The sequence below is a fragment of the Desmodus rotundus genome, chromosome 3 (genome assembly GCF_022682495.2).
Source record: "Desmodus rotundus isolate HL8 chromosome 3, HLdesRot8A.1, whole genome shotgun sequence".
Taxonomy (NCBI): Eukaryota; Metazoa; Chordata; class Mammalia; order Chiroptera; family Phyllostomidae; genus Desmodus; species Desmodus rotundus.
In genome coordinates this window covers 65,635,428-65,779,606 of record NC_071389.1, presented here as the reverse complement: position 1 = coordinate 65,779,606, position 144,179 = coordinate 65,635,428, and the positions used below count along the sequence as shown (strand labels likewise).

Here is a 144,179-nt window from a genome sequence, read left to right as displayed (position 1 = left end):
CCCTCTCTAGAAATGAATAAATAAAATCTTTTTAAAAATTAAAAGAAGTACAAATGGGTAGTTACAAAGTAGTCACACAGGTGTAAAGTACAACATAGGGAACAATAGTCAATAATATTGTAATAACTGTGTATGGTGCCAGGTGGGTATTGAATCAGGAGGAAATATCAGGAGGAACACTTTGTAAAGGCTACGATTGCCTAACCACTATGCAGTAGACCTGAAACTAATACAAGATAGTGTTGACAAATAATTGACAAATAAAATTTAAAAAAATAGCAATGTATCTCAAATTTCTAACACACCTCCAGGGGCTGCATGCCAAGGGCAGTTGAGCCTGCGCAACACAGACGTGAATGTTCAGTTCCACTTATACGTCGACTTTTCCATCATTATACAGTCAGCCCTTCGTATCCCCGAGCTTTGCCTTTGTGGAATTCAACCAACTTGGATCAAAAACAGTATTTTCAACCTGTGATTGGGAATCTGCGAATATGGAAGGCCGATTATATTCATTGTTCTACACTGTGTTGTATAAGGGACTTGAGCATTCATTAATTTTGGTATTCGTGGTGGGGTAGGGCATTTGGTCCTGGAGCTAATCCCCTACAGAGGGGATACCGAGGGACACTGTAGTTAAGTTTCAGAGGAGCCAAAAGTTATACTCAGAAATTCCGCTGCACAGCGGTTGGCACCCCTCACCCTCACATTGTTCAAGGGTCAACTCTATTTATTTCCTCACCATTACGTGGGAGGGTGACAATTACCTTTAAGTGGTAGAACATGATGAGGTAAAGCTTCCCACAGCTCAGCTTCACGGAGAACACAGAAAAGCAGAGACAAGGAGAAGGATACAAAAGTGACTAATGCAGGAAGAGGTCATGGCTGAGTTATCACGTAGGCTAAAATTACTCTGGTTCATAATCAGTAACAGGAGGCCCCAATGCAACTTAGAGCTACTCTGCTTGTGTTTTATATTCAGAAAACCTGGCTTCCTGTCCCAGCTCTGGGCTTGCCAGTGAGCTGGGACAAGTCCCTTCACTTCTCAGGTTTCTTACAGGTTAAATGGGATTAGTAATACCTGCCTTTCGGAGTTATTGTGAGAGTGCACAGAGGCTGAGGGCGGGAGGCGCCTGGCTCCCAGCAACACCTGGTTAGTAGCTCTTCTCAACCAGCTGAGAGCTGCTGAGCCAGCACCTGAAGAGGCAGGACTGATGAACATGAACTTCAGTTACTTATTAGCATTTCAGCCACGATAGGTTTGATTATGCCGAGGGTACTATGAACCCTAAACTTTCAGTGACTTAAATTTGAAGATTCATTTCTTACTCATGACTCTCTATCCTGCTCAAGCTGCAGGCTCTATTCCACACCGTTGTCACCTTCACACCAGGCCCTGGGCCAACGGAGCAGCCACGAGCAAGAACACGGCTTGTTACCTTGTTACCATGACAGGAAAAGATAAGATGATGCAGCGTGCTGACTTTTCAAGCTTTTGCTCACATTTCATTGGCCAAAGCAAGTCACATGGTGAGACCTTCAACTGGGTAGTAAAGGACAACCCGCCATACATCAGGAAGGAAAGAGAACAAGACTGTGTGTGAATAGCCATAACAACTACCGTCAGTAGGGAACAAAGACTTTGGAAATTTTTCATGATCTCTTCTCCCAGAGATAGACTTGCCATGAATGTGCTTGCTGAGAATCGGAACGCTACCAAGGACATGTGTTTCTTTTCTTGATGAAAATAAATGATTAGCAAATAGTCTTGAGGAGTCATTTCAGATCTTGCAAAATTCTGTTGTTATTTTTATTTATTTATGTTTAAAATATTTTATTAGAAAGAGGGGAAAGAAAGGAGGGAGGGAGAAAAAACATCAATGTGTGAGAGAGACCTATACATGGTTGCCTCTTGCACGCCCCCTACTGGGGACCTGGCCCGCCACCCCGGCCTGTGCCCTGACTGGGAATCAAACTGGCGACCTTTCAGTTTGCAGGCTGGCACCCATCCACTGAGCCACAGCAGCCAGGGCCTGTCCCTATTTTTAAAAGTTTCCCACTGCTGAGTTTTAATCACCCTAAGTTAATTTCTGTAGTCTTCTTCTTCATTATAGTCAAGAAGCTTGCCTTTTCTTCACCCATGGACCCCTTTCTCCCATGTAATAAAGGTGTATAAGAGAGCTCTCTTATAGTCTTCCTAATCATATTTTGAAAACCAAAATTTCTGACAGCACCAAAAACATGGAACACTCTATCAGAAACCAGGGGTTTGATATGGCCAATGTTTGGAAGTGTCTTCGTCACCAAGAGTTGGGTCTCTTTTCTTGGGACCCAGAAGGGCAGGGAAATGTTGTGGTTTCCCCCCCAAGTTTTAATATGGATGTGTGTCTCAGATTCTTCCCCTGCAGGCTCCCCACAGAAGAGTGTATCAGTTATCTGTGTTGCATAACAAATTGCCCCAATACTTAGTGGTATGAAAGAAGAACAAATACTACATTTGTTACAATTTCTGTGAGTCAGAATTCTGGAGCAGCTGGGCTGGCAGTTTTGCCCTGAGGTCTCTCAGGAGGCTGCAGGCAGACGTCAGCCAGGGCTGCAGTTATCTGCAGACTTGACGGAGGCTGGAAAGTCTGCTTCCGAGACAGTTCCAAAAATCTCGCTTCCAAGTGCCTTCCAAGACTCCTTCATATGGCTGAATGGTGGTGCTGGCTGTTGATAGGAGGCCTCAATGCCTCCCCACACAGGACCTCCCGACAAGGCTGTTTGAGGGCCCTTTCCCCTGAGTGACCAAGAGTGGCTAAGGCAGAAGCTGCATTGTTTGCCATAACTGAAACTCCAAGTCACACAGTCACTTCCACAGTATAGGAGTCTCCCCTTATCTGCAGGAGATACCTTTCAAGACCCCCAGTGGATGCCTAATCTACCTCCTGTCTCTATGGTGTGCCTACTCTGGACATTCCATATAAATAGAATTACAGTGGAACTTCAGTTCTCAAACTTAATTCATCCAGAAAACTGTCCAAAAAGCTCTTTGTTCAAAAACCGAGTCTCCCTTGTTTGTCTCCTGAGAGACATGTAGCTGATCATACAGGTATCAGCATGAAAGGGTCGTCACTGGGTAGAGAACCGGGACCCGGAGTTTTGTTGGGGAATGGAGACATTTTTCCCATTGAACACCTGGGTGAAGAACCACATGGTTCAAGAACCAGATGTTCGAGAACGAGGTTTGACTGTATATAAAATGCAGTCTTTCTTTCCTTGGCATTTTCACTAAGCCAGATAAAGCCACGTGTTCAAGTGGCATCTGTGTTACAGCATATATCAGTGCTTCGTGTCTTTCTATTGCCAAATGATACCATCGCTATGAGAATGTGTATGAAGTGGAATATCACTGTGGTTTCGATTTGCGTTTCTCTGATTGCTAAAGATGCTGAGCATCTTTTCATGTTTATCGGTTATTGGTATGTCTTCTTTGGAGAAATATCTATTCAGATCCTTTGTTCACTTTTTTTAATTTTTATTTTTTTGTCATAAGATTTTGTCTGCATTTATTATTTTTTATTAAGTATATTTTGATTATATTATTTCAGTTGTTCCATTTCTTGAAAGATTTTATTTATTTACTTTTAGAGATAGGAGAAGGGAGAGAGAAAGAGAGGGAGAGAAACATCGATGTGCAAGAGATACCTTGATTTGTTGCCTCTCACACTCCCGCAGCTGGGGACCTGACCCACAACCCAGGCATGTACCCTGGCTGGGAATTGAACCAGCAACCTTTCGGTTCACAGGCTGGCCTCACCACTGAGGCCAGTCCACTGAGCCACACCAGCCAGGGCAAGTTGTCCCATTTTTTCCTCTTTGCCCCCCTCCCCTCAGTACCCCCATTTCCTCCAGCAATCCTTGGGTCATGTCCATGGCCCAATCCCTTAGTTCATGTCCATGGGTCATATATATGGGTTATTTGGCTTCTCCATTTCCTATACTACTCTTAACTTCCCCTGTCTATTTTGTACCCTGCATGTGATCTCCATTTCTGTGATTCTGTTCCTATTCTAGTTATTTACTTAGTTTTTGTTTTTTTAGATTCCATTGTTGATAGTTGTGAGTTTGTTGTCATTTTGCTGTTCATTGTTTTGATCTTCTTCTTTTTCTTAGATAAGTCCCTTTAACATTTCACATAATAAGAACTTGGTGATGATGGATTCCTTTAGCTTTACGTTGTCTGGGAAGCACTTTATCTGCCCTTCCATTCTAAATGATAGCTTTGCTAGATAGAGTAATCTTGGATGTAGGTCCTTGCTTTTCATGACTTTGAATACTTCTTTCCAGCCCCTTCTTGTCCATAAGGTTTCTTATGAGAAATCAGCTAAGAATCTTATGGAAACTCCTTTGTTGGTAACTGTCTCCTTTTCTCTGGCTGCTGTTAAGATTCACTCTTTATCTTTAACCTTTGGCATTTTAATTATGATGTGTCTTGGTGTGGCCCTCTTTGAGTCCAACTTGTTTGGGACTCTCTGTCTTCCTGGACTAGGAAGTCTATTTCCTTTGCCTCCCTGTGTTTTTGTGTCCTTAGACAGAGCTGCTTTGACTCCCCGTGTCAGCGCACCTGTTACATTGTAAGGGACAGAGCCTTAGGTATTTGCAGGGGCAGGTCAACCTGCTTTGCCGCTTTGTGGTGCTGTATTTGGGGCAGGAATCAGAAAGGGAACAATGCCACTTGCTTGCTGATACCCCATTTCTAGTCACTTCCCCCACGTCCTGTAAACAACTGATGCCCTTCTAGGTGTTGATTCCCAGAGTGGGTGGGTTTATGTATGTTCTAGGACCCTGTGGGCCCTCTAAATTGGCTCTCCTGAGAGAACAGCAGTGTCTTCCACTGTCCCAACCCCTATTGATTTTTACACCCAGAGGGTTTGAGGCTTTATTTGCCTGGCACTGGAACCCTGGCTGTGTGGTCTGGTCTGAGTTTGGGATCGCTTGTTCCCCAGATGTCCCTCCCAATTTTTCTCTGTTGCACGTGAATGTGAGACCACCCATTCCACCGGCCTCAGCCTCAGCCACCTCACCATGCCATGCCATATCCTCTCCATGCCTCCTATCCCATCTGGATGGATGTTTCTACTTTAAATCTTTAGTTATCAGAATTCCATACAGTTAGATATTCTGGCAGTTCTGGTTATTTTTTGTTTTTTGTTTAGATTTTATTTATTTATTTTTAGAGACAGGGGAAGGGAGAGAGAGGGAGAGAAATATCAATGTGTGGTTGCCTCTCATGTGCCCCCTACTGGGGACCTGGCCTGCAACCCAGGCATGTGCCCTAGACTGGGAATCGAACTAGCAACCCTTAGACTCGCAGGTCAGTATTCAATCCACTGAGCCACACCAACCAGGACTATTTTTTTTTTTTAGATTGGTCATTTCCTTCTTATGGTTGTGTGAGGAAGTGAAGTGCGTCTACCTATGCCTCCATCTTGGCTAGAAGTCCCTTTGCTTATTTTTAATATTAGGTTATGTGTGTTTTTATTATTAAATTACAAGAGCTATTTATGTATTTTAGATATGTCTCTTATTAGATACATAGTTTGCAAAATTTTTTTCCCATTCAGTGGGTTGTCTTTTCACTTTCTTGATGATGTTTTTTGAAGCACAAAATTGTCATTTTTATGATGTCCAAAATTTATCTATTTTTTCTTTTGTTAGTTATGCTTTGGAGGATATATTGTAGTGCTTTTTTTTTTTTTAATCCTCACCTGAAGATATGTTCATTGCAGAGAGAGAGAGAGAGAGAAACATTGATGTGAGAGAGAGAAATCAATTGACTGTCTCCCTCACACAGCTGACCAGGGGTCCAACCCGCAACCTGGTTACATGCTCTCACCAGGAATCGAACCCATAACATTTTGGTGTGTGAGATGCTGCTTGACGCCACAACTGAACCACCCAGCTGGGGCTCTAGTGCTACTTTAAAAGTTATTTTTTCCTAGTTTCCTGTTCAGGTTCAGAAATATAATTCTGATTTTCCTTTCCTGCCCCAAATTACTTGGAATAGCAAAGACTAATATTTGCTAAGCACTGTGTGTCCGACTTTTGCTAAATATTCAGACAGCTAGGGTAACCAGCTCAGGCCCTCAGGGCTAGTAGGGACCAATCCAGCCCAGCTGACTCAGGAGCCCGTATTCTCAACCACTTCACTGTCATACTGAACACATTTTCTTCATCTTAACATGTGTTTCGGTTTTGTAAGAGGAAAATGGGGTATCTGCTGTTGGTGTTGGACACGTTACGCTGCCCGTGTTCTTTGTTCCATCCCTTCCCTGAGGTGAGTCCCTCGCCCCACCCTTTCTAGGCCTGCCAGAATCTCCAAACTGTCCAACACACACACATGCTCATCCAAAAAGGCAAAACAACACCCTCATTCACGACACAGAATACTTGAGGCCTTGACGCCACAACTGCGTGGCTCCCTGACCTTGCCCCGCCCTAACTGTGCGGTCTTTTCTTTGTTTGTGCTGGTCTAGGGTCTGACGGTAAGGAGCAGCGTTGACACGCCTGGAGGTGAATTCCACTCCGGCTTGCCTTGGAGCCCACATTAAAAGCTCCCAGGTTTAAAACAGCTCACCGTCAGCTCAGTCAAGTACAGCCGCATGGAGTGGTAGACGGCAAAGGCAAGCCAGAGGAGCTTCCCAGTTCCTTTCACTTTGGCAACACTGATGTTTAGACTTCACCTTTATTTTTGTTAAATAAGTGAGCTTCTTCCCCCCACCCCATGCCGTATCCTGCCTCCTTTCCCACTGTACCTGATTACCTCCCAAATCTGTTTGAAACTACTTCAGAAACGTCTCTCAGACTCGTCTCCCTCTCCCAGTTCATCCTTCTTGCCATTGCATCTGTTGAGATCATATCTCTTAGGTGAACTAACTGGACTCACTCATTCCACAGTCTGTTCTTCAATCAAACCAAATTGTCTTACCCAGTAGATCATAAGATCCTTCAGGTCAGAGATGAAAATAATTAATTTTCACCTTAGCATAGGTAGAGTCTGCCATCTAAAGGTATTTAATTAACATCTGTGGAAGGAATACAGTGCCACGATGTGCCCAGCACCCACAAATCCTTTAAAAAAGGTTTTGTCAGAGTATTAAATGTCACATGCCCCAGGTGTCTCAGGAACCCCTTCCGTCCTGCTATGAGCGTGAACTTTGCTGGCACTCGAGGGGGGCAGGGCACAGTCAGCATCTTGTCTCTCATGATTAGGGAGGCATCTGCTGGTCTGCACACTTCTCTTTCTCTTAGTTATGGGGGCGGGAGAGCCTGGCCTGTGTTTCTCTTAGGCCCGTCTCCACCAGGGCCCACCAGTTGATCAGGAAATTCGCTGTCTTTCTCAGACACATCCACACCCACCTTGCTGAGTGCCAGTTCCCCCTGAACACTCATAGAGCAACCAAAAAAGTTAGGTAAGAACTGCAAAATCATTCCAAAGAGGAAGACCAGTTGTTTTAACCCTATCTTTGTAACCTGCTCCCGAAGACCACAGGGGGAAGGAAAGCTGGAGGGAGCAGATTGGGCAAAGACTCACAGTTTAGGGCTTCAGAAGCTCTCTCAAATTGATGCTCTTTTGCTCTTTAACTCTCTCCCCAGGTTTCCGTTGTCCTCTTCTTATGTTTTCCCCGCAGACTCTCTAGGTCATGTCCCCATCCCTTGGCCAGAGAAAACTGCCCTGTTCTTCCCCACTCCCCACAAAAGGAAGTTGTCCCAAGTTGTTGCTGTCTCTTCTTGTTAAGTGCAAAAAGATCTGTGGTTGCCAGGGGCTTGGGGGATGGGAGGGAGGGGTAAATAAGGAGAACATATTTCAGGGCAGTGAAATTATTTGGTGTGACACTGTAATGATGTGTACGAGCCACTATACATATGTCAAAACCTTTGTAAACTATAGCCTTCGGGTGATAATGTGTCAGTATAGGTTCATCGGTTGTAACAAAGGTACCACTGAAGTGTGGGATGTCCCTAGTGGGGGAAATTGAGCATCCGGTTATATGCAGACTCCGCACTGTCCACTCAACTAAATGAATCTAAATGGAAAAAAAAAAAAAAGGAAATGAGCTATCAAGCCATGAAAAGACATGGAGAAAACTTAAATGCATATTATTAAGTGAAAGAAGCCAATCTGAAAAAGCTAATACATGTACGCTGTGGGTGCCAGGGCTTTGGCGGGAGACGGAAGGGCAAACGGCTGCAGTACAGGGAATTTCATAGCGGTGCAACAGTTCTGCGTGACGCTGTAGTAGCGGGTGTGGCATTGCAGAATTGCAAATCCCATAGAAATACACAACGCAAGAGCGAGCCCTAATGTAAACTATGGGGTTCAGTTCATCACACAGCATCAGTACCGGCTCGTCAGTTGTAACAAGTGTGCTAAGGCAAGATGTCAATTCCAGGGGAGACAGAGGGGTGTCTAAAATGAGGGGACATCTTGGAACTCTTTTCACTCAATTTTTCTGTAAAACTAAAACTTTTTCTCTAGAAAAGTCTGTTAGAAAAAGCAAAATGAAAAATATTTTAAACACATTCACTATTACTACTAGTACAATTTCTACTTTTCAAACTATTACCTAGTTTCCCCCATACAAATTTTACACACAGTCTCTCCAAAAATTCCTCTATGCCACTTCAAATACCAGAAAGGTCTTTAAAGTATGGTAGCTTTTTACTCCCAGGCTTCTTAAAGTTGGATTTAGCTATATAATTTTTGGAATGTAAGATTTCCAGGTATGATTTAAACAGCCATTCTGCTATTGCCTTGGACCCATATGTTGAAATAAAACCACATCAGTTGGGGTCCCCAGGTGCCTAGGAAGTACATAGTTGCTCTGCCAACCTGTACTGACAAGTTATTTGCATAAGAAATTAATCTGAGATAACTCATGAAAAATTTGGGATTTTTTTGTGTTGCATAATCTGGTCTATCCTGATTTACATTCCTGTCAAGTTTTACCTAGTTTTCATAATTCCATTCAAATGACATGTTCTGCACAATCTTTTTCTTACTCTTGAAGCTGAAAGCAATCTTCCTACTTTCTCAATTCCAACAGTAGATTATCTGTACCTTCTAATGGCATTCAGCACTTTAAATGTTATAGTGACTCTTTTAATCTCGCATTATAATTATATGCATACATGTCTTATCTATCCTCCTAGAACGTAATTTTTTTTTAAGGTCCATATCATGTCTGATTATCTTAGTATATCACACGCACTAAGTAGAATGTGTAGCATAACTTTTTAATACTATACAGATTTTTATTCAATAAAATGATGTTTATGTTTGTAGACATAGCACCCTCAAGGAACCTCGATATAGGAACCTCAAGATAGGTCTAACAAGAGGAAAAAATGCTTGTATAAATAAGAGTCACTGTTCTCAGATTTTATGTACAAAAACATACAAAATAAACATTTTCCTTCAGATTAGTTTTACACTTTTGGACAACCCAATGTTCTTCCATAGAAGAAAGTTTATTTTTAATTTAAAACTATATCTCTATCCCCCCAAATTGTTACAATTAACATAGAAATGTTGAGTGAACCAGGCAGGAACAGAAACTATTCTAAGATATTATTTTAATTTGTATTTACTAATTTGAGAGAGAGACACATTAATGTGTCATTCCATGTATTTATGCATTCATTGGTTGGTTCTTGTTTGTGCCCTGACTGGGGATCAAACCCACAACCTTGGCATATCGGGATGACACCCTCTCAACTACTGAGCGACTCTATCAGGGCTGGAAAATATATTATTTTAAGGTTACTGAATAGATATTTTCTTGTCTCTTACTCTTGGTCTTTTCTGCATATTTGGACCATGGCTGGCAGAAATGTATGTTTCAGATATTGTTTGTTGTTTCCACAAATAGCCTTGAACATCTAAGGCAAAACTAGAACTTGCAACATGCGCATTGCCTTTCAGCACAATAAAAGTTTTAAAAATAATGTAGTAACAACTAATAGGAAACAGGCTAGCAGTGAAGAACTAGCAGGAGCAATTTTAAATCCATCTGGGAAAAAGTGTGTAACATTCAGGTTCCTTGTCTTTAAGGAAGAATGAGAGAAACATTCTCTGCCATAAGAGTTTGCAGTCTAACCGGTAAAACGAACCTAGACATAAAAAGATGAAAAAAATACAAAGAAACCTAATGCCAAATGAACAGTCTAACAAATAAATGTAAAAAAAAAAATTTGTCTACTTCCAAAGATTATGGAGAACACTAAGATTTAAGATGTACATTTAATTAAGAAACAAAAAGAACAACGAAAAACACCTTTGTGATATTTGTAAAAGAGAGAGAGAAGGAGGGAGGGAGGAAAGAGAGAGGAGACAGAGAGAGAGCCATCTAGCTATCAGCGTGGGGTCAGATGACAGACAGCCTTGAAAGGCAGGGATGAACCCTGACACCTGTCCTATAGCTTGAAGAATGGAACGCTCAGTCCTTGACTTTTCTAACCTAGAAGGACATGTGAAAAGTCATCTTTCAAAAAGACTGATTTGGAAAAATCTTGTAGGATGGCTTAATGAGAAGAGAAAATTAGACTCCGGAGAGAAAGCAGATTTTTGGAATAAAGAACAAATGTGACTGTTTTTTTCTTCTGAGACAGGAAACAAGAGACTGAGGTGAGAAAGTAACAAATGTTGAAGTAGAAGAGTAACAGAGAGGATTTCTACGGTTGAGAGGAGATAAAATGAGAATATGGTCCCTCTTCCTCAGTGAGGTAAGAGACAGAGTCAGCCTTTAAAAATGCAGGTGCTGGAAATAGTGAGACCTGAGATCAACAGCAAAGACTTGAAACTGCTGGGAGAAATGTGATGAGGAGGTTACAAACTGCAGCGGTGAGACTCGGTTTGGCTTGGGATGAATTTGTAGTGAACCCAAGTCCGCAAATTCCTCCAATTGCTTCTGGCCAGAAGAGTAACAGTTGAGATGAACCAATGCAGTGGGTCAAGGAAAGTTGGGGAATTACAGGAGAAGGCTGTCCTGATTTGTAAAAGTGTGCATTAAAATGCTCATCAGAGTTTAAAAGGGGGCGATGTGATCAAATCAGAAGGAGGTTGTTGCCCTGGAGGAACTGGTAGAAAGTATCTGAAAAAGTAGAAAAAGTGAGAAAAATGATAAGGAGGTGAATGACAGTGATGGAGCATTTGACACACATGGGGTTGGTAGGTCTTTCAGTCTCTCATAAATGGTCTAAAAGGTCATGTTTTAAACATATGCACTAATAAAATACTTCAGAAAATATTTTCTTCAAAGTGTCCTACATACAAAACTTGGTCTGGTAATTCATCAAAGAATAACCCTTAAGAATGAAGAAAGGTGAAACCGGAGAAGAAGTATTTCTCTAGAAGAAGTACTTTAAAGGAAGTCCCTATATTAGAGGGATTTTCTTAAAGGTACTGGGAGACTTTTCCCTTGGGACCCTGATGGACACAAACAGAAAAGAAGCATATGAAGAGATGCTCAACAACATGTGCCATAAGGGCACTCAAATTAAAACAAAATGAGACGCTACCACTTATCTGTTAGAATTGCTAAAATCCAAAACACTGACAGCACTAAATGCTGCCAAGGATGCAGAGCAACAAGAACTCTCATTCATTCGGTGGGAATGCGAAATGGAACAGCCACGGGAAGACAAAACTAAACATACCTTTACCAGGGATCCAATAACCCTGCTCGTTGCGTATCCCCACATGTGTTGAAAGCTCATTTATGTCCACAAAAACCTGTACGTTAATATTTATAGCAGCTTTTTTCATCAGTGCCCAAACTTGGAAGCATTAAAGATTGTTGTACACAGAACAAACTAACTGTACACATATTTTTTCTCTCTCACCTTCAGTAGGTGAAGAGATAAATCAACTGTAGTACACCCATATGTACTGTATGATTCGAATTATATTACATTCCAGAAAAGGCAAAAAGCTATGGAAACAATAAAAATTAATGCCTTGAGCTTCCGCTGTAATGTTAACAGAAGATTTCTTCTGCCCAGCTTGTCACCAATTCAAATTCTATGTGCTCTGCGCTTCAAAAGGCCAAAACTCAAAACATCAGAGTCTGGAGTAAGGAAATGTTCATTGATCAAGAAGGTGCCAACAGAGAAGATGGCAGACCTAGGGGCACCTCAAATTTATTTTTAAAAAGTACAGGGTTCTGGCTTCTTTTATGTCAAGGGGAAAAGGGAGATGCTGTCTTGTAAAACTCAAGCCCCATGAATTCCTCCAATGATTAGCATGTCTATGAGCAAGACAAAGCAGGAGCTATTCTCCTGAAGGCCGTGGGAACCACACAGTCTTAAGAGGGAGTGAGAGAAACTGAGCATTCCACTGTTAAAGCCAGCAGCTAGCTCCGAAGTGAGAACGTGGGCTGGTCCTGTAGTGAGACACCATTTCACTCTCAGAAAGCGAAGGCTGCTCCTTTGATTCTGATGTATACAATAAGTTGCAAAACTGCCATCCTCTGCAACATTCTCAATTCACTGAGATTTTGCTTCCCAGCAGTTGTCGTCTGTTTGGCTCCAGTAAACTCATGGAAATTCTCTATAGGTTTGGATGTCTCTTGTGTTGACAGTCAGCATTCTCTTCCCAAAGACAATTCAGGCCAGTAACGTAGGAGCAAAGTATTTTTCAGCCTATTAACATGTTCATCACCTGACTCCGTTATTAAAACTCTGGCATTACTGGGGTAAAGTAGTTTTTGTTTCTTTTCTGGATCTATTTTATTGCAAAGGTCCCTTCTTAGTTGAGCATATTTGTTTACTTCCTATAATATGATTTGTTGATTCCCAAATTTCTCTCCCAGTAAAGTGAGGGTTGGGAGGAACTCTGCTTATCTTGCCACCGTGGTAAACAGAAACTTTACAACTTCCCACGTAGAATTAGCAAGATAATTGCAAGGGGGATGTTTATGGATTCAGGGCCTTGATCTAAAAGTGTTCTTGAGAAACAGATGTCTTCAACTCCTTTTTTTTTTTTTAAAGATTTTACTTTTTTTAAAGAGGGGAAAGGAAGAAAGACGGGGAGAGAAATATCAATGTGCAAGTGATACATTGGTTTGTTGCCTCTCACACGCCCCCTACTGGGGACCTGGCCCCCAACACAGGCATGTGTTCTCACTGGGAATCAAACCAGCGACCCTTCGGTTCACAGGCTGGCACTCAGTCCACTGAGCCACACCAGCCAGGGACAGAGGTCTTCAATTTCAAAGGAAATGGTAAGATTGCTAATCATGTGTCTGTTTGCCTAGGAGCCAGACTCCTCCCCCTCCATTTCCAGCTCACTGTCAACAAGATGAAAGGAAGCAATCTAAGGATTGTAGAAGATTCTTGGAATTCGGTGTAACTGAATTGTCTACTGAGTATCTGCTATGTGTAGTATTGGGTGGTAAAACGCGATTTTGTATCATTCGGGGAGAAATTCCCTGGTTTCCTCTGCAACCTTACTTTGAGAAATATGGTAGAACCAAGGTTGACACAGAGTATTATTACTGTTGCCATGGCAACCTGATGGCACAGGAAGAAACCATGTCCCAAAATGATGTACCCTAAATGACTGAGCCCCACCAGGGATTCTCACAGCTAGGCCATTGGGGTCCAGAGCTCACGAAGAGGCTCTCCAAATCCCTTCTGTCCCTTCCTTCAGTGGTGACTTCACATAACCTGGACACTGACAAAGTTACTTCTTTAAGAAAAAAACTACTTCAAAAGGAAAAAACAGGATTGAAAAATAATTCAATCTTAGCCATTCTTTCAACTGGAAATATAAGCATATTAATGCTACCAGAAAAAGGTTTTAGAGGATCAACTGGACTTTTTAAAATATGACTTTTTCTTAAATTCTTTCAAATGACAGAAATCATCCATGGAAATCCAAATGTGAGCAATTCTGAGAGAAAAACACTACCCTTTTACTAATGGGTCTTCAGAAATACCCTAACTTTCCATCCATCCTTGTTCTAAGAAGTCATCTACTGCCATTGGAAAATTCCAGGCAAAGGCAAAGAAGTTTATTTAACTTGCATTATAATGCAAAACATCTTTTGCCAGAGAACTTTCATTATTTACAAAGGTAGATTCTAAAAAAGAAAAAAATGGGAGGCATTCCCAAGTGATTCTGAAGTCTCAGATCAGATGCATTTGCCTGTCTCCTTTCATTCTAACCTCAGATTCTAAACAATGTTTGTGTCATCACACATACAAACAGGTGCTTCCAAAGGAAGACACTCCTGATGACTTTGCCTTTTCCATTTACCAAAAATGCAAGGATTTTTAAAAATTTTACGTCTTATTGATCAAAACATAAATCTAGTTGACAACCTTGATTTCTGTGTCCTGCTTATCCAATGCATCCATCTGACCCATGGCTCTGCCACTAAGTCCTGATCCAAGCTTTCTGCCCCTCTCCGTCTCCATGGATACTGTCCCAGTCTAGTCCATCAGCATCTCACACAAGCAGTGGTACCCTGGTCTTCTACAATCTTGTCTCCTTCCACTCTTGCTCCCCTGAAGTTCACTCTTCACATATCTGCCAGGTTGACATTCAGGAGCTTAAATTGATCATGTTACTCTTTGCCCCTTTGAAATCTTACAATGTTTCCATCACACTGAAATAAATGAAAACAGGCCTATAAACCCACATAATTTGGCCTACTTCTTTGACCTTATTACATACCTCTCATTCCTCACCCAGGACTCCCAGAAATGGTGTTTCTCTGACCCAAATATCTAACATTTTACTACATCAGCACCAACGTAATGGCTGCGTCCTCTTCCTGGAACTCTCCTCTCTAGATTCTTTTCATTATCCACTTTCTCCCCCAGAAGCGCTCTCTGGACTAGCAGCATTAAGTGTCGCCTGGCACTGCATAAAATATGCAGATCTCAGGCACTGGCTCCTCATCTACTAAGTCATAATCTGCGTTTCAACAGATCCCCACGTGATTCAGAAACGCTTTGCTGATGCTCAGGCTAAACGAGCTTCCCAAATCTCTCTCTGTTACACCATGTATTTGCTTCTTCTCATGCCAATTAAACTTAGATGAAAACACCTTCATTGTTAACTAATATCTTTATTGTTTCTTTTTGCTACTACAGTGTAAGTTCTGTGAAAGCAAGGGCTATACTTATGTTGTCCACTCCTATTTTCGTACCTAGCATGTCTCATCAATAGGTGAATGAATAATCAAGGACATTTGTAATCTTAATGATCAAAGAGATGGCAGAATAGAGTAAGTTTTTTATTTCTATTTTTCTGGCTTTTTCTGACTTAATTACACCAGCCAGAAAATTATGGGTCAAATCAGTTTGGGCACAAATCACTTGCAATATCTTAATCAAATTGATGGAAGGAAGGGAGGAAGGAAGAAAGGAAGGGAGGGAGGGAGGGAGGAAGGAAGACTTTGCAAGATGAAATGGTAATGAATGAAATCGCACTGCAAAGGACTGCATAGGATAGGACTACAGAGGCAAGTAAAGGAAGACAACATCAGGCTCCCCAACATGGTGTGAATTATGCTAAATTTCTCACTTGTTAGAGCTTTCAAACACTGAAGATTGAAGCTTTCTATTTCCTATCCTGCTGCCTAAAACACACCACCAATTAGTAGCCACTGATAAGGAAAAAGGATGTTAAAATCTGTGTAATGAAAAAGCTCAATCCTGCATTTCTCTTTTACCCCCATACTACTGTTAACTCAGACCACTTTCGATACCAGGCATGGTTGTTTTCTACACAAGACATTTTCCACACCAGTTGGGCCTTACAAGTTAAGTCAATTCCAGCACTCTCTACCTGGAGATAACCTCAGATCCCACAGGTTAAGGGCCCAGTCCCAAGAGCACCCCCTGGTGCACTTCAGAGGCCAGTCTCAGTAGTGTGGCCACATGTTACGCACAGCTTTTGTCTCTCCTGGCTCCATCTCTGTGGTTCCCATGACCTCCTCCCCCTTGGATTCAATTATTTGCTAGAACAGCTCACAGACCGCAGGGAAACAATTATATTTATTTACCAGTTTACTGAAGGATGTGATTTTAAAAAAGACTAGTGTATCTTTTTCCTTCAACAGGTCAGAGACGTTTTCACTCATTATTTCTTCAAATGGGTTCTTAATCCCTTGCTCTCTCTCTTCTCCTTCTGGTACCCCTATGATGCAAAATGTGTTATGCTTCACATTGTCCCAGAAGTCCCTTAATTCACTTTTTTCTTTTTGCTGCTCTGATTGGGTGTTTTCTGCTATCTTTTCTTCCAAATAACTGATTTGATCCTCTGCTTCATCAAACCCGATATTGATTCCTTCTAGTACATTTTTCATTTCAAGTATTGTAGTCTTCATTTCTATGTCTTTTTTTTATGTTTACTCTCTCTTTGTTTCAAAGTTCTCTCACTGAGTTCATTCATTCCTCCCAAATTCCTTGTTTTAAACCCTGTATGTGGTAGCTTGCCTCCATTTCATTCAGTCGCTATAGTTGTTTTCTGGGGATTTCCCCTGCTCTTTTACTTGGGCCATGTTTCTTTGTCTCCCCTTCTTGGCTGCCTCTCTGTGTTTCTTTCTGCGTATTCTGTGATCTCCTGTCTCTCAGTCTGGGTAGGGCTGCCTCATGCGGTAGGTGCTCTGTGGAGCTCAGTGGCAGAGACTCCCAGATCAGCTAAGTTAGGTGCTCCTGGAATGTCCCATGTGTGGGTTTTGTGAGTCCTCCTGTTGTAGTTGGGTCTGACTGTGTGGGCGGTTGACCTTCAGGCTAGCTGACTCTGAGAACTGACACTGACCAGAGTGTACAAGCTGCTGTGCAGGGATAGACCCCGTGAAGCAGAATTTGCCCCAGCAGGGTCTGGTGCCCGCCGAGACCTCCCTTTGGGTGTGGCACTTGTGGAGGTAATGGGTTTGTGCTCTGATGTGGTTTGAAGCCTGCCGCTGAGTGTACTGGGTCTGGGGCCTCTTGGGAAGGACTCTGATGCAGATCAGTATGAGACACTGCCTGTGACCAGCCCTGTGCTACCTGTGAGAAACTGCAATGATCCACAGTCGTGGCTGCCTCTGCTGGACCTTGGTGCACTTGTGAGAGGCTTAGCTGCATGCCAATGTCAGCTTCCACCAGTACTGCACCTGGGGTCAGGTCAGCAAAATGTCCAAGGCACCCCAAGATCCACCTCTACTTGCCAGCTGCATGTTAAACTCAGTCACTGAAAGAGCCTCTGGCAGTATGTGAGTTATGAGAGGTAGGTTCTCAGTGAGTCACCAGGTAGGGCACGTGGTGTCGATAAAGATTTGATCTTGGGGCCACTGCTGGGTGTGAGGCCACTCAGCAAAAGCCTCAGGGCACACCAAAGCCAGTCACCACCTGCCTGGGGCCTGTAGACCTTTGTGTTGGGGCGGGGGCGGGGAGTCATCAGGGTGACGCCAGTAGAGTTCATCCGAGTCTGAAACAGATTAAGACTTGGCTGTGTGGAGGGAGGTCTATGCCTGGGAACAGTGGTGCTGGTGGGAGCAGGTGGGGGTGGGGTGGAAATCGACCTCCTTGAGAGTCTTTCAAGAAAATCTGTGCCTCGGGCCCAGGCTGGCTGCAGCCAGCAGACTCCTCTTCAGGGTGCAGGTTTGGCTGGTGGAGTCACAGGGAATTGGGAGGGTGGGGCCAGTGCATCTCCCCCAGGTTGATTCCACGTGGATAGGAGTGCTCAGTCCAGCACATCTGTTTGTGGTGTGGGAGAGGGACTCAGCACAGGGACAATGGTGGCTGTCCTTACAGCTCTCTCCTCAAAGGCATACAACCCAATCTCTCCCTGTATGACTTCAGTTTGATCTGAGCCACAGTCCCTCAGTGGAAGTCCAGGGTGAGTGCCCACGAACAAGATTTTGTGTTCTGGCCCTTTAAGAGGGTGCCTAGGTTTCTAGCAGACCTCTGTCTCTCCCTGGTGGATGGATTCCCCGCTTATTTTCACAGCAAGATGTTATGAGGGCTCCTCTTCCCTGCTCTGGTGCTCTGGGCTGGGGAGCCTGGCATGCGGTTGAGACTCCACATTCCCCAGGAGGGACCATTGCAGCTGAAATATCCCTCCCGATTCTCAATCACAACACCTGGGTGTATCTCCACCCTTTCTACCAGTCTTGAAATGGCTTCTTCTGTAAACCCTTGGTTATAAGACTTCTGTTCAGCTAGTCTTTGGTTGGTTATTCAGATTGATTGTACTATAATTAGTGGTAGTTCTGGTTTGGTCCTGGGAGGAGGTGAGTGTAAGTTCCATCTACTCCTTCGCCATCTTGGATCTCCACAAATATTCAATTTGCACGGGTTTTAGAAGACCCATGTGAGGGATGAGGAGCACAGACCAATATATATATTTTCTATTATCTCACAATATCCAATTAAGAAAATTAATCACATGACAACTTAATGCAAGTTGTGATCCTTGATTGGATCCTGGGTCAGAAAAGTAAAAAATATTTCTGAGACATTTGGGAAAGTTTGAATATGAATTGTACATTAATTATTTTTGTATAATAGATCATTCCAAAACATAGTGGCTTATAAGAACAATGCTCATTTAATTTGCCACAAGTTCCTTGGTCAGAGTAGCGAGGTCGGGCAGTTCTGACTCAAGGTTTTCTATGAAGTTGTACTGAGATGTTGGCTGGGGCTGCAGCCATCTAAAGAGTTAACATGGGCCCTGGCTGGTGTGGCTCAGTGGACTGAGTGCTGGCTTGCAAACCAAAGGGTCGCCGGTTCAATTCCCAGTCAGGGCACGTGCCTGGGTTGTGGACCAGGTCCCCAGAAAGGGTGTGGGAGAGCCAACCACGCACTGATATTTCTCTCCCACTCTTTCTTCCCCCTTCCCCTCTGCCTATAAATAAATAAATAAATACATAAAGCTTTTTAAAAAAGCGTTAACATGGCTGCAGGATTCACGTCTAACGTGATTCACTCAAATGGCTGTTAAGTTGGAGCTGGCAAGTTGGTGCCTTGCCATGTGGCTGCTTGGGTATCCTCACTACAGGGCGGCTGCCTTCCCCTAGAATGAGCAGCCCTGGAGACCAAGGCGGAAATCAGAATGCCCCCTCGGCATAGTCTCAGAAACCGCAAACCGCCTCCTCCACCCCGTCACACTGTGTGCGTCACTCGAGCCAGCCCCGATTGGAAGCGGGAGGGCCCTGCTTAAGGGCATGAATACTATGAGGTGAGGACTGGGTGCCAGCTTTGAGGCCTGCTGGTACAGATTTTATATTGGATAGCATATTATATTAATTTAAGTTTTTTAATGTGATCGCTGTAATGTTCTTGTTATTTAAAAAAATGTGTTATGGTATTTAGGGTGAAATGTCACAATTATCCACAATTCCCTCTCAAATGGTTGAGCCAAAATAACCATAGACAAAGCCAAAAACTAAACACCAAATATACATTTTATGTTGTTACACATGCTACCTAATTTTATATACAGGGTTAGGCAAAGTAGGTTTACAGTTGTTTGTATGGAAAACAACCCAATAATAAATAAGAATATAAGAATAAACTCTGTTTCATGTACTCACAACTGTAAACTTGCTTTTACTCACCCTGCGTGTGCACGTGTACATATACATTGTATACGCGTGTGTATATAACACACACGCACAGGGTCCGCAGAGTAACGCTTGCTTGGGTGTGGCTGGTGGGGTAATAACATGGGTGTAATAATTTATAGTTTTAATTTGAACATTTCACCTAAAATGTCATATGGTGTGCTTGAGTGTGATATTGTTATGTTACAGAATTACATGCTTATGATTTTGTAATAAAAGAGTTTGTAATAAAAAAGGGGTGTTATTGGTGCTGGATCCTGTATATATACATAACCAAAAAATACAAAACAAAACAAATTAATATATAAAGGTAGTTAACCAGAAAGAAATATTGCTGAAATTGATGACTGTTAAGGAAAAAATGTTCATTAAAATTTATTAGTCATGCTCAGGCCATACCTTGGAGGGAGACAGGATGCATTTAAAAGACATGTATTTGCAAGAAAATTTGAATAGTCAAATGTAGTAACCATACTAAGGACAGGTTGCCTCTACTTATGAAATCTGAACCATAAATCCTAAGGTACTATTCAGAGTCAAATTGAATAATTAAACTTCAGGAATTTGCGTTTGGAGCACAGTAGGCAATCCAAAGCAATGTATTGAATAAATTAAGAACAGAATGGTTCCTTTTTCTCGTCTCTTTCTGAATAGGCAACTCCATAAACAACCATTAATACTCTCTTGGCCAAAGATGAAGACTGTGTGGTGAGAACAATAGAGAGCAGAAATGGAAGGGGGTGTGTCACAGCTCCTAAAGAAGACTGGCCTAGCCCTGGCTGGTGTAGCTCAGTGGATTGAGTGCCGGCCTGTGAACCAAAGGGTCACCAGTTGGATTCCCAGTCAGGGCACATGCCTGGGTTGCAGGCCAGGTCTCCAGTAGCGGATGCTTGAGAGGCAGCGACATATTGATGTTTCTCTCCCTTTCTCTCTCCCTTCCTCTCTCTAAAAATAAATAAATAAAATCTTTTAAAAAAAAGAAAAAGAAAACTGTCCTACCCCTTGGCATATAGAGAGAAGCAAGCCCTACTTTAGGAACAAGAGACTTGTATAATCCTGAGATTTTTAATAATTTTATATTTGCGCTTGCATTTTACCACTCATGCTGATGCATCAGGGGCGTGTATGTCTGAGCAGAGGAGTTAAGTATGAGTGTCCATTTTTTGTTGATGTGCCATTTGCATAAAGAATTTTTTTTTTTTTTAGACAGAGGGGAAGGGAGGGAGAGAGAGAAGAAGAGAAACATCAATATGTAGTTACTACTCATGGGGCCCCTACTGGAGACCTGGCCCACAACCCAGGCATGTGTCCTTACTGGGAATCGAACCGGTGACCCTTTGGTTCACAGGCCAGCACTCAATCCACTGAGCCACACCAGCCAGGGCTGCATAAAGAATTCTTGCTATCTCATGAGCACTGAATTCCCATAGAGCCTGATGATGCCTGGGAGTTCAGTAAGCCTCAAGACAAGTACAAGTTAAGTGAGTTCCATCTATAATGAAGGAAGGAGAGGAGAGAGGTCACTCACAACCCTGAGAAACCATGGTTCCTGTTTAAACCAGAATTTGATTTAAATGCATGCTATAATGGCACTGTAAATGTAAATGTCATTTAACAAATGAATGAAGAACTCTATCATATCTTTCCTTCATTCATGTTACTTCCCTGTATTAGCCTACCACTTAGGCTAAAAATGATGACATAGAAAGAAAGGGAAAAATGGCGACCCAAAGTTCATTTTCCTTTCGCCTTTCCTTACTCATCAGTAAATGATAGGTGGAGTATGGGTAGAAGGCGCATGCATCAACAGGTGAAACAAAAACACTTGGGTTAGTTTGGTGCAGCATTTCCACTATTCTGGTAAAAACCAAATTAAACACATGTTTGAGCTACAATATACAAATTGCCTAATTTCACTAATTCTGCATAGGGAATTAATGTTCATATTTTCATATAAAACAGACATTGCACAATAAAAGAAATGATAAAATGTATGCTAATAATCTAACATTTTAATTTTCCTTTACTTAGAATGACATTAAATAGCAAATTGAAAATGCCATGACAAGTGAAGAGAAGGAATAAGGCAGAAAGGATAAAACTTTCTGTTTTAAAAGGGACTTCTGCAAGCTGTCTGTCAAGAAGCTTTTCTTGCCCTGGCTGGTGTGGCTCAGTGGATTGAGTACCGGCCTGTGAACTAAAAGGCCACTTATTCGATTCCCAGTCAGGGCATCCGCCTGGATTGTGGGCCAGGTCCCCAGCTGGGGGTGTGTAAGAGGCAACTGACCAATGTTTCTCTCCCTTTCTTTCTCCCTCCCTTCCCCTCTCTCTGAAAATAAATAAAATCTTTAAAAAAGGACAGAGAAACTTTTCTTAAAAGGAACCAGCTTTCCTCTCTACACCTAAAAGCACCCACACACATTTCAATGGACAGAGTTGAGTACTTTCTCCTTCTGGTGTCATTTCCCTTTGATATTAAGATTTGTTCCTTAACCAAACCTCTGAGTGGAACCGCAGCTCCAAGCTTGAGAGGAGGTTGTTTTCTGCTCCCTACAGGCTCAAACCAAGGCTCATCCAGACCAGGACAACAAGGCAAACACTGGTTAGACGTGCGCTTTAAAGTTCAACTACGCACAAAGGGTGCAGCGCAGCCTAGGGCAAGGTCCATAAAGATAGATCCCAAAAGCCTTACCTTTTAGTGTCTTGATAGCCCTGAGTCATGGAGACCTTTAGGTTTCAACCCCCCTGGGGCGATTTCAGAGAGATAATGTTTCTCCTCTTGGCCACATGGCCTGTTGCCAGCTGTGTAACCAAACTATTTCCTCTACAGAACTTCCCAAGCACAAAGCCCTGGGGAGGGAAATACAAAAAGCAGAGGATACATTTCACCTGGAAGGTTGCATGAGGGCGGATAGAAAACCTTGGACATGAAATCAGAGTCTCTTTCTTATCAGTTGTGCGACCTTGGGCAAGCCACTCTCCCTGTCTAGATCTCAGTTTCCTCATCTATAAAGTGATAACGATGATACATATTCTGCCTGCCTCTTGAGGGTGTTGTGAAAAGTAAAATGAGATCATTTTATGGGAAAGTGCTTTTTCACAGTAAAAGCATGCCCAAAGTAATACAATTATTAAAGATGAAGGGCTCTGGAAAACACTTTCAAATTAATGTTTTCAGTCACTTAACTATTCATTAAGCACCTACCATAGGCCAGGCTCTATATACATCAGTGAACAAAAATTGACAAATACCTTCTGTAGAGTTTGTAGCTTGTTAATCAAGGATAATAACAATGAAAAAAGTGCGAGGGAAGTTGCAGTTTTAACTGTATGGCGTGGCAGACTGTGACAGGTGCACCCCTGACAAACCACACCATCCTGTGTCTACACCCCTTGCAATGGACTCCGCTGTTCCTGACTCGCTGTTTAGGAGCCTAGGCCCTCAGAGGCCTTGAAGCTAGCATCTCACCCTTTGGAAAGATGCATGCTGTAGTGTGAAGAAGCCCACACTAGACTGTACAAGAATGAGATACCCCGTGAAAGGAGAGGCCCTGCCATGGGGCTGGGGTTGGGGGGTGGGTCTTACATACTCTGGTTCCAGTTGAGCTGCCTGATGATTGCCCCTCATGGTAACCCCAGTGAACCCAGCCAGCCCGCAGAATTATGAGAGATAATAATCAGTGTTTCGAAAAGGAGGCTAGAGAAAGAAAACCTCTCTGTGAAGGTGATATGTCAACAAGAATAGAAGACGGAAGTTGTTACAGACTGAATGCTTGTGTCTTCCCCAAATTCCTGTATCGAGGCCCTAACCCCCATGGGCTGTATTTCAAGATGGGGCCTTTAAGGAAGTAGTTGAGGTTAAATGAGGTCACGAGGATGCACTGAGAAAAGGCCATGTGAGGACATAGCAAGAAGGTGGTTGTCTGCAAGCCAGGAAGAAAGTTCTCACCAGAAACCAAATCGGCTAGAACCTTGATCTTGCTTGCCCTTCTATCCCCCAGACTGTGAGAAAATGTGTACATGGCTACCTGACTATGGTATTTTGTTAGCAGCCCCAGCTGACTGAGACAGAAGCCATGCAAATATCTGAGGGAGAGCATTCCGGCAGGAGGAACAGCCAAGCAAAGACCCTGAAGTGCAGGCAAGCTGGGGTGTGTGACACTGGACCCCAGGAAGTGCAGGCAGAACTGGGGGCATGGGGTCAGAGAGGTAAGAGGGGTGCCAATCAGTAGGCCCTCGAAGGACTGCTTTTCACTCTAAATCAAAAGCAAAGGTCTGTGTAGGGTTTTGAGGGGTGGAGTGACATGTTTTCAAAGGACACGCATTTCTGTAATACTTGACTTTTATGTAACGATGAACATGTGTTACTTTTGTAATCAGAAAAAAAGACATCAGAACACTTAGAAGACTATATAAGAAAAAGCAAACAAAGACAAGCTGTGTCCTTTAATGCCAATATGTGGGCACAGGGGGAAAGAGGGGAGGCAGAGAGGACTAAAAGGGTGGGGTAATCAGGCGATGGAGCTGATTGGAAGGGCGGGCCTCAGCATGCTGTGACCCTTGGATTCTTGAGGACCTGTCGTGCTCTCTGACTGTTCTCCCCTGGTAATTGCCCCTCTGTGGGACCCTGCTTGGACAGAGATGAGGGCAGGGAGCAGAGGGGGCAGCAAGAACAGAAAACAAAGCACGGACTGAACTTTTTCTTAATAGGATTCAATACAGCTGATTTACCCCAGCACTTAGCACATTGCCCGGTTTCTGGAAGGTGGGGGCAGGATTATTTCATAAAGAAATGAATGAATTGACCTGAGTAATCTCCCTGTTACTCTGCACCCAAATCTTCCCATTATCATTTCCCCTTCTTTGTTGGTACAGCTGAATTCTAAATGGAATCTTTGCAAGAATGGGCACAGTGGAAGGTTGATCTCCGAAGTAACGAAACAGTAAAAGTCTGCTGTATTGAACCCCTGCACATCTCATGGTCTGTTTCTATTGTTAAAAATGTAATAACTTGAGATGAACTTGCAAGTGCAGTGGAGATCTCACAGGTTCTCAGATTAACTGTGTCCGCCTCATCGTTGTTTACATCTCGGTGTGGGCCGGGACTGGCAGAGTTAAAAGTTTGTCGTGTTATTGAAACCAGGAAAGTCAGCGTCTGTGCTCCCAGTCACCGCCAGAACCAATAAGCAGAGACAGGGGTGGGATCTTTATGGGCACTTTATTCAGATGGCTGGCGATCTGAGAAAATGGCAGGTTTGTACCCTAACAGTCTGTCTCACACTTCATTTCAGGCCAGCCGTTTTTATAAGGAGGGAAAAGTACAGATAGGTAAGGGATTTGGAATTCAGGGAAGAGTTTAATCAGACACAAGCTGCAGTCCAGCAGTCCGGCAGTTTCCCTAGCATCCTTTCATCTGTGGTGACTGATTCTTTATCTGTGTCCCGGGCGGCAGGGTGTCTCTCCCTGGAGCACAGTGGCTCAGGTACCATCTTGATTGCTTACAGTCCCCCCTGGGGCACAGAGGTCGAATTGCTTTTGGTCTCCTGGAGTCAGGGTGGGCCGTACTTCAGTTCCTGAAACAATAGCTTTTTACATGCATTCATTACTAAGCTTATTAACTATTATTTAAAACTGAAATTTCCAACTCATGACTTCCCCCATTATTATCTTCTAAAAGCTCTATTCACTTTTATTTCTTTTTTGGTTGGCCAAGGGGTAGATGAGTAAACAGAGATGCTCAATGCAAGCCTGGATGGAAGTTACTTTTTAAATAAGCACTCTGTTTAAGGGGCAAGCGCGCTTTGCTCTGACCAGATGCATTTCCTAAGCATTGTGTACACCCACGTGTTTTCTGAGTGCAAGAGCAGCAACTGACCCTGATGAGCAGGCGGAAACATTCTTTTTGTTTTGCAAGTAGTCATCCCCTTGGTCATACATTTGGCATTTTTGAATCAGGTATTTTAAAAATAGGGCACACACACAAATATATACTCATATTTGAAATGAATTCTTTAAAGGAAGCAATGACCAACTATTTGTGATCATAGAGATGATTTTTCGTCTTCTTGGATAGATTAGAAAAGGTTGGATGCTTTCAGCTCCAGTGACCAGTCTTAGTACAAGTTTCAAATTAACCAAACAGAAATGCAAAATCCTGATCAGCACAGGGAAGGGTGGCAGAATATGCCTCTCCAAAATATGGCAATTGAGGATCAGGATTATTTTGAGCTAAAGGGAACTGAGTAAAAGCAGGTACAAGAAAAGTTCTCTGCCCGCCTTTGTTTGCCCAAAAGCAGGATGTAAATTTGCAAAGATGTCCTGTCTCTCCTCTCTACCTAAAAGGACAGAAGTTAATCGTTGTAGACAACTCTACACCTGCATCAAGATAGTGCCAGAGGAATCTACAAAAGAAACTTTGCTGAACTCACCCTCATCTACTATTAGTTTCCCCATATATTTACCTTTCCATGCCTTGCCACCTCAGAAAACCTCAAAGTCCTTTTGGCTTGTCACTCCTCTAAATATTTATTTATTTACTTATTAATACTATATCACAGCCCAAGTTCTGACCACCCTTTTGAATTACTCATCTCTGGGTGCTTCCACGTGTATGCACAATGCACTTGTTAATAAACTTCTGGTTTTCGCTCATTGATATCTTTTGTCAGTCTGATTTACAGCGCCTTGTCAATGAACTTAATATGGGTAGAGGGAAAATAATTTTCTTCCCCTCCCCTATACCAGCAACCAATTCCTATTCCTTGCACAGCTAGAATAGTCAACATTTTTATTGAGAACCTAATAAATTGGCCCAAGACAGAGTTGCTTGCAGCTGTTCTTTGGAAAGCTGTCATCAAGGCCTTTGGCCAGATGGGTCACTGGGTCTGGTCCAAGTTTAGAGAACTACTTAGAAACCTTCATAACCAACAAAGAGGGCTCTTAATAATACAAGGTCTGGTTACTTTGATTCACTAAGCCAAATAAACCAATCAATGAATGTATGAAATGCTGCCTGTGAGACACTAAGTCTGCAACGACTTGGCTCTGCCGGCGTTTGGAAGGAGAGGAAGGCACACTCCAGGCCCTCCCTGGGCAGTGCTCATCCCCCGCTCCAGTACAACATCACACTGAACAGTTTTAGTTTCCGGCTTGGGTTTTGTTTTTGTTTTTTTTTTGCTCTAGACACATCTCTAAGTTACTTTAGAAACATTAATGAAAACGACTGAAACGTATTAACCACTCAACATGGTGGACACTGGTGTGCTAACCCCCAAGTGCAGACAGCTCAGGAGGGGTACCCGCCCCCAACCCCACCCGCGCAAGGTGACTGTGCCCTCAGGCACTTCCAGCCACTTCCCACTCTGCAGCTTCTCAGTCCTGGTGACGAGAAGAGCAGGTGGTGGAATTGTTGGCAGGAGGCTCTGTTTGTACACAGGGAATTAAGTCCGAGGCCAAGAATATCAATTTAATTTTATACAATTAGGAGAATTTTAGCAAGCAAGAACTCAGTATGAGTAGTTAACTTACTACCTCTTGTAATGTCCCCAGAGCAACGGCCCCAGGGCCTGATTCCTTGCAACTGAGCACACATGTCGTTTACTGTGTCTTCAGCTCTGGCTGCTGGAAGAACGGAGACCATACTTAGAATGTGTCATTGGGCTAATTTTATTCTGTAAATAATAGAGTAACTGTTTACATTTTAAAACACCCCTGCCTTTTGCCAGGCCTCCTCTGAGCTTCGGATTGCTCCATCCACACACTTTCTTGGTTACTACCGACCCTAAGTTTAGTCCTAGTCCTATGAGAAGATTCGTCTGTTTAAATTGACTGTAAGAGTCGTGTTATCTGGTAAAAAAGCTTCACTCACTGTCACAAGGGGTCAATGATATAGAACAAACATGAATGTTTTTCAAAGGACAATTTATATTTTGGTTAAAATTTACTCCACCAAATTGCTCTTACTTTAGGTAAAGTATTAGAACAAATTACAGTGAAAAAGGAAGGAAGGCCAAAAAAAAAAAAAAAAAGAAAGAAATCAAAACATGCTGGAGGTTTTGAAATGCAAATCGGGAGGTGAGGGGAGTAGAAAGGTACCGGCAGGGGGTGGGAATGTTAGTTTGCTCAACTTTCTTCATTCTTCTCTTCTCATCAGTTTTTTCCACGTAAAACTTTTTTTCTTCTCCTCACCGACCACAAATATCTGACTCTTGTCCTAGTTCAGATGGTGGAGTCAGTGACCGTCAACAGAAGAAAGAGATCCAGTAAAAATAAAGGTCAGGATGATGCAGGCGCCAGAGCCGCCTGGGTTCGTAACAGCTCGGGAATCTGCCTGAAAGGCCACGCTGGAAAGAAAAGTCACATCTGCCTGGAGGGACCGCAAATGGTTCAGTGTTGCCCGGCACCCACCGCTCCGGACCTGTTGAATGTCACTCCCCGCTGTATCTACTCTGCATCGAATAGCTGGGACAGAGCTTTCTCATTTCCGAGCAAATGACCATGAGCAAAGGCGGTCAGGAAAATAATTGCATTACCTTGGGCGGAGTGCCCTTTCATCACTGTCAGGCAGCCTAACAGAGGAAACAAGTCCTAACGCTAGGTACAGATGCTGAGACACATCAAAAACGTCTAATACTGAAGAACGAAGGAAAATCCTAGCTTGGGGCAGATTTATGTAACTGGATGTGAACACAGATTTCAAAACTTCTTTCTGAACTGCTGACAGCACCAGCCCTTGTCCTGCAGTCTGGTGGAAGCTCTGGTCGCAGACATGTCTGCGTCTCAGGCTGTATCTGCTTCTTGCAGCGGGGAACCAGAGACAAGTTATCCTGAGTCACAGTGTGTTCATCTCCTAAATGGGTTGCAGACCTTTCTTTTAGCGGTGTTCTGAGGACGGATTAAATATACACACTGACTGACTGAGCGGTGCCCCCATTTCCTGCTGCCTAGGTGACCTTGGGCAGATGGCCTGACCTGTCTCTTCATCTGTAATATGGGGATAATTCACACCTCCCAGGCCTGCGGTGACAAGTAACTCAGAGAAAGTCAAGTGCCTCTCTTGCACAGTCTGAGCTATTTTATTGTTCAATGCATTTCCTAACGTCTTCTTCCACCTTCAGAAACAGAAACCTGAAATAGAATGCCCTAAAAAATAGCACATACAGCTAATAAGTGGAAGGTGTAGCCCTGAATATGCGTCAGCTACTTCTTGGGCGGAGATGAAAACACTGTCTTCAACTTAATTTCCTGCCTACTGTGATGATGAATTAATAGCAAGCTGTATTTACGCACTCTCTCTCTCCAGGTACCCTAAGCGCCATGCTGACATAGCCTTCACAACATCCCAGGGAACAGAAGGTTTTGAGTGATTTAATCACCACCTTCAAAAAGGTGAAGGGTTAGGTTCTGGGTGGTGACCAGCTGTTTCCACCACAACCAAAGCCAGATGAAGAGCCAGTCTATGTTGCAGGCGAGATTTGGGCTAAACCCTTGGAGATACATCAGGAAAAGGTTTCCATCTGGGTAGTACTTTATTTTAAAATACTGAATTATGTACTGTTTACTTTTCCACTGGTATATGGGAAGATATACATTTCCTTGCAGTATTTACACAGTGTGGCTTAACACCTGGGTGATTCCTTCGGGCGGGTCTTCCCCACAAACTACTCCAGTCAACTACGTCACCCAGGGCTATTGGCAGTTTCCCAGGGACATTCTGAAAAGGCTCGACATGAGCAGGTTCTCCCATGGTTGAGCGAGCTTTAAGCAGCTAGCGCAGACCCAAGCTGAAGGCTGAACAGCGCAGTGGGGGTGTTCAGTTACCCAGGCTTGTGAAGGGCGTCCATGGGCCGAGCACGAGTGACTCACTAGGGCAGTTACAGGGCCTTCGAAACCTCAGGCTCCCGGGAGAATGATGTACAGGGTCTGGCACAAGTAACACCCCTTTTTATTATACAATTTATTATTATTTTTAATTGCTGTGCAAGTACAGATGTCTCTTTTTACCCCACCTCAGCCCCAGCCCCACCCATCCACACCTCTCACCCTCAAACCCACCCCTTTTGGCTTTGTCCATGTGTCCTTTATATATCTTCCTTGATGGCCCTTCCCCTATTTCCCCCATTATCCCTCTTCCTCCCTCCCCTCTGGTTACTGTCAGTTTGTTCTTTAATTCAATGTTTCTGGTTACATTTTGCTTGCTTGTTTTGTTGATTAGGTTCCACTTATAGGTGAGATCATATGGTATTTATCTTTCAGAGCCTGGCGTATTTCACTTAGCATAATGTTCTCCATTTCCCTGTTGTGAAATCTTTTATTAAAAAATCATAAGCATGTAATTCTGCAACAACAATATCATACTCAAGCATAACATATGACATTTTAGGTGAAATGTTCAAATTAAGACTGTAAATTATTGCAGCCATATTATTACACCAACCACACTCAAGCAGGCGCTACTTCTGCCGGGCCCTATGTATGACTACCCCCTCTTTGAGCAGTGGACGCTGGCAGTTTGACTATCACCCCTTCTTCCTCTGGTTGCTATGGTGACAGTATGGTTGCCAGCAGGAGCAAACAGGGGTCGAGGGACATGGACATTGGTATAAGCCACAAGAACCAGCAAACCCCCAATTCCTCACCAACTGGAGCCCTGCAAGAGGCTGATGGCAGAACCCAATGGTGGTGAAAAAACTGGCCACCAGCACCACCCTCTTCCCAGCTCCTGATGTCAACCAGCTAATTTGTTGATAGGTGTGTTTTATAGGACAATGCTTCTCAAACTTTAACTTGCCCATAAATTACCTGGGTGTCATCTTGTTCGAATACAGATTTTGACTCAGGAGGTCTGGGGAGGGATATGAGATGCTCCATCGCTAAGAAGCTCCCAGGTGCTGTCCCTGCAGAGCAGTTTGGGAAGCAAGATCTCTTGCACTCGCTGCAGGCATCAGGGCCCCCTCATCAACAGAGGCTTAGATGAGACAGTTTATTTCCATTTCATGTAACTGCTCCTTTAAGTTGCCGGGAGCCGGGCTTCTGTTCTGCTGCTGGGGCATGCCTGGCCCCAACAGTCTAGACTGGACTCATTTCTTCATCTGCAGTTTAACGAGCAGGAATGGAGCAGCAGATGGCATGCCCTTACTGATGTGGATCCCGGCCTGCGGTATCCGTGTGTTGTGGCTGCAGTGTAAATTCACACGGACTACAGAAATCCTGTGGAGAAAAAGGGATGGCACAGCCACTCTGAGTGAGAGAGGGCAAGAGGGCGAGAGAGAGAGCGAGCCCAACCCCTGCCTGGACAGGCTTTTATTGCTTTTCTGAGCATATTACATCAAGGATGGCCCGCATTTAGTATGCACACGTGCCCCCTTTTACAGACAACAAAGAATGTTGCTAATTACTTCAAAGAGAAGGATGTTACAGCTCAAGGGGGAAAGTGGTTGAACTGGTTACACTCCATACTTGGGAGGTTTAGCACAGACTTTAGGAAGTTAAAGATACTCAGTAAACATTTGCTGCCTCTTCAGGGTGAGGGAGTTTTAGCAAAAGCAAGTCTCATAGCAGTCTAGGTACAATGCAGGCCTGATTCCCCACGGGAGAACCTGTCCGTGGACGTGGGTCCTGTGTGCCGGACCTCACACCCCACTGGCTTTTCTGAGTGGGAGCTGGAATAGTTCCCTATACTTACCTTTAAGGGCCAAATCCAGAAATCGCACATTCCACTTCTATTCCCACTCTTTTGGCTAGAATGTACATGACCACACATAGCCCTGAGTAATGTTTTATTTTATGTGTATTTTACTCTGTGTTCCTAAGTGTCCACTGAGAGAGAATGCCTATCAGGCGAGGCCATGAGTCTGTCACAGTTGAGGGCAAAAAAAGTAATAGTGGAATGTTGTTGAGTACTTACTACCTGCCGGGCACAGCAACTTCAACCAATCACCTCATTCAATCTCCCCCAAACAAGCCATTGGTAGAACACTATTATTATCCCCATTTACAGATGAAATAGGCTTAGAGATGTGGCTTGTTCTGGTCATACAGTTGAGGCAGAAGCAGGATTCAAATCCAGGCACTATTGCTCCAGAGCCTGGACCCTCGGGAGTAAAGAAAGGACAGACACAGAGACAAGCAGGCAGTCCGTACCAGCAACAGCCCCACAGGAGGAGGAGGAGAGTAGCGGATCATGAGTACGAGACAAAGCCTGCAGGACTAGGCAAGAAATCTTGTGCATTTCACAACGCCTTACCTGGGACAATTTATACACTGTATTCTCAGCGGCAGAAGGATGAAGACAGGAAAGCTACTCTTCTTCGGAGTTTTAAGACTTGTGAGCCAAGGGGCTCATTCCCATGCTGGCAGCGTGGCTGGCAGCCCAGGCCGGGCCAGACCCCAGGCACCGCTCGGTGGCCTGCTGTTCTTCTGGCCCCTCCCCCGCGGCAGACCCGGCTCCGCGGTGCACTTGTCCTAGGAGAGCCACAGCTGGCCGGGACCAGACGGGGCCACTTCTTTGTGTAGCAGTCACAAGTTAGAGGACATTTGAAAACTGTCTTCCAGGGTTTCTTTACCCACCTTCTTCTTTTCATGAAAGGGGCTTTTTGTTAGTTCAGCCTTTGTTTGGGGATTCAGTTGATAAAGGGGCCATTTTATTGGAATGAATTACTGACGTAAGTGGTGCCAGAAATCTTGGGAGAAGACAGCACTCTGGCTTTTGTTCAGCAAGGTGAATGGAAACAGCTATCGGGCGTAGGTCTCAAGGGCACTTTGGTGTCTGCTGCCATCAGCAACTTGGAGTTTACTTGCTGGTCCAGGGGAGGTAGTCAGAGAAAGCACTAGCAATTTTAATAAAACATGATTTTTTCCTTTATTTATGAAAAAATCTCAAATGGTCAAGACTTGCAGACCAGGGCTTATACAGAACAAGCTCTTTCTACTGTTACGTCACCACTACTACTGAGAATGGGGTAATCATCTCATCCATCGGAACCCCTGAAAATTCCTCTGGTGAGCCAACTGAACACTGGTGAAAAAAGTCAGACAGGGAATGTAAACTAGATTCTCTCCGACTGTGGTACCCTCCCCCCACACAGTATGTTTAAAGATACTTTAAAATAATTCTTCTTCAGATGGTACTCAAGGGACTTTGTAAAAAGATGTAAGCCAAAACTTGCACATTCTAACTTGTGTTCCCACGTCTGGTGCGTGCGAGGCCAACATAAATTTGTGAAAATACATGGATATAGTAGTGTATTTGGGCCCATAATCTCATCTGTTTTGCTGAGACTCCAGGACCCAGCACATTTAAAGCCTGTTAGATGAATCAGCATTTCTTAGGAAACTGCTTTTAAAATATTGCTACTTGCAAACAGTGGCAAGGAATGCAGCATTTAAATCAATTGACCGTGAACTCTTCAGAGTTCAAGGAAATCATTAGGGGCTGATAAGGTCAATAGACGTCTGGGTAAGAGAAAAGGTAACCCTTGACATTGTTTGAAGGCATGTAACACCAATCAGTTCTAAGTGACTGAACCCCAAGTACTGATTTAAAAACAGATGCCCACAGGCAGCTGACAGGGCTCAGGCTCTGGGAGTGTTGTGCAGACTCCAGCTCCTACAGCTCTGCCCTCTGAAAAGCCATGTGAGCAAGCAGGGGCGCCTGCCACTCGTACCCGTCAAAACAACATGCACTTGTTTTAAGAAAGGAAGACAAGTTTCTTATTTTGTAAAGCAAAGATCATAAGGTCTGGTCTCTTCCGTCTCACAAGCAAAATGACACGGTACCCTTCTGAAAATGCTGCACCAGTTTCCGGTGGTGGCATTACTAAGCAGGTGGCATTACTGAACAGTGTTCTACGCAGCTGGTGGGAGGGCAATGTCCAGGAGTGTTTATAGGCAGTCTGTAACTGCAAAACTTCCCTGAAGGTCCTCTGTAGTCTGACCCCATATCCCAGCCATTACCCATTCACACGGATTCTGTACACCTTCTGTATTGCAGCTGTCACCAATCATTTTTATGACCTCCCCCGTTCGCTACGGAGCGCCATGCAGCCACGGGCTGTGACTTACTCCAACACGGAATCCACAGTTCCTTGAACTGCCTAGGCACACAGTAGGTGCGCAATTGATGCTAGTCATTATATTAATGAACGCTGACAGAAATGGAAAATACACACATGGGAGAACTTGCTTACCCCCCAGACTTGCCCTTGTCTTCTGATTCTAAACGTGGGCTTTTCTAATCCTTTCCTCTGCCTCACGTCTTTTGGGAGGAGAGGGAGTGGCCAGGATGCTGGAGCTGGGGTCAGCTCCTAATGGAGACACGGGGCGGCAGGCTCTTCGACTGGAGGTAATCCTCCGAGTACTTACAAGCTGTAGAGCGGGCAAAGGTTCACCACCACTTGCGACACGCCAGTACTCCCAGAGTTCAGTTCTCAGGAAGAAAAGCAAGGATGTGAGTTTATCTTTTTATATTCTCTGCAAAATCCTTCAAGCCATAATAAGGTGTGGCAAGAGCATGCCCAGTGTTTCATTAAGTGAACCGAGTCATATATAGAGGATACTACTGTACTTTGTCATCCAGCGTGTCAAACACGTCGCTCCTCTTGGAAAAACAATCCCATAGAAAGGCCTGTGAAATACTTGCCAACCAGTATCTAAACAGGTGGCAGGAAACTTTTTGATTTTCTGAGATGGATTTAGGCACTCTGTAAGTTAGATAACGAAGGAAAACTATCATCTCAAGTGGACATTCTGCCAGCAGTTCCCTGGACATGACCCCTCCTAGCTGCAGACAAACAGAGGAAATACAGCCTGTCCTGCAAATGAGCAGGGAAAGTTAGGAGTTTTCCAATGAACTACAAGTCCTTCCCGCCCCCTCCCCAGCAGTGAAAACAGGGCAGGAAGTTAAATAATAATTGCTTTGACTTTGTGTTATCTTCCAAAAGGTGAGAGTGGAAGGTTGTTAATCATTAAGCCATTAAAAATTTTATGTTGGTTGTAATCAGATACATTTATTTTTTAAAAACATTTTCTATTTATTGGTAACCCTAGAATATTAGTAGAAAAATGCACCATATAATCATAATGCCAGATGATGGAAAAACAGCTGTTATTCAAAGGAATGGTATTCTCTATTACTTTTGTCATTATTTACTCTTTAAAAACAAACAAAAACCCCAACAAACTACACACCTTTACTGCATTCCAGACCTTTAAGAATGTAAAATCTATAACCTGGGATTCTCAGAAGCAGTAGTACCAGTCAAATATTATAAGAAGTGCTTATTTGAGGTGCTTTAAATTAAAACAGGAAAGAAATCAATATTTTAGCAAATCTAAATTTACAAGTTTAGAACTGATGATGTGTCTGTCTTTAGTGGTCTGGGTTAAAGTGATATTGCACCAATTAAGCAGAGTAAATCAAGACACCTCAAAAAAGGTGATATAGTAAGAAAATGTCAATTTAATCATTTACTTTAGCAGGCAAGCAATTTGTAAACATTCAGTAGCGGCAGCATCCAAGTTACAAACAATTTAAAAAGAAACCAAGATTAGTGATTATAATTTTTGCTTCCCTTTCCCCCAAAAGAAAAAAAGAAAAGATTTGGAAATGAATGACTTAAAACACTACAAACATCGAACATTCAGTTATGTCTTCTATCAGCCTTCTATGCATCCTCTCTGTGTTTTATTTTTAAAGATGTGTCTACTCCTAAAACGCATTATGTTGCAATAACTTGTACGTGAGCACTTGCAATCTAGGAAGCTGTTCCGGCACATGAGCGCGCACGGATTATCTCAGTTTAAATCCCATTTGCAAAGGGAACATTTATGTCTTGATTCAATGCTTCTTTGACTTCGAGTGGCAGGGTGTCAAAAAGGTGATCTTCCACAACAAGCCCGCTTTTCTTGAGCAGGCGACACTGGCCCAGCTGGGCTGGCAGGCGGTCCAAGCAGTTGCCCTTGAGCTCCAGCTGGGTAAGCTGGGAGAGCTGACCAATTTTGTCTGGGAGGGAGGAGATGCAGTTTTGCCCCAGATTCAAAGTCCTCAACTTAATGCATTTAAACAATTGTTTTGGCAGAATGTCTACTTTGTTCCCAGTGATATGCAAATGCTGCAGGTTCTGAAGCAATCCTATTTCTATTGGAATCATTGAAATGTTGTTGTAGCTGACGTCTAAGCATCTGAGTTTCTGTAAACTAAACACTGCCACTGGTAAGGATTCGAGCTTGTTGTTGGAGAAATAAAGTGACTCCAAGTTTTTGACGTGGGTAATGGAGGGAGGAATGGTAACAATTTTATTATGCCATAATTTTAAACAAGTGAGTCGTTTTAAATGCTGGAAACTAATGATTTCTTCAATTGTGCGTATGTTGTTTGATTTCAAATCCAGTTCCTGTAAGTTGGAGAGGCTGAAAATTGCGTGTGGAATTCTCTCTAGCTCACAGTTCTGGAGTTCGAGCTCGGCGACATTCATCATTTTCTTAAGGCTGTTCAGTACCAAGAGTTTAGTGCCGTCATTATGAATGACTAACTTTGTCAGATGTGGAGCCACATCTGTAATGTTGGAGGGGACTTTGGTCAAATTGCTCTTCACGTGGAGAATCTTAAGGTGCCGCAGCTCTCGGAGAGATTCAAGTCCTATCATCTTATTGTTTTCAGAGTTCAAATTGCCTATCAAGTACAGCTCTCGAAGGTTTTTGAGCAAATAGACCCAGGCAGGAATTTCAGCCACATCGGTGAACTTCACGTGAAGGCATCTCAAGTGGTCTCGGAGGAAGCTAAAAGCAGTCTGTTCGACTTTCGCAGGGCAGTGGCAGAGGTGAAGCTCTTGGAGATTAGTCATCTGAGAAATCTTAGCAGGAATTTTAGCTTCTGGAATCAGTTCAAGTTTCAGCACATCCAGGTCGGTGAGGTCAAAGACAGCATCGGGCACACCCGACAGCATGAACAGATGCAGTTCCTGCTTGTCCTGGGTGTTGCGGGACACGTGCTGCCTGAGTTTTTCAAATGTCCACTCATGGTTCAAACTAATTTCCCTAAGTTTATTTTCACTGACTTCTGACAAAAACACACCAAAACGCTTGGAATATAGCTGGTCGTACTGGTCTACCATGTGTAGCAGGAACGCAAAATCGTTTTTGACATCTGGAATGTCACTGAAACTGCTCTCTTCTCTGACCTTTTCAAAAGAATATTCCTTCAAAGGTATCCTGAATAACCAGAAGAGAGTGTAGAGGCAGATAAAACCGTATACACAAATGATGGATATGTAACTGATGAGCAGCTTTTTCAGCATGTAAGCCATGTTGTGGGTGCACTCAAACACCTCATAACCGGTCAGGTGCTCAACTTTCGGCTTGCAGACATGTTCAAAGCTGATTGCGTTGACGAAGTTTGCAGTATAGCAGAGAATAAAAATGAACTTGGCAGTTTTGACAACTGTTTGGACCACATAGAGTTTGTAGATTAAGTCACTGTCTTCCACGTGGGCACGGAACTTCCTCACTTTCTCAAACAGGGCTTTGGCCTGTTCTCCGTCCTTTTTATCCAGGATGGTCATGCTGGGGACTTCGACCACGGGCTTCTCAGCTGAAAATTTGAAGCCACTTTTGTTGATCATCGGGGTACTGGCGCTGGGGCTCCCTTCATCACTGCTGGTAGACACATGCTTTGGTAGAGTCTGGGCACCTGTTATTCTCTGCTTGTTTTCCTCCGAGTCTTCACATGCTGTCTCAGACAACGCTTTCGTAGTCCAAGGAGATTCGAAGCACTTTCCTAATATTGAAACAAAATGTTCTACTTTTGAGCATGTTTTGGGATATTTGAACCAAAAGTTGCTACTGACCATAAGAATAATAGTATGTATAAGAGCAAGGTATGGAAAGTACTTAGAATACCACGGAAGGGCCAGATGGTAACACATCTGATTAATAAATACATATTGCTGAAAATCCAAGTTTGTTTTTCGGCCTGTGGGATCCTTCTTCTCTTTCTTTGCCTCCTGATTTGGAACTGTGGAATCTGGGTGAGGATATGTGGCTCTGAGAGGTATGTCAGGTGTCACAGCAGATGTGTCAAAGGAAATGTCATTTGTCGCCTGCCCACGTTGATCTTGGTCAGTGGCTGCTTCCATCTTCGGGATGTTGGTGGTAACGTCGGCATTTCCTGGTGGTGTGTGTGCCTTTGAATTGACAGGAGATGGCAACACCGGCAAGCAGACCACCTGATCTTTGGTAAGTTGCATGGTCCCTGCGAAGATGGCTACCATCAGCATAATGACAGCCAGGTAATCCATAAACACGTCCCACCATGGCTTCAGGATCCGGTAAGTTGGCTGGATGTCATTAAGTGAAGCAACTTCCGCAAGGGTAAACATTCCTAGAAAACAAGCAAACAAAAGACATGATTATAGAGATGGAAGTGAAAGCATTAAACGTTTAGAAAAAACCTTTACTTGCTCCAAACTAATTTCTCATCCTTTTATCCAAGACAGGGATGGTAGAAAATAAACTGGCTAAACGGAATATCACTGAGAAAAATGGTGGTTTCTTGTGGTAGCTTTTTTTCCTCCTAGCCTAAGAGGAGGAAAAACAAAAGGGTGGGAAATAGACTACCTTCAAGGTAAGAAATAATGACAGTCTCCACAAGGTCTATTGTGGTTAGAGTAGAAAGCCGGGAGTAGCTTTTTTTAGGAGACAGAATCGGAAGACCTGTGACTTACAGGACCCTAAAGAGGGATATGAGAACAGGGCAGTATCTGCTGTACACCGGACTGGTTTCAGGTTGAGACGGAGGTTTTGAGGTGGAGGGGTGGGATGACTTCTATTTTGCACAAGCCCAAAACTGAAGAGCCTGTGTATACCATCAAACTCTGCACAGCCCGTGTGCCAGCCCCAGACCTACCACTTACAAATGGTGTGACTCTCCAAGCCTGGTATTTCTCATCTGTAGCATGGGGGCGATGACCGCTAAGGGTTGCTGGAAAGCTTAAATTAAGACATGATTGTAAAGCTCTTAGCACGACGTCTGGCCACAGGTATTTGTTAGGTCTTTATGTTAGCTCTCACCGCCGTGGTGGAAATGCCCCACAGATGGTTGAAATTAAGGGTCTGGAGCGTAAGAGGAGTCTTAGTCTACATACTTGGCATTTACCAATACACGCAGCTCACACTCTGGCCCTCGATGCAGTGCTGATGGAAAACATGGAATGAGAAGAAGGCCGAAGACACAGGTGGGCACGGAACGATCAGTGTTGGCAGTAAGTTAAGACTAATGAGACCTCTGATCCCTGCCGAAGCTGATGACCCCAGCAGCAATGAAGAGAACCCCGGTGGCAGGACACTCAAAATTGTGGGCACCATTCACTAACAGCTGGTGGCTTTACTGCCCTGAAACTAGTTGTAACACAGCACGAGAACAGTCATTCGGAAAGTAACCAAGAAAAGCACAACGCCTACAGCAGCACGTAAAGGGAATGGGCTTCTGCCACCATGGACGGGAACAAACGTAATCTTCCTGAATGAGGAAATTTCAGCTTCTTGAAAAGCAACAGTACTACATTCTGCTCTCTCAGGAGGTTCTCAGGTTCCAATAATCATACATAAAATGATTGATAAAACTAGCAAAAAGTGAAAAGATAAAAAGCAAGGATGTACCTAAGGTTCTGGGAAAGTACTTTTTAAATGAAGGCCGGAAGATAGGTTTCTATCTCCGCATGCGACAGTCGCCCTGAGTGCCGTGTTGGAAAAGATTGTGGGCCTGACTCTGGCTTCAGTGGGAAGCAGTGTTGTGACTGACTACCAGTGTCCCTGCTGGAATGAGAAAATGAAGAGCGGTGGCCTGAGCACTTTTATTCTGCTTGTCCTCTGGGCTAGGTTACGGCTCCCAAAGCAGGGACCATGTCTTACTTTTTCGGAAACTCTGTACAGAGCAGGTGCGCAGTATTTCTTAATAAAAGACAACAAATACCTACTTCATTGTAAGAGCAATTCTCATATGGTGGTTTTTTTTAAAAAAGTAAAATATCTTTCACGTAACCAGGTAAGTACAAGCCCAAGAAGTCCAATCACATCTAAACTACTGAGTCGTACTTGTATTTTGTGAAAATTGCTAGAAATCCCATTTCCAGACTTCAGAGCTTATGTATGAAATGCCTGGCACCCAGTCTTTGTAAAAAATTACTAAGGGAGTGAGAAGAAGAAAAAGTAGATAATATCCCCGCAGGAATCGTGTGTGTGTGTGTGTGTGGGGGGGGAGCGGGGTGGCTCGGGAATTCAAGCAGGAAGCAAGGCTGTTGGAATGCACGGTGGGCCAAACTGAATGAGAACCACCTGCCATGTGAGCTCTTCAGTCCCCTTCTAGAAGCACAAAACACAGCACCCAGCCAGAGGCTGGAGTGGCTCCTGCTTCATGTACAAAAACTGGAGAATATACCTCACACAGGTTTACTCCTGGCAAAAAAAACTTTGTATGGTCACACCAGGGACCACAACTTTAAAGGTCCATCAACATGGGTGACAGAAAAAAGGTTTTTTTTTTGTTTTTTTTTTTTTGCACGTTACACTTCTAATAGGATTTTTCTTCACTCTTCAAACAGCTGTATTGGGCTTAAAGAAGCCAGGGTGTTTGGCTTGGAGGATTGAGGGAGCAGGAAATTTTGAACGTTACTGTACTCAGAATGTTGGTTAGCTGTCTTTTAAGCCTTGATTATTACAACTGCTCTCTCTGCCTCCAGTCTTGATCTCCTTCAATCCATCCTCCACCCCGCTGCCGGTCCTTTGGTGAAAATCTCTCTCCTCTCCACTCTGTGCTCTAGGTGGATTATTTCTTCCAGTTTATCCAACGAGCCATTCTTCCTTGTGCTCAGCTCCTCCTACATATGGTTTCCTCTACCTGAAATACTCCCTCCCCACACTCCACCACAAGGCTCCCGGGTGTCTGTCACACTTCCCATGATGCCCTCCCTGACCCCCTGTCTGGGAGAGGCACTTCTCTGATGTGCTCTCATTGGACCTGTACCTCCACCCTTCACAGCCCTAATCATACTGTGGTAGAACCAACTGTGGACTCGGCTGATTCCTCACTAGATTAAAAATTCAATGAGGACAGGGACCATCTTCCTTACTGCTAAGGAGCAATGCCTAACACAGTCAATGAAAGAGTGTATGCATTACTGACGGTCATCTTCAGCAGTAGCATCAAAATTTCTCAAGAACATTTATTAACTGTCTCCATATGGGATAGGGCAGAAGAGCATTTCCTTAAACTTAATTGCCACTGCAAAGCAACTTGGGCCAATGCAAGAATAAAAACTCCAAGCTAGGCCTCAGCATACAAATAAATAGCTCGAGGACCCCACAGCGAAAGAGCTGTGGGATCCTTGTCATCAATGGTATTTTGCAGCTGTCCAAAGCTTTAATGGTGGTTTCCAAGCACTTTCTACTCTGGACAGGCTTTGTTTCCAGCACAGTGAGGGAGAGGCAGACCACCTTCTCGGAGGAGGGAGAGGTAAAAGGAGGGAGCAGAGAACAACATTTGAGCACTGTAACTTCACACCAAAGCCCCCAACAGCTGCCAGCTCAACCCCCACATCCTGCAAAGGTGACAATGGCCAAACACCAGAGACCAGCTTGGGAAGGCTGCAGCCTCAGATGGACTCCTGTCCTCTAGCACGCTGTCACCTCTGCAACTCCCCTCCCTGGGCTGTGTGCCCTGCCATTTCCTCCAGCTCAAAGCCTTTGTTTCTTTCTGTAGAACTCTGACTTTTTCTTCAAGTTCTAGCTCAAGTACCACCTCCTTCTCCAAGTTCCTATCATATTGTCTGATAATAAACTTGTTTCCAGTGTTGGACTCTTCAATGAGATCTTGAGCTACTCTTGGGCCGAGACTATGTCTTGTTTTGTATATACCATGCCCTACTCTCTCCTGAAAAACAGAGAAGGCATATAGCGATGGTGATGATGATGGTAGTAGTAGTAGTACTAGTAATAATAATAATAATAATAATAATAATAATAATGATAATAGCAGCTACCATTTGTCATCTTCCTTCCATATACCAACCACTGGAAAAGGACCTTTACATCTGATAGGACCCCCTGATTTTGTATGGAGTGCATTCCTGAAAAAAAGGAATGTATTACAGTTTAGAGTTTCAGGTTTTGGGGGCTGTGGAAATGGTTCTATTTCCAAAATGCCACACGATTATTATAAAATCCACCAGAATTCCTAAAATTAAAAGAACAGATAATACCAAGTGCTGGTAAGGCGGAGGGGCAAGCAGAACTCTGAAACACTGCTGGTGGGAGTGTGAATCGGTGTAAACATAATGGGAAACTTTTGGGTCAGTATCTACTAAAACTGAACACATGTATATGCTGTGACCCAGCAATTCCACTGCTAAGAATATCCATGACAAGTACATATACTCATCAAAAGACGTGGGCAAGAACATTCACCGCAGCACTATTTGCCACGGCCCTATACTGGACGCTATGTAAAGGCTCATCAACCGGAGGATGGGAAAACGGAATGTGAAACACTCACTACACGGAGTGCCGGGCAGCAATGAGAATGGATGATCTGGTTACATGGGTGTGTTCGGTTTGTAAGATGTGATCTGTACACTTAGGCTGTGTGCCTTTTTGGCATGTATGCCTTAACTCCAACAAAACGTTTCAAAGAGAAACAGCAAAAGTAGCTGCAGCAGGAACAGCTGCCCCAGGAACGTGCTCTGACACCAGACTGAGGCTTTGCCTCGCCCCCATCCCAAGGCACACCCGGGCTGGCTGGGGTCACAGGTCAGGGAAGCCTCCACTTGCTGTCTATCTCCTCGGCCTGAGAGAAGAGGCCTGCTGTCCCTGGAGTACGAGAGACTGAAGCTGTCACAGAAAGTGGGGCATAGAGGCATGCACACACAGTGCACAAAAGCTCTGCTGGTAACAGTTGAATGTATTCAGATGAAACCCAAGTGGAACACTGCCTAAATTCCATCTAACCTTCACATTACTCACAGCTACCAAAGGGTTATTATTTTCCCTTGACAGGTGAAGAAATTGGCTTGCAGAAGTTCACTTATGGCAGTCAAATAATTGGTGGTGGAGCCCGGACTTAAAATCTCCTCTAAGGCCAAATGACATGTTCTTTCTACCAGGTTACATTGCGTCTCTTCTCTACTTCTCATGTTTGCAGTGCTTCAGGTTTTCAAATCACTTTTCTATAAAATATCAACTGATTCTCACAATAACTGAGTGACTAGTAACTAGGCATTACTATTACCCAACAGTAATATGAGGAAACCTGAGGCACGAACAGCTTAAATGACTTCCCTGAGTTAATTATGAGAGAGCTAACAGAATCTTTCATCTCCAAATCTATCACACAGTCATGTGATGGCTGTGCTCTTGGCTCAGCATTGACTGTTGAAGGTGGGACCTTCTCACTGTTGTCCTTAACTCTGATGGTACAAAGCAATAAAGTTATGTAACCATCACCTTCCCCAGGGCAACCTTTCATGACACTCACTCAGAATTCAAGAGAACCATGAGCCGGGTGCCATGGTGGGAACATAGAAATGATGTAACCCAGACTTTGCCCTCAAGAAGCCCCAGTCTAATGAGGATGACAAGCAGTTAAGGGTGCTATTCAGCACAGGAAGGAAGGTTGCTCTGACCTGGTTCATACAAAGCACAGGGAGGCACAAGATAGGGCGAACCCCCGCGTGCATTTGATAACTGGCAAGGTTTCAGAGAGAGATGGTTTTTGAACTGAGACCGGAAGAAGGGGGACTACCCACGGGTGGCTGGGAGGGTTAAGGAATTTTGGCAGAAAAAATAGCAAGTGCCAAGGCAGAGAGACAGGAAAGAAATTGTGTGTTATAGGAACTATGCATAAATCTAATACTACACCATTATATTAATGTCGTATGTCCTCATACAGACACCACATTTTATGGGTACATCAAGAGATGGAAACAGAGGCACAGATGATTCATCTGCAGTCTTAAGGAAGTGCCTAGGTCCTCAGGCAGGAAACCAGTACTTTTCTGCAATGTCAGTCGCTAACAGGCTCTTAAGGCAAACATGAGACTTCAATGAATGTCTGTCATGCCACCTGACCAGTCGAAAACTGGGTAAAAACTTCCTACCTCCCAGGGAATGTTTACTATCTGCTGAATTAAAGATGCAGCAGTACTTTGAAAATAAAACCTGCTTTTGTCATCATGTGTGTATACAAAGTATATTAAATATATATCCATATAAGATAGTATATTAAGTACATTATGATCCTCAAGTGACTTTCTAACATGAAAGTCAAAGAGAAAGAAGATCAATATTTAGCTTTCCAAAATCTGTTTCTTGAAGTTAAATCTCTTTAGTGAATCAGGACTTAGAATGACTGTAAATGGTTACCAGGGTATCTTTTTATTTACTTTTTTAACGTGAGGGAGGTACACTTAGTAAGTACTAGCTGCAGCTACTCTCTGGGTTCTCCTTTATAATATGTCTGTTACAGAGAACGCGAAGAAGTGCATTATGAGGAAGTGGATTTCACACTCCAAGGCTTCTGTCTACGGCACATAGGGAAACCAGCCTAAGAGTCCTGTAGGCAAGCATTTTCCACTCAAGTCGAGGATGCTTTTTGTACTAGAAGTGAAAAGGAAAAGTTATTGGACTTTGGTTGGACAAAGATGAATAAGAATATCAGAGACTAAATTCAAATCCTTTTATGATATATAATTATGTTTTATATAAAAGTATGGCCATTAATAATGGACTAAATCAATATCCAACAGCCAAGTTCAAAATAAGAAGCTATGATGGTTGGACAACCCTCTGAATGTACTAAAAAAACCAATGAACTGTATAGTTTTATGGTATATGAGTTGTATCTCAATAAAGCTGTTAGTATTTAAAAGCTAGACTTCAATCTTTATTTTACTGCTTAAACTGCATGTTCAAGAGAAATAGGATAGTGAAAGTAGATAGGGCCATAGCCTAATTGCAGCTATTCATGCTAGACTATCTGCTAAGTTCAAATGTTTTGAAATTATTGCTGTGTTGTTATGATTACACTGAACTGGTTCTGGAGAAAAAATTTAACACTCTACTTCTCCTCACTGAGTGTGCTCGCCTCATCTATAAATCTGGACAGTAATACCTTCTTTGCAGGGTTGTGTACTGAAAACACCCAGTTCAGGCTCCGACAAAAAGTAATTCCCCCAAGATGTTTGCTGAATTCTGAATGCAGGAAAAGAATCTTTGAGTAAAGCAAACCATCTAAATTAATCTTTAACTGCTGGTGACTGGGCTAATTTCTTGAATTTTGAACTAGCATGTAGCACCGTCTTCATGGAAGTAATCATGGAATAAACGTTTGACAATGAAACTTTTGTTCAATTTTGTTAATTCTTTAAATAATATTTCAATTAAAATTACTTTTATTAGGAGGTGGCCACTCTTTCTAGAAAGAGCAGAACTTTGATGCCAAAGAGAGCTAGCTGGATTCAAATTTTCTGTTTGTTCACACTTATTAGCAGTGTAAAGTGGGAACTTAGTGTCCATTGGAAAACATTAATGAGTTTATGATTAATATGCAGCAAAATTCTAGCATCAGAGCACAAAAATATGATCACTTAATTTAAAACTTTAAGGAATAAGTCCCACCTGCACTAGGAGATTATCTTCAAAACCCCTATTAAAAAAGAAAGTCAAAAATGGCTTTGAAGTGTTATTTAATGAAGAGATTTTAGTGTATAAAGCAAATAGCTTGATAATCAATCTAATACATAAATTTTCCAATAGGTATGGGTTCCCTACTTAATCAAATGCCAATTTTAATTTTCTTTCAATTGTATTCTGTGAAAAATCAATCAGCCTTTTTGGCCAAACTGAGCAAATGAGAGAAGACCCAAGAGACTGGTGAGGATCGAATTTTCAAATCCTTCACTGAATAAATCAAAGGAGAAACCAATTCATCAAAAGGCAACTAACTTTTGCCCCATAAAACCCTTCCCCATAAATAACCCTTTCTCAACATACAATGAACACATAAGCACATACACACCCACCATATTCAATTCAGACACCAGTGATTCACCTGGTTAAAAAAATGAATGCTTCAGATCCCAAATGAGAAAGAATGTTCAGCTTTTCCCCAAAGAGCTCTGTATTACTGGTATTATATAAGCATTAGCAGTTATGATTATTATAATTATGCAAGGTATTCTATAGCTGATATTCCGTATACAAATGAAACAATTCACTAGGTGTTACTCCCTTATAAAAGGTTATGATAAAAAATTATACTTTAAAATAGTTTTCTTCTGATATTACTTTGGTTTAGATACCTCAAAAATAACTGAGAGTAAGTGTTTAGGGAAAAACACCCCAGATTTTATAAACACTTCTTATTTAAAATCTACAAAATCAGATTTTGCATTGGGCAACATGCTCCCATTCTGCTAATCTTCAAAAGATTTCTTATAAATCCATTCAACACCTGAAAGTAAAGGACTACAGAAAATTCAGAACTTGTAAAATATAAAAATAGCTTTACACAAAGCATAGTTCAGCATTTGTATTTCACACCTATTTGGAGTTTCTCCCTGGAGTACTTACTGCTAATCATGGAGAAAACTTACTTAAGGCTAAGGGATATATTTTAGTAGATCTAAGGCAAAATAGCTTAGGAATGAACACAAATGTGTTAATACACTATTGTGAATTTTCTTGCTTTTTCTTCTCAATTGTAAAAAAGCGAAGGCCCGTATTTCAGAGCTAGAAAAGGAGACCTTCCTCAGGGAATGACACAAAGGAGCCGCCGGTCAGTGCCTTCCACGCTGTGTTCCACACAACACCAGAGTCACCTGTGGGAGTTACACTAGTGTTCCCTAGCCATGAGTTCTGGCCAACAGAATTTCACAAGGGCTGCGGCACCTACACACCTCAGTTAGTGTGCCCACGACTAGAAACTTCATTTCATTCAACAAGTATTTACTGAGCATCCTTTATCTGCCAGATACAGGCTTGAAGGATAAAACAAAGGGAATAATAATAATAAAAGATCGTAGCTCTCCTTACTGAGAAAGCAGCCTAGAGGAAACATGGAGAAGGAGATAATGGCAATGGTGCGACCGCCTGTAGAAAAGATAGCCGCAGCTACCCGGCCTTAACAAAGGCTCCAGAGAAAGTCATCCCAAGCCCAAAAGGGAGGCGTTTGGATAGCGCTTTAAAGTCCTAACTTCTCCCCGTTTTCAAGGCAGCAGTGGGAATTCTAAGAGGAGCTCTGCATTTCTTCTAAATTCCTACTTCTTCCCATCTGTAAGGGAAACATCTTTGACCAAAACTGACAGTTTTCCTTTTAAGTTTTCTTATCTTTACTACTGTTTTCTCTAGAGTATGACCGGCAGGAGTCTGAAACTGGGCTAAGGGAAGCGAACCAGGATGGAGACCCCTGACATCCTCGCTCACTTTCCGAGGTCCTGGGAAGTCTGGCCACCCTCTCTCCCAAATTTCTTTGGGACAGAAACCCACGGACATCGGCTCTGCAATACGGACCGCTGAGAGCCTCCCAGTCCTTTCCTGGTTTGTAGAGACTGCTCGGAAGCACCTGAGCACCTTGTCCTGGCGCTCATCTTCCTAACCTTCAGGAAACTTCTCAAAGTCAGTCAGAAGATACTCAGATATGGATACAATATCCCTTGGAGAGGTAGCGTATAAAGTTAAAAGTCTACTTGGGAGCTTATTAGGAACTGTCGGCCAAGGGACAAAAAATGAATACAGAGTCAGACAATGGCTGCTCCTGACCCTTGCTGAACTGAGTTCCATCTGTCTGTCTCCCTTTCTCCCTCCGCCTGGGTCTAAATTCCTAACCTAAAGGGAAAAGTTTCTTCATCTGCATGTCCCAGGACAAGCACTTAATAAAGGTCTGTAGTAGAATAAATCATGCAGACCCATAAGAGCATTTTAGAAGAGGGCTTGGAAGGAACTGAATGTGTGAGCCAAATATCAATTTGCCACTACCAATTACAGTGGCATATGTCATTATTAATTATGCCAAAGTTAAATGATCGGCTCTGACAGGCATTCTTCAATGTCCAGACAGACAATTCTATACAATTTTTTAAAATAGGTTATTCTGAAAGTAACTCATCTTGATGAGTTACCTGCATGCGGTTTGGCTCATAAACATTCTACCAAAAAGCAAAAAGACAAAGGTAAGCTTGGGCACACCCTCACCAGAGGATAAGACCGAGATCTGACCGGCACCATTTCGGCACGCAGCCAGGCGATATAACAGGCCAGGGAGGAAGGAGCTCCAGAGAGGCAGGCTCCCAGAGACAGCGAAGCCGCCAGAGCCTCAGGCCTTCCTTCTCTTGGTCCTCACGGAGTTTCCTGCCCTTTCGCACAGGCAATGGATGCAGAAGTTCTGGAGTCGATAAACACTTAACTCAGAATACCATATCAAGTGTTGGGCAAGTGCCCAGAACCTCGTAAGTGCTCAATAAAAGTTAGCTGCTGTTATTATCCATTGTGTTGAGTAAGCTGTTTTATACACAAGAACCCGATAAGAACTCTTCTTGACCACTCGGTGCTAAGACAAGTTTGGCTTTCGTGATGTACCGCTATAAAGAATCATGGAATTCAGATGTTCTGCATTTACTTTTGGCTTCCAAGAAATTCAGCTAAATATTTTAAAGACATTATGAATGCTAACCCTTAACCCGAGTCTTCATTTAAGTCATTCACTTATCCCTCCCCATCCATAAAATATATACCGTATGCTCAGTGTTAACACAATGCAAATTACTGGGGAAAACCCGATGAGCAAACTGAGACACAGTACCCTTCTTACAGAGTGTACAGAATAGGAGACAGAAATGGTCATTGACTGAGTATGTAAAATGGTTAACTGAGAAGAGCCGCCAAGAAGAGGAACAGGCAGAGGCAGAGTCATGGTGGTGGAAGAAGATTCAGCTGCAGGCCCCCTCCCTTTCAAAGGCCTCTTTCAAGGCCCTGCACCGACTTTCGATCTAACTTTGTGTTCCTTTTCTTGATCATGGTATCTCCCCTGCCAGGTAAGTATTGTGTGTTCCTTTTCTTAAAGAGAGCTCTCCAATTTCAGACTCCAGAAAACCCAGACTTTCCCCTGCTGGCATGGCAATTTGAAGACGGGTAATAGGGATTTTCTTTCAGTCAGCTAGATCAGGGAAGAAGCCACGACTTGACTTAAGTGAGGGGTGAAGAATGCAAGGCTAGGCAGGACTAGAATGTCCAAAGGCTGGGGGTGGGGGGAGAGGGGGAGAAAGGGAGAGAAAAAGAGAGAGCGCGCGAGAGTGCGAGCGCCTGTGTGAGGGGCTGAAAAGGCTCAGGGAGTGAGAGGAGCGTGTGGTGGGAGACGACACAGGGTCCTCTAAGCCAAGTGAGAGTCTCTGATGTCTTCGAACTAAGGGCAGTAGGAAGCCACGGATGCATTTTCAGCTGAGATGGGAGATGGCTACAAATCAGTTTGTGTCTTAAAAAATCACTTTGGGCCCAGTGTGAGAGGTTAATGAGGGAAGATGTGCGATTAGGAAAACAGCTATTGCATTACTCTGGGCAAAGGGTGGAGGTAAAGGTAAGGCTGTGAGTGGTGAAGAAGGGAGTGAGTAAAATGGATGTATTTATGAACTAATAGGCCAAAGAAATAACTACAGGGCTTAATGGCCTGTGTGGGGAGAGTGAAGAAGAGAAAGATGTCAAAGATGACGTTCAGATTTCTTTTAATTCTCCACTTCATCGTTCCATACATGCTTTTATATCCATTTACATGGTTTTATTGAAGTTAAATCTTTTTCATAAGCCCTTCACATACTTTTTTCCTCACACATTTCCCTGAATCACTTCTTATTCTTTTTTTAAAAATCCCTTTTAAAAGTAGACAAATTGTATCTATTAGCCCTCATATGCTTGGGTAGGAAATCTGTAAGCTTAGACAGTTTGAAAAACATTACTTAGTGTTATCAACATACAGGTGGTCAACAGCTGTCTCTTCAGAATACTTCTGGGGTGCAGCACACTTCTGAAACCCCAAACAGGTCTGTCTTCATGTATTGCTCTGTACAATGGTATTAACAATATAATTAAAAGGAAATGAGGAGATAACACCATAAGAATTCTACAAAGTCCATGATATTCATGCCAATAAAATCTGGTTTCTAGAATAAACTAAAATACAAACTAGTAGAACAAAAACAAAAAAACCTTCACTGTACCGTTTAGAGGAGATAGGGAAACACAGTATAGTCTCATTCTTTTCTATGCTTTCTTGTGGTCAATATTAAAATGAACTTACATTTTCTAAGTAAATAATAGCCAAGCAAGGGGGTAGCAAAGATATAAGGGGTAATTGTATGAGAACAAAACCAAATACTTTAAACGTGTGCAGAGATAATCAGGAAATGGCATGATTTATGCACAAATAACCTAGAGTCTCTTTAACTGAGCTAATAATCTAAAATACAGAATTTTAATTCGCAACAAGTATGTAACATGATAAGAACATGACTTAAGGAGTTAGCCTGTCTGTGTTTTCATCCCTTCTCCACCTCTTACCGATTTATCTGTAAAATGGGAATACAAAAAATGTCTCGTATCACTAGCTGTGGAAAGTTGGGCCTTTATTTTCCTCATCAACGAAACGGAGGTAAATAAAACACCGTTGTCACAAGACGCACACATCACCCAGAATACTGTTGGGCACACAGCAGGCACGCTCATTCGATGTCCCCATCCCAGCCACTACCCAAATCGATTTGAGATGTGGCAGCAACAGAAATTAAAAAGGACCACAAAAGCTTTGAGGGGAAACAAAAAATAATGAAGAAGAGAGAATCCAGAAAACCAGCATAAGGGGGGATTTGAAAAGAATAAAGGTATAAATCAGTCAATAATGGCAGAGATTAAGGACAATCAAAGCTCTTAAAAATCATTAATGACCTCTGACAATGTAATCTCTAATACAGTGGAATTCATTATGGGCATTAGGAACCGTCTGGTGGTAACGAAAAATTCCCCCAAAGGGCTAGCCTTTTAAAGGAATACAAACAAAAGCCTTATTTTAGAATTATTGATAAACTTGTAAACTTTGCTAAATATCATTTTTGTCCCATTTCGAAGCATGTGATAAAACAAAGGAATGTTTTATTCATGTTCAACTTAATTAATCTTGTTTCTAAGGACTTAGCAGCTACTTGTGCAGCTCCTGTGAAAATGACAAATGATCTTTAGAAAAGCAGGCTTGATGGGACATTTAACTGAAAAGTCCTTCACTAGCTCAAGTGTGTATGGAATTAATGGTCTTTTTCCTTTCTCCAAATTTTGAAGAACTAGTAGAGTTTTCATAGACAGCCACAGTTATGTTACAATTTACAACATTTCCCTCAGTTATTAAGCATTAGTGGAGTTGTAATATTGAATCACAACTGAGCGGCCTACAGTTTGTAAAGTCCCTAAACCTTTTTGTATTGGGATGGTACATCATACAAACAAGCATAATTTCTAATTCAGTGTGCTGTCACTTATGTTAGAGTTGCTTCTACACAGATTACATGATGATCTTTGACTTTGGAAAATTTTGGATATTTATTTTCTGAAAAGGCGTGACAATTGTTGAATTCTGTGGGGGAAAAAAAAGTCCCAAGATAACATTTGAAAAAATACGTGTTACATACTCAAGCGCCAATGATGGCAATGTATTTATTTAAGAGCCTGCTATTTTAACTGTGGAGATAATTAACAGTGCTTCCCACGTCACGGTCCACAACATGTTTATACAGGCTCTTGGGTAAACTGCAGAGTGAACACAACCAGGCCCATGGCTTTAAGCTCCACCCACTGCAAATTCCAGACTAAAGTATCACATATGGGATATAAACTAAGGTCTAAATCTTCTATGATCTAAGTGATAGAATTTATCCCTCTGACGTATGACAATTTTTTTGGAGTAATTAAATATTATCTTCTTCTCTTTCTCAAGAAAGCCAAAAACAGTAAAAACATCTTTATAACCAAGACAAAATTTGCTCATTTGTGTGATTTTTACATACGACACATCAGAACTATACTTATAACAATGTTTACATTCTTGATGAACCAAAATCTTTGGGTAGAAGATGCTAATGCTAAGAAATAGTAAGCATGAGGTTGGCTGTTCATTCATTGATTTTCTTTCTTTCTTTTTTTAAGGTTTTATTTATTTTTAGACAGAGGGGAAGGGAGGGAGAGGAGAGAAACATCGATGTGTGGTTGCCTCTCACCACCCTCTACTGGGGACCTGGCCTGCAACCCAGCCATATGCTGGGAATCGAACCGGAGACCCTTTGTTTTGCAGTCCGGTGCTCAATCTGCTGAACCACATAAGCCAGGGCCATGGATTTGTTTTCAAACACCATACACTGTGTTAGTTATTGGGGACTTGTGATTGAAGAAAATACATCTTGCCCATCATAGTTTTCACAAAACCTTTGTTGTCACGATGCCGTCAAGCTCATGCCATTTACAGTTTCAACAACTATTTGGCTTAGGTAATGAGATAAGTGCTGAAAATATATACATAGTAGATAGAGCAAGACAGATACAGTCCTTGCCCTCCCAGAACTTAATGATTTTTCCCTGCTTACCTTAAGTGTTCTGGAAAGGATGGAGCACGAACCCCTATTCTACCCAGATTATTTAGGGTAAACTGTTCTAATATTTCCTAGTAAAAAATGACAGCAAAGTGAGTGTAGGAATGCCAAGAACACTAATGACAGCTGAGATAAGCAACATGCAATAAAGGTAAACATATAACTCAACTTCTGAACTGGAAAACTTTTGAGAGAAATAAAATACAGCTGACAGTTAAGGAGATGATTTTATTCAAGCTGTTCCAATAGGGAGAAAAATCGTTAATGAGGGCTGTCTCAAAGACAAGGAAGGGGCCTGGTTTTCAGAGGGGCAGGTAATCAAGGGAGTTATCTTAGAGTCTTGGGGCAGTCTGGAAGGATGGAGATGGGTCTTGTCTCAGAATATTTGAGAGCAAGGTGTACTTTCTGGGTTCCTAGAACACAAAGGGGAGGATTTTCCAAGGGTAGTACTCAGGAAAAGTGCAACACTATCAGGCCAAGATAACAAAGGGGTCATAGGGAACCCCTGAATGGTTTAAACAAGGTAGGAATGAGGGACAATGAGCTCAGTGTTCTTCTAATTTAGAAAGAATTCTATCCAGAATACGGAAGAGGGACTGGAGGCAGGAAATACTGGAGGAAAGAAAATGAATGAGAAAGTGACATTAGTCAAGATGACTTCCAGGTAAATTCAACTTTCCGCTTGAATAGCTAGGATTTTAGGAAAAATGTCTAGCAGTCACTTGAATCTCAAGAGAGAGGGTCTAGGATGGAATGACACGTTTATGCCTAGTCAGGATATGGAAGATGAGATTACCCAGGGAACAGGCGGAAGGAAGGGATTCATCAAAGGAAAGGAAGAAGCAAGGATCAGAGGAGGACAAAGAGAACTGTGTCCTGGAAACCAAAGGAGGCAAACACTTAAAAGAAGAGAGTGGTAAGCGGTATCACAGGCTAGTCCAGGAAGCTGAGAGGTAGAGTAGCTGCAGTTGAGTTACTGAGACTTCAGCCCAGCCCCAAGTGAAGAAGCGGGGCTCACTGTGGGCAGAGATGAGTGGCAACGGCAACTTCACTTCTTGCAACTTGGCTGGGGAGGAGAACAAAGCAACAGGGAGGAGAGGCAGGTTTGAGGGCAGGGAGGTAGAAGCTGGAAACAGCAGGGTGAGAAAGTAGAAGTTTTTCATATGGCTGTCTTTTATTTTGAGCATCAGGTTAACTCATACATAGCAAACACATTTCTACCAGGAGCTCTAACTCAAGTACACGGCATGCTGTTATAACTAAATAAAGGTACCAAGATTAAAGAATTCAATAATTCTACGGAAATTCTTAAACAGAGGTTGGATATATATTGTTTGCTTTTCCCTTCAGTTAAGTTGGTAAATATTAACCTTGCTAACCACCATAGAACTTATCCAGTCGTAAAACTTTAAAGGGTCCTTTTTGGGAAAGTCTAAATTAAAAAAAAAAGGCGGGGTGCCTTGCAAAAATAACTCCACAACCCATATAACTTTGAAAAGAAAACAGAGCACATGGACATAGGAGCGAGTACCTCCGTCTGTGTTCAGGCAATCCAAACAGTGTCAGGCTTTCTCAGCCTCGGAGACTCCCTGCTAGGTCACGCATTAAAGGAACTCAAGTTATGATACATTGAGGGGAAGAAGGTGGGAGAAGAAATATTTATTATTCCTAAGGAGAGTGTTAGTGATCTAAAGCAGCTTAATTTACTTCTCACTTCCCTGGCGTGGTGTGGAAGGGACAAGATGAGTCAGGGAGGAGAGGTGGCATGTGTTGCTGGTGTCTGTAAGTGGTCATCTCAGGGTGGATCTCATCACTCAGCACGGACACTACTGCAAATATACAGGAGGAGACCGGAAAGAAACTGTCTCTTATTGAGTAACCAAGCCTCAAATACTTGAGTTCATTAAGCTGTCACATCCTCCCCGAGCACTGGCATTACTGTTCTCATTTTATCGAGAGAGGACAGAAGTTTAGAAAATACGAGTTTGACCAAGATCATGCAGTTAAAATATTGTAGATCAGGATTCAAACCCAGATCTGACTAACCTACTGAGCCCATACCTGCCCACTTCAGCTTGTTGTAAATTAAAGATTAGCTCAAATTAAATCAAATCATTCCCCCAAATTTTATAAAATATTAGAAGGAACCCTTAGGTGAAGGAGATAAACCTTGGTGTTCAAAGGCTAACTCAGGACACAAGGAGCAAAGTCTAAAAAACTAAATCACAGTTTACAACCTGACTGCCATTTAATGACGGTATTACCTAATGCCTTTATCATCATCTCAGTTTTTAAAAGCACTTGCACCGATTCCAACTACCCTGATCCTTACAAAGGGCAGAGGTCAAAAAAAAAAAAAAAAGAAAAGAAAAAAAAAACAACTATAAATTTCATTTTCTTTTTTAGCCAAGAAGCTGTTGCAACAAGGAAATGGCATAGCTGACATAGAACTGGATAATTCTATACCATCAAGTGCGCTAGAACAGGCGCCTGTGAGTGTTACAGCCTCACAGTTTTAACTATCTTCAGGAGCTGTTCACGACGTCAGACCAAATATTCGGTATAAGCTCTTCTTTGAATTGAAGTTACGGAGATTTCCTTTTTATTCTGAATTTATTGACTATGAACTGTAATTCTTAGAGTAAATAAACCGGCCGGCCAGTTCGTAAGTGCACAGTATGTACTGGTTACCCATTGTGAACAGAGCACCACCACAGCTATGATTTCAGGAACATTAAGGGAGGGGCCAAGGGACTTAAATCAGAGCTAAGATTCTTGCTTAGTGAGGGGATGGGCTACAGTTACTATAACCTCACAATTCTACTTAGCCAAATACATTTCCTTCAGTGATTCTGAAAAGCACCATTGACACTCCCATATACATTCTCTGTCTCTTAAATTAGCAATGAAAATAAAGTGGCATCAGAGAAAATATTTCTATTATTCTTAATTATGGAGCCATTGGTTATACAATCGATCCCATCAAGATGCATCCCAGTCATGCTCACCGCGTGGCTACCTTCCACAATCTATGGCAGGTGAGGAGGCAGTGCGGTGCTGACACCATGCAGGATGCCTCACTAATGACAGTTACACGCAGAAGTAAAACCAGACCTGAACTGCACAAGAGGCACAATTGAGATAGTTATCCCACGGATATAAATTACAGGCCTCCTCTCAGACAGCCATCAATCTCATTTAGAGATTCTTGCCCCGTAAAATCTGCTTTCATTGGTTTTCTTTCTTTTGTTGTTGAAAAACACAGAGTGTGAGCTAGCCCCGGCAGCATCACGGGAATTTCAGACACACACACGCACACATACCCACCCATTTAAAGCCTAAGTGAGTGTATCTACTTTTTAAGGAAATACTAACAAGGATCAGGTTGAGGGTATTTTCCACTGGTTTAAAAATAAGGCATTCTACCCTTGAAATAAATAAATCTCTGAATTATAGAAACAGGAAGCAGCAGCTGGATTTATCATCTTTCATTTCCTCTGAGAGTAGCAGTAAGGAACTCCCCATTGAGACGAAAGCAATGGCGGGGTTAGCCCCCTCCTGCCTGGACCCCATGACCCCAGTGCGAGTGCTAACTGTGACATTGCTGGCTGGCCCCTTCAAAATAAAATCGCTCGCTTTATCTTATAAAGCTTTCCGTGCCCAGACCCTGCATTGTGAGTAAATGAAAAAATCTGACTAAAATTTAAACACACACACACAATCGCCCTGCTGTTAGAAAAGCCAAGCTCTCGGCTTTCCTGCAGGTCTCTCTCCTGGCTCACTCCCGGAGGCCTCAGGAGGATGATGCCACACCCCGAGGGACTTGGCAGCCTCATTCTGGTGGCTGTGTTGCAACAAGGGAAGAGATTAGGCTTCTTTTAGGCGCTGTGGTTGTAACTGAAGCACTTCATCTTTCGCAGCTTCAGTTCTCTCATCTGTGAAATGGCAAGGAGACCGTCTATTTCACAGGGGTGTAATGAACAGTGAGATGCTGAACGTGAAAATACTTTGTATATCACACACCAATAATAACGGACTAGAGTAACAGCAATAAATGTCCTTGTGGAAGGCATTACACCAGTGCCAAAGCTTTCACAGACGTTATCATTTCGTTTGATCCTCATATTGATGCAGTAGGATAAGGTGGTGATAGTGGTGCCATCACCACCATCCTCATCTTCAACGTGACTATTAATATAACTTTATAAATGCGCTAGTCTGGAGGAACGTAGTATGAAAATGGTGCCCGAAGACCTTAGCAAGATTCCAAATCATTTGGAAACATCTCTGGCAGCACGTGAGTGAGAAGTACCAGACTGGGAGTTGGAAAATCTGTTCACAAATTCAGGCCTGCTAATCCAGGCAAGTCCCGTAACCTCTCCAGGCAGTACGATTCATCCATTGGTCATCAGGCGGGTGGGAGACAAAAATAAAGCAGACCTGGTTCCAGCTCTAAGAGCTCACTTGGAGGCAAGGGTGGGGGATGGAAAGAAGTGACATATAAACAGATTAATTACAAAAAAAAAAAGTATTTACTTAAAATATAGAGTATGAACAAAGTGCCGTGGGATCACAGAGCAGGAAATGACTAACTTCTCATTTGTAAACTGGGGGGAAAAAAAGGAAATTAGAATACATTTTACCAACATTCCTTTAGAGGCTGAAACTCAGAGAAAACTAGGCTTAGAGAGACTGTCAGCAAGGTCAGTGCATGTAACTCCTTTCACACACCTGTTCGTAGCCAGTACATCACTTAAAATAATTTAGATATCTTAAGTGCTAGAAAATTGTACTTTAGAAACGGAAAAATGAAAGATTTTTAAATTATTACTCAAATACAAATCATATGTGTAAGTCTATGGAGGTTTCTGGAAGCTGGGTGTACACTTAGCCCTATGTATAGTAATCGCGAGAACAGATCCCGGAGACAGATTGTCTCGGTTCGACTCCTGACTCTACCAGTTACTAGCTGTGCTACTATGCAAGTTTCTCAATCTCTCTGTGAAATGGAGATGGTGATGGTGGTAGTAGCAGTAATAGTTGCAGCAATAGTAACAATAATAATGCCACCACCTACCTCATAGGGTTTTTGTGAAGATTAAATGATACAAGCACTTAGACCAGTTCTTAAGACAAAATAAAGGCTGATTTTGTGACTTGTGAAAGCGTAATAATTGGAATATTTGGATTTTCTTTTTTAAGCATATTTTATTGATTATGCTATTATAGTTGTCCCAGTTTCCCCCCTTTGCTCCTCTCTACCCTGTACCCCTCTTCCCCCTACCAATCCTCCCTTAGTTCATATCCATGGGTTGTGCATACTAAGTTCTTTGGCTTCCCATTTCCTATACTATTCTTAACCTTCCCCTGTCTATTTTGTACCTACCAATTATGCTTTTTAATCCCTGCACCTTTCCCCCCATTCTCTCTCTACCTGCTCCCAGCTGATAACCCTCCAAATGACCTCTGTACCTACGATTCTGTTCCTGTTTTAGTTATTTGCTTAGGTTTTTCTTTTTAATGTTCAGTTGTTGATAGTTGTGAATTTGTTGCCATTTTAATGTTCATAGTTTTGATCTTTTTCTTAAATAAGTCCCTTTAACATTTACTGTAATAATGGCTTAGTGGTGATGAACTCCTTTAGCTTTAGCTTATCTGGGAAGCACTTTACCTGTTCTTCCATTCTAAGAGACAGCTTTGCTGGATAGAGTAATCTAGGTTGTAGGTCCTTGATTTTCATCACTTTGAATACTTCTTGCCAGCAAAGTTATCTTTTGGGAAATTAGCTGATAGTGTCATAGGTACTCCTTTGTAGGTAACTCTCTGCTTTTCTCTTGCTGCTTTTAAGATTTTCTTTTTTATTTTTAACCTTTGACATTTTAATTATGATGTGTCTTGGTGTGGCCTCTTTGGATCCAACTTGTTTGGGACTCTCTGTGCTTCCTGGACTTTTATGTCTGTTTCCTTTGCCAAATTAGGTAAGTTTTCTTTCATTATTGTTTAAAATAAGTTTCCAATTCCTTGCTCTTCCTCTTCTCCTTCTGCATCCCTATGACCTGGACGTTGGCACATTTCAAGATGTCCCAGAGTCTTCTTATACTGTCCTCATTTTTTGAAATCTTGTTTTTTCATTGTATTCTGGTTGAACACTTATTTCTTCCTTATATTCCAAATCATTGACTTAAATCCTGGCTTCCTTCCTTTCACTATTGGTTCCCTGCAGATTTGTCTTTATTTCACTTAGTGTAACCTTCTTATCTTCCCTTATATTGTTGCTGTATTCAATGAGTTCTTTGAGCATTCTGATCACCAGTGTTTTGAACTCTGCATCTGATAGGCTGGCTATCTCTTCCTCGCTTAGTTCTTTTCCTGGGGTTTTGTTCTTTCTTTTGGGCCATATTTCCTTGTCTCCTCATTTGGCAGCCTCCCTGTGTTTGTTTCTGTGTATTAGGTAGAGCTGCTTTGACTCCCTTAGTAGCCTGGCCTGTGTAGAAAAGTTGCCCATAAATTGTGAAGGGTGGAGCCTTAGGTAATTGCCAGGGCAGGGCAACCTGCTTCACTGTTTGTGGCTCTGTGCAGGGGGAGAGCTTGGAGAGGGGACTGTGTCTCTGCCTGGCTTCTGGAGGTTTGCCGAGCACTCGCTCCATTTCCAGTCATTTCACCCACTCCCTGTATGAGCCTGGCACCCTTCCAGCTGTTGCCCTGGTGTTGAATCCCACAGTGGGTGGGTTTGCATACATTTTGAGACTGTGCAGGCCCCTTAAGCGGAGTTTCCTGAAAATGTAGCAAGTTTCTTCTTCCTCCTCACCCCTCACTGGTTTTTTACAGCCCAAGGTTACGGGAATTTACCTGCACAGCACTGGAGCCCTGGCCTGTGCCTAGGATCACTCACTCCTGATTTTTATCCACCACACGTGAACGTGGGACCCCCTGTATCTGTTCTGCTGCCGCAGACTCTCTGTGTCACACCTAGTCTCCTCACCTCTCCACCACTCCTACCTGCCTGGATCAATGTGGCTTCTTTAAATCCTTGGTTGTTGGACTTCCATACAGTTCAGTTTTGTGACAGTTGTGGCGCTATTTGTTTTGAGATTTAGCTGTAATTCTTTCTGTGGCTGTGCAAGGAAGTGAAGTGTGTCAACCTATGCCTCCATCTTGACCTGAAGTCCTGGACTGCTTTTCCAAAAATATTTCCTTAAGCCTGAAAGTTTCTGATTTGGTCTCAGTCCACAATTTCTACTTCTGAAATTGTATAGAAGGAAAGTGATGAAATGTAGGTTGTCTCCTTCAAAAATACACTTAGTATGATTTAAAAAAAAAGGTGTTTCCAGTGGCAGACAGGAACCTAACACAGGCAATATAGGTTTAAGGTGATGGAATAAAAAATGTTTATATTTCAGAAAATTGTAGGCATTGATAATGGGAGTTCCGAATAGTATTTTAGAAATTACAGAAAAGCAGAAAAAGAAGGAGAGATGCCAATAGTCCCACAAAATTTCTATTATTTTAATTTTATATTTAAAACATAATTTATAGTACTTTAAAATAATACGCAGTCAAGGTAATATTAAAGATGCAAATTTAGCCAATCAGCAGAAAATAGAAGCACTTACATAACAAAGTCATTTTTATTTTTCTCATTGGATTCACACAGAATTTTAGCAAATTCTTTGGACCATTACCAGTATCATCCTTATGTAGTAACTGTCAGGTGAAACAGATGTAAACATATAAAACTAAACTTCTAAAAGTCAAGCTGGATGTGTTAATTGGCAGTGTTAGCAAAACTCACCAAACTAAAAGATTCTGCGTTTAATATTTAATATATTAAATATCACTCATCCACTGGCTCTCTACCAACATCAATACTTACTCTTGGGGCCTGTGGTTTTTATCTTAGTCAATAATGCTTGGGTTCAGGCCTCAAAAGTAATCATTAAGACCCGCTGCTGCGAAAAGTGTTCACCAGAACCTGCACAGAGTAGAAGGAGAGGCAAGATATTTATCATATGGTTGTTATGTTCTGGAAAGAATGGGGTGCTTTTTCCAAACAACAAACAGGTTTTCTTTCTGACTATTCTTAATGCTTTATAACATGTCCACAGGAAATACAGCAAAATAATTTAAGCTCTAATTTACTGTGATTCAAGTATGTGCCAGGCACATTGGGGGAGAGTTTTTACAAGGACTATTTCATTTACTTGGTGCAAATCGTTGAGGCAAATTATTTCCCTAATTTTACAGGTGAAAAAAATCAATCTCAGCAATGTTAGACAGCATCCTCATAAAGTCAAAGGACTAAATATGATGTACCGGAAAGCAAAACTAGACCCACAAGCACACACACACAGTTTTGCAGGTTGCCTGCGTAATCATTTCAGAAATAGGAGGAAGGAAAGCATTCAAATGTTTCTTGATCAGCATTATACTAGTGTATGTAATTCTACTAATCAGGAATCACAAGTAATGTTATGAAATAAACTTGTGTTTTGTGGACATAGTCAAAAATTTAGGAATAAATTTTATAGGAAAAGAAATTTTAGGCACCCTGTAAGATCAAAAGACAACTCTCTCACCTAACCAATCCTTATAATCTAAATTAATTAAAAACAAAAAGTACAGAAGTCTGCTAGTATTTTTGTAGGAAAAGTTTACTTAAGAGAGGGCTTAACATTCAAATAATCCAGTGCTATTTATGTTTTGTTATGTACTAGAAGCTAAGATTAAGAAGATTCTTTTATCCTTTTATCTGTCTTATTATATTGTGTGACCTTCTGGTATATTTGGTGTAATGATTTCTATCTCCTAGATTACCTGGGAACCAGAAACTATTCCAATTAGCAATTTCCAGACTGCTCCGCCTTTTAGTGTTTTTGTAATAAAATATCAAAATGATGTAGTTATTTAGTCCATGTACTAGGAGAGCTGTTACTTTAGGATCATACAAAAGAGAATTTGACAGTGAATCAATCCTTCTAAGATAGCTTTCTGATAAACGTGGCTGTAAAAACATCACGTTGTTCCAGGAGAAACTATATTCAGAGTCAATCCCATTTTCCCAAAACAATTACAGTATTTCTCTGGGTACCCAAAGTTCTGTTTTCATGAGAAATAGTAAAGTTCTACTAGAACTCTAGTTCTGACATTGACTAATGACTGGATCCTAGCAATGGCAATCAAAATCTTTAGGTCTCAGGCTCCTTACCCGTAAAATGAGAAGTCTGTATTAGAGTGTGTCTTTCTTCCTGATGTAAAATTCGATGAGTCGGTTTACACTTAAAATCTAAACTCAAATACAGGGTGGGGCAAAAATAGGGTTCCAGTTGTGACTACATGAAACAGTTTATTACTGTATATTAATTATTGTACTATTTTCCAAACAAACAACTGTGCCCCGCCCCACCGGCATATCCTTCAAAGAAAGCCATTTACTTCCTGCCTCCAACCCAAGGCAGAGTTAGCTTCTCAGAGTAGCTGAGTCTCTATACTACTTTATTCACAGCTCATTAGGGTAATCACTGGGCTGTGATTATTTGTTTACCCAACAGATGGTAAGTATTCCAGAGAAGAGACTGTGCCTTATTGATCTTCTTAACTGTCATTTAACAGTCTGATTCTAATAGCCTGGCATACAAAAAGAATGCAACAAATGTTTATAGAATCAATTCTTCAAACTACCTTATCCAATATTCACTCAGTACCCCTTTTGTTTGGACCCTAAGGCCACATTCTGGAATTTTACCAGAGTTCCCTCCACAAAGTATTTGAAATTCAGGAAAAGAGCAATCGTGTACGATGATAATTAATAGTAGAAGTTTAGTATACTTTGAATCATAAGTTTAAGCGAGTTATAGTCTGTAAGGAAAAACATGCTGTTGGAGTTGAAGATCTTCAAGGTTCTTTGATGCTTTCACCTTCTGTGCCCTTCCTTGCAGAGCCCCACTGTTTTCCCTCCTCCGGTCCTGCTCTCCATTATGGTCATGAACCTGTGTCAGGCTTATTTTTAATAATTCAACTGTTTGGGAGAAAAAGTGATCTCAAAAGAGTAGAGAATGATTCAGAGCTGGAAAAGACCAGAACACTTGACTATAAGCAAAAGAAAGAAAGTTAGAGAAGGCTAACAAAAATTTTTAACGTGTGGTGTAAGAGTGAGGTTACATCAGGCCAGGGCAAAGAACAGATATGTTTTTTTGGCCTGAAAGTGTTTAGCTTTCATGTTCCAAAACAAAATTTCATGTAGAACTTGTCTGATCCTAGATATTTATTTTTCTTGTTCGTGCACATCCCTGACAGTTAGGAACAAAAGGGAGTAAAGGCTGTTGGCTCTTGTGCACAAAGACATAGTAGAAGACAGGAAGCCCGGCACCTGAAGGACGGCCAAGAAGCCCTTTGGGACTCCGTGTTCTTACTGTGACAGATCATAATAGCCTCTCTGCATGAATAAATGTGGACAGGTTTGCATGGAGGAGCTTGAGTTACCCACTCTTTTGTGTTTCTTCTAAAGTAACACCTTAATCAAGATGAGCTGGAGTACATGTTACAAATCCAGATCCCTGATCTCCACCTAGACTTACCCCTTCCTTCATGAGCCCCCACAGATCTGCCGAAGAGCCTCCGATAGGCTGGAGTGCAATAAGCAGTGAGCGAAACGCAGCAAGGCCGAGCTGAGGCGACTCAGCAGGTTAGAGCTGTGACCCTTTACTTCTGGAGTCACTATTCTGGTTCTTATCCAGTGGCTACTGCAAATGCACATGCACGGGTCGGTTTTATTCCAGGGCCTATCTGGGAACAGCGTGGAGTGGCTACCACAACTTGGCTCGATACATGGGCAGGTTTTTCTGAAGAAAGCTGGCTGCAGGTTCTGGTTAACAACTAGCTCCAAAAAGTTTGGCTGAAACACCAACCAAAAGGTCTACCTTAAATTTGGTAAAATTCTTTTTAGAAAATGCACAGAAGTTGGGGGAAGTAGAAGAAAGAAGATGGGTGGGAGGTAGAATTGTGGGGTTCTGTCAATTAAGTACAATTCAGTTTCCGAAGCTATGAAATTAATCATCATCATAATCATAAATTCCCTTCAGTGATGACACTGACTTTACCATTTTCAATTCTTTGGCAGCGGCAACGCATTTGCTTTTGTTTGAGGTGAGTGTCGCCATGCAACATATTCTGTATCCCGCTGAAATTCAGGGTAGAATTCACCTCTGGGCTAAGTTACGTCACCACCAGATATTTGGAAGGCAGGGCCTGTGTGGCACTTTTTTATGAAGAGGAATTGTTCCTCTCATCCTTTTTTAAGCAAATAAGGATTAATTTTTTAAAGCCTAAAAGTGGTACTTAAAAGAAGCTCCGCCTGTAGGAAGGAGCCAGAAAGGATGGCAGCCAGTTAAAACACCAGGGAAAAATGTGGCAGCCGCATTTAACATGCTCCACATTTAAAGCTTTAGCTAAGGCCATGAAGAAAGGCAATCAGTGCACAGATGCTTCATCTCCCTTCCCCGCTGAATATCCCCTGTGAGCAGGGCCGGGTCTGATCCTCCTTTGAAGGATCAGGTGCTGCAAGAGGACTTTCATTTATTCACTGTCCTCAGATCACGCCCAGGAGAGAATTCCCCACAATAATGACCTGGCCTCTCTGTCCACTTCTCCTTCCTCCTTTCCCTCTATGGGGTCTGCCAGCCTGCCGAGATGGTGAATTCTGGACTCTTCTGCTAGGTAGTAGGCGGCTTTCCCTGCTCCCTGCCAGCTTCCACGGTCCTGCCATGCCAGGGGAAGGGTGGTTAAGACTATCTGATTCAAGGATGAAATTTCAGAATGTCCATCTGGTGAAAGGTCCAAAACCACATTCTCCAAAAGAGCGTTTTCAGTAATACAGATGATATACTGCTGTCCATCAGCCCGAAGCCTCTCTCTCCCTCAACTGCTTTCTAACATGGGCATGGCAGGGATTTATGGCCCCCTCACACCTCCAGAGTGGGCAGGTCTCCTTGCCTTGTACATCTTACAGTTTTTAGTGACTATTTACTGAAGACAGATATGCAAACATTTGGTGAGAAGGGAACTAAAATAACCTGGTTTTATTGTTCCTGGGTGGGTATGTGACCATATCCCATCCCACCAAGTTCTTGGGAAGGTAGTCTAAAACATGGTATCTAATTTCTGTGCGAATTCTTAGAGGGCAACGATTCATCTAAAATATATTCAAAAGAGAAACAGCCTTATCAAAAATATTATTTGTGGCTCAGCACATGGAAGTAAGTTCTTGACCTATGAGGGTCATTAGCCACCTGGAAAGTTTCTTCCAAATATTTTATAAGCCAAACAACACAGGTGAAAACTTAACCCTTAGGATGATTTCTTCGTGTGTGCTGAAACAAACATGAAGGGCACTGAGAAATTTCTCCACAAGTTCTTCCCCACTTGGACAGCCAAATATATTACACTATTAATCCTTTATTTTTTTAATTCTCACCTGAGGTTATATTTACTGATTTTGAGGGAGGAAGTAGAGGGGAGGGGGAGAGAGAGAATGAATGAGAAAGAAACACTGATGTGGGAGAGAAATATTAATTGGTTGCCTCCTATATGCGCCCCGACTGGGGACTGGACCTGCAAACCTAGGTGTGTGCCCTGACCAGGAACCAAACCCACAGCCTTCTGGGGTATGGACAACATTTCAACCAACTGAGCAACCTGGCCAGGGCTACATTATCGATCCTTTGTAGAAGGGTTATTAAAACCTTCAAGACGTGGCTGGTGTGGTTCAAATCGCTGGAGCATCATCCTGTAAACCAAAGGTTGTGGGTTTGATTCCTGTCAGGGCACATGCCTACATTGTGGGTTCGGTCCCCAGTCGGGGTGTGTACAAGAGGCAACTGAGTGATGTTTCTCACATCACTATTTTTCTCCCTCCCTCTCTCCCTCCCTCCCTTCCCCTCTTTTTAAAATCAATGAACATGTACTAGGGCAAGGATGGGGAAAAAAAAACCCTAGAAAATAAAGTGTAAAAATTCAGGTAGCTAGTGATTTGCCACAACTGAACAAGCCTGCCATGGGTAGAACCATAACAGCAAGGATATCGGACAGCTAACTAACACAGTACCTTAAACAGGTCATCATTTTCACTCATCCTCCCAACCACCCTGTGAATTAAGTGTTATCATCAACCTGAAATTAGGAGAGAAAGCTGTGTTCAAGAGTTTCAACTTCTGGCCCGAGATTACTGAGCTAATTAATAGTGATGGCACTGGGACTCAAACCCAGGTCTGCTACGGAAATGTAAGTGCTTTACACGAAGTCCTGATTGTGGAGCTGGGAAGCAAAGGTATGTATGCACATCCTTCCCTGCAGGTTTACGGGGACCTGAGACAGCAGGGGTGGTAAACAGAGCTCCAAGAAGAACAAACTAGCTCACTGAGTTCAGATGCCTCTGACCTACATTTTATTCCTGCAGTCTTTCTAAGGAAGAAACGTGAGTGAACTCACTTCATTTTACTTCCTTGTTCCTTCCTTTCCCAGGCCTGACCCACAGAGACAGCCTAGGAACCAGACTAGTGGGCAGCTAATTTCTCTAAAAACAGTTTCACATCTGTTAAACTACAGGATGCTCCATTAACTCCGAAGAGAACCTGAAGGTCCATCTTTCTCGAGTCCCATATTCAGACAGTCATTTACAGCTAGGATGGAAACTGCAGCTGAGCCTGGGGATTCCTGAAGAACCAAGCAAAGGGTAAAGCGCCTTTGGCTCTGACAAAGTATGGGGGCAGGGGAAGGGAGATCCTTACAGAACGCTCAGAAAGATACCTTTACTGTCAAGTTTTCATCCTGCCCTCTCACTTTAAGTCCTTCTTCTCTGGTTTGTCCTTGGAGTGACAGCAACAGGCTTGAAAGGCCTGAGTAGGGGAAAGTTTGGTGGTCTCAGGCTAATCTGGGAATTCTATGACAATAAGTATTCTTAAGAGTCAAAAACAATGAGTAACTGGAGCCTCTCAAGGTGCTAGAATCATTAAATAAAATGACAAGTGGATGTTAGATACCAGAGTTATTAAGAGAATTTTAAAAGTATACTATGTTTTGGAAGAAATCAATTCAGAGCTAACTGTAAAATTTCTGGGTGCCACAAAAGGCATCAAATTAGTCTTAAAAACTGCATCCAAGGGAAGTAGTAGACTAAAATGTTCATAAAATCAGAGACTCCTTTTTATGAATCATGGTTATCACCACATTTATGAATAACAGCAAACATCCCAGAACAGCACCCCCTCAAAAAAGCAGCAGAGGAAATAATGTTAACTTTCTTAAAAAAAAAAAAACTCTCCTTCTTAAAACCAACCAACCAACCAACCAACCACGCTGACAAGACACACTTCGATGCATGTAACTGCTTGCTCAGAGAGTGAAAGGAGGTAAGATACCCAATATCGTCCTTTCTGGCTAATCCCACCACTTCTGCCAAGGCTGAGAACAGTGCCACCTGAGTAGAAATTACACCTGGCAATGTGATACTTTGTACATCAATGAAAAGACAACTTTTACTCTGATCAGATACAAGGCTTGAAGAATGATGATGAGAATTAAAAAGATGGCCTTACAGAAAAGTATCTTTAAGAGAAAGTACTTTCTGGAATTTCTTCTTGTGAACAATCCAAACACCTTTCTTCTTGATGGAAAGCAGCTCAGAACCAGTTCTTCCTCTCCTCAAACACAAAGTGACACCACCTTCCCTCTGCTGTCCCCAGCCCACCACGCCACCCGGCTCCTCTTCCTTAGAACACAGAGTACAGTGCAACAGTTAAGGGCAGAGCTCAGCACTCACACTGCTGGAGTGAAAATTCTGGCTCTGCCATGTATTCGCTGGATAACCTCCAGGGGGATTCCTTAACGCTTCTGTCTCTCCCTTCCCTCGTCAATTAGATGGAAAAAATAGCATTCATCTCAGAGGCTGTGGCGAGGATTTAATAAATCCACACATGTACTGCCTTTGGCACAGTCCTGTCACATAATCAGAACTCAATACATTTAACTTTGATGATGATGACATGGGCTTACCTAGACTGTGGTGAAAATAAGGAGCTGGGGACTACTCGGGGACTATGCAGAAGCCATACGCTCCCCATGGCAACGGCACAGAGAAAGTGCACTAGAAAAATGCCTTTTTATTCTGTGGGCCCAGGGGTCTCAACGTGTTTCTTTTCAGTGGCTACGGCAGCTTATCAGAAGGGGCAGACTCAAAGGACCAAAACCAGGGCAGGAGAGATAGGGATGAAAAGAGACAGAGTGCCTGAGCCTGGGAGAAACTCGTCTGCGGCAGCTCTGAGAATGGGTAGCGGCCACAGTCCACAGTCACGGGAATTAGAGCTTGGAAATAAAGTAACGGGCTACGTAGATACGCACACTTTGTTAGTATGGTAAAACTCCCACTATCTTTCTGTCGAGGTCTCTTTAGCAGGGAGCACCTTCCAGAAACTTCTCTTCCTCTGAGTTCCTATAGCACTCCTTCAAATATTTATGGCTACTTTGGCATTTAATTGTTCTGGAGAATCACTGTGTCTTTTTTATTTGACTGTAAATTCTGGAGAGGGTGTGAGCATCTCTCTCTTCGTGACCTACCTGTGTCCGAGGACCTAACCCCACCATGGAAACGCTCACCTGGAAAGTCCATGATAAAATGGAAGGCTCTGAGTAGTGCTCTAGAGATACACGTTACTACTGTACTAACACAGGCACCACACGGCTGGTACAGAGAAAAGGACACGGAGCAAGGGAACATGCCTGTCTCTACCCTCTTTGGTGCTTTGGTGAGAAGGTTGAGCCCAAGAAGTTCAGGTAGAAGATTAAGCCTCCAGCAGTCCTAAGTGCTGAAAAGATTACAGTGTTCCCCCAAATAGAAATTCAATTAAAAATGCAAACCATAAAATAAGAATAAAGAAGTCCAGCAAAAGTCTGCTTTTTTTCCCCATGATGGCTCTGATACATTTTTTTAAAGCAGTGAATATCAAATTCTTTCCAAAACCAAGTTCTTGGGAAGGCAGTCTAAAACATGGTATCTAATTTCTGTGTGAATTCTCTTCTAATGGTGCCTTTGCTTTGCAGGTGTTCTAACCACATGTTTAGCCTGCCCATCTGGTAATCTAGCTCTCCATGGGCACCAGAGGGTCCCCGCAACATGCAAAGAGGCAGCATGAAAGAACGAAGTCAGGCAAGGGCAGGAAGGTGGAAAGGGAAGAATGGAGGCAACAGTGGGAACGGAAGGGAAGGGGCGGAGGGGAGGAGAGTCAGAGATCAGGCAATGACGCAGTTAGAGTCCTGCCAGCTTAAATCTAGAGAACCTCAGAGATGATCTAAACCCCAGCTTCTCCTTTTACAGGACAGAAATTATAACCCACTGAAGATGACCTACTCAAGGCCAAAGCTGCTACTCTGAGACAGAGCTGGAACTGAAGTCAGGTCTCCTGGCTGCCTCCTTATTGCTCTTTCCACTCAGCCCATCTCTTCTTGACATTTCCAGGGTGGAGGGTAAAGGCTCAAACAGCTCAGGACTCCGGCAGCCATGATAAGCCCTGCGGTCTCCCCTGCCTCAGAGCCACAGGTTGACAGAGTCAGCAGAAGTGGCGAGGGGGACGAGGCCCCTGGTTATCATGCGGTTTTTGATGAAGCCATCCAGTAACCTGGATTCCTGGCTTTGTAATTTCTCGATTACTCAAAATGAATACCTGGGAAGCATGCAGGATGAGGACAAGACGGAAACCAACTGAAGCAGCTGCTTTAAGAACAGCTTTGAGGGGATGCTGCTGTGGTTTAGCGGGCTGTAAAGTCATGCCGGACATGGTGCTGCTCTGAGCTCCGCGTCGTCCGCAAACCATCTCTTGGTTTAAGTACAATTCAGACTTCCTGCGCTAAAAAGACTGTCTTTATAAAAACCAGCCTCCTTTCTGTGAGAGAGACTTTCTGTAAGCACCGCTGTGCTTCACGTGTTAAACATGTATGGCACCTGACCTGGACAAAGCATTCTTTTTCATCATGTTTTTTTTTTTAAAGAGATTTTATTTATTTTTAGAGAAAGGGGAAAAGAGGAAGAAAGAGAATGAGAAAAACATCAATGTGCAAGAAAAACATTGATTGGTAGCTTCTCACACACCCCCAACCAGGGACCCAGCCCGTACCTGAGTCATGTGCCCTGACTGGGAATCAAACTAGGGACCTTTTGGTTTACAGAACAACACTCAATCCACTGAGCCACAGCAGCCAGGGCTCCTTTAATCATGAGGTTTCGATGGTGCAAGTAAATCACTCAACCTCATTCCTGTTTCGTATCCCAAACACCTACACAAAATCAGACAATCGAAGAGGGAAACAGATGATGATGCTTAACCTGTATCTCTCGCGCTTTTTCCTCCTCTTCATGCATCCCACTCAATAAAAAGCCATTTCTCCCCAGGGAAAGCAGGTGGGAGTTGAATAAAACACCTATTAGCATCACAGCATCACTCCTTCCAGGTTCTCACTTACAGGTCTTTGCCCATTCTGTTCTCTTTGCCTGGAATATCCCCCTTGCTCCGATTTACCTTGTTAGTTTCCCCTTTGTCTGTCATCAGCACCTACAGGAAGCATTCCCCAAAATCTAAGCCCATAACCCAGTCCTTCTTGGGTAGCTTCCTTGATGCTCCAGGAGTATTCTGCACATTTCTGCCCCTCCACACTTTTTACAACGACCAGGTTTTAAGTCTTATCTCCTTCATTGAGCTGTAAGATTCTCCAGGGTAGGGATAACTTGTTCATGCTATTTCCCCAGGGAAACAAATAAAACACCTGACAGAGGGAGTACACACATGTACAACTGTAAAGCATTATCACACACATTTTTAGCTGGATTCTTAAAAGTGACCTGTACGCAAAGAAACTGAGGTGCAGAGAGGTTTTACGGGCTCCCCAAGGCTACCAGCTCAGGCACTTTCTGGCTTCCAGACTAGATTTTCACTGGGCCACATTATAATTAGCTAACTATACAAGTTCCACATAGAAGATAAAAGAGAAAGCACTGGTCCTGTGATGTAGGCGTGTATACACAGTGACCTGCACAACCAAAGAAAAGAGACACGAAACTTTCAAATACGGGTAAAATCCTTGTTCTGAAAGCAGACCCTGATCAGATATGGACATGAGGTTTAAACAAATTCTTTTCTCAAGGACATTTCCATCCTAAAGCTCTGCAGAAACGTCTAGTGGACATGAATGAGGCACACACAAAAGTTCATCGGGCTAAACGGGTCATAAAACTATCTCCGGTTAAACTGCCAACACTGCCTCGGACATCAGAGCTGGACACTGGACAGCTGCCGTGGCTGCCAAGCCAGAAGCAACTCGGAAGTGGCAGGTTGATCTCTGGGCTCAGAGAAGCAACAGCAGGCAGGAACTGGGGCAGCTGGCAGGATGGGGTTGGTTTGGGTCTTTGACCCTTCATGAACCTCTCAAGAGCCCAAAGCCTCTCCTCAGCTGAGGAAAGTTTTCAGCAGAGCTGCATCCTAGAATAACGTGGGGCAGCCTGTAAACAGCATCCAACGCTGAGCCGGCCCCCAGACGTGCTGACTTAGCTCCTCCAGGGTGGCCGTCACTTCTGCATGTGAAGTGTTTAAGAGCTCCTCTGCAATTCTAGTGTGCAGATGATGAGCTCAACTGGAATACTTTTGGGCCCTTCCACTCATTCCCATGTGTCCATCAAAGTTGAGGACACTTAAGTGAACAGCCGCTTAGTACTCTGGGGGTGGGAGGTGGGGGGGCTGCAACTGCTTTTGAGTCACTCAACATCAAGTCTTCTAGAGATGGAAGCAGAGCACTCTTCTGCTACACACCGGTATATCCCTGACTCAGAGATTTTCCAGCCTCTTCTTTGAAACTGTACGCTTAGAACAGGTGAATGTTACAGTCTATAAATTCTATCTCAGTAAAGCTGTTTTGTACAGGTTTCTTTAAAAGGCACTATGTTTCATTTTGGGAACAACTCTTATTACAAGAGAGCACTTTTGATTAACCTGTGAAATTACCCTCACTACCCATTATACCTACTGGGTCCAGCTTTGCTACTGGGGCACTCAGATTTAAGGCTACTTCCTCCTCCATTTGACTTTGCATTTAGGCATACCCAGCTTTGAATTCATTTGTAGCTAAGTGACCCACAGAAAATTATCCCTCTCTAAGCTTCAATTTTCTGACCCATAGGAAGTGAGTGTATTTCCTTTATAGGATTTCTGAAGATTAGAGAGCACCTAATACTTGAACTCTATATGATGCTCAATGGATAATGCTTTCCTTCCCTTCCCCATGAAGGGGGAGTATGAGCCTTCCCCCAAAGCTCTCCTTTTGTTAGGCTAAACATCCAGGTTTTTAGCAATCCACAGATATTTAATGACTCCTCAACAGGTTGTGGTTTTTTCCCTCTTCACCACCCCAGCTCACATGCTCTGAACTCCTTAGATTTGACACATGTTTGCGGTGACCTCATTTCCACAGCATCAGTGGATCCTGGAACAAGAAACGTGGTATACCATCAACTGATGACCAGCTCGTAGTAAATGTTTTACAAGTTCTAGGAGCCCAAAGTTTACCTCCCATTGTCAGTTGCCTGTGGGCACTAAACCATATACAGAGATCTAGTCACATGGCAGAGAGGAGACTCATCTGTACTCAGCTCCTCAGAAACAAGCACAGAAATTAGGTGGTAATTCCTCCTGTTACCTGCTGTGCCAGGAGAGGGGGCCTCCAATTTGCGACACAATGACATTGCTGTTCCTTCACTGTGAGCCTCCAGGACTGGGCACACACTGTGCTACCCCTTCCGCCACCGCTGACCTCTATCGCATTTGCCCAGTCTTTCTCTGTGATTTTGGCTTGACACATAACACCAGAGAAATACAATAGATTTGGATAAGGCAGACAGGTTCAAACATGAAGTAGTAGGTACAATAAAATGCACAGTTCAATGCCTCGTGTATAAACCATTATCAAAACACAGAAGAGTAATGACCATTACCACCGCTGTGGTACGGCAGTCTCCCACTCTTAGACTGGCCTCTGTCCTGAATGCTCATCCATTTGGCTAGGGTCCTGACCTCTCTGCTTAGTTCTTGCCATCCCTGCCCTCTGGGGAGGTAAAGCCTGATCCTCACACAGGAGCTTCCCCCACTCCTGCCCTTCCTCACAGCCCCTCTCTCTAAGCCCCAGGGTGTGACTTCTCAGCACCTGCCTGTATAAAGTGAGCTGGGAGTCAGGAGACCTGCATTCCCCGTCTTGCTTGGCCACTAGCTGTTTCTCCTCTGTAAGATGATGGCCAAAGACAACATGATCTCTAAGGCCTCTTCCTGACCCAAAGAATTACGCCCCAGATCCCCAGCACCCCCTCGCCGGCCTCTCCCTAGCTATCCTTTCCCACTCTCGCGCACTCCATAGGTACCCCGCTGCCTTCCCACTCACCAAGTGGGAGCCCTCCAGTGCGGATGGACCCCATCTCCACACTCTGACCTCCGCCCAAGCCCTGTGAACATACTACTTAGTGGCCAAGTATTTATAAGAAGCCACTTATGACATCGATTTTTGGAGGCTGGTTTGGAAACCTAAAACTCATGTGTATTATATTTATTAGAGAATGTACTTGTAAACTATATTGAGATTATATTGAGGCTATAAGATCTACTAATGGTTCCAACAATCACCTGTAGGAGAAAATGCAGTACATACACTACAGGAAATGTTGAATAAACATTGTCTGGCAAAGTTTTCTGCTCCTGGGGATGGCACTCGGGAGTGTCAGACCCGGGGACATTCTCTCTGGGGCCTCACACAGTATACACAGATGTAAAGTGCTTCAAGAAAACAAGATAAAGAGATCACTGAAATCGTAAAAAATAAATTAGGGTGATTATTCTTTTTTTAAAGAGCTCTTTTAGGACATTTAAAAATAATTTCGCCTACAAATGTTCAAGGTCCTAACTTTTCAGAAGCTCAACTGCTGTGTAAAATGAAATATATCACATATGAAGAGAAAGTTTTAGAGATGAGGATATTTTAATACATTTAAAAATTACACAAGCCAAACCTGTTCATATAGAAAAATCAAAAACTAAAGATAAGCCAAAAAATGAACAGATACATCTTTATATACACCTTATCAAATATACACCTTATCAAATTAACATATATACTACTCAGAAGATACATGTACTACATGGGAAAAAAATCACTCTACACATATTAATATACAGTTTTATGAGCTTGCTCAGGGCTAACTCAAGTTGCCTTTGAAATTTAAGCAGATATTTGAGACAAAATTACCTCGATGTGAATTTTTCTAAGCTGTTTGCTTGTTTACAACAATAGCTTGAAGAAAACATACCAAGTCTGTCAGGTTTGTAAATACATAGAGATTTAAAACTCTCATCAATTTGGAAAAGCAAGTTTTTAAATGCCATCCAAGAGACTTCATCATTTACTCTATGAATATTAGTCGGCTTATCTTTTTTGGGTAGTAATATAGAGGTTCCCTATATGCTCTCAGTATAGTCAGTTATATTTTTAGAAATATGTAATGATTTTGCTTTTCAAAACTTTTCACTAATTATCACACGTCGTTAATTATCCGGCACACCTGTCTGTTCTCACGCAAGCAGTGCATGTGTCCTCAGTTCCCAGTGTGCACCGTGGCCAGCGAAACACCAGCCTGTTTGCTCACTGGGAGGTGGGCGGGTCGGGGAGAGGACTCGTTCGGGTCCTGGGGCTAACAGTGAAAGAACGTGAACACACTGCAGAAAACACATCTTTTCCCTTTTTCGACCGCATGTTCTTTTTCTGCACTTCCCAGAACGTTCTATAACACAAAAGCCAAGAGCTTCCTTACCTCTCATATTGCTTCAGGAAAATACACCTATGTCACTCGCATCCAAATGAGCATAACGTACTTTTCTGTAATTCAGCTCACTTAGTGTGGTGCGGATAATGCACACAAACTTTATTTTCTTGGCTAACTCTGTTCTCATTTCACTTGCAGCCAATTTATGCCACCATACTTGATTATACTACCTACTTTTAAACCTAAAAGACTATGATTCTGTCTGATTTTTAATAGAATTTACCCTACCTCTTTCTAAATTTCTATCTAAAATAATGTTCAAGGGACCATCTGGATTTCCTGTTTTGAAATTGAACACAGAGATAAACAAGAATCAGATACTTCTACTGTACATTCCAGTCATCTTCTAAGCATTTCCTTTCAACTCTTTGCTACTGATGCCAAGAATGCTACACACTTGGCTGACTCCTGAGACAAAGAGTAAAAAAGTGAGAGATGACAGATAGGAGCATTCCGCTTTCAGCATGCACTGCTCCGATGCAAGTTATGAGGGAAGGGCTTAGCACATTTTAATCTTAAGTCCATTTGGAGAGGATCAGCCAAAACTCCAAAAAACCAATTACTTGCAAATACCAGAACACAACAATCCCAATGAATAATTAAATTACTCTAGATAGAGCTATAACTAAGCTCTTATTTTCTACTATGCTTTACTGAAAAGACTACGGAAACAACGCATGTCCCCTGATTTATAGCAAGTCTGCAGTCATCAACAGTCTTCAGTCTAAAAACCGCGTGCATGCTTCACGGCAGTATATCACACTGAGATATTAATGTAGCCAAAACGATGACCCATTATAGTACAGATGGGTTCTCCACTTTGAAATATCATTGTACTCACTCTAGGGAAAAAATGTGCACTTGGAAAGACGGAAGCATTCTTACTGACCCTGGAGCACACATAATTTCCAGTATTTTCTTTTGTTTTCAGGTGATACTTTGTTCTTGGGGCAGTGTGCTAAATGTCTTCTGGTAATTCCATTCTACTTTTTTTTTTAAGCTACCTGAGCAAACTAGGCCAAATTTTAAGCATAAAATTAAATGCTTTCTAGGAAAAAAAAATTAAGTATATCTGTCAAGTAACTGGACGTTATAACCACGTCCCAGCTCTATGACTGCTCTTCTGTCCTTTGAGTGTGCCAGGCTCCCACATGCCTCAGGACCTTGGCATCTGTTCTTCCCTCAGGTCTCATGGCTCCTTTCTTCTTACCATTTAGGCTCTAGCTCAGCCATCACCTCGTCACTGAGGCCTTTCCGATTAGTCCCCACTCTACTGGCTTCACAGCCTCTATAACTATTTGCAACGATCTTGCTCATGGGTTTGTTTGCTTGTTCGTCCGCAAGGCAGGACCTTGTCTGTTTTGTTCACACTGCAGTCTTACACCTAGAACAGTGTCTGTCACAGAGTAGCTGTTGAATAATTACGGGTTCAATGAATAAATGAGTGAAAGAAAAATTTAACCAGAAGGCAATGAAAGGTCCTAAAGAACATATTATTTCAAATGAACGTTCTCACTGAATCTTACCTCTCTGGGGTGTAGTAAAGAACACCAGAGACAGTCTATCTTGATTTCAGAACAAAGATGAACACAGTAACTGAAACTGATAGTAACATCAATCCAGTGACGGTTGTACACATTTTTACAGGAGAATCACTGCACCCAAAGAGAGCTAAAGAATGCCTGCAGGGTTTCTTTGTGTACTTGGTCCTGCCCTATCCCACACTGTTATCAGCGGTTTGGAAGGAGACAGATGTTTAGCTTGCACACAGCTGAAAAGAGAGCAAATGGGGTGGAGAACAGGATTAGGCATCAGAAAGATCTCCACTGGCTGAAGGAATGGGCTAAAAAAAAGATAATATTTCACTGGGATCAGCCTAAAGCCTTAAGACACCTATATGAGTGAAAATTACTATTGTTTTATAAATAACAACATCCACAAAAAAAGATCAAGAGAGAGAATTCAGAATACCTGGCCTAACAGCAGCGGCACCTGTGAAGAGGTCCAGTTTTTGTCACTGACCGTGAGCTTCATCTGGGACAAAAACACGGCTTGCCTACCAAAAAGCCATTACAAGAATGTGAAATAGGAGAATGTAGCATGATCAGGAAGGACAAACCAGGGTTATAAAGGCCACAGTAAATTATTTTATTCAGCTTTCTTAGCGCTTATGCTGTGAGAGGCATTACAGCAGACCTGGAGTGAGAGAGAGAAAACCCTGGATTGCCACGGATGGCAGGACGGATGATGGCAGAGGGAGGCGAGCTGTAAGATACAGGAACAGGGCCTAGCACAGTGCCAGATACCTGGCAAGTCATAACAGCAATGCCGGGCACTGCTGTCTTATAAGGATCCCTCTTATTATCGTTTTATGGGCATTATTAAAAATGAATACACCTTAGAGCAATTCCTCAGAGCAGAATCTCAATCAATAGGTGTACAAAGAATTATGGAAACACAACAATCACTGTAAGGCAAACGCTGTGTAATAGTCGTTACAGCCAAGAATCCCTGACGGATGCTGAAATTAATAGCAAAGTGTGATGAGAAACAGCCTATCTGCAGAGTCTCAAAGTTCTCTCCCCACAAGATACTTACTACAGGGAAAACTCGTCACGTGACAGTGGAGGAACCTGGCAGACACCACCCTGACCAAGAGATCAACATCAACATCACCAGTGATGATAAGACTTACCAACATCATGCATCTCACTTCTGAGCTATCCTTGCCCAAAACACGCAACCCCAGTCTAACCACGAGAAAAATACCAGGGAACCCAACTGAAAGATGGGATACAAAATAACTGGCCAATATGCTTCAAAAGTGTCAGGGTCCTCACAGATAAAAAAGCTGAGGAACTACACAGAATGGAGGAGATGAAGTGCCACATGTGATCCAGGATTGGGTCCTGAACCAGAAAAAGAACATTAGCAAACGAAACAAAAAACCTGGCAAAATTCAATTAACGTCTGCAGATGAGTTAATCGTACAATGTTAACTTCCTGGTTGCTATAACTGTTCTAAGTTATGTAAGACATTAACAATTCAGGGCAGCTGGATGAAATACATTTGAGAAACTCTATTATTTTTGTGACTTTTCCTTAAGTCTAAAAATATGTCAAAATAAAATGTTAAAAAAGTAGATGTACCTGAGCCAGGAGCCTTAGATTCTGCCAGGAGATAAAAAGAATGAGCAGAGGCTGCCTCATATGTGAATTCTGGATACTGAGACTCCTAGGCCAACCTGTATCAAAAAGAGTGAACGAGGGATATGGTGTGCACAGAGCCTGTAGCCAGAAATGCCAGAAGTTGGATCTGACCAGGAAAATGTAGGAAGAACTACATTGAGCTGAAGGGAATGGCTGAGCCTGTTCTCGATGACTTAGCTCCTAACACCAAGAGCATCAATGAAAACACTGTTCTGTACCATGGACACCCCCAGGCTCCCAGGGTGTGTGGTGTGCAGGGACTCTTTCTCACAATGCTTCTGGAGTCCTGCCTGGTGCCTTTTATAAATGCCATGTATATTTATGGTGTATACACACACACACACACACACACACACACACGGCTTTTATTTTTAATAGTTTCAGATTTACAGAAAAGTTGTGAAGCTACTACCAAGAGTTACAATATATCTCACCCTTAGTTTCCACTATTATTAACATCTTTTATTAGTATTACATTTGTCACAATTAATGAAACATTACTATATTATTCACTGAAGTCCATGTTTTATGCAGATTTCCTGATTTTGCCTAGTGGTTTTTTTTTCCTATGATGACACTAAATTACATTTAGTCTCCTGTTTGGAATTATGGATTTTAGGAAGGAAGACCCCAGAGGTAAAGTGTCATTTTCCTCATGTCACATGAGGAGAAAGCCTCCATGACGTCTCACCGTTACCCTTGACTACCTGGCGGAGGCAGTACTTATCGGGGTTCTCCCTCTCCACACCACGCTCTTTGGGGAGAAGTCACCATGCAAACCCCGCATGGGCGGAATGGAGAGCTACGATCTGTCTCATTGAGGACAGAATAGCTCCGTAAATCATTTGCAACTTTTTTTGCAGATTTCTTTGTTCTCCCTCATTGATTTACTTGTATCAGCATAGATAAACAAGCATTTATTTTAAAACTTGGGTGACAGCTCATTACTATTTCATTTGATTGCTCAAATTGTTTCGGCTTTGGCTCCTGGGAGCTTTTTCAGTCAGCTCCTGTGCACCTTTGATACAACACCTCCGTCATGGTGGATTTTTGTCGGCAGTCCCTCAGTTTCCAGCACGACAAGAAGCTCCAGGTTTATCTTTTATATCCCTGCCCCAGTTCTAGAATCAGCCATCCTGCAAGGAATCCTGGGTCCTTTTATTAGAGAAAGGTATTTATTGGAAACTAAGACCTGGGTGCTAAGTATGCTTGTTGCTTCTGGGGTGCTGTTGCTTCCAGGTCCTCAGCTGACAAAGCAAAAAATATATGTGGATAGCCCTGGTCCGGTGGCTCAGTTGATTGGAACATCATCCCACACACCATAGGGTTGTGAGTTCAATCCCCAGTCAAGGTGTATACAGGAGGCAACCAACTGATGTTTCTGTCTCACATTGATGGTTTTCTCTCTCAAGTCAATGAAAACATGCTCGGAGGAGGATTAAAAAAATAACAATAAAATAAAATTTAAAAAGCATGTGTCCACTGACCTATATATGTATACATACTTGTAAATATTTCCATGTGTGTCCATCTGTACCTGTATTAAGCGGAACCTGACTTCACACTGACACACGTCTCCAACTGTAATCCACTATCACATGGACCATTCCTCCCCTAGCTTATCTGTAGCCTCCATTCCACAGTAAGGAACCGGGCTCCCAACCTCCACTATCCATTTACTTAATTATTCAGTGTAGTCTACATACATACAGTGGTTTCAGAATCATTAACCTGAACCCTCACCCTTATGGGAAATAACTTTTCAACTTGAGTTGACGGAGTGCTTATGTGCGGTTCCTTTGCCTTTAGTCTTTCGGTCTTCACTCACCTCCCGCCCCCCGCCTGCTACTTTGGTCAGTACCCTTCTGTCCACTCCCTTCAGTGAGCGCACGTCACACATTTGTAAAACTGACTTCTTTCGCCATAGTTTGAATTCCATCCTGGGAATCCTCCAACCCCCTAAATGTCATGTACCCGCCCCCGCCCCCCACCGCCGGGGGCATCAGACCATCACCTCAGGCTACAGTTAGCCCGACCACCTCTGAGAATTCTCTCCTCTTACTTGTGGCTGCTAATCTGTCACTGGCTGAAAAACTAATCAGGTGAGTTTTGTTAGCATTATAAATAAAATAAATAAGTAGGTAATGAATGAAGCCCTGAAATGTTTATGCCACCTGTGGTAAAGCCTTAAAGGCCGCTGCACAGTGCTTTCTGCCCTGTTCCACGTTTTAAATCAGTGATGTTCCCAAAACAATTTCGACTGCACAAAGCTAGTGGGGAGTATAGAAAATGGGATAGAACAAAAATGAGCAATAAAAACACCTCAATAGGATGACGAACCAAAACGAAGCCAGATTCGATTTAGCAGGGGTCAGGTTAAACAATTTAATTCAAAAAACACTCATCGGCACAGATCGGGGTAGAACTGGCTTGACAACGGCTGTGAGTGTGACAGCCTTCAGTGCTTCGGAGATCAGGACCTTAACACGAGGCAAAGAGGAGACCGGGCCACCAAACAAACATCACCAGGACATCGGCCAGGCCAGGGGGGGACGCCGTCCACTCGTCTCAGCACTTACACCATGTCTGCTCTTCTGTGTTCTGTGGTCGGCAGAGCGCAAGTGTGACAGGACTACCAGGGGAACCAAGGTGGTGACGGGTCTAGAAAACTAACTCAGCGAGCACTCAGAGCACCAGCAGCTGGACGAGGCGTGATAGAATGTAGTGTCCACAGGTGACAGTGGTGAAATGATAATAAAGACAATCAGCTTGTCACAGCCCCAGCACGGTTCAAAACACTTTTTATAATCCAATTAATTTAACCTGATAACATACTTTGCTTCTTGGGGACAGGTTCAGATACCTGAGGTTTCCAGATTTCTGCCCAAGTGAACAGTCACTATATTCAACAGGTCATAAGTAATCACTTATTCTCCCATATTTTACACTGTATGTTTTCCCCCATTTTGCTTTTTTTCAAAAAATAAAATTTAAATAAACATGAAATTGACACACATCCATCATTACTTGGGACTCTAGAGTGACTTTTTGATTATAAAATTAGTAACACTCAACAAAGAAAAGCTGAAGAATGCAGACAGAGAGAGAAAAAAGAACTGAAACAAGTCAGATAATTTGTTAACATCTGTGGGGTTCCCTGCCACTTTTTGTTACAGATAAATTTGTGGTTTTTATTTCACATTGATGTTATCATACTGCATATGGTACTATCTGAATTTGACCTGGTTAATGTGATAAGCATTTCTCCATTTATTACATTGGTTGTGTTACTATGAATTTATGGACTGTGACTATACCATATGTTTTAAGATAAAAAAACAAGAAAAATGTTTCCTCCTTTAGCCCATTTAAAATCACTTTTTGCTAAGTGCTTTATGGCTTCTAAATAGATGTCCTTGTCCTGGTAAATGAATGCTAATAGAAAAAGAGAAGCAGCCTCTTAACTGCTACTATGATTTAAGGAGCACTTATCTGATTGGATAAGGAGAAATTTTACTGAGTGCCCTAGATTGCAAGAGCTATCAGATCCTTCTTCCACTACTTAAGCCTTTAAAAAGAAACTTGGGCAAAGAGGAGAATCCTACATGTGACTGCCATCTCACAGGCAGTCACAAATTATTACCCCGTATGGACTTCTTGGGAAGAGAAACCCCCTGTTTAAGGTAATCTCTCCCATTCTTCAGAGACTAAATGATTTGGCCGAAAGAGAAGCTGCAGGATATTTAAGTTCCTACTACCCGCCACAGATGAGGCACTAGACCATGGGTGTCAAACTCATTTTCACCGGGGCCACATCAGCCCCACAGTTGCCTCCAAAGGGCCGAATGTAATTTCAGGACTGTATTAAGTGTTACTACTCCTTAACAGCTAAGCGAGAGCTTGGCATTGCCGCCAGGTAGAAACAAGGTGGAGGGCTGGATTCAGCCCGCGGGCCTCGTGTCTGCTACCTGTGCACTAGACTAGAAAATGGAAGAGAGAATTTCAAAGGTCAACGAAATTCGTCTTGATGAGATAAGCCATGGGACAGACTCTCTCATTAATATCCCTCTCAACGTCTCCTTATGGAGATAGAGGCAAAGAAGGAAAAATGCAAGTCAGCACGGTAAAGTATCTCAACAAACCAGGACAGTTTTAAATTGTGAAGACCAAGCAAAATAGCATTTGTTTGTATGGCCAAGAAACAGCAGGTTATGCCCAAAGAACACTGTTGGAAAGGAACCTGAGGAATGAACTTCAATGCCTTTTTTGCCTGATCTGCCTCCACAGCCTGCGGGTTGAAGCCATAGTGTGAGATTCTGAGGTTCCTGGCAGACACAGACAGCGGGCCCCACACACAGGGCCTCCACTAATTCCATCTCAGTAAAGGGCTAAGGAGAAACTGCGAAAACCAGCAACAGCAAAGCAAAGATTCTCGGTGGTGGGGAGGGTTAGAAAAATGTCTTCATGTGCATATACGGGAAACACTGCCTTCTTGCCCTTTTCAAATCCCCTAACTCAAAAACCTCCTCCACGCGATTTGATACTCTGGTGTTATCGTTACGAGGATGCAGTGGTGCCATTATGGTGGTAATGCATCCCCAACATAGTCAGAAAATCAATTATCACGACAAAAATTAAATGGAAAGCAGAAGGATTGTGTATGTGCCAAGATACAAAGTTCCTCATCATTTTTTAGAAGAAAGCTGTGTTTCTGCACCCTGACGTTTCTTTCATGAGTAACGACTCACGCACACATCGTGTATATTTGAAAACATGAACAGTGCTGTACGCAGCATTCTAGGCAGGAGGAAGAGCATGAGCGAAGGCACAGAGGCAGACTCAGCTCACTATGCGTCTAAGGTTGAGATGCCTGGTGTGAGTGTAGCATGGAATTCGTACTGAGTCTTCACACAAAATAAACTTGAAGGGAAATTTCAGTCTAGAGAGTTTGGTTTTCTTTAACAGGCGACAGAGAGACAGTGAAAATTCACAGGCACACGAAACAGAGCTTCAGAAAGCGCAGTCTCACTAGGCCATACGAGGCACACAGTGCGGAAGACACAGGGTGGGATATGGGAGAATGAGAGGCACCCAAGACACCAGAGACTGGCTGGGAGGTTGTTGCCGTAATCTAGCTGGAGATGAGGTCAGGCATGGCACCAATGGGGCTGTGGCAGAAAGAGCAAATGCAACATTTCAAAAGGAGAAACGGAAGTGGAAACTGCGGTGGTCTGGATATGAGAGACAAAGGCGAGGAAAGCTCGCCGATCTGCCGTACACGAGCTAAGGAAGCAAGTCCTGTTATCAATCACTAGTCACCGTGCACTCCTCTGGTTCAGGCCGTGTCTGCGCAGTTTCTTAAACCTGATTTCTGTCTACTGTCACAGAAACCCTGAGAGGAATTATCATTCTAGTTTACAATGAGCAAGCCGGGCCTTAGAGACACTGGGCAGTTTGCTGAAGGCCATGCAGCTGGAAGAGCGGAGACTTAACCCACGTTTGTCTAGCTGCGTGGATCTTATTCACAGGATCGCCTCCTGCGGGTCAAGGCTTGAAGAAATAGAAGCAGCCTGCTCTTCCCCACGGATACTTCCCTAAATCAACACAGTGCCCTACACACCGGATACTAGCCTTGCTTCTGCCCGTTTACGGTATAGAATCACACACATGATTTCTGATATTCGGATACAAATATATGTACGACACTTGGAGGCTCTAAAGCGCCGAACAGATGTTGGGTATTATTTTTATTATTACGTGGGCGTTCTCCTTCGGTGACTAATGCCAGGAACAGACACTCTCCGTTACACAGAGTCTACCTTGTCCACGGCCCACCCGAAAGATGAACTTAGTAGGCTTGCGTGAGATCATTCTCCTTCATACCGAGCTACATAGAACACAGGAAGAATGTGTGTTCACGCATCTGGGATTCTTGCAGAAAGGCCCGCCTGCAGTTTTAGGCTCAGGCTGTAGCACGTCAGATGCTGTGCCAACAACATGCCCTGCTTTCTTCGGCAATGGCAAAGGAAAGGTTAAAAGGAAGCACACTCTAAACGAGCTTGTTTGTTTTTCCATAAACGTTATCTACAAAGTAAGTAATAATGGGTAAGCAAGAAACGGATCAAAGTAGCCACACTCTGCCAGGCTGGGATGCCCTCCCTAAGCCGGAGCCGGCAGGGGTGCCTGGCTGGGCTTTCAGACAGCAAGCGGCTTCTATAAAGTTCCTTGTGTCTCTGCTGACAGACTCACAGACGACTAGCACTGAACAGGATCTGAAGGGTTATTTAACAAAGGAGGTAATTAAGGCCCTAAGAGATGAAGGCTCGGTGAAGGCTGGAAGGCTGGGCATTCTGCATTTTCTGCCTACTCATCAATATTCCAACTCCACCACTGCTACAATGTAGATGTTGTGAAGCATACAATGGGTACAGCATTAGCCTTTTCTGGTTTTCCTTTCTTGATCCCCGGCCCAGCTGAAACCCCTTGGCTAGCTGTTTTCCCAGTGGCCTCCACAGGCCCAGAATCCTTGCCTAGGCCAACGTCTCCAGGAGCATCTCCAGCAAAGGCTCTGTTGAAGATGTCTCACCTCTGTGCCAACTAGATTCTACCCTTCACCCCTCCAAAGGCATACTGTTCATCTCACCCTCTTACCACCTCAGCATGAGCCTGCGCCTCAGAAACAACCCCCTTCTCCCACTGGTCCCTTCCACTTGGTCCCTAATAAAAAAAATAAAACTCTATCTCAGTAAAACTGAAAAAATAATGATCCTGCAACCTCTTCAATCCACCCATCACACTCCCATCAAAAGGCAATTTCTGAAAATACCTCCAGAACAACCCTTTAAAAACTCTGCTGTCCACTAGCCAGAGCCCAGTGTCACCTGGCCAGCAACTGAAGCCCCTCCATTACCTGCCTCCATCCTTCCTCATCTCTCCATTTCCTCATCGGCCCAAGCTTGTCACCCAACAGAACCCCGTGTTGTTTCCCAGGCTTCACGTGGGGCTCCTGCTGTTTTGGGTGCTTAGAATACCGTAACCCACCTCCTCTGGGCTCATGGGGTACTGTCACCTATTTTCCCAGGCCTGGCTCAAATGTCAAGTGTCAGTCTTTCTAAAAGAACTACTATTACAGCAACAAACTAATTCCTCTCTTGCAACACACACATATCTATTTATGAATTCAACTGACATTTATTAAACACTTGGGCACCAGGTACTCTGCTGGAAATACAAAGACGCTTGGAGGCTGAAGTACAAAGGATGAAACAGATCACTTTAAATAGCAGCATGTGCACTTTGGGAGGTGCTCTGCCGGTTCTCCTCCTGAGCACAGGGAACGAGCCCTTTTCTCCAGGATCTTCCTCATCACTTAATGTCTGTGGGCTCACAGATTTCTCAAGCAATTTCAATTACAGAATAAACGCTACTGAACTGACATTTATCTGCTAATCTTGGAGAAGACGGACATTAAATTTTTTTACATTCCCAACAACCCAGTCCAGAGCAAGGCATACAGCCGTCACTCAGGGAATCTGTGGAATGAATGCATGGCAGAAAGGAAGCAAGAAGGAAACCACCCTGACAGCAGGGACATCTGCCTCTTTACCTTTTTGTCCTTACAGCCAGGACAAGGCTCGGCACACAGTGGGAACGTAACAAACATTTAGTCAGTAACCGTAACCACTGTCCTTGGAAAATCTGTCTCTCAACCGTCAGGTTTCTGGTCTTGTCTCCCAGCACATGGCCAGAGGAAGTTCTCTGGGCAGGATTAGGACAAGAAACCTAAGTCCTGGTTCCAACTCTGATGGAAACGAGACCTTAGCTTCACTTCACTCTCCCTGGCAGCTGCCCTGATGGGCAAAGCCTTAGTACCCAAACCCCCAAGACATGACTCCATCACCCAGGCAGGGCTGTGGATCAATTGCTTCCAGACTGAGGCTCGTGAACAGCTCAAGTTACCAGGACCAGCTCCATCTGTTAGTTCATGGCCAGGGATACTCTTCACATGGCCTTGCTGTTCTGAACCAAGGCTCGTCGGGCCAATGACAACTTCATTCAGTTATCAATTTGGAAGTGAAAAGCAGAAGCTAAAAATAAAATTCAGTGAAACTGTTCAAGGTTAATGGGATGGAAACCACAAAGAATTCATGCCTGAGAGCAAGGCCCGTGGTTCTGAGAGATAGCACATAATCAGCACGCGCTGGCCAGCACTCTGCAACCTCGCTGTGCCCCTTCTCAGAATTGTGCCGGTATCTGGGAACTGAAGGACACGACTTAGAACTTCAGAGGCCTCGAACTCCCCTGGCTTCCAATTCTTCTTGAACACGATGAGTTACAGATGCAGGTTCATGGATGTAAGTCTTAGTTCCCTGACAGAAAGAATGTTCCCAAGAGAAAAGAGGTGGTCCGGGGTCTAAATACAACTTGCGTTAGTTAAACGCTGAGTTTACTCAGAACAAAAAGTAGTCAGAATTTGTAAATTGGGAGATTTCACATAAAATCCTGCCTTTGTTGTTGTTTTTTTAAACCTGGAAGGTCCAGCAGCCTGGGATGTACGTTCCCGACGGTAATAACAACCACGACCGCGCTGCCCACTTTCAGGACCACGCGCCTGCCAGTCCACCACAGCCGCCCCGTGCCTGGTTTTTTTGACACTCTTCCCTGCTTGGCCTTAGGGCTACCTGAGCTTGGTAACCGTATTTATCTAGTCAACCTAAATTAAAGCCTGAGCATCATCCCTGACTTCACTCTTTCCCCCACATCTAATCAACAGAAAGTTTTACTTATCTCTTAAACCTTTCTGAAACTCTTAATTTTCCCAATCACTCCCTCGAGTACTCACTCTTAATAACCTGTTAATCCTACTAAGACAAAACCCCACTGATCCCACCACGCTTTCTCATTGTCACTCAGACCTTGCATCCTCTCCTCCCACAGGCCTACTATTACAAGCACGGCCTTACTTCCACCTCAGCACACCTTGCGTCTCTCTCTTCATCCTACTCATCTGGCAAATCACAGCTCTTGTTGTAAATCTAAGTCTGCCTACTCTGCACCTGCGCCCAGGGACAAACATATCATCAAGTTGACAAACAAGTTCCACTTAAATTCGTGAGCGCTGATGTCAGGTGTCTTAGGTCAGCCTGGCACTCCCACTGTATTTCCCTAGTGCGTCACTCCTCCCTGTTCCTAGATCACTCTTTCACATGTTTAGAAATCTCCTCCTCATCCGCAGCCGAAAAGCCTTTTGCTTTATATTTAGCTGGGTAAACAGAGCAAGAGGGAGCATTTCCACACACACTTGTACCAGTCTTCCCTCCTCAATGGCCCACACTGCCATTCCTTCTGGTTCTGTGAATGAGCTATCTCCCCCGTCTAAAGCAACTCCTGCACTTCCGTGCTAGACCCCAACTTGTCTAGCATCTGCACCACCGTTCCTCCAACAACTGCCTCTTTCCCTCCTACACCGAGTGCCATCTTCCCCTCACTGCTGGGTTTCACTTGTCAGCAAACTGCGTGCTACATAATTTTCCCCATCTTTAAAAAAAGAACTCTCCTTAACCCCACATCCTCCTCCAGGTTCTATTTTACTCTTCTGGTCCTCTTAACAGGAAAAAATTTCCAAAGAGCTGTCTACACTCATTCCCATTCTCTTTAAAGCCCAATTCATCAGGCTCTCATCCCCTCTACTCCCCCAGAACACGCCAGTCCAGCAGCCCAGGCCTCCACGCTGACCCTCAAACACGTCAAGCATTCTTCTACGTCAGGACCTTTGCCTAGGCTGGCCTTCTGCTCAGCACACTCTTCCCTGAAGTATATCCACACGGCTCCTCCCTCACTTCCACCAGGCTTCCCTGGCAACACTCCTCTCGCACAAACATCTGGACACTGCTCAGTCCCCTTCCTGTGCTTTGTTTTACTCCGCAGCCCTGATTAAATTACATACTCTACATCTGGTTGTCATCCCTTCCTCGCTTCTCTCACTGGCTTTCTCATTATTAAGTTTTAAATATGATAATGTGTGTTGAATTTTATTCTCTCTGACCTGTGAATATTCTAAGATCACAGAATACTCCCGGGATTATCCAGAGGCTAATAATTCAAAATCCATCATTTGCACTTCTCAGAAGTCTCCCGTCTACAGGGAAACATGTCTGCAGCTCTCTAACAGGTGGCTGGGATGACTGGCAGGAAGCATGTTAAGCACAACATTTCGGCACAGTAAACGCAATGCAATGCAGGCTGTTGGACATCCGATGCGATGGATTCTGCACACGGGCACCTGCCGCATACCAGCACCTCAAAGTAGGTGCTGAGCATCGAACTCTGTATTCAATCTGGTGCCTGTTAACAACGTGTATAAGATCTTTTTATAACCACTCAGATGCTAAAGTCACTTGTGGATAGAGGCATAAAATTTCTTTTTTTTCCAAATCACTCAAAGCTGTGGTCAGTGTAATGTATTTCAACTGTTTCATTAAAATGATGCCATAATCTCTTCAACAATTGTCCAGAGAGGGAATAAGTAAAACAAGTATTGTACTTTGATAAAACTATTCCACCAAATGGTTCTTCTGTTGTTGGTGGTGGTGGTATGTCTGAACATTAGAAAGAGAAGAACTGCATTTTGGAAATCCTATCTACGGAAATACGCCAAAACCTAGCAAAAACCACAGACACATGAAAACCAGCATTACAGGTAGGTGATAAGCATTTTGTATCACAGCAAAGCACTGCAAACAACATGATTTTTGCAACCACTGAAAAACAATGGTGTGCCCATTAAATGGAATGGTGATAGTCTTCTAACAGTGATGGTTGCCTATTAATATGAAAAAACGCAGCATCTCAAATGGTCTGTATACCACAACTTTACATGTTAAGAAACACAAAGAGATTGAGATGTTAATAGTGATTGTGTTAAGGTACTTTCTTTTCTCTATTTTTCCAAAATTTATCATATTGCTTTTATAACTTAAATGTGTAATTAAAAAACAAGAAAATGTAGACAATTTTGACAAGCACAAATATTAACACAGAAAGGCTCAACTCCATCCACATGCTGTTTTGTGAACTACTAGGTCTCGAGATTTGTGTCCACATCCCGTACCAAGTCGCCAGTCATTCCTAACTTCTCTTTAGTTTCAGGCGATCTTCTCTGCTACATCATTCTATTTTCATCACCAAGTAGTTTAGAGATCTCTAATTAACAACTTAAAAATATACATGGAAGGTAATAGACCCCTTAAAATGTTACCTCTTTCAACAGACTAAATTATATACCAATACGTATCATGACCATTTTTTTAAGGAAAGGAGTCCAAAAAATATCTATTTACTGCCCATCACATTTTTAATTATAAAGGAATGATAAACTCACTTTACAAATGCAAAGACTGAGAAGCTGAGTGAGTGGTTATTGTCTACCCCAAAATTTTACAGTATATCTAAATTTTATCTTAAAAGTTAGAACAATTTTGTTAAACTAACATAAATTCAAGCGTTTACTCAACAAATATTTATATGTCACTAATGTAAGGCATCCGGTGCTACACAGAAATGTCTACAGACAGTGCCAGTCCTCAGGGACTGCATGGTCTAGCGGTGGGGATAAGATGCAAATGTCACTAGGTGAGTCAACGGGGGACGTGACTCATCTTGCTGACCTGCAGTCCCACCATCTGGCAGTGTGTGGCACACACGCAGCTGCTCAATCAGTACTGGCTGAATAGATGGGTGGATGAAAAATGTCACAAGACATATGAAGAGCAACAAAGGAAGGAGAGAGCCATTTGGACTAGGAGGATTAGAGACAGAAATAGAGCTAGGAATGAGAAGAGGCCCAAGACAGGCAGGTGAGAAGGAGGGATTCATATTAGACCAGGGGGAGTCCTTAGGTAAGAACCCACTTTTCCTTCTGTGGGTGATGCAATGCCATTGAAGATCTTTAAACAGGGCAATAACAAGATATATGCTATTCTTGAAAAAATTAGCCAGACATTCTACATTTATGAGAGCAAGTGTGGAAATCAGTTCAGAAACTACTTCCATAGTCCACCCAAGAGGAAACAGAGACTAAAGGGAAATCCGAGTATATTTAGGATACCCGGCTGGCTGGGCTATTTTCTGATTCAGAAACAACGGATATTTATGAAGTTTTATATAGATGGCACCAAGCCTGAACTGTCGTATACTCATGGTGCAATATTATTGCCCTTCCTGTTATGGATGAAGAGACTAAGTCTACACAGGACCCTCAACAAATTATAGGGATAAAAAAACCCATCAAACCCAGGTCTCTTAACTACTGCTCTGGTATCCTTCCTGTTTTATGACAAATGGTCAACCTAATGAGATTTCTGTGTTACAGTCTAGAACTGGAATCACAATCTCAACACTCCAATGACAGCATAAGTTGCATGAAACACTTTGCTTCTGATGGTCCTGGAAGTAACTCCGGAAAATCAATTCTTTCATTTAGATTACAGAGTTTGACTCCAATATATTTCCCGTCTCTTATCCAGTTCCCTGTGCCCACAAACCCACACACTGACTACTCAACATTCCCTCCTTCACACATCCTGAACAAAATCTCTCCCTGCTCCAAACCCATTTCCTCATCTGCAGAATGAGGATTAACAGTGCCAAGCCTCACGGAGACATGCAAAACACAGAGAAAAATGTCTTACACACAGCAGATACCAAATAAATGTTCATTATTATGCTGCCCCTTCCAGTCTTGTCTTGTAAAGTACAATCCACATCAACTCCTTGGGCTGCTCCTGCAAGTATTACACAGCTCCCTCTTAACTTATTTTTGTAATTTGATTTTGCTCTTTTTCATAGTTTCATATATGTCCTGTCGAAAGTACCCATCTACTCCTCCAATTAGAATGCAAAGGAAGTATTATATTTGTATTTTCATCCTCCATGCTGAGGCTAGTATAGTATGATGGGCATAAGCAGATTCCAATACATAACTACTAAGTTCACTCATGTATACTCTAACTAGTATATCACTATTTTAAAATGAATTTGCTGGGAAGATGATTATATGACACATCACTATGGTAAATGTTATGTATAAGTTAGTCTCATTCACCTATGATTTTTGGAAAAAAAATAATTCCTCACATACAATACTATATATAAGGTAACATCACAGATTGAATACAAAATATGTATTTTTTGTGGTAATACCTCAAAAGTGTACAATACCACCTGGTTCAGCTTAACAATTTCCACATCCCTAGCAGTCACCTGACTGAGCGTGTCCAGGGTGTGCTAGGACAGCGGGCCAGCTCGAGTGCTTAACAAATGTTTCCTTGAGCTTAAGTCAATCTGCTCGTACCTTCTCCTCATGAATTCTTGCTCTGAGACTTATATTAATAGACTTTTTACCCCTCCCCAACAAGTTTATAATTGGAACCATAATCTTCTAAACTGCAAGCTGCATCCTCTCTCTACAGTTAAAACAAAAGGTGAGGGGGGAAACTGAATTTATAGCAGGAGGAAAGGTTTTATTGCTTACTTTCTTTTAGCTGAAGTGATGCAGATGCATGCCAACGGGCTGTAGACAAACCTGCTGGAGCAATGGGTAGAGTCTAGCAGGCAAATGCCGTGGGCAGATGGGGAGCAGGGAGGCACAGAGAAGTGTCCGCAGAAACAGAGCCTGCAGTCAAACAGGTGTGCTTACTGGGCACCCTAACCCTCACGGGCCACATCACATCGACGACTTCCACATCCTCTCTCTAAGATAACCAGTTTCAGACTGTACATGGTTTCCAGCTAGAGGACATTAATAGCTGACCATGTTCCCATTCTCTCTGCTCTATGTAAAATAAGCCCATGAAAACTCTCAGCAGGTTCAATGCACCTCAGAGATTCAAACACAATCTAGAATTTAAAAACAGAAAACAAACAGAACACTATGACCTGAAGAATGGGATCACTATCTGCACAGTAAAGCAGCCCCTGCCATCCGGGCAAGGCTTTCTCTCCTTGTATTATTTGCTTATCAAGGAGTGTTGCAACACAGTCTTACAGATCAAAAAGGCAGCCTTGGAGAGTACTCTTCTACCCATAGTATCTGCTGAACTATTTTTCCAGCCTTGGAGAACAGATCTAAGGACTGAAAAGCACTGTTACATCATTACTGTCTCCGAAAACCTACAAGTGTATTTTCAAGAGACCACATTCATTAATTTCTCTAAAAGTGATATTGTTTAGCCACGGCAAGCACACACCACTGGATTATTAGTACACAATACCCACAGTGATATCATTTACACAAACAATTGCAACTCCCACCTCCTGCTATGTTCCTGCTTGCCCTGCTCACACTTCTGTGAGACATCAAGCTTACTCACGGTAAGAGGTTCTGATACGTCAAGATAAAATACGAACACACTTCCCTTCGAATATTACCAGGATTTCTTCAGGTTAGGGACGAGCACTATGGAATGTTCTGTTTCTAATTAAATACACCTAGGTTATTTGTAAAGAATTTCTGCACAACAGTCTAACCACCTGTCCACGTTTACAGTGACCGTCAGAGGACCGGACAATACCCCGCCACATGTCACACGCGGCCCCGCCAGGGTTAACTGTAACAAACCGACATAGAAAGACACGAAGCACAGCCAGTCTCCAAATGAGGAACAGACTATACCAGCCAGATTAGTGCACAAATTACCCTGGAATTCAGAATTCACTTTCCTTAAAAAAAAAATTTATTTTTTTAAGGAGAAGGGTAAAGAAGTGCTACTTTCCTATACTAGGCCACAAAAACACTTGTGAAACAATGATTGTAAGAGCAGCAAATACTTATAAAGTTTTTACTATGTGCAAGGCACTGTTTAGGAAATTAAACTTCATAGCAATCTTTAAAGGTAGGTATTATTACTACCTGTTTTACAAATGAAGAAATTGAGGCAGAAAGAAGCTAAGTAATTTGACCGAGGTCAAAAAGCTAATTAAATGACAGAGCTGGGTCCTAACATAGGTAACTCTTTTAAAAATTGCAGAAAAATTCTTCTAAAAAGCACTCTTTAGAAATGCTTGTTTAGAAATGCTAGTCACCCTCTTCGCTGTGGCCCAAGGCAAACCACACCCCTAACGTGGAAACTGTTCTCACCAGTACAATCTGATACAGTAGACACTAGCCAAATAGGGCTGTTTAAGTTTAAGTTGATTTTTAAATTAAATCAACTAAAACTAGATAAAATGAAAACTTTATGTTATTTGGTCATATTAACCACTCATAAGTGCTTGACACCCAAACTTCATGTATCAGTGGCTAGCATATTGGAGAGCGGACAGAAATGTTTCCATCTCTACAGAAAGTTCTAGGGGATAGCTCAGCTGTAAAGGGCCAAACAGTAGATATTTTAGGCTTTGCAGGCTGTGAAGTCTTTGTAGCAATTACTCAACACTATCATTGTAATGCAAAGCAGCCGTAGCTGATACATAAACAAATGAAGGTGACTATGTTCCCCAAATGGGCAGCTGTCCCACAGGCCACAATTTCCCATCCATTATTCTAGATGATGCTGGCATTTTCACCCAGATTTCTCCTTAATTGCTTTTTTTGAAAAAAGATTTTATTTGCTTTTTAGAGAGAGGGGGAGGGAGGGAGGAAAGAGAGGGAGAGAAACATTCAGTTGCCTCTGGCACACCCTCAACCTCGGACCTGGCCTGCAACCCAACATGTGCCTGACTGGAAATCAAACTGGCAACCTTTCTGTTAGCAGGTGGGCGCTCAATCCACTGAGCCGCACCAGCCAGGGTTCCCCGTCATTTCTGATCTCCCACTATCCTCTAACTGATCTTCCTTAAGCAGCAGAGAAAAGAACTGTATGGTAGGATCACACAATCTCCCTGTGCTCTCTGTAAAAAGAAACTTGTGTCATGAAACTCTTCTATTTCATCTCTTCCTCGTGAGTCCCACGGTGGTTTGAATCCTGGTGGAAGAAGGGATGGAGAGTTAGGTAGCAAATTCCTCTCTAGAAACCGTAATCCCCAAACCAGAGAGAAAAGCTACCACTTAATCCCAGAAGCCCCACGAAATTCCAAGTGTCAACTGAGTAGACGAGAGTTCTCAAATGGGTCCAGCAGGAAACGAGTTTTTGGTACTAAAAAAAAATAGGGGGGGTGGTTTAAAAAAATTCTTTAAAAGAAATTGACTGTTTGGCTCTCATGTCACAAATTAATTAATTTTCTTCCATGGGTTTTATGATGACTCTTTAATAATGACTTTCATTGTGGATTTACATTGTTGGTGTATTTTGTAATGTGTGGTATTATCTTCCTAGCGTGAGAATGCCATCTTAATGAAAAATTAAAAAAACAAAACAAACAAGAACCACCTAAATGGAAAGTGTGTTCTGTGATCCAGAAGACCCTAGGAGAGCGGCTGCCTGCCACCTCCCTGCTTCCTCCTCTGGCCGCTTCTGCTCTGCCCCCACTGCTGGCTCCACGATGCCAGGGTATCTTCTTCAAGCACAAAGTTGCCATAAGGCATTTGCACTTAGGTTTTCTCTGCCCAGAATGTTTTTTTCTCCTGATATTCCATCTGGCTTGTACCTACACTTCCTTCAGGTCTCTCTGCTCAAGGGTCACCTAATGAGAAAGGCCTTCCCTGACTGCTAACACCTCCTTCTGCTGCTCTGTCTGCTTATCCTGCACTTATTACAGGGTCGCTAACAGACATCCGCAGAATGAACGCTTATCGGCCCATGCACTACATAGTCTCCTTGAGCATCAGGACTTTGTTAGGTTCACTACGTATCTCTAGCTCCTGAGACAGTGCCTGGCATATAGCAAATGATAAAAAACACTATTTATGGCATGAAGTGTCATAATGAGTGAATAAAGAACATTTAACAAAATATTATTATATTATGGTATTTTGTAAAGGCTAGGTAGTCAGCTATTTTGGACCTTCTCACTTTTAATCAAACGCATATTTTAACACTTGTAATCTAATAAACTCTATTTAAAAAATCAAACATAGATATCTGTCTATCAAAAGGACATTTTTATTTTTAATGCAAGTCCAAAGACTCTACTTGACTACTTAGTATGTAAAATAATATTATTTATAGTTTTATTTAGGTGTCCTATTTAGCCTTATAATGTTCTTGAAGGGTAAAAGTGGGACAGTCTCCCACTTAATAATGAGGAATTAGTCAAGAGACGTCACCTTCTCCACACACGCCCAGATCAGCAACCAAGCTGAAAATACACGCACCCTCCCCTCTCACAAGTTCTGCTGAATCATTATGGTCAAATGATTCAAATTCCACTTATGAGCTATTCCTACTACAGAAACTACTGAAATGGCAGTCATGACACGGTCTTAGGTGGCCGAAAAATTAAATGGATATATGGATAAATATTCTCATGAACCAACGCAGCCTACCTCCTCCTCTACCAGCCTCTTCACATCTTCAGACTATTGCTTAAGGCAGCGATTTCCAAGCATTTTTTAATCTCATGGCACACATATACGGATCACTAAAATTTTGTGGCATACCAAAAAATTTATATTTTGCCCATCTGACAAAAAGAGTATAATTTTGACTCATTCACATCTGATGGTTATTGTTGTGTGCTGGCTGTTGGCATTTTTGTATTTGACAATGTAAGGGAAAGAGGTCAGTACTCCTGACTAAACAGGCGGGTATTGCATGTTTTAACAATTCTTGCAGCTTCCGTGGCACACTGGCTGAAAATCACTGGCTGAAGGCATTATCTTAACTTTTACCTAGGAACAGCAGTGACACTCTTTAAATGCCAGCTTTTGGCTACAGGTCAAATTAAACATCTACAGTTCGTATTATTGCATACGTAATCACCCCTAGATGATACTGGATCCTATGTCAACACATCCAGAGTGGAGAGGAATGTAAACAAAGAGCAACGCGTGGCCCGATCCTTACCAGGCACGGGTTAATTGTTCAGGTGATGACGTCACTGCAGCAGAACAATAAGCCTCATTACTCTAATGCAACTTGTCGAAGTATGACGTCTCTCTCAACAAACAAAAAATAGTTTCATTTTCTCAAGGAGCAGTGAAGAAAACCAGACTCGTTATCTGGGAATCATATATAATCACACTCTCATTTTATTACAGATGAGAAAACGGACACCCAAAGAAATTAGAAGATTTTTCCAAAGCCACAGCTAGTTTTTGGAAGAGCCAGAACTAAAAAACCTTAGTCTCCTGTCTCCCGACTCACGGGTCTATGTTTATAAGCCTGATCAACTGGCTTGTGAACTGGGACCTTTTCCTCCTACTTCTTCCCTTTAGTGATCTTTTTGGTTTTGTGTAGAGGAAAATTAGTCATTCAACAGAATATCCACAGACCTTCTGATTGTTCAGTGCCCCATAAATATTTGAGTGAACTGAACCAAATCTGGACATGACTTATCCTCATGAGAGGCACATGCTTAATACTTCCGACTAACCCATTTGTGAATTTTGGTCTCCATAGTGATAAATAACATTTACTGGTACATGTGGTCTGGCTAACATCTATGAACAAGCATTTCCTGATGAATGGCAACTCCCACAAGATACAATTTCCCAAATATTTTCAACAGCTGATGAGGAAAAAGCATTCCCCACAGAAAAGATTAAAGATGGATCAGGTCATTCCGCACTGGAAGGCACTCTCAGTCTGCTATAATATAGATGACACTCCGCCCTTGTACATTTGTTTTAGGAACATAAGGGTAAACATTTGGGCTTTATTAACAAACTTGAAAGCATTGTAACATTTAGGATTGTAAGAACCATGCTGTAAGTCTGATTCAATAGTGTAAATCAAGATAGTTTTCACTCCTACATAATGACAAAGATGTTATTTCACATTTTATTTCTTCAACAGTTTCAATCTTACAGAAGGGTCCTGTTTTATAAGATAGTGACACCCCTCCTTTTCCATACCCAGCATATTTGGAACGTAAGAATTCTGTTAGCCCACTTTGAATATAAACATGGGGCCATCACAGAAAGGAGCCATGAACTTCAACAGTCACCCAGTCTTTCTCTGCTTCCAGCTGTCTTTTGTGGGGGGCAGTTCAGTATATCTGGAAGAACTAAATTTTTCAAAAATGTTCAAGGTATTAGGTTTTTAAAAATACAAGAGAACATAAGAAGGGTATATATGCAATTATACATGTAGAAATATTTCTTTTTCTCCTAACACCCTCTTCCTAGAAGGCTGTAACACAGAAACTTGTTTTGATCTCTTTCCTATTTTGCAACTTTGTGTTGACAACTTTGAGGGGTTGTTGAGTTAGAGGGAAGGGGTCAAATATTTCTCAGAGAGGACAGGTTGAATTAGTGTTCCAATGTTCCCTGGATCTCTATGATCTCTCCCCCGATCGATTACAGGATCCTGTCCACATTGTTTCTAAGAACATTCAGCAAAACTGCCTTTGGTGAGAACAAGACAACTGTTCAGTCTGGGCAGGATGAGTAAATCTAGAAGCCTGGCTATAACGCGGCTTAAAAATCCATCTTTTTTCATCTCAGGATGCAAACTACTTCCACCTATGATTCTCAAAATTCTATCCCAACTTCAGCTCTACACTAATCTTCTCCCAAAGTTGTGGAAAGCAAAATATTGTTAATTAAGAGTTAAGCCTCTTAAAAATATTCATTCATGAAAGCTGTGAACAAACATCATAAGCACTCGTTACATATGTGGCAGAGTACAGGAGATACATACGTGGCCTTTGGTCACGTACATTCACCTAAGAGGGGAGGGGTAAAGTTGGGAAGGACACAAAGAGAGACCAGCATTCACTTCAGGGGCATGCAGCCACATTAAGCAAGCAGACAGATCCCAGAACAAAGTTCAAGAGCTGCATACAAATACTATCTGGTTTCTCCAAAGACAGCACAGAGGTTGCCCTTTAATAGAACTGGGTATATTTCTCAAAACATGGCTATAATTATGAAAATTTTCTCAGAGATGTGGAAGGAAGAAATCAAAGCTGGGGAAAACAGAACAGATTGCTAATGTGTCCAGTACAGAATATGACTGCGTTGGCTCTTATCTTACCTCCTCTCTACCAAGCAACAGAATAAAGTCCTGGTCACTCCGGAAGAAAGATCCCCATAGAGAGTAAAGAAAGCGTCAATAGCTAATTAACTGCTTCTACCCCTCACTCCACTAGGCAGTTTCAGACCTCAGGTCTTGACAAGGAGAGTTTGGTCTAGAATGGCTAGGCAGCATCTCTGAAAGCATCTAGCAGAGCACTCTCTGTGTCCACCTCCAGATGATAAGGCTCCCCGTCATGCCCCCAGACGAAGTTCAATGAGCACTCAGCATAAAAGCATCACGTACTTTAGCAGCATGCTAGTTCCTGTCAGTAGGCAGTTTACATTGAAACCGTAACACTTGTCCCCAAAGAACTCGCATTTAAGTCGGAGACCTACTATATTCTCAGAAAAGTAATTATGTATCGACCTAAGCCATATTCCAATGTATAAAACATAAATTTGAAATTCTGCAAGAGACAGCCAGGTACTGAGGAAGAGATCACTCAAGGAACTGAGCTATATACTAAGTCAACAGAAATATAATGGCCCTAATGCCAAGTGAAGGTGAAAGCCATAGGTGCCCAAAAAGAAAACTGGAGAAGTATGAGATAACACTTGAAAGCAAATAAGCAAGTATAAGGATGGCAAAACAAAAGTAGAAATAAATACCTCGTAATATTTTCAATGGAATTTTACTACAGAAAAGAGCCACTGAAGGTATTAAAATAAATCTGTCCACCTTCTGTACCATGGATTAGGAGTTGCCGACATTTTCAAACTGCAAATCATCAGGAAGTTTTATAATAGGTGAAGCACATAAATCATTATAACTCTAAAGATGATGGTTCAGGTATGTTGTTAGTACTCATGTAACAGAAAAAACCAATAGTGCTAATGAAATAAAATGAAACTCTGTTGTTATCAGAGACCTAAGAGTAATTATGCTCTGTGTAAATTAATGTAAATGCAAACAGTGTAAGCTTTGAATTCTGTTCAAATATATTTTTCATCTAAGAGTAAATATATTTTTTAGGAGTGGTTAAGAGATACTGGTATCTCTTGAATATTTGAACCCTGAAAGACCGTTAGGTACAGGCACTTAGAAGAAAAGCACTCCTGTGTTAATTAATCATTAACAAGGCTCCAAATACCAATCAACCTTAGGTAATCATCTACTCACTTTCTTTAACAAAGTGTACAAAAACCCCCACTTTGTTACGTTATATTACCTAGGAGACCGTGACATTTAATCCTGGATATACATAAGATCATCTGACACTGCAGACTGAGAGGGCTGTAAGAAAAGACCAGAGATTCCTCACACTAAATGCTTAGCGTCTGTACTTTCTAGCGGTGGCAAATGAACTTCTCTTACTAGACTTTTATCTGTAAACAACTTACATAACCTAAATGAAAATTTTGCAAAAGCACAGGAAAACTTTAGTAAAACTACTAATAGTTTCACTAAATACTTTTTTCAAAAACCTTACACAACTATCTGAGTCCAGGAGAAACTTTAGTGGTCATCAATTTTCTAGCGAAACCACAGGGCAGGCAAACACAATTCTATCTTCTCATTGAACTGACTGAAGCATCCAAGATGAAGAGACCCACAAAAGTTCTCAGACCACCAGAGCAGAGCCTTGAACTTAAGTCTCCCACCGGCTTCTGTCTTCCTCAGCCCACCTCTCTCAAACCCTACAAGCCTGCATCAATATGGCATCTTTTCCACGTCTGGAATACCAGGGTTTTTAAAGCCATCTTCAAGTCCTCTCTCTCTCAACTCTCACATCCAAAAGGTTGCCAAGCCCCACTGGCTTCACACCCAAAATCTTTTATATTGGTCCTCTCCTCTCCACTACCTAAATCTAAGCCTTAACCCCACCACCCAACTCCACCTACTAAGTCTACCCTTCGCAATGCTACCAGTTAGGCACATTTCTTCAGAAACAGAAAATCTAACCATGACTCTCCCTAAGTTAGAATGCTCTGCTGGTTCTAGACCAAGTCCAATCTTCCCAGGTGTGCACAAAGCTACAACGACCACTGCAGGTGCAGGATGACCACACACTCTGTGAGGTCCCTGCCCCACTCAACTGCACATGCGGTGAGCAGGTCAAGGGAGCAAGGACAAAACCTCCATCAGGGTAATACTGGGTCAGCATGTGCACATTTGCCAATTCCAGCTGCAAAGAGAGACTCAGAGGGGTAAGAACCTTTTATATCAAGCACGGTAGTTCGGAGCACTGCCTAGAAGCCTGGAGCCCTCCTGGCCTGCCTCTCGAGAGCTGCTGTGACACTAGGCTTGGTACTTACATGCTGAGCCTAAATTCCCTTTTCTGTAACACGAGAAATAGGAGCAAGACTGACCTCACTGCGATGTTCTAGCACACTCCCTAGGATATAGTTGGAGCTCAACAATGAGCTCTTTATTACTCTAAAAGTTGACCCGCCTTATTTGGGGCGGGGGGGATATTTAGGTGAGGTTTTTACATAAGTGAACCTCACTGGCACTACGGTATATATAACTTCTTCATGTGTGTACGGCGGTAGTTACTGGGGAGGTTAAGCAGATGTTTTAAAAGAAATCTGTGTAATCTGAGGAGGCCTGGTAGCTTTTAAGAACTTAATTTAGAGATGCTTTATTTTGCAACCCCCTTTTAAAAATAGTGTAAGATAGAAGAAGACTACTAAGCTTCTAATTCTTATATTTTATGATTCTAAACTCTTGGTTTGTCTGCTGTATTCAAGTTTACATTTCCTCCAAAACCAATAATGAATACTTTGTGCCAGACACCAAAGGCCATTCTTTGGCTTGGTTGTGCTGGTAACTCAGCACCTTGAAATCTCTTACATTCGGGCTCATCTTCCCCCTTCTCTTCCTTCCTTTGCTTATCTCAGACAAGGACTTCATTTAGTAGGTTCCTGAAAACCAGAGATTGTTCAGCTGCTTCTCCTTAAATTCTGACCCGCCAGTAGCAGTCCTTACAACGTGGGTGGCTGTACTTCTACCATTCAGTCCTTGAAATACTAGTAATTTGAGTCACATTTGGTATCTTTCAGGATTCCCAAAGGGTGTATTTCCTTCTTAAACCGTAACCCTGAGAGTCTAGTACGCCTTCATTATTTTAGGAAAGAAAACAGTTTTAAATTAAACATCTTCACATGAAAAGATGTTCTACATCATTAGTCATTAGAAAAATGTAAATCAAAAATCACATTCAGATAACACTTCACACCTAGTAAAATGGCTATAATGAAAAAGACAAATAGTAACAAATGATGGCCAGAATTTAGAGAAATTGAAACTTTCACGCATTGCTGAACAGAATGTAAAATAATGCAGTCACTTTGGAAAAGTATGGCAGTTCCTTAAAATATCAAGTACAGATTTACCGTATGACCTATCGATGCTACTCATAGGTACACACCAAGGAAATGAAAACGTCTGTCCACACAAAAACTTATACACAAAGTTCACGGCAGCGCTACACCCAACTGCCGAAAAGTGGAAAACCACCCAAATGTCCGTCAGCCAATGAGTACAGATAAATAAAATCTGGTCTATCTAGGTTCACTTTTGCAAGACGAAAATGTTCTGAAGATCTGTTTCACAAGAACATGAACATAACAGTACCGAGCAGTCCACTGATAGTGTTTGGCATAACCATACAATGGTCTATTACTTGGCAATGATATTAATGAAATACTGACAGATGCTTCCACACTGCTGATCTTGAAAACATACTCAGTGAAAGAGGCCAGTCACAGTCGACCACATATTATATAATTCTATTTACATTAAATGTCTAGAGTAAGCAAATCTACAGTAATAGTTAGCTTAGTGGTGCCAGGTGCCAGGGGTGTTGGGAAGAATAGGGGGTGGAGTTTCCTTCTGGGTGATAAAATGTTCTAGAATCGGTTGTGGGATGGTTGCACAGTTCTCTGTGTGTACTAAACACCACTGAATCATACACTTTAAAAGAATCAATTGTACAACATGTGAATTCATTCTCAATAAAGCTATTAAAATTATCTACCTAAAAAATTTAAATGACTTGGTTAGGTTCTTAGGCTAAAACCATGTTATGTTGGACTTAATAAAATACCTTCAGCTTCGGACTCTAACTCAATAAGATTTGTACAAACTTTTCCTTAAATTAAGTATAAGATCTGATATACTTAAAATCCTCACTGCCTCCCCTAGCTACTCTTGCTATGCTCTTACCATACTCCCTCCTCAATAGGTTTTCATGCTCCAGAGTTTGAGGGCTGCAGGGTAGCCAGGTAACCGCAAACAGCCACAGACGCCTGTAAGGCCTCAGCAAGGCCAGAAGACATGGCTTCTCCATCCCTCTCCCTGAGAAGGGGCTTTCTCATGCAGGGACAGGCTAGGAGGCTAGAGAGAGGTAGAAAACCAAGGGACCCACCCACTGAGCCAGACCACCACCAGAAACACAAAGATCTGGCTCTGTGTTTGGGCACAGTCTGTGTTCAGCTACGAGCACTATAAACAAGTGTTCTCAAATTGGGGGTGTGGGTGGGGTGGAGTCTAAGGACCCCTAGAGGACCACAGATGCATTCAAGGGTCTGTGACTTCTCCAAAATCACCTTTCAATTTTGTGTTTCCATTTCAGTGTTCATCTAGAAGAAAGTGAGATAAATACGCCCTGGGCTGCCCGAGTGGCCCTCACCATCACAGCACTGAGGTCTGCACTGCTGAACGCAGGGCCACCAAGCCCTTCTCACCAGCAGCGGCGGCACTCACGATGACGTGCCGGCCAGCACACATTCACCAAGTGAGCCTCTGATGTCAGGACACCATGAAATGACAGCCAGCAGAGTAGGGTGCTACATTAACTGCTTGAGGCTAATAAGGAAAGGAGAGAGGCAAGCTTGATACATAATCAATACAGTCACACCAAGCAAAGATCAAATGACAGCATGGCATTCATAAGAGTATCTTCATAGTGGCATGAAGGTGTTACAGAAAGGTTTTATTTTAGCGGCTCAAAAATTACAAAGAGGAGGCAATGATAAAAAGTTGTGTTCAAGTTGTTTTCGAAATAATGTGAGTGAGTCATTTCTATTACCTATTGACTTCCTTCGGCTGACACTTGGCTGCATGCTAAAACTTTAAAAATTTTCCACATCTGTAAGGACTAAAATTAACATCATCTTCCTATTTCTGATTATAGCAATAGTTGAATTAGATACATATTTGATGTTGACTTCAGTAACTCTAGAATTCCAACATTATCTCTGAATGTACAGGAAAGATATTTATAGCATTAGTGAGAAAATTAGAAACCATTAAAGGGTAATTCAGTGACTGGCAGAGTTGTGCTTTGATGGTCCGGAGACAGCAGGGCAGGCCTTCAAGTCCACAACGTTTGCTCAATAACCTGTTCACTGCAGACAAGGATTCTCTGCACTACTGTTACCCAAATCAAGAGACTCATATGCATTAAGTATATATTAGGACTCAAGGCAACAACTTATGTATTTTAAAAATCAACATAAATGATTTAGTGTCAGCAAAAGAGCATTCATTCGTCATAATAATATTTTAAATTTCAATTTCACGCTTTTTAAGTATTGTTTGCATTTATGTGATTTTTCAAATGTTTTAATATCTCAGGAGAGCAATAAGCATAAGGAGTATACATCTTATTTCATGTTTGTCCATATTTAGTATAATTAGGCAAAGCTAATTTGTCAACAAGGAGTTTGCTGAAAACTTTTAAAGGAAAGAAATGCACGTATGTCTGTCAGATAAGCATTACTATACCTAGTAATATGGGAGTGATTTGGAAGATGCGCATTCATTCGAAACACATTTGAGATCCAACTGAGTGCTAGACACTAGGATAGAGTGGGGAACACGGCAGACACGTCTGTGACCTCATGGGGCTTCGAGTCCATTAGAAAAGACAGGTAAGTGTAATAAGTGGAATGGGGAGGTGCAAGGAGACAAACAGAAACAGCAAGGGGCTTCAGGGGTTAAAGAGGGCTTCTGGAAGGGCATGACACTGAGACAAAAAGAAGACACAGGACTCAGCCTGACAAAAGTGAAGCAATGAAGGGGAAAAGAGAGATGTAGGCATCGGCCACACCCTGAAGGCTTGTGGTCGTGAAAACAGCAGATTAGAGGAAGAGAAAGAAGTTCTGTGAGGCTGTAAATGCAGTGTGTGTCTTGAGTACAGTGGGGGGAGAGGTAGGGCACCGGGTTAAATTGGGGGTGGAGGCAGGGACTTCCTCTTGCAAGGTCCCGAAGTCTTATGGAGTCTGGCTTTTAACTCCTTATGAAGGAATTCTGAGGACAATGAGACGTCACTACCGAGTTTGTGTAGGTCCTGACACACTGAGTTCCATTCTGTAAACCACCCCTAGGCTCTGTGCGTAGAGAGTTCTGGAGGGCAGAGGCAGGGATGGCAGCTGGAGGCAGCCTCAGCAGCGGGGGCAAGACAGGACAGGGGGCCACAGTGGAGCTGTGCACTGGAGCACCATATAGGAGAGTTTCGAGACAGATCAGATAAAATTTCAGAATTTAAGTTTATGCTAAAATTTAGACAACCTGGCAACTCATTGTGATAGGGGAATTCAAAGAGTTGGAAAGTTTTAGTTTTAGGTAGTAGCTAATAAGCTTAGTAATGAATGCCTGTAAAAAGCTACTGTTTCAGGAACTGAAGACAGGACCCACCCTGGCTCCAGGAAACCACAAGTAATTTGACCCCTGTGCCCTGGGGGGGACTCTAAGCAATCGAGATGGTACCTGAGCCACTGTGCTCCAGGGGGAGACATACCACTGCCCAGACAGGGACACAGATGCCCAGGACAATCAATGATAAAGAATCACCGGTCAATGGAAGAAAGGATGCTAGCGAACTGCCGGACTGCAGCTTCTACCTGATTTACCTTTTTCCTGAATTCCAAACCCCTCGCCCACACTTTTCCCTCCTTATAAAATAGGCTGGCTTGAAATGAAATGTAAGATGGTCCGTTAGGGTATATATAACCCGCTGTCTTCATTCAGATCACCAACCATCTGAATAAAGCACCAAAAAGATTCAATCCCTGTCTCTACTTATTGGTTCTGGTGGTGACAGGCAGCACCGACTCCAACTTTTCCAGTTTCAGTTGCAGGAATTCAATGAGAAGGATATATTATGGAAAAGGCCAAACTGCTAACTGGTGGATGGTCTTTCAACAACATGAAGAACTGCAGATCCTTATAAGCTGAGGACCAGCTGCCTTCAAAGACCGCTTTGTACAGTTGTTTGAAAGAGTGCTTTTGTTTTTCTTGCGATTTCATACTTCTCCATCTACTATGAATATTAAAAAATAAATAAATAAGCCAAATTACTGACTTGCATAATCACTCACACCCAGAGGCGGCAATATTCAAAACAAGTCTGTGTTCTTTTTGGAAAGTCTTGGTTCAAAGACAAAAGTCAGAGAACAGACAAATATCTTCTTTTTGTTTTGTCAGGATCCCAGGGCGACTGCCTCCTGGCTCCCTCGACAAGTCTTTTGATCCTTCCTATTGACATGTTGCTTCAATGCAAACCCAAGAGCTACAACACTTAAGGCCTTTCTTTGATGGGACAATGGGCAACTGCTTCCAGAGGCACTCAGGTTTAAGAGGCTGCAGCTCTCCGTTTTATGGTTTATGCCTCAGAAAGAAGGATTTAAATATCAAAAGAAACAGGAACTCAAGTTCAAGTGACCAGAGCACCTGGCAGAATTTAACCCCGCATTAAATCACCACTCCACGCACTCACAATATTCTGAGAACAAACAACTCTGGGAAAATGTTCCCACGACCCACCCCCTCATGGACATTTTTAATATTTCAAAAATGCTTAAAAACCGGAACAAAGCAATTTAAAAATCTCAAAGGGTCAGAGCAACTGGAATTAGTTTAAGAATGTATTATACATGAAAGACACCAAAGCTTTATACACAGGGCATCTTCACACTAAAGCACAAAAAAAAACCAAAAACAAAGGAAGAACTAAACTAATGCAGACCACACACACAAAAAAACCATCACGTGGAATTCATGTGTGGCCTAGCCTACAACAGAAAAATCTCGAATAAACAGGCTTGCTTTCTGTGGGCTCCCTAAAAGCAAGAGGTAGACAAAGGAGAATCGCAATCACTTTAAATATCTTGGAAAGTGAGAAACAGTAGAACTTTATAAAGATCCAGGCCATTGAGATTAATATGGAGGCAAGTGGAGGCAGAGGGCCCTGGGGCCACCCTCCCCCCGACTGTTGCACCCAGCTCAGCCCATCACCCACTCACAGCACAGTGAGACCTTCATGCTGGGGCTGCCTCTACCTGTCCCTCCCAGGGCCGAAGACAATATGACTATTTACATGGGTGAGCATTTGTGCTACACTTGCTATAGGTGCTAGGCATTGTTCCTAATGCTTCATGAGTAAGAACCACTTAATTCTCGTAACAACTGTATGAAGTAGCCACTGTAATTACGGCTTTACGTGTGAGGGCTCCAGAATTTGCCAAAGTCAAACAGCTAGTCAGTGATCTATCTGGCTGTGGAACTATGGATATAAAGGTTATTTTAATTTTCTTCCTTTTTCTCTGTATTTTATTTTTTTCTTTAAATGCGAATTTATTACTTCTATAATAGCAAAAATCTGAGAGATCATTTCACTTTGAAATAGCAAACCAAAAAATAAATAAATAAATAAAAACAAGACCGTCAATAGCTATTACATGAAATTATAGAAATAAACACCTCATGTGCAGGAAGCCAAGGGGCTAAGCCATATGGTTTTCTTTAAATCATTTGCCACAAGCTCTTTAAGTCTGTAAAGTCACTGCCCTATTCTCCATTACACAGGCAGTAAGGACAGCACAAAATGTAGACAAGAGCAGTGATTACGAACACGTGGTCTGGAAAACTGGGATCACTTCTAACTTACAAGCTGTATGAACAAGAACAAGTTGGGGAAGCCCTGTAGGCCTCAGTTTTCTGATCAGACAAATGGTTATAATTACATCTGCTTCCTGGCGTTCACTCACAAAATCACTTAAAAACATAAAAGTGCCTGGCACAGAGAAAGAGGTAAAAAAACTGTTAAGCATAGGTGAACTAAATTGCCCAAATATCTGCTAGTTTAGACCATTCCTGGGTCTGAGCATTCAAATAAGGCAAAGATTTCATAAAACCATCAAACATGGGCAAAAGACAGAGTCTGAGTAAGAACACAGTTTTGCATCGATGCCTTAGTAATAAGCAATCAGGGCTACCAGGGTAGAGACCGTCTTCGAGCCACAAGAAACCCTCCGAGCCCAGAGGCTGGAGCCCCGGTGCTGTGCTGGGAGGTAAGAAAACTGCTGTGATGTTAGGGGCCATGTCTCCCTGACTTGCCTTTTTTTTCACTCTGAAGAGTTGTTTCAAGGGGCAAGTTACTTCACCTCTCTGATTCTCCCTATCAATTTATAAAAGAAAATCACCAAACTGAGTGGTCCCAAAGATTCCTTCTAGCTCCAAAAATCTGGCTACCAGATCTCTCTAAGTCATGAAATCTATGCAAATGAGATCCCCTCACATTTTCAAGTGGCATCACTCTGTCAAGCAAGTGGGTCTTCAAATCCAGTGTAATGAAGACATTATTTACGTTGCCCCTTTAGTACCCATGGCAATTCCTCAAAGTTATGTTAAATGTGCCTGTTAAAAAGGATGCCTCTGGCCCTTCTGATAGTATTCCCCTCTTAAATACAACCTTCGCAATTATGAGCCTGGCTCCAAAACAGAAACTTAAATAGAGGGAAAATTAAATGCTGCCAACAGACTTCTACATCCATAACCCTTTCTATAAAAAGACTTCTCTCATATCCAACTCCCATTTAGTGTGTTCATGACCATCAACTTAAAGCATAAAGTACTACAGTAAAAAGCTCATAGGAAAGATAAAGTACCGTATCAAGGTGTTCAGGCATCCCTTGTGTCAAATGCAAAGGACACAGAGGACCAACAGCTGCTCACTGGCTTGCCCAGGCATCACATATGGATGGTAATGCTACCCAGGAAGCTCAGGGCATCCCTAGGCACCACCGGGAGGCCCTAAGGCACAGGGAAAGAAGACAGCAATAAAAAGAGAGAAAATAAAGCCTCTAAAAAATGAAATGGAGGGCAGAAAAAAGGAAAAGGGTCATGGAGTGAAAAGCTACAGAATCACAGTCATTGTAAGAAATAACTACATTGAGTGCTTTATGTACATTAAATTCACATGATAAGTCTCACATCATTTTATCCTCATTTTAAAGATGAGCAAACTGAGGGTTACAAAATGTGGGTTATTTCCCTAGGATCACACAGCTAGTACACAGCAGAGTTGGTATTTGAATATGAGTTTTTGTAGCACAAAGCTTGTGACTGACTGGTATGTCATACTTTTGTGACCTCAGAGAGAATATCTGGCCCACCCTCCCAAAGGCAAGTTCTAGTCTCTAAATCCTTGGCTAAGGATGAACAGCCTCTCCAAGATGCCTTTAGAGCTGAGCCCGAGACAGTGCAGGCATTTCAGTCCGGCCTGCATGGCTTTAAAGATTTCTCATTTTAAGCCAAAATCTGTCTCCCTGCAACTTCCACCCACCTTTATCCTAGATCATGGCATCTGCAGCACAGGAGGTTTCTACCCAAAGTCCCTTTCAATAACTAAAAGGAGGAACGGGAAATGCTACCAAAATTTCAAGGAAGCACTGACCAGCGTGGCTCAGTTGGTTGGGTGTCATCCTGCAGAGCGAAAGGTCACCTGTTCAATTCCCGGTCAGGATACACGCCTAGGTTGCGGGTTCAGTTCCCGGTCGGGGCATGTGTGAGAGGCAACCAGCTGATGTTTCTCTTGCATATTGATGTTTCTTTCCCTCTCCTTCTCCCTCCCTTTCCCCTCTCTCTAAAAATAAGTAAACAAAATTAAAAAAAAACTTTCAAGGAAAAACTCAAGAAAACCCCCTACATATATATTTTTAAAAACAGAACTTGTAAGGTAAAGAACCTTGGAATTACTACAGAGAAGACTGAAGGGAGGCCTGTCTTCGGTTAGTTACTTCCTAAAGAATGATGTATCTCTATTTCTATTAAGAAAGAAATCAGATTTATGTTAAGTTTTAGTATAAAAGACTTAGTTTAAAATATTACTGATTTGAGAGACATCAGAGAGTGCAGAGATTTTTACTTCTTCCAGAAAAGCTTAAGTTATACATTTCCTTTATCTTGAAATGGTTCAGATAAAAGCCTGCCTTAAGTAGATTCGTTAGCAATCTTTCCCAGCACCGACGAAAGCTTACTCAGGAATGAAAAGCTCATCTAATTCATGACCTTCGACTTAATCCTAAGACTTTGCTTTTGGGTTCCATCCATAAAGTGGCAATAGTGCTTGATAAATCATATTATAAGACTACTGTAAACATGTTGCTTTTTGGTCTTACTATTATTGCCCCCTAAAAATATGATTTACTCACTTAGAATTCAGCACTAAAAGGCAGGAAAATTTACTCTAGGAAACATATAAAACATTTCATATACATTATACATATTTATAAAATGTACATTAGTTTGGCAATTGCATAAAAATTATCTTAATGCTCAGTATTTTTACAGGGCACTGCCAAAATCGTTTTTGCACTTTTTGAATTTTCACTTCCCTGTTTACAATCAACCTCCCCAAAGCGCAGGATGGGATTTAGCCTCTTGGTCAGCACGCTGCTCTAGCACCTAGCTCTCACACTGGCCTGATCACGAGCTCATTACTTCCTTCAAAGGGTAAATGATTCCAGGAACACATAGGAGAATCATCATGAAACAGACAAAACAGCAGATCGAAAATGGTAGCTAACGACCTTTTCCTATGGGTAGTTATTAAAGCATTATGGTTTACATTTATAAAAGCAAAGAGAACCTATTATACTATCATTTCTTTGGGGGTAAAATCTCAGGGTTGCAGATAATCCTCTTTCCCTGTATTTAAAATAATGAGAGGATTATTTCTTTCCTCCATTTACAGTTCTTAACCCCCAAACATTTCTCACTTAAGTAATTTTCACAGCGGTACCTGAGGAGCAAAAAGGCAGGCAGAATGCCGTAATGTAGACTTTGACAAGTTAAAACCTGAGTGAGGGACAGACAGCAGCAGGCCAGGGCGGCAAAGTTACATGGGTAATGTTTAGATAAATGGGCTAACACAGTAGCAAACCCCTAGAATTTTCTTTGTTGTTTCTTTATTATTCTCATGTATTAAGTCTCTTATTCAAAAATTAGTATTAAAAAAACATCAAATTACTTACCATTATTTCCCACACCCTATGAACAGTCTACTAATTTATAGTACAAATACAAACATTCGTTAACATTTTAAACTTATCTTAGCTACCCCAGAAACTTGATTTCTGACCTCTCTACTTCTTGTAAAGTATATAACAAAATTAGAAATTTATTAAATTTTACTCATAATCCCTTAAACGGCAATTGTTTAGATTTTTACATTTCCCTCAAAATTTATATATACTATGAAAGAATTGTGATAATCAATGTATTGTGAATGAATTTTGTACACTTCATATTTTTTCTAATTGTTTTTGTTTATGTCTACCTGTTTAATTGTATTAGCACCAAACTGAATACAATTACTACCTCATTTCTTACATTTAATGGTATTTCCTGGCTTTAATAATAGGATATATTGAAATAGAGACCTACAATTTTCAACTGGAAATAAAGAAAAAAAATGGTTTGCTTTTTTAGACTCTTTTCTCTCAAAGACTCAAAAAGCGTTATTTGTCTTTTGTTTACTTGAATGAAGCAGAGAAGCAGCAGAAGAGAAATGTCCCAATGTTACAGGTTAACAAACTACAGTATTTATAAAATTTATGACTTTCTTAAAAAAACCTGACAGATTAACTGATAGCCGATAATGAAACCATTTCTTTAAATCTACGTTTCACGTTTGCACTGAGCCAGGTACTCTCTTAAACCTCAAATTGGATTTAGTTTACATGAAATCACAAATAATTCAGAAGATACAATCAACATCAAAAGAACAGTAATTTTCTCTAAAATGTCACGAGGGGAACCGAGTGTCCTGAAATCCAGGCAGACCAGCAGCCTTAACTGCGTTGCAATCCCTTCATCTACTACCACAGCCAGTACCCCTAACACCCACCCAAAGAGAGAGCAGGCTTCATACCAGCAAACCAAGGGATTGTAAGTTCTGTGTGACAAGCTGTCCTTTCAACTAGTTTCCAAGTGTTCTTAGTCTACTCATTGTTTCCTGAAAAAGAGTTAAAAGGCATAAAGGATTCTATGTAGCGAAAGAACTTAATCATGCAGAAATAGAGGGCTTGGTTAACTCCATTAAGTGCAGACCTAAGACATTCTGCGGGTTTGTTCTCACTGAGCAGACAGGAAGGTCACACAGGACCTGCCTCGGGTCCCAGTGCAAGGCGATTCTCCCACCAGTGGTTGGGGGCAACGCCCGTTTCTCAAGCTGGGAACGGAGAGAGGGCACAAACTGTAGAACCGTGGGAGGTCCTCAGTTTGTCTGAACTTTCTCTTCAAAATGAGGAGTCTTTTTGTTTCTGATTATAAAAGAACTACCTGCTTGCCACTAAAAATACAAAAACTGTAAAAAAGAAAGTAAAAGTCATGTATAATCCTACCACCCAAAGATAACTCATGTTAATATTGTGGTATATATCCTTCTAATTTTTCTATGCTTACACAAGCAAATGTTTTTGTTTTTTAGAAAGTGAGCTTAATTGTAAACTCTAGGGTAACCACTAAAAATTTTGTAAAGGCAGTATAACTTGACAGGCTAAAACAGGAGATAAATGCAATCATATATAGTATTCACTTAAACCCACAGAAGACACAAATCTCTAAAAAGGGAAAAAACAGCAAATGCAACAAATAGAAAACAGCTACAAACGTGGTAGATACTAGACCAACCCACATCAACAATCAGTTTAAATGTGAATCATCTAAATACACCAATTCGAAGACATAGATGGTCAGAGAATATTAAAAATAAGACCAAAGTATGTACTTTCTATAAGAGACCCACTGTAAATATAAAGCGATAGGCTAAAAATAAAGGGAGAAACGAAGCTAATAAGGTGTAAACTGCCTTGAGATCTGTTTTTCTACCTTTTCTTGAAAGACAGGTGCAGCAAAAGACTATAAATTTCTCAATGTATAGATAGGTTTATCAATACATATCAGTACTCTCCAATATTTCAAAATGTTGACTTAAAACAACAGGTTACCTTTCTTTAAAAAGGGTTCTCACTCCTCCTTTCTGGAAGCAGAGAATTATCAACAGATGTCCTTATTTCTACCTATGTATGTACATATATGTATATATTTAAACGAAATTACTGTAGCAGGTTTTTTCTTGAATGTACAGAGCTCAACATTCAACATGAGCTGCTAAACTTTTCTTACTAGCAGAGCTATGAAAATACTTACTGATCTGGCAAGTTCATGTTTAGGTGCAATACGGTTTTCTTCTGTTCTTCCTCAACTTACCGCCCAGGAAGGACATGTTCCATGGCTGCATGTCCAGTACACCCGCACGAATCACACACACTTTAGGAACAGCCTCTGCTAGACATCCTTAGACAGTCGACTCTCAGGCTCAGACGATTTCACATACCCTGAAGGTGTGTTTCTGAAATGTACGTACAGATCCTGCTTCCTCGTGTTGTTGTTGTTGTTTTTAACAGTATTACATCTGATTTTCTGAGGTTAGAAAAAAAAATGTCTGAAAATTTCCCATTGTGTGATGGTGCATGAATCTTTGATCTCCACTACCGAGTTCACAGTCGGGCTACTTAGTTTATTTTGAGAAAGCAAATCCTTCCTGTTGTTTCTCAGGAAATGGAAGAACACATTTTTAGACTATGTTTTACTTTCACAGCTTAAATGGCTTTAACTTTTTAACTATGTTTCACTTTGAAGAATATTTAATTATATGGATAAATTAAGACTTTCAGAAAGATATTACTGCAGTGGGGTGGCAAGAGAATAGTACTCTCAGGCTTCAGCTAAAAGGTAAATTTTTTTTTGAAGATTTTATTTATTTACTTTTAGAGAGAGAAGAAGGGAGGGAGAGAAGCATCCATGTGCAAGAGATGCATCTATTGGTTGCCTCTCACACACCCCTGGCTGGGGACCTGACCCCACAACCCAGGTATGTACCCTGACTGGGAATTGAAACAGCAACCTTTCGGTTTGCAGGCTGGCACTCAATCCACTGAACCACACCAGCCAGGGCAACATAAAAAAATTTTTTGAAATGTCTCACACAAACTGTTAACACCCTGTTTCTTCCTGGTAAGAATTTTCCAAACATTAAGTTGTGTAATATAGTTTAATTAAGAAAAAGAGAAATTACTCTCAAATATGTAACAGCATAGAGAAAGATAGCTTAATTTAAAAAAGAGCGTCCTGTCACCTGTTTGGGCTTGTTAAATTATTACAGTAACCTCTGGAGCCACTCCCCTGACCTGGATTCACCTTCATCTAGCCACACCTCTAGCTTTAAGATGTCATGCCTGTTCTTAATAGGAGGCAGAGACAGTTAAATGGCTTTGAGGAGTAAACCTTCTGGAAGAAGCACACAGCCAACTGAGAAGACTGATGAAATGCTTCCAACTGTTTCTGATTTCTGCAGGCAAAGAAAATCAAGGTGTAGTGAAGGAGACGGGAAGGAGAACAAACTTAAGGAAAGATGCTGTAAATATGCTTAGCCTTCTTCAAATGTTGAATTCTCCTCTACAATGTCACATGTTTAATCAAGAGAAAGAAATAAACCCAGTGAAAATAAAACTCAATCAGAGAGGGAAAGAAACAACATAGATGATGAAGGCAAAGGCCATCATCACCACCTTAATGAAATGCCCCACTGCTGTCTCAGGGAGCCCTGGCACACAGCTTACCCACCCTGCGGCCCCGCACAACCACCACCGCAGCCCCACGCTCCTGCTCCGGCTCTCCCCGCCTGCCTCCTCTGTCCCAATGCCACGAGCAGCCTAGTAGCAAGCCCTTGGGCATGGTCACTGACAGCTGTCCTGGTCTCACGTTTCACGTTGTCAACTCCCCAAAGGCGTTACAGTTGCTCTCAGAAAAACTCATGAATGATAAATGACAGGAATCTAACCACTCTTATTCTTCAGTCCACTCATATTTGTCTAATGATGTAAGAGTCTCACAGAGTTCTGAGAATTACGAGGCTTCAGAAGACATTAAGTGTTTAACTTCCCCCACTGAAAGGTGAGGAAAACGAGGCTCAGAGATATTAGTTGACTTCCTGGAGACCATCCTCTGTCAATGGAAGAACTAAGGCTGGAATTCAAGTTCCCTAATACTCAGCCTACTTCTCCTTTTGTCTTATTTTCCCTCCCTTCCCCCTACATCCTTAAGCTTCCTTAAGTCACTATCTTAACATTTCAGGCAAGGCCTGTGCATTTTATTTTAAAAGGTCACTTATAATATTCATCTTACTCTATCAACCAGACAACAAAACAAAACAGGAAAAACCATCAGCGCCTTATGTCCACAGACAAAATCCCAACTGGGCCCTCAGTGACTATTACTCATCCTAAATCAGTGAGCTCCTTTTTCCAAGCTAATTGTCACAAACTTTTAAATGTCCTCTGCAGGCCTCCTCCCTCTCAGCAGATTTCATCTGCTCCTACTTTACTGAGAAAACACAAGTCATTGGGAATGAACTTTCTCAACTTCCTTCCCTTCCACTTGCACACTGATCTACCATCATACATGTCTTTATCGTGTCCTCGCCTGTCCCAAAGGAATAAATGTCCCTATTCTCTGCCAAGTCAAGTCCCTATTCTGAGCACACTTGCTCTCCGGACCTCGGCCACCCTGCCTTTTCTGGAACCATCCTCCATTAGTTATTCTCTCTTCTACATTTAGTCACTCCTGTATTCTCAACCTAAATATAAAGAAACAAAAGAATGCATGGAAACAAAAGAAAAACACCCTGGTGCTCAATATCACTACCATTTTTGTCTGTGGATTTTCCCAATCCTCAATTCTCGTTCTCCTTCTTTTGTCTGCTCCAAATTTGGTCCTCTGGCCATCCCTGGTGGATCCCAGCTACATTCAGGGATAAAAACCATCAGCTTCAGTCACTTCCCAACACATGTCTCCAGCCCTGACTTCTCTCCCGGGGCCTAGGCCTCTCAAGATCAGCTGAATACCGCACAGGCACACCGACTTCACTTCCAATCGAACTGACTATTCTCTCTCCTCTTAAGTTTCCCACCCTGACTAAGGATACCTCACACAATCAATCCTCCCGACCAGAGACATCAAGAGTCATCTTCTTCCTCCTTCCCACTTTCCTTCAAAGCAGTAATTCTTTCTCCTAAGTAATTCTCAAATCCCTCCTCTCCTTTTCTTTCCCACCGCCACCACCACCTTCGTCTAGTCTGCATGACTTCTACTTGGATTATTTTAATAGCACTGGACTTCTCCTTGCTTCCTTTTCACACTACAGTAAGACAGTAAGTTGAGCATTTATCTCACTTTTGATGGTTCCACAATTCCCTCAGGTGAAGTCCACACTGCCAGAAGTAGCATGTATGGCCCAAGCATCAGCACCAAGAGGCACCTCCAGCCTCTTCTCCCCACTGCACCGCGGCCTCTCTGTGCCAGTCTCCATACTCTGTGTTCCTCACATACCGAGCAATTCCGGGCTCTGAACACGGGCTGTTTCTTCTGCCCCCTTCCCTCTCCTATTTGGCCTAACAAACAATCCTATCTTGTCCCTTCAATATTCAGCACCAAAATCCCCTTCTATATGAATTATTTCCTTACGAATAGGAAAACAAATCACTCTCCCCTTTGCACCCCACTCTGCATTACTATTTATCACATTGTATTGTTGTAAAGTGCCTCACGCTCTGAGATCCAGTTAATGATTTATGTGTCTATCTTCTGAGGTCAGGCACTCTGTCACAGACACACTGTGTCTTCAGAACTTAGCACAATGACTGGTGCGCAGCAGGTAGGAGGAAGAGAGATGAGGCAACTAGGATTTAAGTTTAGAGCTCAGCAAATGTCTGCTGAACGGATGAAGTAGCTTGGCTGTCAATGATATCAGAATAATTGAATAAAAGAGAAGGATGGTAAGACAGGTGGGTCTGACAGCTGTGAGGTGGGCCCAGAGGAACCTGCATAAGAAACAGAAAACACCCGCCCTGATGAAGTCCTCTCCTGGGTATGTAAGTTCACTCAGGTCAAGAGCTGCGGCTGTTCTACTCAAACGCAGGTGAAAACCTAATAAATCCTGTTTCACGTACAAGAGAACAATTCCAACAGCCCAAGGTCACTGCTCTTATCTATCTAAATAGGTTTTGGACTCTAGGACATTCTACATTATAATTTTATTGGACTTTGTGCAAGCTTGGTAAATTTTACCAGTTAGACTGAAACTCTCTTTTATATTCACAAAGCACTTTAAAAACTGCAAACAAAAGAAAAATAAAATGCAGTCTATTTACCAATACAATTCTGGCACTGGTAGCTAAGGGTGACATCTTTGAGTTTAGATGAACCTTTTCATGCAAAATCTATTTTGAGACCACAATTTGCCCTCCACAATAATTTCAAATTCACTTATAATAACAGGCCATGTGATGTACAACATGCTTTCATCACATTTCATAAACTAAGGAAAAAGTACTCTGTACTCTGTATAGGGATGTAAATGCCTACTTATCAAACAAAGTGACTTCGCATTCAGTGTGACATGAATCGAAGACTGGAGGAGGAATGAGACCCAGCGAACTGAGTACAGAGTGGAGAAAAGTAAATGGAGAACTCAGCTGAAACTGGCAATGTTTCCCCATTAATAAAGGGACATCTATAATTAACAGGCTTTCAAGAGGATTCAGCCACGCATTATGGCATCACACCTCATAAAACATTCATTCAAAAGCCATACCAGGAAGGCACATCCCAGCTGATAAGCACATGCAGAGAACTGAGAAAGAAAGAGAAGCCTTTGACTCGAGACACCCACTGTCCTACACCAAGATGACCACGTGGGACAGCCAGCCATAATTGCTAAAAATAAAAATAAAATGCAGAAGAAAATGTAATGTTAGGAAGGTTAAAATTAAATTGCTACTAAATAAATAAATTAGAGAATGTTCCCAGAGAATTAAACACATTTCTAGAAAATATGTTTGCAGATGTAAAGAGTTAACACAGATGCAAACAACGGCAAGAAATGTAACGCAAATAATCTAAAATAGTTTTGAACTTTTAAATTTATGTCAGTCATGCTACTAAAAGCAAGTAATATAAATGTACATGTAACAAGATAAGACATATTTCAAAACCACAGTAATTTAAAAGTATATCAATGACCCAGGAATACACAAATATACCATGTGAACAAACTAGAGAGCTCGCAAAGAGATCTGTTTAAATGAGCATTTATATGCTAGAGGTGCACCAAAAAATCTGTGGAGAAAGGATTATTTGGAAAGTAGTGATGGGGAAACTGGCTTATGATACAACCAGTTTTTTAAAAATAAAAATCCTATCCCCAATTCCAGATAATTTAAAAAACCCAAGTAAGAGTAAACTTATAAAGCTAATGAAGTGCAAAGGGACTACATTGTAAGCCCAGAATACAAAAAAAATTTCTTAAATACCTCAAAATGCATAGACAGCAATATTAAAAATTGGTGGGTTCAACTACATTAAAATTAAAGATTTGTTGTTTTGCTGTTGTTAATGAAATGTACCATAGGCCAAGTTATCAGGCAAGTGACATCCTAGGAGAAATAGCTACAGTATCTACAGGTAACAAGAGATTAATTTCTAGAATATACAAGGAACTCTCCAAGAACTCTTTTAAGGAGCTTCTTAAGAATAGGAGAACGGGAGGAGACCCAATTCACAGAAAAGGAAAATTAAATTAAGTAAATGAAGAGATGCTCAATTTTACCTGAAATCAAAAAAGAGGCAAAATTAAACTAGGAGGCACAATTAATATCTATTAAATTGGAAAAAATGAGAAAATATACTAATCAAAAAAGGAATCATCACAGAGTATTCACATGGAGGCGTAAACCTGACAACAACAGGCACAGTTCCTAGTCAAATTAGTATGCTTATTTTCTAAGGTCCGGCAACACTGCTTTGGACAATATTGCCTCAAGAAACCCCCCCCCCCCAATAGATTTAACATACCTAGGCTTCTTAAGAATAAAGCAAATTCATACTGCATGAAAGCCAAAAATATTTATAAAAGGTTGAGTCTATGTCTCTATTCCTAAAGTCTCACATATTCTCTATAATTTTAACAGAACCTTTGCCGAAAAGGTAGGTAAGACTAAACACAATGTTAACGTTTCTCTTTATAGTTGAGCTTAAGGACAGAGACGCGGGCGTGATGCTTCAGTGTGGGGACTGACAGACCTGGCTCCCAGCCCGCCTGCCTCGGGTAAGTTACAATCTCCTTCTCGGGGTGATCCCTTTGTAAGGTACCTAAATGTCTAATCACTGTAGTGTACACCAGAAACTGATAAAATATTGTATGTCACCTGTAATTAACAATTAAACATAAAATTTTAAAAATGTTTTTAAAAAGAAGACACCCATAAAAAAGTTATAATTGCTGCCTGCCTTAGGTTCATCATCTACAAAATGGGGCTATTTCCTACCCTGCGCAACACTAGAAGGATTAGGGGTAGTTCATGTAAATCATTTAGCACATACAAGGTGTTCAGTAAGTAGGAAGTGATTTTTTTTAACCAGAAAAAAGAACATCCTCTACCAACCCTAACGGATTTTGGTGTCCTGCCTACCCCCATCATATACAGAATACCCAAGCCACAGCAGCAGGCATGGAAACCAGAGACTGATTCAACACGAACCTACATGTCAGTTTTTTCCACTACAGAACAGAAACAAAAAATCTCTCTCCTCTTGCATATTTATTGAAAACTGAAAAGGATATGGCTGGGAAGCCTCTTTTAGCTTCTGGGAAATGAATAAGGCTGCTGGTGGCAGTAACTGGGACAGTGATGATTCTGCAAATGGTGTCAGAGTGCTCACTCTACACACAGAAGGAGGGGCTACTCCAGAGGTTCTCCGGGGAACGCGCTCTCAGAAGAAATGCAGTTCCCTGTGACTGACTGCACGACCTCCAGGCCAACCATGAAAAACAATTGCCCCAGAAACCAGACCTTACACATCATGTGCAACAAAGAGGAAAGTTTCCTCCTGGGAATCTTTATAACCTGATGGGTACCACACCGCACGTTTTCCATGACCACGTCGGTATTTCCGGCCTGGAGCAGCTGTTTCACTTTGGTCCTGACTTCCACCTGAGGACTTCGGGGTCCTGGCAGGGGTCTGTAGGCCAAACGCGTCTTGCACATACATGTGCTCCTATTTAACGAATCCAGGAGATGCTGTGATCATTACTTACAATATACATTCAGCTGAGTGATACTAACTAGTTACTTTGTCATTAAATAGTGGCAATCATCAGAAATAAGAAGTAACACTCTACACAAGTCAAAATCTGGGCACTAAATAAAAGCTTCCTAATTTTTGTAATGGCTGAAAACCACTGCTTTACAGTTTACAGTTTCTAAGTGAAGATAACTTCTATTTTATGATAGAAATGAAGAAAAAAGACGGGGAGTTGAAAAAAAAAAATCCTAGCACATTTATCTCCACTCTTAGTCCTCTCTTGGCCATAAACTTTTCCTTGGCATTTAACATCAAAGCTAGTTACCCTTTCATCCTTAGTTCACAAGCTCTTGCAACCGTCCAAAACACACAGCAATGGCAGCGCATCGTGTATTAAGAAAACACACACATCATCTCATTCCTCACTTATAAAAGAAAGATCATTCAACACATCTCTCTTCCTCCCTACTTTCTCCTCCTTCTCCTGATGCCTTAACGTAATTTTATAGAGGTGAAGTTACAGACCACTACAGATACGCAATTGTTGGAAAAAATATTTTATACAGCACTTTCTAGTCCAGTGAAAATGTACCCCAAGTTTTATTTATATTCCTCTCAATAGAACATAAACCCCTAGGTAAGGAGAGCCTCATCTTTAAGCACTGCAAAGAAAAAAATAAACTTTTCATCTGAGGAATATCACAAAAGTATTTAATGTATAATTCTATGTGTAGATGGGTTTGCCTCTGTCTTTCTGTAATACCGGCCTTTCAGTGGGTTATCCTGAACCAGGGTGGAGGAGTTGGGAAGCTGGGGGGGGGGGGAGGGCGGTACAGTATACAGGTGTGGTGGGCAGATGTAGGGGGCATCACACTCATCATTTGTTACTTTATTATCACTCTCCTGGGACGTACATGGTCCTACAGATAAACCAGAAATGTTGCTTTTTTAATTATAAAAAGTTAAAATATGCTAACCTGACTCTTCTAAGAGATAGTGTTCTCTAAACCCTTAAGAATAAGATATCTGTAAGTTAAAACATGCCATTGGAATTGTGGTAGCCAGAAAAAAAAAAAATCAGACTTTTGTTCAAGTCCCAGCATGTCCATGTACTAACATGACCATGAATAAGTCACATTTCCTCAAGCTCGGTTTCCTCTCTCTATAAAATGAAGTAAATAAACCCCATTTCACCAGACTGTTTTAAGAACACAGCACAAATGACTATAGAAAATGTGCTCTATAAACACAAAATGGTAATCTAAAGACTAGTTATTATTATCCCTAGGTTATTATTTAGTTATTGTTAAATTCTGCTAGAGTAGGTGTAAATCCTATTTTTAAATAGAGAACAGATTTGGAGGGTCACAAAGGCTGTTCTATTTTATCTTGAAGCAGAGTGACAGATGCTGAAGAAAGTCCTCAAATAAATTAATGAACCAGAGGGGCAGGTTGTATACCTGGGTATAAGACAGAGGCAAAATACTATGGTTGTACAGGTCTTTCAAGAGTCTCTCTTAAATTTGTTTTCACTTTTACCTCATGATGTATTTGGTAAAAGAAGAGGCATAAACACAAACAGTTTACAGTTAAATTGAAATTTTAGAAGCTCCCATCTATGTTTCTAGAAAGAGATGGAATTAATTGCCGAGTTCTCATAGTACATCTTGGCTACTTACTGCTAACAAATCGTCAATTATTGATATTATCACAAATGCTCAAATCAGCTGCATTTTAAAGAGATAAGAGTTCTGAAGGACTATTGGAATAATGGGATCTTATCACTCAAATTACCACCGTACTGCTCATAGAAAGGAAAGAGGGATGGAGCAGTACAAATTTACCAGGCTGCCGGACTACAAAAGATTTTCCTTTCAAAGCAAAAATTATGTAGTAAACATATTTTATTATAAAACTTTCAAGTTAGAATAGTACAGTCAAGCATCTGACATCATGAATTTAAATACCATAGCTAACCCTGCTTCCGAGGAAGCTTGGCAGCCCAGTAATCCGAAGGCACCGAATGCGTGCAATACTGTCATTATTCACTTCCCTCCCCGCTACAGAAAGAGGCCTTTCTTTGCAGAGTCTCACTTTCCTTCCCACGTCATTTGTTCACATCCTTTCCACCACAGTAGAGTAAGAAGAAGGTGCTACTTGCTTCAACATTGTTCAGGCATTTAATTTGAGGCCTGATGACAATCTTTTCATCAAAAGGATTTTCCCCAGCCAATCCACCTTCCTTAGTGTCTCTCCACAGAGTTTTTACCAGGTAGATAAATACAGGTGGAGAAACAAGCTGGGCTTTCACTGGGGAAGAAGTCAGTCTGACTTAGTCTGTAGACATAGGACTTGCCAGGGAAATGAAGCGGCAAAAAGTCTGCACATAAAACCAACCTTTTGCTCTAGCATTTTGTTTTCCACCTATGAGATGAAGCAAGATAAAGACGTGAAATTATAATCCACCTAGTGAATTAAAAACAAAAGTCACTCTGAATTTTACTCTGATGAAAAATGGAATGTAATGAATAAAGATGCCTGGCTCCTACCTTTAAAGTACCCTTTCTGTCTCTGCAAGGGGGCCTGGCTAAGAAACCACAACTCGAATTAACAAGCCAGACACCAGACTAAACAGCTGAGAACTAGCTGTCCCTCATTCCTGGTCACTACCTTTCCGGTGTGTGTCTGCATCACTAATTCCTTCAGCTCCCAGTGCCTGGGCTCTCCTGAAATAAAAAGCAAAGAGCAGACTCCTGTATTTCAGCGGCTGAAGAGGTGGGGTTTCTGAGCCAGGACACCACGACTCTTGCTCTGCCTTCCACCTTACACTTCACCTACAGCTCATCCTCTTCCCCTCCCTGGGACCCCAGCTCTCACACTCGCAGGCACCACTCTTACTCACACCCAAGCCTCCCAGAACATTCATGTAGATAAACCCAGGCCAGCGAGTGAAGAACAAAGAGCCACTGCTTCAGGCAGCAGCAGCAGCAGTAGCAGTAGCAGTAGCTGTAGCTGTAGCAGCAGCAGCAGCAGCAGCAGCAGGAGAGGGCGGCTGGGGACTCCTGGACACAGGCAGTCCAGCCTGGAAAGCTCCTGCCTAGGACGCCCAAGGAGATCCCGCCCGGGTTCAGCGCCCCAGCAGCGCTGCGACAGAGTTTGGCCGAGACCCTTGGGGAAGAAAGCAGTACATGGGGCGCAACCAAGAAAACACACGAAGTCTGGCTGCAGCGCGGAGCTGGGGATCCGGCTCAGCCGCACTCCGGCGGGCGGCGGCCGGTGACAGCCCAGCGCCCCGGCCCGGGGCTCCCGACCCGGCCCCACGCACCTGGACCAGGCGGCCACCCTGCTCCCTCAGGGCGCTCTCCGGGGACTCGGCTTCCGGGGGGCTCCGCAGGCTGGAACCCGCCGCAACGCGCAGACTTCACTCCTCCATCCTGGGACCGGGCACGTTACAGACCGCCGTGCACTTCCTGTTTGAAAACACGGGGGAGAGAAAGGGCGAGCGCGTCGGCAGAGTGCGGGGAGGGGCGCAGGCCGGCGCGCGGGGAGGCCCGGGGGGCTGCGGGTGGCGTCAGGGCCGCCCCCCGCGCCATGGTGGGCAGCAGGCGCGCGCACCGCCACACCAGCGACCCGGGAGCGGGCTCCCCAGGGCGCGGGCCTCCCCCTGCCGGCGGCCGCCCGGCGCGCGCAGCCCTTCCGTTTCCAGCCTGCCGGTCTCCCCTCCCCACACGCACCTAGTCGGTCCACTGCACGCTTCCTCCCGGTGCTCGGAGAGCAGTCCGCCTGCGCCTTCCTCCTTTCCTCCCCTCCCCGGCCCTCAAAAATCGCCTCAAGGAAGGTGTAAAGACAAGACTGAGCTTTTGCAGGCGAGTGGAGGCTGGATTTATGCAAAATTTTAAAGTTAACAGCCACATCCCGGTATATCCCCTGCAGTCCTTCAGCCTTAAGAGCCTCAGGGTGGGAAACTGCTTGTCTTGCCCCATGGCTGACTCAGGAGTGTGCACACAGCTGCCAGAACTGGGAGGGGGGGAAGTATTCTGGGTCCCCAAGATCTCTGTACTGGGGTCCTCCACCTCACACTCCTCTAACACTTACATATACCAATTTCACACACACGACAATCGTGTGGTACGTTCTTCCAGAAAACAAGTATCTGTGCAGGAATCACCGAGCAGTTCCAAAATTCTGGGTTTATGTTCCCTGTGTTAACCTCTGACTTAGGCGAACTTCACAGTAGCGCTTAAAAAACAGTAAACAGATGGTTTAAGAACCTGCCATATGCAGGGTGTGCCAGCTCTAGGAGCTTGTGCCTGCGTTCAGTGCCCAGGTTCTGGGCTTCCAGGCGCGGAGGGCTTCATCCGGACCCTGCCTGCCCTTGCACACAAACCTCTATCAGATTACAAGGCACTTACAGGACTGTCTCTTACGAACAGCTCCTTTTTTATCAAGCAAATGGCTTAAATAAAAGTTAGTAATGTCTCAAAACTCAATATGGAAAAATAGAATATAAAGCAAGATTATTCTACATTTAAAAAGCTAAACTGTGACTGAAGTAGAAAGACTGATGGACATAAAGGTCTTACTCAGTGCTAGATTGCATCTTATTTTGATCTCCTCTTAGTCCAAACATTTCCCAACAGATCTGCAAAAATCCTGTTCTGAAATTGTTCCAATGTCTCAGCTACAAGGTGGTCAAACGGGGAGTTGAATAACAGGTCTTTCCTAAGTATGAAATCTGGGCCATTTCCTCCACACTGTGCTAATTCTCAAAACAACAGTGAATTCTGGGAGAAAAATCAAGCCCAGTGACCGACCATTTGTGATCCGCTTGTTCATCTTCCAACGATCTGCAGCTTACATGCTCCCATTCTCTAGGAGCTAGACTCCTTCCCCAGCTAAATGAGGAGCGTGCAGCTTGATCACTTGAGCAGAGGACTCTGTGCTCCTTCTCATTATCTGCTCACTGGCTCTGTCAGCCTTTTCAGAATTACTCCGTGGCAAAAGTTCAAAAGGTTCTAGGATAGCAACTCATGTGCCAAGGTACAAAGTCTGTCCAATTTAGAACCTAATCAGCTGAGTAATATTTGTTTCTTGAATTATTTTTCTCTAACTGGGCCTTTTAAAGAAGGCGGCAAAAAAAAAAAAAAAAAAAAAAAAAGACACACACACAGCCTCAACTTTTACTACAACTGTTAAAATTTCTCCTTTTCCATTTCCTTCTGCTTCAGCACTTGGTTTACACTTACCTGTCAGTAGCGTGCAGCTATTACCCTCCTGACAGGACTCGAAATGGAGGACATATTAGGTGGTGACTAAGAATCTTGGCAATGGGGAGACCTCAGACACACAGACAGAGTGAGAGAGACGGTGAGTGCTTTTGCCGTGTCTCCAGATAAAGCGCCCCTGGCTTGCCCTTCCCCATCACCTCACTAAGCAGCACGGGCTCTGGAGCCGTAGGGCAGACACAGGTGAAAGGCAAGGGCAGTTCTCATGTGAAGGCTGGGTCCTCGTGATGGCAGGGGCCGGGGCTGGTGCAGAGATGCACTGCCATCCTTCCGGTGCACACAGTGTAACTAGGGCTTATTATTATTAAAAGCTTCCTAAGGGTTCTTAGCATCCTTTTAGGGTCCAGCTCTGCCTTTGCTGCCACCTTTATTCTTCACACTCCCTTGCTTACCCTGCACCTTTCAACTCTTCATCTTTTTCCAAAACTTAATGCTTCTTCCCAAAGCACTGCCATTTTTTTCCCCACAAGAATGAAGGCATTTAGCTCAAAACTTCTCTCTCATTTAATAAATGCTGTCAATTTTAAAAATGCTACTTGGTATCCGTGCCTTTATTTCTGTTACTCATTATAACTCCAAGAGCCTAGAAGAAAATCCTCTGAAGACAAATGAGATTCTTTAAGAAAAAGCAAAACAACCATAACCATACTTAAATTAACCTCTGTGAATTCCAAAGTTCACAGGGTAATACATCACTCTTAAGATTGCATCAGTTCCTGACATGTATCCTTACAACCACAGAGCTCAAGCATCATATTGTACCTTCCCATGGATTATCTATTCTCCTGTCCCTTCTGTATATGGGAAAGTGCTTTTCCTTAGCACTACTGAGTAGAGAAATAGAACGTTAAACTCACAACCCCATAAGAGAAAAAACATGCTCCCAGGTAAGCACAAATGATACCACAAAAGATGAAACTGACTTTGGAAGAATATTGGAGGTTCATTTTGAAAGTCTCCATCCCCTCAGTACCACGGTCCGTGGATGAAGACAGCAACACTGTGGTTCCAAACTAAGAGACGAGAGGGAGTTTCCTTGAGGACCAACGACTATGGCAGAAGAGACATTAAACTTGTATCTGAAATGATGCCGCTTCTCTCTCTTCATGTTAGAGCTTCCTTTAGTAGTTAAAAATGCTACAAGGTTTGCCTGTGTGAGGACCCTTGGTCATTATTATAGCTGGATTTTACAAACAAAAATGAAAAACAAGGCCTCTGGTGACCTAAGAGATTGCCTCTCTGGGCTAGCAGCCCTCACATCCGTGTCCCTGTCTCTGTCTTCACTTCCAGGGCAGCTCACGCATCAGGTTTCTCTGTGAAGGTCTCTGGCACTCACATTCACCTCCCGGCCTCTGCAAAACCTGGGCCATGGTTTTTAGGGAAGATGTTCCCAGGGCCAGCCAGCTGGCTCGACGGGCATTTGCCCCCAGAGGGTTATTAGCCATCTTCATGGAGCCAGAGTGTCATTTTCCATGGGAAAAATGCAGCAAGGGGTGAAAACCATCTTATAAAAATCTGCCTGCAAGATGGTTTCAGCTCCTTTCTGGGAACAGTTTCTTGGTTTTGAGCAAGTTGGGAAGGAAAGCACTACTTAAGAGCACAGCAGGACTTGGAAGACCCAGCTGCAAGGCAGAAACACAGGGCCAGGGTGGCTCCAGGCCTGAGCTTGTGCCTTCCTCAGCTTGGTGCCTCAGTTTCCTCAACTTCCAAACACACATACAAACTCGCCCACGCTGCACAGAATCAGTAACATTCACCTAGCAACCGCACGTGCCCTGCCTCACTGAATTCTCAGCACTGCCTTTGCAGGGAGGAGCTGTTATCTCTGGGTTGGAAGCAGCAGCAGCAGAACTCACAGATACTGTCATTTTTTTTCAAAGCAGTAGGTAAGTAATGGAGCTAAAACTCACCCTGGGTCTGCTCTTCCTCCTTTTAATTGAAGAGACAAGAGTGGGTGGATTTTGGCTGTGGATGTATTATTCTGCGCTGCACATCTACTCAAAAGAATCTCACTTTCAAAACTCAACTTGTAATGCTCTTTCAACTGCCTCGTGTCACTTCAGCACCTTGCCAAATTTTTGTTAAGTATAAACTATAAACATGTATTTTGCAACAGGCCAGTTAATTCTAAGCCCCAGCAATATAAGTTGGTGTAAATTAGGTTAAATATGCTCTCGGGCTGCAGCTGAATATGATTTTAGAAAATAAATAAGACAGACCCACTGGTCAATCAAACTGTGAAGGACAAAATCTTAAAACATGGTTTTCAAGTTTCCCCTCTTGTTCTTTAGTTAGTATGCAAATATACATGTAAAGTGGGCCACAGCGACCGATGGACTGTGATTTCATGATCACTAATAGGAAAGAATAGCAAGAAACCACACAAGTTTGACTAAATGCAAATACCTGTGCACAAGTTACGAGCATTCAAAATGTTCCTGGCGTAGACTGCGAGCAAGGAGCAGCCCGGGGCTGTTTACTGGCAGCTGATAGCGATGTGTGTTGTGTAGACTAAACACCGTCCTGTAACACATTTCTCTTTGGAAGGCATGTTTTGTCTATTCATCTTCTGTAGTGGATATTTCTACTCCATTATTTAAAAAATATTTTTATATTCTCTTTAGGCATTCATTTAAAAAATAATATGTTAAAAATCCAACAAATTAAGAGAATTGGTCCTAACAAGTCAAATAAATATAACATTCACTATTGAAAAAAATGTTCTTAAAAAGGATTTAAAAATATACAAACATCTGTACAATATACATGTGAAAGTAGCAAAATATGAGTTGAGAGAGAATAAGTCACACATCACTGTCAATTGCATGTATCAATCCTCAATTATCTACTATAATAGAATCTTAATGAAGAAAAGCAACTTATGAATAATTTAAGGTAGAAAAAAATTGGATGTGATTTTTCATTTGCCTGCAGTAGAAGGGCTAAGGGAAATAGCATGGAAGAAACACAAAGTGTCTGGAAAATTCAGAAACATTATTATAAACTTTTGAAAGATGATTCATCAATTTTTATTTATTTTTTAATTTATGGATTTGAGAAGAAGGGAGTGAGGGGAGAGAGAGGGAGAGAGAAACATCGACTTGTTGCCCCACATATGCACGCATGCCTTCATTGGTTGATTCTCGTATGTGCCCTGACCAAGGATCGAACCTGTAGCCTTGGCATATTAGGACACGTCTCTAACCCACTAAGCTACCCAGCCAAGGCAATTTTTTATTTTTAAAATTTATTTTTTTAAGTATAATTGGTATACAATCTTATGTTGGTTACATTACTTTCAAATGTACAATATAGTGATTTGACATTTTTATACCTTATAGTGTGATTACCCCAATCATATTTATCAATTTTTAAACTAAATGTAGTCAAACAAATTTCAACCACTTTACGTGTATTGACACCATTATTCCTGATGACAGCCCCGCAAGGTAGAAATTACCATTTCCTCCATATCACAAATCAGGAAAAAGATACAGAGATAGGAAATCATTTGCCCAAAGTAACGCTGCTAGAAAGTATCTGAATTTGGGCAGCCTAGCTGCCCAAAAGAGTGTACTTTTAACCAACCCCCTTTACTTCCATTATGCCACCACTGGATTGGGTTTGCTTTCTCCAGTATACAAGTTCCTGGGGAATAGGCCCACGGACAAGGCAGATGGAGCAAAGAGACTCAGGGGCTTTTCTTTTTACAACAAAAATGCAACTAGTGGTTGTAGGGAGTCAGAGATGCACAGCCTGCTACATGTTGCTTAACAGATGAGTACTGAAAAGAAAGGAAAAGATATGTGCAGACTAGAAAAGCCAAGACAAAAAGGGCTGCTTCCTCACCTTGACCAGAATTCTGGACTTCGAGGCTCCAGGACTGTCTGGTTACAACACAACTGAAGGGAATGCACTGCGACCCCATGCACTTTGATCTTGCTGAAGCATGTGATACAGTTTCCCATGAAGTCGGGATAGTTAAATCAACTAAATGTATGTGGCTACAAGAACCACTCAGCAGTCAGTAGACTCAAAAGAAAAATACTGGATATATCTACTAGTATGTGAACAAAAGAACCACAAGGAACGGTATTCGATCTGTATTCAGAAGTTAACTTAGAAACTATTCACACTGTTATAATCAAATTTGCACAAAACATTAATTTGGGGGGTGTGAAAAGGCAAGTGAGGGAGAGCCAACTGACTTACCTCAATTAACAGAGGTGAGGAAAAATAAGAATTCAGTTTCACTTTTGTGTCCCCTTTAATTTCCAGGGAGGGACTAGATGCCCAATGGGTAGTAACCTCTTCTAGACCTGAAATATCAATAACCGAGTAAAGGAAACAACAGCTTCCTTGGATATGTTTAACACTTTTAGGATATTAGGTCTCAACTTCAAAAAGTACGACCCTCTATTCCACACATCATCAATAAAGTTCCATGGGAAATAGTACTTCCTTCAACAAGAACGCTTTGTTAGCAAAACCCAAAGAAACGAAGGGGCTCAGGCTGAACTCAGAGGTCAGATGAAAATGGCAATGGGGTGTGCATAACCCGGCCCCACTACAAACATGCCACACAGGCAGAAGGTCGTGAGAATGGTTTGCGAACACACGGCAAGATAAAGAGCAGCAGAGAAGGAAGAGAGGAGAGCTCAAACTTGGACTAACATTTTTTTAAGCATAAATTATAATTTTTAAATTCTTTAATGTTGAGAAATCGCTTCCCCCTGGTAGAACTGTTTGTCTTCCCAGAAAAACATTATATTTACGATGTCAGTAGTTGATTTAGAACTCAAGAAATGGCCTAAACTCAGGCTGGGTCCCAGGAAAGTACAAGTGAGCATCACTTCATGCAACTCCTAAGTCGACATTTCCGCCTGGCAGCCACCGTGCCCCAGGCCTCGGAAGCCAGAGCTCAGGCTCTAAGAGATAAAGTCACCAAGGGAATCCCACATATTCCACTTCCTTCTAAATAAACAACAAAAAAAGAAATTTAGCACAAAGGCATAAAAATGAGAACCATGCTCCATTGTAGATTAATGAATGGGAAAATATATGTGAAAATGGCAATGCTTTGAGATTATTATTAATATTTATAGAGACTAAAAAGCAAACCATAAAACCTAAATTCAACTTCCCCAAGGTTTGATCACTGGCCTCCTCCCATGATTTAAAAATCGTCCACACAACGGTAAACCCAAATTAGCCTGGGCCCAGACCCTTTGCCCCAAGGCCCTACAGCTTATGCCCTTAAATCAGAATTACCTGCAGGACTTTTTAAACAGTTTCACAGTTTCTCACACCCCACCCCAGAGAGACCCCAAGGAAATCACTGTCCATTTAGCCCCAGGCAACCCTGAAGTGCAGTTCGGATGAGGAGGAATCTTCGCTACAGACATTTACTCCCTGCTGGACCACCACCAGGTTTACTGTCAGAGACAAGAGCAAATGACTTCCCTTCTCAGGAACTTTCAATGGGATAACCTTCAAAGGCAAGGCCCTCTGTAATCTGTCCCAAACTCCTTTTCTGCCCTGTTCCTTCCCACATCCCTCACTCTGTCACAGCAGGTCCCCGAACACTATGCAAAGGTCTCTTAGTCTCCATACTTTCCTGCCCTAATGCTCTCACTGTTCCCTACTGGCCGCCATCTTTCTCATCCTTCAAGGCCTTGCTTGCTAAGGTTATTTTTCTTTGTAAAATCTTCTCTGGTCTTCCCAGTCACAATCAATCTTCCCTTCTTTTGAGCAAATGTCCAAAAAGTTTAGCTTGTGCAGGAATTACAGCATACACTGGACCCTGCTCTGAATCACGCCAAGCTGTGTGTGTGCTCTTCTCCCTCTGAAAGCAGGGTGTATATCTCACACCTTTCACATTGTGCACGCAAGACAGGGCTGGGTTCAAAATTTAGTCTTCCCAGTTACTAGCACTGTAACCCTTAGGAGGTTATTGGAACATATTGAGCCACAATTTTTTAATCTTTGAAATGGGATCAAAAAAATTAAACCTACCTTGATGACCGGTATGAAGACACAAGTGTCTGGCCCAACGCAGACCACCAAACATGCCCCCGAAACGCAGCTGTTATGACTTCTTATTAACTTTTGTTTCCTATGCTACTAGAATGCATTGCAGACTTAGTTAAGGGCTCAAAAATCATTTGCTTTCAAAGTAATCAGCAGTGATTTCTTAAAGCCCTCTCTCTTTACCCGATTTTGTTATTAAGGGCATTTAATATTATTTCTATTGAAAAGTCATCTCTTATTCCCCTTTTCTCTCCTTCAAAAATCGATGCACAAAACCCCAAGGAACAGGCTAGGTCAGGGCCCCTCCTACTCCAGCTTGGCTTTTTGCTTTCAACTACAGTAACTGCCTACAGCCACAGTGTCGCTGCCCGGAGAATCGCCTGCTTCACCCTTACAACAAACAGCACTTTGTAGGCAAACTGGAGGCGAGCCCAAAGTGGGAGGGGGAAAAAAAACCAAGGAAAAGGAGTGTGGGCCAGAAACTGAGTCAACACCCACACTATCATACAGGTAAGAAGAGAACAAGAAAGGAAAGAAGCTCAGGTCAATGCAAACCTTCCCCCGCTCCTCCCAAGCACCCACCTCACCACCCACCCACAGAAAGTGACTTCGAGATTCCCACAGGACTCGCTGGTCCACTCACTGCCTAACACACATGGCTACTGTTGTTAATGAAATAGTCATGTAGAATAGTTCCTTACCCTCGTCAAACCACTCACGCTGCCTTTATTATAATCTCCACCATTTGCAGGGGATGAAACCCAAGTCTTGAGAAATCCAAGGTCACAGCAGAAGAAAGTGCCAGGACCTTCGGAGTTCAAGTCCTCTGAAGCTTCAAATCCCTGGTCCCACCCACAGCCCTATATTAATTGTGGAAAGCAATTTTTAAAATATTCTGAGCACCTCAGCAAATCCACGAGCTATAAAGGTAAAGGTGAAATAATTTTTGTGCTCTTAAAAACAATTCTGGTGCCAAGAGGGAAGGCTGTCACAGCAGCAAGACCCCAGCTGCACTCCTTGGAATTCTCAGTCCAGTGTGTTAGTCTGGCGCTCCAGAAAGATGCATTAGCTTTCTGTTCCTGGACGGAAATTTTCCCGACAATTTTATTTATTCATTTGGTTTGGGGAGGAAGTATTAGGAAAGGAGTGTAATTTTCTTCCTTTTTTAAAAAGCAAACCCTCATCCTGAGTTTAAAGCTGAGGTGATGTGGAAAGCAGATGACATTTCTGAAGCAAACTGTGATCCCTGTATGAGAGAGTGTAAGAGGCAAGAAACCAGTGCTGAAAAGCCCAGATCGTGAGGCCACGACTGCTTTGGTTCAACTCACAACTCTGCCACTTTCATTTATGTGGCCTTGGGTTCCCTGCCTGCTCCTGGTGATGGGGGCTGGGGGAAGGGAGCGCAGCAGCCGCGCCAGGGAACTGAGCCTTGGTGTCCTCTGCTACAAAATGGGCTGCTGTGAGGAGTGAATGAGCTAATACATGTAAAGTGCCCCCAACAGTGCCAGGCACGCGTGAGTACCACACACGTGTTTCCTATTATTATTTCCAGAACAGATTAGTCTCTATGTGAGCTCTTTTTAAAGTGTACTTTATAAGAAGGTTAAAGATGACTTCTTGTACTATTGGTTAATCCATGATGCCCCAAACCAGCACAAAGATTATTTACAAGTTTCACTTCCTGATAGGATCTTCCAGGATTTCCATCTGTGGACTAGAGTCCCTAGAAGAAAAAACAGTGGAATTTGAAGAATTTTCCTTCTTCCCAGCAACAGTGCAAGCAAAGGAGTGCCCATTCGCTCAGAACCACAAACCAGATTCCGTAATGAGAAAAAACAAAGACCCTCATTGCATTAAACTAACTAATGCGGGGGCCCATTTCTAAATGCATTTTTTATTCTGAAAGCAACCGAAGTGTTAAAAATGTAGTTCCATCAGCTGAGAAAGGGTTCAAATCACACAGACACGAGAGTCCGAAGGCCTGGAATAAAACCTGCTGATGAATCAAAAGGTTCTTCCTCAGAAAATGCTGAAAGTGCAGGAACAATGTGCTATACTTGGGATGATTAAGAGAAAAATGCTTTTAAAAATCCCCCCTTGGGCTAGGAGTCTAGACTCAATTAGGCATAGAGATCTGGTAAGATATCACTTTTCTTTCTCAGAGAGGGTGCGTACAACCAATCGTAGGTAAGCGATGGAAGGACTTCCCCCAGAAGAGCGGAGAAAACTGAAGACAGGAGCACTGGCAGGGTCACGATGCAGGTTGTGAGGTCGCGCCCTGCACGGGGGCACCGAGCCAGGGAGAGGCGCTGAAACTCAGCCTGCAGTGTTCTCCAAGCAGTGAGGCCTGGCAGGACAGATGCCACACGCTGCCACCACGGGCACACAAAGGGACTGTGGGGGCTGCTCCAAGTGGCACCGAGCACACCAGGCCTCCACAAGCTGGCGTCCAGACCCATCTGAGCGCTGCGCGCTGCCGTGCACACTCTCGCAGGCAGTGTGGTCGTTGGGAATGAGATTCTCGGCAGCCCCCCCCATGTGGTGGTTGCGGGGGCGGGGGGGCGGGGGATAGGATGAGTGTTGGCCAATTTTCTACAATGAGAACATTTTCCCACTTTCTTGGATCACTTTGATAATCAGCTGTTCCGCAGTGCCCCTCTTCTTTTCCTTCCTCTGTATTCTCCTTTCTGACACAGGCACTTTCCCTTCCTTTTCATTCCAATTCTGCTTTTGTAGAAGCCTCAACACAAATCAACATGCGCACACTAAGAATGGCAAAAAAACAGGGCTCTGGCAACCCACACAGATTCTGCACTATTTTAAATATTTATCGGGGTCACAATTTTCCCTGTGTAACAACTCTTTGTTCTCCCTCTCTTCCCCATTACCCTCAAATCGACTTGAAGATATAAATAAATCTTCCTCCTCCCTTAGCTTCTAGAGTAAGTGATCTCCTTCCTGTCCAGGTGGCACTTACCCGTCATTCTCCACCACTGGGCCCACCTGCTCCCTACGCTTGCATCATCTTCTGCTAGAGGCCTCCTTCCCATACTCTACGTATTTTTCCTGGAGTCTATTACTCCTCAGGCAGGAGAACCCCTTCAATTGCATCCCCTCCACATATAACATACCAAATGTAAAGGGCAGAAATCGTTACCATTACAAGTGTGGGGCTTTCAGTTTAAGTGAGGTATGGGGGGGGGGGGCCCATAAAACAAAGAAATCAAGTTCTCACTTGTCTCAATTTAAACTGATTTAGAAGATTGTATTATGCTTTTATTCAAATGCTATGCTTCCTTTTACCTGGGCCTAAAGGCCTATCTACCCTACCCCGAAGAGCCAAAGCCCACAGGCTGTATCTGCTCCATAAAGCTATTTTGTTTGGTCTGCAGGAAGGATTTAAAGTGTTGAGTTATCCAATCTTTTAAAATCAGGAGATTTTTATGTCATAATCCAGATTTCTGGCTTACAGTACAAAACCAGAAGATCTGGTAAGACTGGCTCACATTCCCATATGGGAACAATTGGCTGCTGAATAGATCTGCTACACAGGCCCCCTTTAGACAGGACCTGCTCTTTCAAGTTCAGCACAGGTCTACCTCCCCCACCCCCCATTATTCTACCCTGAGGCTGAGTACTAGCTGCCATAAATCATCTTATCTGAGGCCCACTTCCGGCAGTGTTTGGTACTTACTTGCCTGTGACCCTGAGGGACATTAACTAATAGCCAACTCTAACTTTCTCTGTCACGGGTTAGTACAAAAATTACAAATGTAATTATAAAGTTTCTCTTGGTCAGAATTTTCCAGGTACAAATAATTTATAAGGAAAACAACTTAGAACTAAACAAAAAAAAAGTTTCCTAACAAAAAATATTTAGAAAGAACTCAGTTAAGGAGAGGAAAGGGTCTCTCTCTACCTGTGTGCAAAGAAAGAGGGTGCGTTTGTGCAAGCTGTGGAACACTGCTCCCAACCCGAGCTTTCTTACTGGCTGAATGTTAGTATGCAACATAAAACCCTTACAGAGAAACTGTAACAACGAGTTCACTCCACAGAAATGATTACAGTTGAGTATGATACATCTATGAATAAAGCAGGCTATAAATGCATGGTATAGATATATGGGCATTTATTACTTCATTCTTTACTTAGACGACATGAATGATTTGTTCTGAATGCACGTATTTGGCAGAGCGTTTATTCAGCAAGCATTTGGACATAACCCCTAACAAAAAGGATCTACATCTTTACATGTTTATGGACACTAGTTATCGTAGGGTCAGACCTAATTAGGGGGAGGGTACTTACTGTGTACTACTGGCATTCTACCACCAGTTGGCGGTAAAAGGTGATAGAGCTAAAGAAAGCACTGTAACAAATGATTTTAAATTATCCTCTCAATTCTAGGGTGACGTTCCACTCAACTGGCTTTACCAATGGGGCTGGTACTTCCTAAAACCAGTGTGTGCTGACGGAACACAAGCCTGGAAGCTTGAGCACTCGGGTGCCGACGCCACAGCTCTGCTCTTCCCAGCAGCCTTCCTGTTTCAGACCTGATCCCTAACCAAGGAGCACAAACCACACGAGATGTGAGGTCCCTGTACACCTCAAACTCCGATCCTCCATTTTGCTCCTTTTTTACAAAAATACTAATAGGTATTATAAAATGAATACAAAGGAATCTAAGAAAAATAAGAAGAGCACAATAGATAACTGAAACAAACTAGTTTCAAGTCCCACCTCCACCACTTCTGTTTTTTTGTTGTTTTTGCAAATCACATAACCTCTCAAGCCCCAGTAACCTCATCTGTGAGTAAGAGTAAATCCACCTTCCACTCGGGATTGTACTGAGGATTAAGTGAGAATGTATGTAAAGTCTAAGGCATACATTTAGATAATAAGTAAATGCCTAGTAGTTTATTATTATTAACTTGGTGTATTCCGTAATTGTTCAAATTACTTCTTGGCCAGTTAAGTTTAGAAACAAACTAGTTACATCTGATGACAAACTGATTTTAAAGCTTATTCAGTAGGGTGCCACTGAATGCCTCACAGGGGCTGGTTTCCAAAGAATCTCAATACTCAGAGGTTTAGAACTGGGATGAGAACAATCAGTGAGAGAATTCTGACTGAGGGCTTTCACACCCCAGGTGATGGGCAGGAATCTGCCCCATCCTTCTGTGTGAGACCTGGAGAGGCGGCTTTCTGGTGGTCCTTCAGAGAGGAGCGCGGTTCTCCGCTTTCCTTCTTCGCCCAGCTCTGCAGAATTCATTGCAGTGTCGGTGATCTGTCGATGCTGAGATTTAGCAACGGGATTTATGGGTTGCCGGGGAACTGAAGCCTCCTCTGACAATGTTCCTAACTATTACCAGAAAGCAGAGGAGGAAAGTAAAACCATTTTTAAGAGATGAAACATTCACAATGGAATCTAACAATGGGGTCTGAGAGCCTTCCCCAAGAGCAGTCGTCAAGAGGAGGACGCAGACATCCTGAAACCCCCGGCGCAGGAGCAGCGCCCAGACTTCTGATTCCGTGGACCAGTCAGCCTTCAAAGGAAGACTGTCATAAAACTGCCAGGTTTTAGGTGACTGATGGAATGACACCAAAAAGCATTAAAAAAAATTAACCCCTCAAAGAAAGAAGAACCCCCCAAGTTGTTTTTTTTTTTTAAAGACTACTTAAACTGAGTAAACTTAGCACTAAAGTTAAACCTGAAAAGCTTGCTATATTGTCTTGATTCCTAGTTTTGCAGAGTCCGGTGCAGCTGCCCTCATGGACCCACCACCCTGGAAGCAACTGCTCAGGAACAAACTGCGAGCTGGCCCCACCCTGCCATCCATCCGGTCCAGGGCGCAGCGTCTCATGGAGGCACCACAGGCCACACCAAGGAGCATCTTCTATCGTGGCCATCCCCTTCCAAGGATGCAGATGTATCTTCAAAGCTCCTTGTTTGTCTTGATAACCAACTGTGGGCTTGACAGCCACAAATGTTTCAAAGCCTTCCTGATCGTGTCTTCAGTCAGTACCCAGCCTTTGCGTACAGCTATGTAAGATGGTAGTTCTCGGTTCTGGCTGCACATTAGAATCACTTGGGGGTGGGAAGGGTTCTTCTCAAACTGAAACTCCACTCCCAGGCATTCAATAGGTATGGGGCTGGGCTCGTGTAACTTTAAAGTACAGCTGATCCTTGAACAACACAGAGGGTAGGGGTGCCGGCCATCTGCTCAATCCAAAACTCACCTGTGACTTAGATTGGCCCTCCACTCGCGAGGATTCCCCACTGCAGGTGGAAACTATGTATCCCCCAGACTGATTCTGATGCCAGTCAGGGTTAAGAAAAACTGGTACAATTTTTTTTTTTGCATTCATCCTGAATTTGCCTTATAAAGCTTTAAGGTATACCTCTTCATTCCTTCAGGTGACAAACATGGAGGACCAACCATATGTGGGACACCAGGGAATCAGTGGAGAACAGCGTGTATGGACAAGCAGGCAACTGAAATACGACATTCAGGTTTGCTGGGATTAGGCAAGTAATGCAGACTTCCTCTGCCGCTACCCTAGTGGTTTCACGAGCTCGATAACATCTCCTCCCAGCTGTCTTCTCTTCAGGTGCTAGAAAATCTAGTATTTTTATCGGAAAAACAAACCGGCACGGCCGTGTTCTCATCAAGCCTCCTGGAATGGGTTGTGGACACTGTATGCTACTGGGAATGTCCACACTGCCTAGGTGCCATTCCACTGGCCAGTCCAGGTCTGGCCTTCTCTCCCGAAGCCAGGTGCCCATGCTTCAAACAAAGCACAGTGGAAACTCAATTAAGACTGTGTTTCCAAAATCTTTTTGATGAAGCTTATCATTCCCTGTCCTTTGTGACTGCAAGTGGGACAACACTGTGAAAGTATTTTTGAAGCCTTTTCCTGGGGTCTCCCACCAAAACACCAGCTTATGACAGTTCCGTAATTTCCGCCTCAACACCTGACCGCGTATTTGCCCCCACACAAGGAAACTCACCTGCAAATCTTCTGATGACTAACACGTCCCATTACGGTTTCCCTGGAGCAATTCCCCACTGGCTGGATATTTCATAGTTCACAAGAGCTTACTGTCATCTGTACACTTAGAAATTCCACTGTGGGCTCCTTCTTTTGGAGCAATTATATAAATAAGACCCGAGGGACCTCGCTGTTTACACACCTCTAAGCAGAAGGGAAATCTTTATCCTTAGAAATCTTTATTTGTGGCCTTTAAGGACGATGGAGTCAAATGCTTGCTCTGTCACCACACCTGTAAGCTGCAGCTAATCACATCGCCTCCCTGTGCCTTGGTTTTCTCATCTATAAACGTCAAGTGTCGATTCGATCCCAGCCATCTATACAATTCTATCTTCCATTCAAAATGACACACTGCATCCTTAATCCCAAGGTGACTTCAACTCTGATACAACCTTGGAAAGTATAAAAAAACAATAGCTAAAGGCTTTCAAGTATTTTCTCCCTCAAAAATTCTCGTATGTTCACTAACACCCCTTCTTCTCATAGTAACATCCTTCTTTGCCAGAGGATGTAGACAGGTTTCGTGCGTGGACCCGCACAGCAGTGAGAGCAGGCCGACAGACAACACAGCACGCCAGCAAGGGATCGGGACTTGACAAACATCCCTCACAGAGAGTTGGTACGTGTCAGCGCTGAGACCTGGAATTCTGGTCTAGCTCTCTCAACACTGCTGGACGGCTGCCACCTGAACCAAGTAGTTTATTTAAATCTAGTTTGTTGGAGAAATCTAGAACATTTGGAGAACTTGGCACTGAGTCATCTAGGACATCTGACCTGCCTGCTTAAAAAGACATCTGAGAATGGTAATTTCCTAATGTCTTCTCAGTGAAATCTGATAAGAAATTACACCAATGACAAGCTAACGCCTTTTTCTGGGAAAATTACTTGTTTCTATACCCCAATCCTCTGTCCTTCTCCAAATGTAAAGATGTCATTAATTAAGTATTTTCGGCAGACCATCTAAAAGGAAAAAAAAAATCTTAGCCTGAGTGGGAACCCGATTTCTGTGTGGTTTTTGCCAGTGCCAGTATCCTGTTTCCCTGTTCACAAATTTCAAGAGCAACTCTGATCCCACAAGCTTTGCAGGTTTGCACAGAACATTAAAAGTTCTCTGCTAGATGTCTTAAGAGAATTAAAAGACCCCAAAGGATGGAGTACAGATTTCTGAAGCTTGCAACAGACTCAAATCATTTCAGAAGCGTGTCTCAGGTACACACATATTAGCAAGAACTGAAAGCGATGTAGCTTGGCCACGAACACAGATTTGTCAGAAGCCCCTAAACTAAGGAATTCACTTCACCCTGGAATTCACTTCTATCACTCCGCACCCCAGCTCTCAAATAGGAGCAGCAGTGACCAACTACTAGGTTTCATGTAGTATTAATACTAGTGACAACCAAGCTTTGGGCGAAGTCATCTTCTGCTCCTTTCTCATATGATTAGAAAATAGAATCAAAACCTTAAAATCTCAAAAGGTCTGAGGAAGGAACCAAAATAAACAGGACAGCACTGATCAGGGACCAAAACAAACCAAGACTTCCACTCAGCTCCTCACACACACAAATGCGCCCAATGAAAATAGGACGGAGCGACTCATACAACAAATATCTGGGAGTTTTGACTATCCAGAATGTATGCATGAGTCTGTGCTACACACTGCTTTTTATTTTTTTTTTAAAGGCACTATTGTGAGCTTAAGCTGTAGTAAGTAGATGCTTATGCTTTGGTGTCAGGAACAGAGCTGTCCTACTGTGCTGGTGGCTGACCAGATCACATCTCAATTATTCAATGACTCACTTCCAGACACCCCCTACTCTCCATGAGATGCTGACAGACTGAGAAGACACCTAGAAGCCTCGTCCCATGCAGGACTGTGAAAAGAGCTGGGAGTATTTTGCACCAAGGAAAGTCCATTGGGTGGAGACATCATACTGTTTTTGTGCACTGGAAGGGCTGTGCTGTGGAAGTGGGTAGTTCCAGAGGAACAGAATCAATGGAATGAACTTTGAAGGAGGCAGTCTTCAGCTCCAATCACCACCATACACACGTTCCAAAGACACAATGGCATGCCTTCCTCGAATGACATTGTTTTATTCAACACTGTTTCATTGTTACACTGATGAGACGCTGTAGGAACTTAAAAGTCTTGTGTATATCCATTAGCCTATGGTAAAAACAATCTTCATCGTATTATCATCTCACTTAAAGTTGCAGAACCCATTGAAGATATTAAGTGAGAACAACATTTAACAGAATTCCCTGTTCTTTGGGAGTTTAAAGAGAGGCTGCCTAGCAAGTGTAAAAACGTACTCAAGCTAGACTAGGACCTCTCTAAAATTCCAGTTCCCCATTTGCCCAATATGATACTGCCCTGCCAGCTCATTTGCTACGATCTCACAAACGCCCTCTTCTTGTTAGGATTTGCCTAGATCCTAATCACCTCGGGCCTGAGCACAGCAAAAGTCTCCTAGACGGGCTTCCTAACCTCAATGTCTTTCGCCACATGTCAAGAACCATCTTCTTTCAAGGCCTGTTCTGAGACGTAACTTTACTTCACAGCGGCCTCCATGTGCACTGACTTGAGCAGGGTTTCTCCACCCTGGAGCTACTGGCCTTTTAGACAGAATTCTTTGTGGGGCAATAAGCTGGACATTGCGAGATGTTTACCAGGATTCCGGGCCTCTACCCACTAGATGTCAGTAGCACCTGCCTCCGGCTCTGACGAGCAAAAATGTCTTCAGACATCACCAAATGTCTGCTGGGAGGCAAAACCACACCCTGCTGAGAACCACTCTTCTCGAGGCAAATGATTAACACCACTGTCTTGTGGTTCAAGTTTTCCACTAACTAGATTCTCTCTACCTTCCTTCATCAGTCTCATTCTCTGCTCCAGCCAGGCAAACCTATTTACTATGTTTGACCTATGAAGACCTCAAAGCTTCCCCAATGTGTGTTCCTGCCTGCTTCTCCAACACACACAGCAATTCTATCTGGCTCCAAACACCACTGCCACTTCAGTATTCTTTGACCTCCTGGACAAATGCAATTGTTCCCTCGCGGTGCACCTGTCTTACCACCCCTGTTTGAGAATCCTCTCCTTCCTTTTTAAATCCTCACAGCACCCACTCCGATTCTCTGCTTACTGCTGGTACTCAAGAAATATTGACAGTTATTTCTTAGAATATCAAACAGCAGCTCCAATTAAAGATGAAAAAATATGTGAAATCCCTTACCAAACACCATTTTAAGAACATGCCATCATGAGTAGACAGTTTTGATAAAACTTTACTTTTTCATAGCCAGTCCCAATTTACCTACAGTATTGAGACTTAACCAAGTATAATCTCCAAAATAGAGCTACCAAAACAAGTTACTATTAACAAACACATCAAAATTTTCTAAAATGAATCAAAAAGCACTGCACAATATCAAAGTTAAGAAAAAAGGCCAAGTTCTGACCAAGGTGGGATTCTTTTTTAATTCTGTAAACCTGGGCAGGGATAAAAAGAAACAACTATGGCTCAATACTTCATGTTTCATCACGCACTACTCAACATTGTAATGGGACACATTGGGGGACAGGGTCACCTAAGGACAGCTTCCTCTCCCACCTTCTGCAGTGTTAAGTTTTAATCAACAAAGTACACACACATACACTTCGATGCAAGGCAGACAAATCGAAGACAAAATGTTCAAATATATAAATAAATCATGCCAATTCAAGATTTTGAATTCCCCCCCTAGCTTCATGGACTACCTAATCATTTTATGGGAGGACCCTAAATAACCTAGAGAAACCAAACACTCCAAATCAACTTCGCCAAATTCGTATTTTAACTGCCTGATTTTCATCTCAGGATCTTTCCCATATTGCTCTTGAATGTTTAATGTTGAGAACAGGAGAGGCAACAACTCTCATTCTGTCCTAGCTGACGGGTAGGTGTTCAGTCAGAATTTATAAACTATAAACAAATGCTTTACGAAGACCCCATGGACTGGTTATGGTCCAGAATTCTCCCACGGGTCTGTAAGAAGCAGAGGCCCCAGCAGCTTTGGCAGGGAAAGTCTGAATCACTGTCATTCTTGGCTCCTGGAAGTGCCCTTTGGTTGTTTATGAGGTAAACAGCGCTCACCATTACCGCGGACAGGAATTCCCAACCGGGGCCAGACTCTTCCGACGCCCAGCACTGAACACGTAATAGGTGGTCAGTATACGCTGCCTGAATGGAATGTTATTGTTAAAGGGGCTATGGGAAGTTTCCAGAGATTAGCTATCTCTTTACTACTGTATCTCGTTCAAAATATGTCCTAATAGCTTTTTTTGCCCAACAAGAAGTATTTTTCAAAGTCAAGGAGAAAAGGAAAAAAATCTGCAAAGCTGAAGGAGCCATGAATGAACCCAAGTGGTTCGAGTGGACCCCACCGACGGCTAGGACTCCCCAACACCTATTCCCCAGCTCTTTGCTTACCTCCTGCGTGACCGCCTCTCTCCCCTTTGTGCTTTTTCTTTCCGAAAACCCTACCTTCCCACCTTCGGCCACACACCCCAACTGTGTGCCAGGTGGGACCCCACATCCCACATCCCCTCTCCAACAGGGACCTACCTCTCTGTCCTCCCCTCGACCTGTAGCAGCTTTTCTTCACTGTGGCAGGTTTTTTTTTTTAAGAAACCAAAACCTTATTTCTTCATCCGTAAGAGATACCCCAAATAAAGGACCCCTGAAAGAGGAAGGCCCCTATCAACCCTCCAGTACGCGAAGGTGACAGTTCGCCGGGCAACCATTCCCAACCCTACTCCTTTCCAAGCCCCTGAACGAGATTCGAGCACAAGTCCCGCTCCCAAGTGCCCACGCTTCCAAACAAGCTAGAAGCGGATTGTACCGGTACCCAACCCGGAGATGGCCCGCGGCGGCTGGGTGCACCTGCACGCCCCCGTCCCCTCCTCCCGGCGCCGGGGGCGGGGCGCGGCCCTCCCCCTCCCGGCCAGCTTCCCCCGCGCGGGAAGGAGACCACCGGGAAATGTTTCTGCAGAAGTTAAGGGCTCACCTTCTGGGCACCCGGCCAGCAAGGCCAGACACCAAACACCCACCTCCAGGAGGAACCCGCGGGGCCGCACCCTGGTCTCCCCGCCCTCCCGACTGGGAGGAGGGAGGCGAGAGCGGGGAGCGCGCGCGCGAGGGGGCGCCGGAGGGGGCGGCACGGCCTCCCCTCCCGCAGGGCCCACCGCCTGGGGCCCAGGTGCCCGCCGCCCAGGTGGCCCAAAGCAGAACGGCCTTCCCGGCCCGAGGGGTCGCCGGCAGGCGCAAAGCCCGGCCCCGCTTGCCGTCCGCTACGCCCCTTCCCGCCCCCTGGCCGGGAGTTCGCGGCTGCAGCCTCCGCTCGGGCCGCGGCTTCGCGGGGAAGGACGCCTGCGTGGCGCGGGCGCGCTCCGGCCCGGAGAGGTGCGCACCCACCTTGGGGGCAGCCCCGGGCGCTCGGCCGCCGAGCCGAGGCTTAGGCTGAGGCGGGAGGCGGCGGCATCACCTGCGGCGGGCGGCGGCTGCACCCGGACGCAGCGGGGCGGCGAAGGCGCGCGGCGCCCTGGACCCTGCTCCCGCGGCCCCGCCCGCGGCGGCCACCTCGAAGCGCGGCGGAGGAGCCCGGGCACCACGGGCGGCGGCAGCGGCGGCGACCGGAGCAGCAGCACATGACTCTGTAACGGGGGGAATTAGACAAAGCGTAACATGGACTCCGGGTCCGTGCAGGCGCTGCAGCTCCGGGACCAACCGCAGCCGGCGAGCTCCGCGACTGGCTCGGCCGCAGCCAATGGGGCGGGCCCGGGCCTCCATGTGATTGCGAGCGCTCGCTTCTGGTGGCGCCGCCGTGCCCGCCGGGGTCTGGGCGCCTCCGCGGCCCCGCGGGCGGGCCGGCCGGGGCTGGGCGTGGGGCGCGTCGGGGTGCCCGGGGTCGGCGACGGGCGGCCGGGGGCTGCGGGACACCGAGCAGGTGCAAGGGGCGGGGAAGAGCCGCAGCCTTGACCTTTGTCGCCGAAACACTGTGGAACTCCCACCTGGGCGGGACGTGGTGCGTACAGCCGCTGTCGTCAGCGGGGAGCGAGAAGAGGTCGGAACGTTCGCCTTTCGTACGTTATCTGTTGACCAAAACTCTAGGATTAAGACTTGGGGAGAAATGCAATGAAATAGGGGGAAATTTGAGTAAAGTCATGTAAGCGGCTTCCAACACTAAGGAGAAAGGACTTACCCAGGATTTGGGACACACACAACTTTATCTTGGCACGAACAGCTTCCCAGCCTCGTTCGTTCTGTCTCTGCTACTAAAGACGTATTGGAGGATCAGTTCTTCTTGGAATCCGAGTCTTCTCTCTTCGTCATTCCTTTTTGCCAAAAATGGCTTGCGTCTGAAGGAGGCAGATGAAGAGTATGACCTCTGCTGAGAGGTGTTTTCCAACCTGACAGTTTTCCTTCTTGTTTTTGTTGTAAGATCAAAGTACGCATATTTGAAGTCTTTTCCTTGGTAGGGGAGGAGCAGGAGTCAAGAAATGAAGTCAGGAGGGGTGTTTGGAATTGTTGGGTTTTAACAAGACAAATGGTTCCAGCCCAATACTTCGAGATCGCCTTTTACCCGAATCTCCCCGTTTCTGTGAACAATGGGAAGTCTCACCTCTCCTTCCAAATTCTCTCCCTGTCAGCAAGTGTTCAATCAACTCAGCACCTAAAATGTTCTTCATAAGCATGGTGCACAAGATGTTAACACGTCCTCAGAAAGGTGTGGGTTCAGGTATAGTGAGGCGTCAAACAGAGTGGTGTTCTAGGGTGTCAGGAAAGGAAGGCTTCAGGGAGGAGGGGATGCTAGAACTGACCCTCGGATCGTGAGCACTTGTTCCTCGGGCG

The 144,179-nt window shown here is 42.9% G+C and overlaps 1 protein-coding gene across 10 annotated transcripts; it reads right to left on the bottom strand.

The window, feature by feature from the left end:
- Window positions 1–35,041: 35,041 nt before the first annotated feature.
- LRRC8D (leucine rich repeat containing 8 VRAC subunit D) lies at window positions 35,042–143,637 on the bottom strand. Of its 10 annotated transcripts, XM_053920018.1 has the most exons (4): window positions 142,743–143,041; window positions 141,894–142,008; window positions 122,247–122,391; window positions 35,042–37,980 (listed from the first exon to the last, which is right to left on the bottom strand). In XM_053920018.1, the coding sequence occupies exon 4, from the start codon at window positions 37,976–37,978 to the stop codon at window positions 35,402–35,404; it is 2,577 nt and encodes an 858-aa protein (XP_053775993.1). In that variant the 5' UTR covers window positions 37,979–37,980; window positions 122,247–122,391; window positions 141,894–142,008; window positions 142,743–143,041; the 3' UTR covers window positions 35,042–35,401. The 10 variants fall into 10 exon arrangements, with proteins under 10 accessions (XP_053775993.1, XP_053775995.1, XP_053775992.1 ...); XM_053920020.1 differs by lacking the exons at window positions 141,894–142,008; window positions 142,743–143,041 and adding an exon at window positions 143,530–143,637; XM_053920017.1 differs by lacking the exon at window positions 141,894–142,008.
- Window positions 143,638–144,179: the final 542 nt, after the last annotated feature.

What these genes read in the sequence shown, in the direction of transcription:
- LRRC8D (XM_053920016.1), bottom strand. Translation starts at nt 108,198, where the DNA reads ATGACACCCAACCAACTGAGCCACGCTG. An exon ending in CAACCAACTGAGCCACGCTG is followed by an intron (nt 37,981 to 108,170) that starts GTCAGTGCTTCC and finishes CTTGTTTTCTAG; the next exon opens with GAATGTTTACCCTTGCGGAA.